This window comes from Salmo salar, chromosome ssa01 (assembly GCF_905237065.1).
Source record: "Salmo salar chromosome ssa01, Ssal_v3.1, whole genome shotgun sequence".
In the NCBI taxonomy this organism is placed as follows: domain Eukaryota; kingdom Metazoa; phylum Chordata; class Actinopteri; order Salmoniformes; family Salmonidae; genus Salmo; species Salmo salar.
In genome coordinates this window covers 96,952,412-97,096,590 of record NC_059442.1, presented here as the reverse complement: position 1 = coordinate 97,096,590, position 144,179 = coordinate 96,952,412, and the positions used below count along the sequence as shown (strand labels likewise).

At 43.2% G+C, this 144,179-nt stretch overlaps 4 protein-coding genes across 8 annotated transcripts; 3 read left to right on the top strand and 1 right to left on the bottom strand.

Annotated features, from left to right (window-relative positions):
• Positions 1-8,770: 8,770 nt before the first annotated feature.
• LOC106610860 (zinc finger and BTB domain-containing protein 18) lies at positions 8,771-21,194 on the top strand. 3 transcript variants are annotated; one of them, XR_006771205.1, is made up of 3 exons: positions 11,751-11,973; positions 15,807-19,902; positions 19,944-21,194. XR_006771205.1 is itself a non-coding variant. In XM_014210520.2 (2 exons), exon 2 carries the CDS (start codon positions 15,821-15,823, stop codon positions 17,441-17,443), a length of 1,623 nt encoding a protein of 540 aa, XP_014065995.1. In that variant the 5' UTR covers positions 8,771-9,120; positions 15,807-15,820; the 3' UTR covers positions 17,444-21,194. The 3 variants fall into 3 exon arrangements, 2 of the variants coding, with proteins under 2 accessions (XP_014065995.1, XP_014065978.1); XM_014210520.2 differs by lacking the exon at positions 11,751-11,973 and adding an exon at positions 8,771-9,120 and having other exon boundaries at positions 15,807-21,194; XM_014210503.2 differs by having other exon boundaries at positions 15,807-21,194.
• Positions 21,195-56,319: 35,125 nt separating this feature from the next.
• On the bottom strand, positions 56,320-80,220 carry LOC106610853 (adenylosuccinate synthetase isozyme 2). Its single transcript, XM_014210489.2, has 13 exons — positions 79,744-80,220; positions 73,665-73,767; positions 69,713-69,781; positions 69,546-69,596; positions 66,805-66,871; positions 65,396-65,503; positions 65,199-65,280; positions 64,950-65,076; positions 62,610-62,764; positions 62,060-62,184; positions 61,794-61,891; positions 60,482-60,631; positions 56,320-60,329 (listed from the first exon to the last, which is right to left on the bottom strand). The coding sequence occupies exons 1-13, from the start codon at positions 79,933-79,935 to the stop codon at positions 60,277-60,279; spliced, it is 1,380 nt and encodes a 459-aa protein (XP_014065964.1). The 5' UTR covers positions 79,936-80,220; the 3' UTR covers positions 56,320-60,276.
• Positions 80,221-80,541: 321 nt separating this feature from the next.
• On the top strand, positions 80,542-95,984 carry catspere (catsper channel auxiliary subunit epsilon). Of its 2 annotated transcripts, XM_014210470.2 has the most exons (22): positions 80,551-80,883; positions 81,075-81,123; positions 81,427-81,500; positions 81,662-81,725; positions 81,839-81,924; positions 82,014-82,038; positions 82,142-82,219; positions 82,314-82,414; positions 82,496-82,991; positions 83,175-83,643; positions 90,230-90,669; positions 90,872-90,930; positions 91,033-91,111; positions 91,201-91,253; positions 91,497-91,550; positions 91,630-91,663; positions 91,888-91,967; positions 92,087-92,186; positions 92,292-92,372; positions 92,480-92,637; positions 95,427-95,480; positions 95,601-95,984. In XM_014210470.2, exons 1-22 carry the CDS (start codon positions 80,813-80,815, stop codon positions 95,734-95,736), a joined length of 2,841 nt encoding a protein of 946 aa, XP_014065945.1. In that variant the 5' UTR covers positions 80,551-80,812; the 3' UTR covers positions 95,737-95,984. The 2 variants fall into 2 exon arrangements, with proteins under 2 accessions (XP_045580640.1, XP_014065945.1); XM_045724684.1 differs by lacking the exons at positions 92,292-92,372; positions 92,480-92,637 and having other exon boundaries at positions 80,542-80,883; positions 95,601-95,695.
• A 204-nt stretch (positions 95,985-96,188) lies between these two features.
• LOC106610824 (deubiquitinase DESI2) lies at positions 96,189-143,869 on the top strand. 2 transcript variants are annotated; one of them, XM_014210445.2, is made up of 5 exons: positions 96,189-96,502; positions 124,467-124,539; positions 124,727-124,820; positions 136,860-137,001; positions 142,919-143,869. In XM_014210445.2, the coding sequence occupies exons 2-5, from the start codon at positions 124,521-124,523 to the stop codon at positions 143,153-143,155; spliced, it is 492 nt and encodes a 163-aa protein (XP_014065920.1). In that variant the 5' UTR covers positions 96,189-96,502; positions 124,467-124,520; the 3' UTR covers positions 143,156-143,869. The 2 variants fall into 2 exon arrangements, with proteins under 2 accessions (XP_014065920.1, XP_014065914.1); XM_014210439.2 differs by having other exon boundaries at positions 96,189-96,691.
• The last annotated feature ends 310 nt before the right edge of the window (positions 143,870-144,179 follow it).

The window sequence follows — 144,179 nt, the reverse complement described above, 5'->3', positions numbered from 1 at the left end:
AGAGGGGGGGGTACTGTCACGCCTGCTCCCGCTCTCCCTCTCTGGCGCTCGAGGGCACCAGGCTGCCCCTCATTACGCACACCTGTCACCATCATTACTCGCATTAGTGCTCACTGGACTCACCTGGACTCACTTTGTTGATTGCCTTCCCTATTTCTGTCTGCTCCTCAGTCTGTTCCCTGTGTCAAAATTAATGTTGTTATGTGTTCATGTCCAGATGCTGTCCTGTCCTGTTCCATGTCCGTTGCTAATTAAATGTTCACTCCCTGTACCTGCTTCTCGTCTACCAGCGTCAATCCTTACACTGAGGAGGCACATGACCCTATGCCCCCTACATGTCCAATCTGAAGAGGCACATGCCACTGTATTTGTATTTGTATTTATTAGGGATCCCCATTAGCTGCTGCCAAGGCAGTTTTTACCTGCTTTTTAAATCTGATTCTACTGCTTGCATCAGTTACCTGATGTGGAATATAGTTCCATGTAGTCATGGCTCTATGTAGTACTGTGCGCCTCCCATAGTCTGTTCTGGACTTGGGGACTGTGAAGAGACCTCTGGTGGCATGTCTTGTGGGGTATGCATGGGTGACAGCTCATTACATTCAGCTTGTCAACACCTCTTACAATAACAAGTAATGATGAAGTCAATCTCTCTTCCACTTTGAGCCATGAGAGATTGACATGCATGTCATTAATGTTAGCTCTCCATGTACTTTTAAGGGCCAGCCATGCTGCCCTGTTCTGAGCTAATTGTAATTTTCCCAAGTCCCTCTTTGTGGCACCTGACCACACTACTGAACAGTAGTCCAGGTGTGACAAAACGAGGGCCTGTAGTAGCTGCCTTGTTGATACTTTTGTTAAGAAGTCAGAGCAACACTTAATTATGGACAGACTTCTCCCCATCCTAGCAATATGTTTTGACCATGACAGTTTACAATCCATGGTTACTCCAAGCAGTTTAGTCACCTCAACTTTCTCAATTTCCACATTATTCATTACAAGACGTAGTTGAGGTTTAGGGTTTAGTGAATGATTTGTCCCAAATACAATGCTTTTAGTTTTGGAAATATTTAGGACTAACTTATTTCCTTGCTACCCATTCCAAAACTGACTGCAGCTCTTTGTTAAGCGTTGCAGTCATTTCAGTCGCTGTAGTAGCTGACGTGTATAGCGTTGAGTCATTCGCATACATAGACACATTGGCCTTACTCAAAGCCAGTGGCATGTCGTTGGTCCTGTCTGAAGAGGACCAATCTGGACCAATTTGGACCAATCTGAAGAGGCACATGCCCCTGTGCCCCCTACATGACAAATCTGAGGAGGCACATGCCCCCTGTGCCCCCCACAGGACCAATCTGAAGAGGCACATGCCCCTGTGCCCCCCACAGGACCAATCTGAAGAGGCACATGCCCCCTGTGCCCCCCACAGGACCAATCTGAAGAGGCACATGCCCCTGTGCCCCCCACAGGACCAATCTGAAGAGGCACATGCCCGCTGTGCCCCCCACAGGACCAATCTGAAGAGGCACATGCCCCTGTGCCCCCTACATGACAAATCTGAGGAGGCACATGCCCCCTGTGCCCCCCACAGGACCAATCTGAAGAGGCACATGCCCCCTGTGCCCCCCACAGGACCAATCTGAAGAGGCACATGCCCCTGTGCCCCCCACAGGACCAATCTGAGGAGGCACATGCCCCCTGTGCCCCCCACAGGACCAATCTGAGGAGGCACATGCCCCCTGTGCACCCTATGTGCATGATGCCTCTGCTGCCAGCATGTATTATCCTGTTTTCCATCGTTGAGCTGTAACCTTAATTTATGGCCCTGCACTTCCAGGGTAAGGCGGTTCACTCCATTTGGACTGGTACTTAATGTTAATTGTTATGAACCATGGCCATTGTATTTGGCACTGCTGCTTGGTCCTCTGAGAAACAGAGGCTTGTCACAAGGAAAACAACCCCTGCTCTCTCCTCCGTCTTCTGAGAGATAGCGTTCACTTACAGTATCTGAAGAGCTCGTCTTCCTCTATCAATACCGGTTCCTTTGCAGATTTCCTTATAGTTAAGTGTCATTAAGTAATAATCTTACTATCAAATGCCCATTTTCATTCCAATTTGCCACATGCTTTCTAGTGAAGAAAATAGATTTAATATTGGCTTTTTTCCTTAGCTGACTCTCCAGTGTCGTCCATGGCCTGATCCTTGGTTCTATCCTGGGCTTGGTAATGAGGATCCACTGGCTCTCTAAAAGAGTAGCCTGGTTGTGAGGGACAAGCTGGACAGCTGTGTTGCTGGATGCAACCAAACTAATATCATCAAAGGCGGTGGTGTATCAACATCTGCCTAATCCTATCCTGACGTTATACATGTCCTCAACCGATTGTGTTTTTTGGTTTGTTTATTTGCAACTTGTTATTTAACTTATTCTGTACATAATGTTGCCTCTACCGTCTCTTACGACCGAAAATAACTTCTGGTCATCAGGACTGCGATTACTCACCACGGACTGGCAGAATCCTTTTTTTCCTTTAACGAGTCTGATGAGCCCGACGCGAATGATATACTGCTTTCTCGGGAACAGGCCCATATCCCTGCGATTTGAGTGAAGAGGAGGCAGAGAAAAAGGTGCCAGAGGGCGGGCTGCCTTCTGAGAATTCGTAGGCGATCGAATAAACCTCCACTTCCTTCCATTCTGCTAGCAAACGTGCAATCTTTGGAGAATGAAATAGATGACCTACACGGAAGATTAAACTACCAATGGGACATTCCAAAACTGTAATATCTTATGCTTCACGGAGTCGTGGCTGAACGACGACACTAACAACATACAGCTGGCTGGTTATACACTATACCGGCAGGATAGAACAGCGTCGTCTGGTAAGACAAGGGGCGGCGGTCTATGCATTCAATAACAGCTGGTGCACAATATCTGAGGAAGTATCAAGCTATTTCTCGCCTGAGGTAGAGTATCTCATGAGAAGCTGTAGACCACACTATCTACCAAGAGAGTTTTCATCTGTATTTTTCATAGCTATATACAGTTGAAGTCGGAAGTCTCCATACACTTAGGTTGGAGTCATTAAAGCTTGTTTTTCAACCACTCCACAATTTTCTTGTTAACAAACTATCGTTTTGGCAAGTCGGTTAGGACATCTACTTTGTGCATGACACAAGTCATTTTTCCAACAATTGTTTACAGACATTTTTCACTTACAATTCACTGTATCACAATTCCAGTGGGTCAGACGTTTACTGTACATACACTAAGTTGACTGTGCCTTTAAACAGCTTGGAAAATTCCAGAAAATTATGTCATGGCTTTAGAAGCTTCTGATAGGGTAAGTGACATCATTTGAGTCAATTGGAGGTGTAACTGTGGATGTATTTCAAGGCCTACCTTCAAACTCAGTGCCTCTTTGCTTGACATCATGGGAAAATCAAAAGAAATCAGCCAAAAATTGTAGACCTCCACAAGTCTGGTTCATCCTTGGGAGCAATTTCCAAATGCCTGAATGTACCATGTTCATCTGTACAAACAATAGTACGCAAGTATAAACACCATGAGACCACGCAGCCATCATACCGCTTAGGAAGGAGATGCGTTCTGTCTCCTAGAGATGAGCATACTTTGGTGCGAAAAGTGCAAATCAATCCCAGAACAACAGCAAAGGACCTTGTGAAGATGCTGGAGGAAACAGGTACAAAAGTATCTATATCCACAGTAAAATGAGTCCTATATCGACATAACCTGAAAGGCTGCTCAGCAAGGAAACAGCCAGACTATGGTTTGCAACTGCACATGGGGACAAAGATCATACATTTTGGAGAATTGTCCTTTGGTCTGATGAAACAAAAATAGAACTGTTTGGACATAATGACCATCGTTATGTTTGGAGGAAAAAGGGGGAGGCTTGCAAGCCGAAGAACACCATCCCAACCGTGAATCACGGGGGTGGCAGCATCATGTTGTGTGGGTGCTTTTCTGCAAGAGGGCCTGGTGCACTTCACAAAATAGATGGCATCATGAGAAAGGAAAATTACGTGGATATATTGAAGCAACATCTCAAGACATCAGTCAGGAAGTTAAAGCTTGGTTGCAAATGGGTCTTCCAAATGGACAATGACCCCAAGCATACTTCCAAAGTTGTGGCGAAATGGCTTAAGGAAAACAAAGTCAAGGTATTGGAGTGGCCATGACAAAGTCCTGACCTCAATCCTATAGAAAATTTGTGGGCAGAACTGAAAAAGCATGTGAGAGCAAGGAGGCCAGACTCAGTTACACCAGCTCTGTCAGGGGGAATAGGCCCAAAATTCACCCAACTTATTGTGGGAAGCTTGTGGAAGGCTACCCACAATGTTTGACATAAGTTAAACATTTAAAGGCAATGCTACCAAATACTAATTGAGTGTATGTAAACTTCTGACCCACTGGGAATGTGATGAAAGAAATAAAGGCTGAAATAAATCATTCTCTCTACTACTATTCTGACATTTCACATTCTTAAAATAAAGTGGTGATCCTAACTGACCTAAGACAGGGAATTTTCACAAGGATTAAATGTCAGGAATTGTGAAAAACTGAGTTTAAATGTATTTGGCTAAGGTGTATATAAACTTCCGACTTCAACTGTTCATACCATCACAGACTGAGGCTGGCACTAAGACAGCATTGAATGAGCTGCATTCTGCCATGCCATAAGCAAACAAGAAAACGATCACCCAGAGGTGGCACTCCTAGTAGCCGGGGACTTTAAATCCATTTTACCAAATTTCTATCAGCATGTTAAATGTGCAACCAGAGGGGGAAAAAAACGTTGGACCACATTTACTCCACACACAGAGATGCATACAAAGCTCTCCCTCACCCTCCATTTGGCAAACCTGACCATAATTCTATCCTCCTGATTCCTGCTTACAAGCAAAATTAAAGCAGGAAGCACCAGTGACTAGATCAATAAAAATGTGGTCAGATGAAGCAGATGCTAAGCTACAGGACTGTTTTGCTAGCACAGACTGGAATATGTTCTGGGATTCCTCAGATGGCATTGAGGAGTACCCCACATCAGTCATTGGCTTCATCAATAAGTGCATCGATGACGTTGTCCCCACAGTGACTGTACGTACATATGTTGAGGATCAGCGTGGGGGATGTGTTGTTACCTACCCTTACCACCTGGGGGTGGACCTTCAGGAAGTCCAGGATCCAGTTGCAGAGGGAGGTGTTTAGTCCCAGGGTCCTTAACTTAGTGATGAGCTTTGTGGACACCATGGTGTTGAACGCTGAGCTGTAGTCAATGAACAGCATTCTCACAAAGGTGTTCCTTTTGTCCAGGTGGGAAAGGGCAGTGTGGAGTGCGATTGAGATTGCATCATCTGTGGATCTGTCGCGGCGGTATGCAAATTGGAGTGGGTCTAGTGGTGGTCTGCTTGAAACATGTAGGTATTACAGACTCGGTCATGGAAAGGTTGAAAATGTCAGTGAAGACACCTGCTAGTTGGTCCGCGCATGCTCTGAGTACACACCCTGGTAATCCATCTAGCCCCGCGGCCTTGTGAATGTTGACCTGTTTAAAGGTCTTGCTCACATTGGCTACGGAGAGCGTGATCACACAGTCGTCTGAAATGACTGCTTTAAAACAACCATTGTAATGTGTGTGTACCTCCTGTGTGTGTAACTCTTGTGAGGCTGCCTTATTCCCCTCTGACCGAGGGCGAAGTCGTTGAGTCACAGACCAGCAAATATGGTGAGTTGTCTGTTACAGAACTCATAGGGCACAAAGGTTTTCATGTCATTGTGTGTCGTTATTGAGGACATGGAGGGGGATTTTGTGTACTCTGTTGAAAAGACCTTCTTACAGACCTTGCTTAAAAATGTATTTTAGTTTGTTGCTTTGTTTTGCTTAGAATGGCGAATAGAACTTTAAGACAATCCAAACGTAATTTCTACATAACAGACATTCTCTGTTGGCATCTGTGTCATGTAAAGAAACCAAACAAGTGTAAAAGAAAAAATGTACAAGATATGTACAAGACCTTATAGAGAACACTGACATGTAATTTACATTTACAAACAAATCAATAATATTTTTAGCATAATTTAATCATTTGTATGTTGAATATGTGACTACTATAGTGGGCATCGATCACTATTAAAGATGTTCTGCTTGTACTGTGACAGTCAGAGAGATGTGGAGCCCAAACATGGAATCCACAGTGACCCCAAGAGGAAGGAATGCAGAAGGAGAGGCTGGTGTATAGACAGGCCTCTCTCTCCCCCTCGCTCTCTCTCTCTCTCTCTCTCTCTCTCTCTCTCTCTCTCTCTCTCTCTCAAAATGCAGAGAAATTAATTTGCTGCTGTATGTAAATATCCAACCTTATATTGACACATATACGAAGATAATAAAATGATTTATTACCAATAATATAAATTGCAAAGAAATGCAATGCATTTGTGGAATGTTTAATTGTCACATACATCATGTTGCTCAAAATTAAACTGGTGCATTTTCATCTTTTATATTGTTAGGATGAAAATTACTTTTCTCAATGTCCTTCACTGGTAAATGAAAAGGCATCTCTAAATGGGCAACATTTAGAAATCATATTTGACATTGGTTTTGAACAGAGAACTGCAGAAAGTACAATATCAAAGATCTCTGTTTTTGGCACAAGTCTGTTCCAGCCAGCATCTGTTGACTTAAAAATTATTTTGGGATCAAAAGGAGTTTTAAAGTAAAAATGTTTATGTAAATCACAGGGGATTCTGAATGATGGAGGACAACACAATGGCGCCAGGTTTCAAACAGTGCTGTTGATAGCATCTGGATTGTACTGTACCTCGAACAATAATACACATTTCAGAAGTGAAAAAGTGAAACCGAATAGTAGGTTTTTTAAAACATTGTTCAAATATGGAATAACTTTTTCAAAATATGTAGTGGGCATTTTCTCAATACCTGCTTGTTTTCTAAAATCTTCAGAAGATGAAGAAGCAGTTATTCAAATTGGGTACATAGACATATCATCACATCATTTGATGTGATAATTACTCAGAGCTTTCCTATAATCAGAGAGAGCAACTACTGGATTGTAATCTGTTACAAACAATGCTGCTATCATTCACTAATTAGTCACATAATGAGGCCATTATGTGCATTTAAAGATGTAATGTATTTTTTATTAAATACTGTGAATCATTACTGTGTTTTGAACTGTATTAGTAACGCCAATTAGGTTACTGGGACGAATTTAGGAATGTAAATGTCCAGACTGGATTTCCACTACAGCCTCAACGCAAGCAACCTGTTATTTGGTATTTATGTACATATGGAGCATCTGTAAGACATAACATCATACCACTTTGAACATTCATGAAATAGGCCTATGTTAACTTTTGGGCCCCTATATCTTTGTTCGATGTGATTGTAGTCACAAACTGATTATCTTGTTCTCCAGATTTACGGTCCTGCATGGGTGATCACTGCCCTGGCACCTGGTGCAACTTTTTACGTTGCTTACAAAACTGGATGCTCTAATGAAATGTCTCGAAATTGACTGAAGTTTGAACCTCCATATTATAACACAGTATATAATGTTTTATAACGTGTTTATCATCTATAATGTTCTCACCAAGTCTTAGAATATCTTGCTTATAAGTCTTAGAATATCTTGCCTATAAGTCTTAGAATATCTTGCCTATAAGTCTTAGAATATCTTGCCTATAAGTCTTAGAATATCTTGCCTATAAGTCTTAGAACATCTTGGATATAAGTCTTAGAATATCTTGGATATAAGATATAACATAAGGCTCACATCAAAGGAGACATGCAACTTCAGCATAATGTTGCTCGTCTCTAAATGAAGTTATAGTGTTGTACAATATAACATATATTACAAATAAAAATACAAAGTAGCCTATTCGTTTTTAATTACTCTAGGCTAATTATTGACGTGAGAGTGCACGTATTCGACATAAAATCAAGACATGGTTATTGTATGTTCCTGAGACACACTGTAATAAACAGAGAGTTGGGTGATTAATTTTATCGCTAGTGAATGAACCTGCTGATAGTTTAGACGACTAAACTCAACTCCGTGATTTACTATGGAGTCGAGCTGCAACTAGCGTGGGCGGAAGGGTAATCCGACATCACATAAAATTAAATTTAGATATATTTTTTTAAGCTACTGATTTCAGGTAGCTTTTCTTTGGTTGCTGAAATCAGTCGTTTTTTAAATAAAAAGTAAATTTTATTATGATGTCGGAGCTCCAGTCCGCCCACGCTAGTCACGGCTCAACTCCAACATAAATGCTGAAGTTGAGTTTAGTCGGCTAAGCATTGCCTAATGATAGGACTATAGACAAAGGACTACTATGATAGGCTAACCTATTCATCATGCATAAACTATTTCATATTCTTGCAAAATCTATAGGCTATCCCATGGCAATAGGAAAATTACTAAAGTCAGAAAAAATTGCCTAGAAATAAAATAACTTTATTCAAACCAATGAATGAACAATTGATTGTGCTACCTTGATGCATTCTGCTCGCTTCTAACGCAGTTATTTTACGCGTCAATTGCCTTATATTCGCAGACCTTTTCGTTGCAGTCCTCATTTTGTACCCGGTGACAAAAGTTTTTCTTTCAAGAATATGAAGATAGTGCACCTGTTCTTCCTCTCTATTGGTCGAAGCATGACTACAGTACCCACGAACCCCTGCGCTCAGCCTCTCGCTCACTCTGTGCTCTGCGCCAGTCTGTTCGGGGAACCAGTTCGCTTGGCCTTTTTTCTGCCTTCTCACTGTTGCCTGGTGTCAACCTACACCCAGTAGACATATCCCTCCCTCTTCAACGACTGCTTCCAATTTGCCTTCACTTTTCTTATCACAAGCACTATTGGCTTTTGCACTGTCAGTCAGACGCCTCTACCGTAGCTGGAGTTTAGTAGCAACAGCTCGGAAACATCTGGCTGCCGCAGCCCTTCTATCTCCGCTCGCTCGCTCCGTCTTTCCTGCCACTGCAGGTTGTTATGGACATTTGTTGAAAGTCAATCTAGTTCTTTTTCAACCTCAAGAGGATTTGACGAAGGACGCAGGAAGACATTGGAGCTTGTTGTCTGTAAGTGCCTTTAATACCACAGTCCGAAAGGGTGATGAAAGGAGGTTAAAGAATGAAAGGGGGAAAAGTAATAATCCTTTCTAGCGACTGTTGTGTTCACATAATAGTTGCTATGTTAGCTCCTTCGTAGTGCCTGTCGGCATTGCATCGGGGCCTGCAACAGAACTGCTATAGCCTACTACTGATCGAACGTTTACTTTTTTGTTAGCCACCGTGGCTAGCTAGCTTGATTGCGTTAGTGTGTGCGCGCGCGAGATATTGTAGTCTTGTGAATGTTGTGTTGTGTTGCTCGCGACAGTGTTCCATTCTGGAACCAGCAGCGCAGGGAAATGTTGGGAGCCAGACCCGGGAGGAGTAGCCTACAGAGGTTGACAGATACATTGATCAGTTGCTTGTATCGGGAGTAGTGTGTCATGTCCGGTCTCAAGAAGTTTATGGAAGTAATGGCTAATTTATGACAGTTGTTTCCTGGCTTTTGATCTTTTTTGTAGACTAGGCTAATCAAAAGAAAGGCAATGGCAATGATACAATGTATATAATTGGATTAAGTGTTATGTGTTGTAATATTAATGTTGTAATATTGTTACCCAAACACACTCTAGGGCTATTTAATGATACATGATATCTTTTTTGTGTGTGAAAGGAATAGGCTATGTTCTGTGAAAAGCCTCGGATCCTGAATCGGTAATATAGGCTAATTATTTAGGTGCAACTCAAATTTTCCCATTTGCATGCAGGGTCACTGATTTGAAGGTAATTTAAAGATATATATATGAATAACACAAGATATCTGGCCATAGGTTTGTTCTATTATCCTACATATAGCCTATATAGTCGTGTGTTTCTCCTCTTTCTAAAGTATAGGCTACACTCATTAACATACATTGCAATTAATTCCTAAAGGTTTTGATCTTGTAAATTTTCATAACAAAACTTGTGAATTATATTACATCACTGAAGTTGGAGTCTTATATCTCCCTCACTAACTTTAAGCATCAGCTGTCAGAGCAGCTTACCGATCATTGCACCTGTACACAGCCCATCTGTAAATAGCCCACCCAACTACCTCATCCCTATATATATATTTTTTTTTTGCTCCTTTGCACCCCAGTATCTCTACTTGCACATTCATCTTCTGCACATCTATCACTCCAGTATTTAATTGCTAAATTGTAATTATTTTGCCACTATGGCCTATTTATTGCCTTACCTCCCTAATCTTACTACATTTGCACACAATGTATATGGATTTTTCTATTGTGTTATTGGCTGTACGTTTGTTTATGTTTGTGTATGTTTGTGTAACTCTGTGTTGTTTGTGTCGCACTTCTTTGCTTTATCTTGGCCAGGTCGCAGTTGTAAATGAGAACTTGTTCTCAACTGGCCTACCTGGTTAAATAAAGGTGAAATAAAAAAGAATTAAAAAAATGACCCTTATGTCAACAGGAACATGTTGAATGTCTTGAATGTAAAGTTCACATCTATATAGGCTACACAAAAAAAATGTTAATATATGATCAAATCAAATCAAAGTTTATTTGTCACGTGCGCCAAATACAACAGTGAAATGCTTATTTACAGGCTCTAACCAATAGTGCAAAAAATGTGTTAGGTGAACAATAGGTAAGTAAAGAAATAAAACAACAGTAAAAAGACAGGCTATATACAGTAGCGAGGCTATAAAAGTAGCGAGGCTACATACAGACACCGGTTAGTCAGGCTGATTGAGGTAGTATGTACATGTAGATATGGTTAATGTGACTATGCATATATGATGAACAGAGAGTAGCAGTAGCGTAAAAGAGGGGTTGGTGGTTGGTGGGACACAATGCAGATAGCCCGGTTAGCTAATGTGTGGGAGCAGTCTATTGTTTGTTATTGTTTCATGTGAATAATAATGGAAGGCATATAGATGTGTGGCTGTGATCCATTCACATGGTAGATAAATTAATTCCTTGTGGAATAAAAATACCCCCTGAACTATTCACATGAAAGAGTGGAATACTTTCACAAAAGAAAGCAGAAGCTGTAGTCAGTTTTAGGCAGCCCATTAAGGAATAGTGTAGTTTTTGTTTTATTTAGAATATCACCCATGAGGTCAATACGATTGTTCCCATTGTTATTTTATACATTTTTCTGTCAGTTGTCCAAAGGGTTAGGGAAATGAATTACGGTAATGGCAAGGGCAGTGAACCATAAAAATGTTGAAAACAATATCAGCAGCGTGGATCTGTCAGTTACAAATGTGCTGTGCTGGCCTTTGTTTATGGTTACTGGAAGGAGAGCAGGCGGCAAAAAAAAACAAAAACTTGAGGGTATTTCAATTCACTGCGCAGGAAACTAGGTTTGAAAAAAAGTGTTGGTTTTCACACAGACCTATTTTCTAAAGTTATCCTTTAGAGTGAAGAGGTAGGGGGAAGTTGTCTAGTTTTCCACCCAAGCACCTCAATACATTTACATTTATGTGTACCCCCTTTTTTTTAGAGAGAGGAGAAAAAAGGAAGAAAGTTGTATAAAGGAGAGGCTGGTGGCAGAGTGTAGAGGAGTAGCATATGGCTGTAAAAGGAGCACAGCTGGAGGTAGCATTTCCATCTGAACATGATGTCAGAGCAGCTGACAGGCTGCCATCCCCCAGTCTTTTATTCTAATGCACAGACTGGGAGTTAGTGTGTGTGCGGATCTGTGTGCAGGAGGAGGTATCTCATTCCCCTCCAACATCTCCTCCGCTTTGCATCTGTCTTCCACAGTTTGCATTTTTTTTCTCTCCTACCCCCTCATTGATTCTGCAAAAAAGCTGCAGCCGGCCCAGCTTTTCTACTACAGTGGACTTAATCAAGTTGATGCATACTGCAGGTACTGTGGGAAGGGGTCCGGGGTCCGGGGCCTTGGGAGGGTTTTGTTTTGTATGAGTAGCTCTGGCTTTTCCAGGGCTTTTTTTCCAGGGCTTTTCCCAGGTCAGGCTACTTTTAGTCAGCGCTCTATGGAATAGGAAGTGAAGGATTTAGTCTACGTGTTGTGTATGTGTACAGTAGTTGTTTACTGTAGCTAAGCAGGGGACTGGTGTAGTCAGGAAGAGCTTTCCTAGTTTTTCTCTGGTTTGTAGTGAGCAAGTTGGGCTTGGAGTTGAATGTTTGTTGAAATTATTGTCATTTGTTTCAACCAAAATACATTTCTTTATTTGTGTTTAACTAATGATTAAATGCAATTTAACTTGTATTTATTGTCTGGTAAACACAGTATTAATTTATCAAATCTGATCCAACAGATAACTGCTACTACCAAAATTGTAAATCTTTATACTCATAAAAGTTATTCTGGTTAAAACGTCCACAAACGATGTAAAAAAATAAAATACAAATCTATAGGGTAATTTTTACTAAGAATAATTAAACCTTTTAAATCTAATTTTGGGGCGGCTGGTAGCCTAGTGGTTAGAGCGTTGGGCTGGTAACTGAAAGGTTGCTGGATCGGATCCCCAAGCTGTCGTTCTGCTTCCTGAATAAGGCCGTTAACTCACTGTTTCCCGGTAGGCCGTCATTGTAAATAAGAATTTGTTCTTAACTGACTTGCCTAGTTAAATAAAGGTTCAATAAAAAAAATATACAAAATAACTGGCTTTGAAATTACTTGAAAGCTTGATGTCCACTTTCCCTGGCTTGTGTTCATTTTTTCTGTTGGTGGTGACTAATTTAGAAGTTGCAGATTTGAGCTGCCTGAATTGGCTAGACAGCTGTAATCGCACTCCTCCTAGTCTTAATCTCTTTATCTGGGCAGCAGCTGCCATATGGCCACAGTCAGCTGGATCAGATGTTTGTAAGCCTCCTTCTCCGTCCCTCTCTGTCCTGACAGACCCTAATTTGATCGCTGCTACCTTGTGAGTTGTCCTGCTATCTTTATTTTTAGCCATCTTAAGGATTAGGATGGCTGTAGACTACAGGGCACTTCAAGTGATTGTACTGTAAATCTTCAGTGCCTCCTTTAGGGAGGATGTGCGGTTTCTAGAAAGATTTGATGAGGGGGAGCGTGGGGTGGTGGGAGTTGGCTGGGGGGTTGGACATCCTTGTCCCTGTAAGCCTCCCATTAAGGAAAATCTGAACTCTGCTCCAGTGAGGGGGATTGCACACTTGTTCACTCACACTCAAAAGGGTTTATTTAACTGCTTAATGTTCAGGCTCATGTATTATTTCAGACAAAAAAAAATACTTGGTTAACAGGTGTGATCCATTTTTTTTCTCATTCAAAAGTATGAATCTGTTATTATTCAAGTTTATTTAATTAAATGTATTTCTGGAATAGGACTCTCTTTTTAGCAAATATAAATAGCAGTGGGAGTTGACAATAAAAGGCCTTTTGTAATTACCAACAAGGCAACTTGTTTTTCAAACCCTTCAATTCCGCGTGTACAGTCGTTATTCTCAGTATACATACAGTAGGCCTCTGGAATCGGTAGCTTGTGTATGTGAGGATTGCATGTGTACCTGAAATCCTGTTACCTAAAGAGGCTGACCAGGCCAATGTGGGTTATTAAAAATAACCTCACTAGGAGCTGGGAGAGTAAAGCGTGGAAGCAGTTCAGTTAGCAGGCAGGCGGGCAGACATCTGTGTGACCAGGAGGAGGTTAGCTGCTGAAGCCTCTCTGTGATCATGTGGAGCAGCCATACAGTGAGGGGGAAAAAGTATTTGATCCCCTGCTGATTTTGTACCTTTGCCCACTGACAAAGAAAGGATCAGTCTATAATTTTAATGGTAGGTTTATTTGAACAGTGAGAGACAGAATAACAACAAAAATATCCAGAAATGTCAAAAATGTTATAAATTGATTTGCATTTTAATGAGGGAAATAAGTATTTGACCCCCTCTCAATCAGAAAGATTTCTGGCTCCCAGGTGTCTTTTATACAGGTAACGAGCTGAGATTAGGAGCACACTCTTAAAGGGAGCTTGTTACCTGTAAAAAAGACACCTGTCCACAGAAGCAATCAATCAGATTCCAAACTCTCCACCATGGCCAAGACCAAAGAGCTCTCCAAGGATGTCAGGGACAAGATTGTAGACCTACACAAGGCTGGAATGGGCTACAAGACCATTGCCAAGCAGCTTGGTGAGAAGGTGACAACATTTGGTGCGATTATTCGCAAATGGAAGAAACACAAAAGAACTGTCAATATCCCTCGGCCTGGGGCGCCATGCAAGATCTCACCTTGTGGAGTTGCGATGATCATGAGAACGGTGAGGAATCAGCCCAGAACTACACGGGAGGATCTTGTCAATGATCTCAAGGCAGCTGGGACCATAGTCACCAAGAAAACAATGGGTAACACACTACGCCGTGAAACACTGAAATCCTGCAGCGCCCGCAAGGTCCCCCTGCTCAAGAATACATATACAGGCCCGTCTGAAGTCTGCCAATGAACATCTGAATGACTCAGAGGACAACTGTTGAAAGTGTTGTGGTCAAATGAGACCAAAATGGAGCTCTTTGACATCAACTCAACTCACCGTGTTTGGAGGAGGAGGAATGCTGCCTATGACCCCAAGAACACCATCTCCACCGTCAAACATGGAGGTGGAAACATTATGCTTTAGGGTTTTTTCTGCTAAGGGGACAGGATAACTTCACCGCATCAAAAGGACGATGGACGGGGCCATGTACCGTCAAATCTTGGGTGAGAACCTCCTTCCCTCAGCCAGGGCATTGAAAATGGGTCGTGGATGGGTATTCCAGCATGACAATGACCCAAAACACACGGCCAAGGCAACAAAGGAGTGGCTCAAGAAGAAGCACATTAAGGTCCTGGAGTGGCCTAGCCAGTCTCCAGACCTTAATCCCATAGAAAATCTGTGGAGGGAGCTGAAGGTTCGAGTTGCCAAACGTCAGCCTCGAAACCTTAATGACTTGGAGAAGATCTGCAAAGAGGTGTGGGACAAAATCCCTCCTGAGATGTGTGCAAACCTGGTGGCCAACTACAAGAAACGTCTGACCTCTGTGATTGCCAACAAGGGTTTTGCCAGCAAGTACTAAGTCATGTTTTGCAGAGGGGTCAAATACTTATTTCCCTCATTAAAATGCAAATCATTTTATAACATTTTTGACGTGTTTTTCAGGATTGGTTTTGTTGTTATTCTGTCTCTCACTGTTCAAATAAACCTACTATTAAAATTATAGACTGATCATTTCTTTGTAAGTGGGCAAACGTACAAAATCAGCATGGGATCAAATACTTTTCCCCCCCACTGTAGGTCGCAGTCTAGAGCAACACCTCTCCCAAATATCGTCCGGAAACATTTAGGTTTATAGAGCAATTAGACTCTACCTGTTTTTTATTTGGTGTTTGTGTGTCTGAAAGTTGGAATTTGTTGGTGGTAAAACATGTTAGCAGTATCTAAAAAGGAAAATGTATCTTTGGTGATGTTTTAGTGACAGTTTTGTAAATGTAGTTTAAAATGTTAAGGATTTCTTGTGTAGGCTAATTTTTGTTCCCTTTTGGGTGAGTGAGTGAGTGAGAGAGTGAGAGAGAGAGAGGGGGTGAGTGAGAGAGTGAGTAAGTGAGAGAGTGCATGAGGTGAGAGAGAGAGTGAGAGCTGAGTGGGTGAGTGGATCCAGACAGGTTGTCTGCAAGCTAAAACAAAAATAATGTACATCTTAACATCTTCTAAAATAATGTGCCTCTCTGCTGTCTGTTCTAGGTTATGAAGACATCATGGAGTTCCCAGACCACAGCAGACATTTGCTAGAGTGTCTGAGCGAGCAGAGGCATCAGGGTTTCCTTTGTGATTCCACTGTGCTGGTCGGCGATGCCCAGTTCCGAGCCCATCGAGCAGTGCTGGCTTCTTGCAGTATGTACTTCCATCTCTTTTACAAGGACCAGCTGGACAAAAGGGACATTGTTCATCTGAACAGCGACATTGTTACAGCCCCAGCGTTCGCTCTCCTGCTGGAGTTCATGTACGAGGGGAAGCTCCAGTTCAAAGCCCTGCCCGTGGAGGATGTGCTGGCTGCTGCCAGCTTCCTCCACATGTACCACATTGTCAAGGTCTGCAAGAAGAAGCTGAAGCACAAAGCCACTGCGGAGGCAGACAGCACCAAGAAGGAGGAGGACGCTTCCAGCTGCTCTGACAAAGTAGAGAGCTTCTCCGAGGGCAGCACGGGCCAACCAGCCACAACTGACCTATTGCCCAGTGACGATGAAGACCTGGAGTCCAAGCAGGACCCCAGCAGCCTGTGGATGAGGCTACCCTCTGACCGTGCAGGCACCCCTGCCACTGCCACCAGCCCAGGGGAGGATGACGCCCATGGCAGTCCCCCCAAGCTGCAATCCCCAACTGGCAGCCCCAGCAGCTCTATAGGCTCCCTGTCCCGGAGGTCTGTGGGCTCCCGTGGCTCCCGCAGAGTGTCGTCGGATGCAGACTGTGTCCTGGACTTGTCTGTGAAGTCCAGCCTGATTGGGCCCAGCGAGGCCTTGTCCAATAACCCTTACTTCTGTGGTGTGGTGATGCCAGATAGCCTGCAGGGCACCCTGGTCCAGGTGAAGCAGGAGAAGAACACGGGCTCAGACCATGAGGACCTGGTGAGTGGCGACTACGAGATGGACCACAGCGGGCCCAAAGCCACCCCTCCCAGAACCAACGGAGGTCTGAACCACCACTTGGTCAGCAGCCATGCTCACAGACGCCTGGAGGCCCACCTGTCAGCCCTGCGTGATGCCACCCTGGCCAGCGAGCTGGAGCGTGACGACAAGGTCAGCAATAATGACATGCTGGGGGGAGAGAGTGAGAGGGCCCAGGTTGAGACGGCCACCATCGACAGCGCCCTGCTGCCCTACGTGTCCAACATGCTGAACGCCCCTCACACTCAGATCTTCATGTGCCCGCTGTGCAACAAGGTGTTTCCCAGCCCGCACATCCTCCAGATCCACCTCAGCACACACTTTCGCGAGCAGGAAGGCGTGCGTGCCAAGCCCGCCAGCGACATCAACGTGCCCACCTGCTCCATCTGCGGCAAGACGTTCTCCTGCATGTACACCCTGAAGCGCCACGAGCGGACTCACTCTGGAGAGAAGCCATACACATGCACCACGTGCGGTAAGAGCTTCCAGTACTCTCACAACCTGAGCCGGCACGCCGTGGTGCACACCCGAGAGAAGCCACATGCCTGCAAGTGGTGCGAGCGGCGCTTCACCCAGTCCGGGGACCTGTACCGCCACATCCGCAAGTTCCACTGCGAACTGGTCAACTCGCTCTCTGTCAAGAGTGAAGGCCTCAACCTGCCCACCCTCCACAGAGACTGGACCATAGAGGATAGTTCTCAAGAACTGTGGAAGTGAAGCCTGCTGAAATAATCAGGACTTCTTTGTTTTTAAGCTAAATGAGAGAGGTGTCAGTGAAGGTTGGGCAGAGAGGTAAGGGAGTTGGAGCACGGGTTGTGGGTAGGAGAGGAGTCTGATTCAGTCATGTTTCTTGTACGTACATTACAAAATCTGGTTAAATGGCACTTTAATAGAACATGAAGATGTTACTACTGTTTTCAGTTCCAGTCCTTTGTTCTGTTCTAATCTTTTATTTGTTCAGATGTTGTTCAATATAAAAAAACATGGGCGCTGGTTTCAACAGCCAGTGTTATGTCATCTTCTTGTGTATAGATACACTCCTTAATCTAAGGCACACCTTCAACCACAACCATATGAAGTGTTCAGGTAACACACTGACGTTAAAGATTATTAGAATACACTAAACGGGTACTGTGATCATCAATTTATACCAGTACACATATGTGTGTGTATTAATATATGTGTATATAGTGCACTATATTTTTATTATCAAATTTCATTGGTGTGTGTGTGTGTGTGTGTGTGTGTGTGTGTGTGTGTGTGTGTGTGTGTGTGTGTGTGTAAGGAAACTGTGGAAAGAGGTCTGCTCTAACAAGCTTCTGCTCCTTAAGCTCTTGACTGATGAAAGACATATGGCACTCATGCAATGTACAGCTTCCTTTTTCACATGAATTAAAGTATTTTCTAAAATTCTTTATGAATGATTATTATACAATTTCATAAATTTATCTTCAGCCTTTAAACATCCCTTTAATTTCATTTGGCTGTATCCTATAGGTTTCTGTAGTGATTATGGATTTATTTGGGGAAAATGGGATCTGATATTGCATGAAGTCCAACCTGTATATTTGAAATGTGAATTACTGTATAACTGTACACTGTAATTGAGCAAATATAGAACAGACTATGTGAATATCCAAGGGTGCAGTCGGTTAAGAAACCCGGAATATTCCAGTTATGGAAAATGCATGAATATGATTTATCTTACATTTTCTTGTTTTTTTTTGTTTGTTGGGGAGGGGGTGTATTCTAAATTAACTTATTTCATTCTTAACTAGTTTATTTATTTTCTCTGCTCTTTTTGAGAGGCTGTCGGGACTCCTTTGAAATGTTCTTCTGGGCTGTGAAGATGTTGTGTCAATCCACTGGTCTTGGGTTTGAGTTTGTGTAACGGAATGTGAGGTGAAGTTTGTCGTCAGACTGACAGAGGTGGCAGTGTGAATGCCAGTAGTGACCTAACTAATCTACAGAAGATCTCCACTAGTGTGTTTGCCTCCCGTCCACACAGCACTTCATCACAGTCTACTCTGCTGCATGGTGGTCAGGGAGTTAAGGTTCCCAACTACTGTAGCTATCTCCAGTTAACATTCTGCTTTGGTATTTTCTGCTTTCTCATTGACGTTAAGTAAACGTTGTGGGTAATTTATTTATATTTTTATTTGGCACTTGTTTCTAACTGTGCGGCCAATGAGAAGGTCTCGCACTGATCTATGAGAGAGAGAGAGAGATGCTCACCTGCTCATGCCTGAGTACTCCTGAAGGTTCTTTGTTTCAATAGTAAAGCCTGAGTACTCCTGAAGGTTCTTTGTTTCAATAGTAAAGCCTGAGTACTCCTGAAGGTTCTTTGTTTCAATAGTAAAGCCTGAGTACTCCTGAAGGTTCTTTGTTTCAATAGTAAAGCCTGAGTACTCCTGAAGGTTCTTTGTTTCAATAGTAAAGCCTGAGTACTCCTGAAGGTTCTTTGTTTCAATAGTAAAGCCTGAGTACTCCTGAAGGTTCTTTGTTTCAATAGTAAAGCCTGAGTACTCCTGAGGGTTATTTGTTTCAATAGTAAAGCCTGAGTACTCCTGAAGGTTCTTTGTTTCAATAGTAAAGCCTGAGTACTCCTGAAGGTTATTTGTTTCAATAGTAAAGCCTGAGTACTCCTGAGGGTTATTTGTTTCAATAGTAAAGCCAGAGTACTCCTGAAGGTTCTTTGTTTCAATAGTAAAGCCTGAGTACTCCTGAGGGTTATTTGTTTCAATAGTAAAGCCTGAGTACTCCTGAAGGTTATTTGTTTCAATAGTAAAGCCTGAGTACTCCTGAATGTTATGTATGTTTCAATGGTAAAGCCTGAGTACTCCTGAAGGTTATTTATGTTTCAATGGTAAAGCCTGAGTACTCCTGAAGGTTATTTATGTTTCAATGGTAAAGCCTGAGTACTCCTGAAGGTTATTTATGTTTCAATGGTAAAGCCTGAGTACTCCTGAAGGTTATTTATGTTTCAATGGTAAAGCCTGAGTACTCCTGAAGGTTATTTCTGTTTCAATGGTAAAGCCTGAGTACTCCTGAAGGTTATTTCTGTTTCAACAGTAAAGCCTGAGTACTCCTGAAGGTTATTTCTGTTTCAACGGTAAAGCCTGAGTACTCCTGAAGGTTATTTCTGTTTCAACAGTAAAGCCTGAGTACTCCTGAAGGTTATTTCTGTTTCAACGGTAAAGCCTGACTACTCCTGAAGGTTCTTTCTGTTTTAAATGGTAAAAGTTGAAGAATCAGAGAGCAGCACTGCACGCTCCTAATTTGAATGTCTGCGTGTATCGGTTTGAGTACGTACTGTATGTATGTACACGTGCGTGTTTTGTACTGAATGCGTAATCCTTACTTTTGAAGGGGAAGAATTGGCATGCTTGATTGCACCATTAAAGCTTATTTAACTGAGATTTATTTCTGAAAATATGCCTTTATGAAAATTACAGTTATAAATGATAGATTCACGAAATCATGGATACTATTACATTCAAGAGGAGGTGTATTTAATCGTGAAATTATTGAATTAACCTTAATATTATATCTAATTTTCATAAAATTTGAACTAGTCTTTATTTCAATATTTTATTTAGGATTTTTCAAATTTTTAGGAATGTGAACATTCTGAGAAAAAATCTGCACTCCAAAAATGCTTGTGCACAAAAATCATGGAATCAATCAAACAAAAGCAAAAGTTGAACTCTACACAAACTCAGTTGTTATGAATGTCTGCACTTTGGCATGTCTGGCATGTCCACACTGGCCCGGGGGTTTGGTTTGCTCTTCAGTGGACGTGGTGGTGGCAGCATCAGCTGGTGACATGGGTGCTCCTTGCCAACTGCACACACTCATGGCATTTTGCACAATGGTAATTGATCTCTTTGCATCCATGGAAAATATATCATATGTGGGTTAGCTCTCTGTTTGAAGACTTATTTACAATTATTGCTGACTTTTCTTATTGTACTTGACCGCCTTAAACTACTGTAAACAGCTTGGTTTTTTTTCACGTTATCACTGGAACACTGAAAGTGTGCGTAACTGGACTGTTTATTGACCTTTTTGAAATGGAAAGGAAGCTGTGAAATGACCCAATAAGCATCTCCGTTTATATCAATCCAACTTTGGTTACTTGAATACAGGAAAGGTCCAATGGGGAAAAAACATTAAAATGTAGACAACAATGAAGAGAGGGGAGTGGAAATAGAAAGAAATCGGTTAAAAAGGACAATCACTGTCTGAAAAATAAGCAGATTTTCATTCAAATATATTTGCTTCCCTGTGAGATTTGGTTTATTTTTCTGGATTAAGCATTTAGCTTTGACAATCATAGTATGTTTTGTTTTTTCTCAAGGGGAGTAAATTCTAAGGCTGTTTAGTTTTGTACTTTTTTGGTGTGCTGTTGTTGAAATTTTTTAATTGTGTGCAAACTGCAATAAATTATAAGAACCTTAAAACTCAACTCCAATGTGTGTGTTTAATTGGTCACATAAAGAGTGAATAACATGGGTACCATTCAGTCGGCATAAAACTACCGCACATTTAGAAGATTAGTTTAATGCTTATAAAACTTATTAATACAGCTTAGAGCCACATATTTTAACACAAGGAAGATATCATCTGCTGAAATGATTGTAACATTACATTTTTTTCTTAATTTAGTTTCATAAGTGTTTAAACCAAATGGACTTCTCATAGGCCTGTATGTATTAGATACAAGCTCAATCAAATGTTACAATTACCGATGTTGGGGAAGCTACTCTGAACATATAGTTCACCAAGCTACCTTTTACTTCACACTGGAGGAAGTTAAGCTACACTAAAGCTACCCTTAAAAACATAGTTTACTTAACTAAAGTTACTTTGAAAAAGTAGTTCACTACATCCAAATTACTTTGTGAAAAATTATCATATGTAAATATCAGATTACAAATTGCAAGAACAGATATTAACAGAATGTTTAATTTAGCCTATTAATCACACAAACAATGTTTCAAGTGAGAATTAGGAAGGTCTGATGCCAAAAAATAAAGTAAATTCTTGCCTACTTCACCCATATTTTATTTTTGCAAATAGTAGTGTGTAGTTCCAGTAGTGAGCTACACCGCTACATGGTAAAACAGTGGTGTGTAGTTACAGTAGTTAGCTACACCGCTACATGGTAAAACGGTAGTGTGTAGTTCCAGTAGTTGGCTACACCGCTACATGGTAAAACGGTAGTGTGTAGTTCCAGTAGTTGGCTACACCGCTACATGGTAAAATAGTAGTGTGTAGTTCCAGTAGTTGGCTACACCGCTACATGGTAAAACGGTAGTGTGTAGTTCCAGTAGTTGGCTACACCGCTACATGGTAAAATAGTAGTGTGTAGTTCCAGTAGTTGGCTACACCGCTACATGGTAAAACGGTAGTGTGTAGTTCCAGTAGTTGGCTACACCGCTACATGGTAAAATAGTAGTGTGTAGTTCCAGTAGTTGGCTACACCGCTACATGGTAAAACGGTAGTGTGTAGTTCCAGTAGTTGGCTACACCGCTACATGGCTAAAAGTAATTAACTACTGAAAACATGACCTTGACTTGAATTAAGTTAAACTATCACCTGTCACCAAGCTACTGCAAAATGTAGTTCAGTTACTTGTTGTTCACTGCTCCCCATCACTGACAATTACACACAACCCTAAGTGTGTATCATTTAATGCGATATATTAGCTATACTTACACATCTGAGTAATTCAACATATTCTAGCATTGCTCTTCAGAACTAACTATAGTGACTGTGATTCTGTACTTAGTGTATAATCATAATAGATATAGTGTTCTCATATCTTTCAGCAATGAAGGTAAGGGAAGCCTTGGCATCATTCATTTTTCTATGCCATGTTGTGTGTGTCTGTGTGTGTGGGGATAGGCTGTGGATCTAGATTGAGCCCCTGTAGTTGCATGGCCAGTGTGTGTGTGTGTGGGGATAGGCTGTGGATCTAGATTGGACCCCTGTAGTTGCATGGCCAGTGTGTGTGTGGGGGGATAGGCTGTGGATCTAGATTGGACCCCTGTAGTTGCATGGCCAGTGTGTGTGTGTGGGGATAGGCTGTGGATCTAGATTGGACCCCCGTAGTTGCATGGCCAGTGTGTGTGTGTGTGGGGATAGGCTGTGGATCTAGATTGGACCCCTGTAGTTGCATGGCCAGTGTGTGTGTGGGGGGATAGGCTGTGGATCTAGATTGAGCCCCTGTAGTTGCATGGCCAGTGTGTGTGTGTGGGGATAGGCTGTGGATCTAGATTGAGCCCCTGTAGTTGCATGGCCAGTGTGTGTGTGTGTGGGGATAGGCTGTGGATCTAGATTGGACCCCTGTAGTTGCATGGCCAGTGTGTGTGTGTGTGTGTGGGGATAGGCTGTGGATCTAGATTGAGCCCCTGTAGTTGCATGGCCAGTGTGTGTGTGTGGGGATAGGCTGTGGATCTAGATTGGACCCCTGTAGTTGCATGGCCAGTGTGTGTGTGCGGGGATAGGCTGTGGATCTAGATTGAGCCCCTGTAGTTGCATGGCCAGTGTGTGTGTGTGTGTGTGTGTGTGTGTGTGTGTGTGTGTGTGTGTGTGTGTGTGTGTGTGTGTGTGTGTGTGTGTGTGTGTGTGTGTGTGTGTGTGTGTGTGTTAATACATCTGGCTGACTAAGGCGTGGGCTGGAACTGAGAAAATGTGCAGCAGCTTGTTGAGCCCCCCCCCCCACAATACACACATCCTCCTGCCAAAGCTCCTCAAGTACAGTTTTCCAAGAAACAAAATCAGCTTTATCTAATGTCTAGCTGCTCTGCAAACCTGGCCTTACAGATGCATTAAGGACTGACCACAGTGAGCGTTATTCATTAGGGCATTACTACAGACGGTCATATGCTGTAAGCCACCCCCCTTCACCAGCAACACTTAACACCCCCATCTCCCAATCACTGGAAGATTTTCTTCTCTTTTCACAGGCATGATATTGTTTATGAAACATGTAAGTGTTTGTAACTTGTAGATGTATTCATGTTGACAATACAGAGGCGTCATAATATTATTTCTAAATGGTTTATTAACTATTCATTACACCTTTATTTTTACATCAGTTTTAACTATGTCCATGCAATATTATCACATTTGTACCTTTTTCATTATTTAATTTATTGAATTTCACTCCTTAGACGGGAGCAATGACATCAAGTTGACACTTATGGATTTTCTTTAAGTCCCAAAAATAGTCATTAGAAAGACAAAAATATCACCACTATTAATGACCCTAAGTAACTATGTATTGTTTGAAAGTGTCATGAAAAATAATGAACCTTTACCTACTTCATTATTGCTAGCTACACTATGCTCCTGAAAATCTGCTTGAAGAATACAATTTGCTCTCAGATGGAGCTGGGTGAATTTAGGTCATTAATTTGTATCTGTCCTTTGTTTACGTAAGGAACGGGGACAAAATGGCAGCTGCAGAAAAATTTCGCTGTGCCGAAGGGTAGTGGGCTCAACATGTTGGAATCGGCGACCAGCTTGTAGCTACAACACAGAAGTTTGTGTGAGCCAGTTCTCTACCAAGCTGTGAGCGCCTGGGCAGGGGAGAGACAATCACATGCTTCCACAAGGCCAGCTATGGCTGTGAAGTTACAAACATTCATACTGAATAGGACTGTACTAAGTGTCCTGCTTCATATGAAAAATGTATCCTAACACCCCCACAAACAAAAGGCTGATTTGCTTGAGATGACTGTTGCTGTTGAAGAATTAGAAGTCTTGCAGTACTTTCTCAAGAAGCCATAGGGGATACTGTTGCATCAGATACACAAGTTAAGTATACCTTTGCAGAAGGATTTTAATTGAGGTCAAATATCTAGAGAGCAAATATTCTACATAGAGGTAATAAAAATGTCTAACCAATAACCACACAACTCTAAACTTGCTGATTTTTCAATGCCAAACATGAAATGTTTGCAGTTGTGCCGTGGATTGAATGAAGCATTAAGTCTGAAGAAGAAAGGGAGAAGTGTACAAGGGCAGAGCTTTTAAAAGGTTGCAATAACAGACAGGAGGGAGGAATTTGTCTTTCTTTTGATTGTCTGCGTATTTAAAAAGCATCCCATCGTCAAGCACTCAGCATACAAAGACAGAAGGCTAGCAACAAGCACCTTGTCTCCACCCAGACAAAGCAGTCGTCTCGAACTTGAATGTCAGTGTTTCTGTTAGAGGGGCCCAGACCATACCCCTCTCACACACACACACACACACACACACACACACACACACACACACACACACACACACACACACACACACACACACACACACACACACACACACACACACACACACACACACACACACACACACACACACACACACACACACACACACACCCTCCCCCAGGAACTTTTTGGGTGGCTTGTATGGTATGAGATCACACTCCTGATAGCTCTTTTGTGTGAGTCTTTCAAGGAGTGGAAAAATCTAAACTAAGAAAGACTGGGCTGTATAGATGGTAAGAGGAAAGAGTGGCCTGTATGGACGGTAAGAGGCAAGAGTGGGCTGTATGGATGGTAAGACTAAATAGTGCGGTGTATGGATGGTAAGAGGCAAGAATGAGCTGTATGGATGGGAAGAAGAAAGAGTGGGCTGTATGGATGGTAAAAGGAAGGAGTGGGCTCTATGGACGTTAAGAGGCACGAGTGGGCATTTAATGACAGTAAGACAAAAGAGTGGGTTGTACGGATGGTAAGACTAAAGAGTGGGGGTGTATGGATGGTAAGAGGCAAGAGTGGGCTGTATGGATGGGAAGAGGAAAGTGTGGGCTGTATGGATGGTAAGTGACATGAGTGGGCTGTATGAATTGTAAGTTAAAGAGTGGGGTGTATGAATGGTAAGACTAAAGAGTGGGGTGTATGGATGGTAAGAGGCAAGAGTTGGCTGAATGGATGGTAAGAGCCAAGAGTGGGCTGTATGGACTGTGAGAGGCACGAATGGGCAGTATGGATGGTAAAAGGCAAGAGTGGGCTGTATGAATGGTAAGACTAAAGAGTGGGGTGTAGGGATGGCAAGAGTGGGCTGTATGGACGGTAAGAGGCACGAGTGGGCTGTATGGATGGTAAGAAGCAAGAGTGGGCTGTATGAATGGTAAGACAAAAGGGTGGGGTGTATGGCTAGTAAGAGGCAAGAGTTGGCTGTATGGATGGTAAGAGGAAAGAGTGGGCAGTATGAATGGTAAGAGGCAAGAGTGGGCTGTATGGACGGTAAGAGGAAAGAGTGGGCTGTATGGAGGGTAAGAGGAAAGTGTGGGCTGTATGGATGGTAAGAGGAAAGTGTGGGCTGTATGGATGGCAAGTGACATGAGTGGGCTGTATGAATTGTAAGTTAAAGAGTGGGGTGTATGAATGGTAAGACTAAAGAGTGGGGTGTATGGATGGTAAGAGGCAAGAGTGGGCTGTATGGAGGGTAAGAGGAAAGTGTGGGCTGTATGGATGGTAAGAGGAAAGTGTGGGCTGTATGGATGGCAAGTGACATGAGTGGGCTGTATGAATTGTACGTTAAAGAGTGGGGTGTATGAATGATAAGACTAAAGAGTGGGGTGTATGGATGGTAAGAGGCAAGAGTGGGCAGTATGAATGGTAAGAGGCACGAGTGGGCTGTATGGACGGTAAGAAGCAAGAGTGGGCTGTATGAATGGTAAGACAAAAGGGTGGGGTGTATGGCTAGTAAGAGGCAAGAGTTGGCTGTATGGACGGTAAGAGGAAAGAGTGGGCAGTATGAATGGTAAGAGGCAAGAGTGGGCTGTATGGACGGTAAGAGGAAAGAGTGGGCTGTATGGAGGGTAAGAGGAAAGTGTGGGCTGTATGGATGGTAAGAGGAAAGTGTGGGCTGTATGGATGGCAAGTGACATGAGTGGGCTGTATGAATTGTAAGTTAAAGAGTGGGGTGTATGAATGATAAGACTAAAGAGTGGGGTGTATGGATGGTAAGAGGCAAGAGTGGGCTGTATGGACGGTAAGAGGAAAGTGTGGGCTGTATGAATGGTAAGAGGCAAGTGTGGGCTGTATGGATGGCAAGTGACATGAGTGGGCTGTATGAATTGTACGTTAAAGAGTGGGGTGTATGAATGATAAGACTAAAGAGTGGGGTGTATGGATGGTAAGAGGCAAGAGTGGGCTGTATGACGGTAAGAGGCACGAGTGGGCAGTATGAATGGTAAGAGGCAAGAGTGGGCTGTATGGACGGTAAGAGGAAAGAGTGGGCTGTATGGATGGTAAAAAGAAAGAGTGGGCGGTATGAATGGTAAGAGGCAAGAGTGAGCTGTATGGATGGTAAGAGGCAAGAGTGGGCTGTATGGATGGTAAGAGGTAAGAGTGGGCTGTATGGATATAAGAGGCAAGAGGGGGCTGTATGCATGGTAAGAGGGAAGAGTGGGCTGTTTGGATGGTAAGAGCCAAGCGTGGGCTGTATGGACGGTAAGAGGCAAGTGGGCTGTATGAATGGTAAGACTAAAGAGTGGGCTGTATGGATGGTAAGAGGCAAGAGTGGGCTGTATGGATGTTAGAGGAAAGAGTGGGCAGTACGGACAGCAAGAGGCATGAGCGGGCTTTTAATGACGGTAAGACAAAAGAGTGGGTTGTATGGATGGAAAGAGGCAAGACTGGGCTGTATGAATGGTAAGACTAAAGAGTGGGGTGTGTGAATGGTCAGACTAAAGACTGGGGGTGTATGGATGGTAAGAGGCAAAAGTGGGCTATATGGATGGTAAGAGGAAATAGTGGGCTGTATGGACGGTAAGAGGCACGAGTGGGCTTGTAATGACAGTAAGACTAAAGAGTGGGGTGTATGGATGGTAAGAGGCAAGAGTGGGCTGTATGGATGGTAAGAAGAAAGAGTGGGATGTATGGATGGTAAGAGTAAAGTGTGGGCTGTATGGAAGGTAAGAGTAAAGTGTGGGCTGTATGGAAGGTAAGAGTAAAGTGTGGGCTGTATGGATGGTAAAAGGAAAGAGTGGGCTGTATGGATGGTGTTAGGCAAGAGTGGGCAGTATGGAAGGTAAGAGGCATGAGTGGGTGTGTAATGACGATAAGACTAAAGAGTGGGCTGTATGGATGGTAAATGGAACGAGTGGGCTTGTAATGATGGTAAGACTAAAGAGTGGGTTGTATGGATGGTAAGAGGCAAGAGTGGGTTGTATGGATGGTAAGAGTAAAGTGTGGGCAATATGGACGGTAAGAGGAAATAGTGGGCTGTATGGATGGTGTTAGGCAAGAGTGGGCAGTATGGAAGGTAAGAGGCACGAGTGGGCGTGTAATGACGATAAGACTAAAGAGTGGGCTGTATGCATGGTAAACGGAACGAGTGGGCTTGTAATGATGGTAAGACTAAAGAGTGGGTTGTATGGATGGTAAGAGGCAATAGTGGGCTATATGGACAGTAAGAGGAAATAGTGGGCTGTATGGACGGTAAGAGGCACGAGTGGGCTTGTAATGACGGTAAGACTAAAGAGTGGGGTGTGTGGATGGTAAGACGCAAGAGTGGGCTGTATGGATGGTAAGAAGAAACAGTGGGCAGTATGGACAGTAAGAGGCACGAGTGGGCTTTTAATGACGGTAAGACAAAAGAGTGGGTTGTATGAATGGTTAGAGGCAAGACTGGGCTGTATGAATTGTAAGACTAAAGAGTGGGGTGTGTGAATGGTCAGACTAAAGCCTGGGTGTGTATGGGTGGTAAGAGGCAAGAGTGGGCTGTATGGATGGTAAGAGTAAAGTGTGGGCTGTATGGATGGTAAGAGGAAAGAGTAGGCTGAATGGATGGTAAAAGGAAAGAGTGGGCTGTATGGATGGTAAAAGGAAAGAGTGGGCTCTATGGATGGTAAGAGTAAAAAGTGTGGGCTGTATGGATGGTAAGAGGAAAGAGTGGGCTGTATGGATGGTGTTAGGCAAGAGTGGGCAGTATGGAAGGTAAGAGGCACGAGTGGGCGTGTAATGACGATAAGACTAAAGAGTGGGCTGTATGGATGGTAAACGGAATGAGTGGGCTTGTAATGATGGTAAGACTAAAGAGTGGGTTGTATGGATGGTAAGAGGCAAGAGTGGGCTATATGGACGGTAGGAGGAAATAGTGGGGTGTATGGATGGTAAGAAGCAAGAGTGGGCTGTATGGATGGTAAGAAGAAAGAGTGGGCTGTATGGATGGTAAGAGGAAAGAGTGGGCAGTACGGACAGTAAGAGGCACGAGTGGGCTTTTAATGACAGTAAGACAAAAGAGTGGGTTGTATGAATGGTTAGAGGCAGGACTGGGCTGTATGAATTGTAAGACTAAAGAGTGGGGTGTGTGAATGGTCAGACTAAAGACTGCGGGTGTATGGATGGTAAGAGGCAAGAGTGGGCTGTATGGATGGTAAGAGTAAAGAGTGGGCTGTATGGATGGTAAGAGTAAAGTGTGGGCTCTATGGATGGTAAGAGGAAAGAGTGGGCTGTATGGATGGTGTTAGGCAAGAGTGGGCAGTATGGAAGGTAAGAGGCACGAGTGGGCGTGTAATGATGATAAGACTAAAGAGTGGGCTGTATGGACGGTAAACGGAACGAGTGGGTTTGTAATGACGGTAAGACTAAAGAGTGTGTTATATGGATGGTAAGAGGCAAGAGTGGGCTGTATGGACTGTAAGTGGCAAGAGTAAGCTGTATGGATGGCAAGACCAAAGAGTGGGCTCTATGGATGGTGTTAGGCAAGAGTGGGCAGTATGGAAGGTAAGAGGCACGAGTGGGCGTGTAATGATGACAAGACTAAAGAGTGGGCTGTATGGATGGTAAACGGAACGAGTGGGCTTGTAATGACGGTAAGACTAAAGAGTGGGTTGTGGGTTGTATGGATGGCAAGAGGCAAGAGTGGGCTGTATGGATGGATGGTAAGAGTAAAGTGTGGGCTATATGGACGGTAAGAGGAAATAGTGGGCTGTATGGATGGTAAGAGGCACGATTGGGTTTGTAATGACGGTAAGACTAAAGAGTGGGTTGTATGGATGTTAAGAGGCAAGAGTGGGCTGTATGGACTAAGAGGCAAGAGTAGGCTGTATGGATGGCAAGACTAAAGAGCGGGCTCTATGGATAGTAAGAGGCAAGAGTGGGCTCTATGGATGGTAAGAGTAAAGTGTGGGCTGTATGGATGGTAAGAGGAAAGAGTAGGCTGAATGGATGGTGTTAGTCAAGAGTCGGCAGTATGGAAGATAAGAGGCACGAGTGGGCGTGTAATGACGGTAAGACTAAATAGTGGGCTGTATGGATGGTAAGAGGTATGGAAACCTGCTGTACAGATGACTATGACAGAGAGAGATTTAGTATGGAAACCTCCTGTACAGATGACTATGACAGAGAGAGATTTAGTATGGAAACCTCCTGTACAGATGACTATGACAGAGAGAGAGTTAGTATGGAAACCTCCTGTACAGATGACTATGACAAAGGGAGAGAGTTAGTATGGAAACCTCCTGTACAGATGACTATGACAAAGGGAGAGAGTTAGTATGGAAACCTGCTGTACCGATGGCTATGACAGAGAGTTAGTATGGAAACCTGCTGTACCGATGGCTATGACAGAGAGAGAGAGAGAGAGAGTTAGTATGGGAAACTTCTGTACCAATGGATATAACACTGAATATCTTCACAGTAATTATACAATATTTGTTAACGTAAACATTTAGCTTTTACACTTGAGAACTAAATTATTCACAGCCTCCTGTAATTCAACTGTAGAGCACCTTGTCAGTATGGATGAGGCTGTAATATGATGATATTCCTAGCTTATTGCACACATTTTTGGTAAGCAATATGTCCACAATCGCCAAATGTAGTATCAAAATGTAATACTGTTAGATATACAGTTGAAATCGGAAGTTTACATACACCTTAGCCAAATACATTTAAACTCAGTTTTTCACAATTGCTGACATTTAATCCTAGTAATAATTCCCTGTTTCGGTCAGTTAGGATCAACACTTTATTTTAAGGATGTGAAATGTCAGAATAATAGTAGAGAGAATTATTTATTTCAGCTTTTATTTCTTTCATCACATTCCCAGTGCGTCAGAAGTTTACATACACTCAATTAGTATTTGGTAGCATTGCCTTTAAATTGTTTCACTTGGGTCAAATGTTTCAGGTAGCCTTCCACAAGCTTCCCACAATAAGTTGGGTGAATTTTGGCCCATTCCTCCTGACAGAGCTGGTGTAACTGAGTCAGGTTTGTAGGCCTCCTTGCTCGCACACACATTTTCAGTTCTGCCCACACATTTTCTATAGGATTGAGGTCAGGGCTTTGTCATGGCCACTCCAATACCTTGACTTTGTTGTCCTTAAGCCATTTCACCACAACTTTGGAAGTATGCTTGGGGTCATTGTCCATTTGGAAGACCCATTTGCGACCAAGCTGTAACTTCCTGACTGATGTCTTGAGATGTTGCTTCAATATATCCACATAATTTTCCTTTCTCATGATGCCATCAATTTTGTGAAGTGCACCAGTCCCTTCTGCAGTAAAGCACCACACAACATGATGCTGCCACCCCCGTGATTCACGGTTGGGGTGGTGTTCAGTGTGCATGTGCAGTTGCAAACCGTAGTCTGGCTGTTTTATAGCAGTTTTGGAGCAGTGGCTTCTTCCTTGCTGAGCGGCCTTTCAGGTTATGTCGATATAGGACTCGTTTTACTGTGGATGTAGATACTTTTGTACCTGTTTCCTCCAGCATCTTCACAAGGTCCTTTGCTGTTGTTCTGGGATTGATTTGCACTTTTCGCACCAAAGTACATTCATCTCTAGAACGCGTGTCCTTCCTGAGCGTTATGACGGCTGCATGGTCCCATGGTGTTTATACTTGCATACTATTGTTTGTACAGATGAACGTGGAAATTGCTCCCAAGGATGAACCAGACTTGTGGAGGTCTTTTCTTTTGATTTTCCCATGATGTCAAGCAAGGAGACCTTGAAATACATCCACAGGTACACCTCCAGTTGACTCAAATTATATCAATTAGCCCATCAGAAGCTTCTAAAGCCATTATGTCATTTTCTGGAATTTTCCAAGCTGTTTAAAGGCACAATCAACTTAGTGTATGTAAACTTCTAACCCACTGGAATTGTGATACAGTGAATTATAAGTGAAATAATCTGTCTGTAAACAGTTGTTGGAAAAATTACTTGTGTCATGCACAAAGTAGATGTCCTAACCGACTTGCCAAAACTGTAGTTTGTTAACAAGAAATGTGTGGGGTGGTTGAAAAACTAGTTTTAATGACATCAACTTAAGTGTATGTAAACTTCCAACTTCAATTGTAGTTGTCACGTCCTGACCCTAGTAAGATGTCATTTTTTATAGTAGAGTAGGGCAGGGCGTGACAGGGGGTGTTTTGGGTTGTTCTATATTTTCTATTTCTATGTTGGTATTGTTTGTCGTTGATCTCTAATTGGAGGCAGCTGATCCTCATTGACTCTGATTAGAGATCATATTTAAGTAGGGGTTTTTCTCATTGTTGTTGGTGGGTTATTATCTTTTGAGTAGTGTGTTGTCCTCTCTGCATCATGGTTTGTTGTTTTTGTGTTTTCAAGTATTTAAGTGTATTGCATTCAGTTTCACGTTTAATAATTATGTGGAACAACAAACACGCTGCATTTTGGTCCGCTCCTTCGAACAGCCGTGACAGAATAACCCACCACCAAAGGACCAAGCAGCGTGGAATGGAGCAGCAGGAGAAATGGACTTGGAATTTTGGACGGGGAAGGATCCTGGAATCAGGCTGGGGAGTATCGTCGCCCGAAGGAGGAACTAGAGGAAGCCAAGAGGGAGCGACGTTACCACGAAGCGCTATATCCACCTATAATCAAGGTGGAGAGGCAGCCCCATACATTTTTTTTTTGGGGGGGGGGGCATAAGGGGAGTTTGTCAACATCAGGGGGGAGCCCTGATCGAACTTCCCGTGCTTATCGGAGAGAGCCGTGGAGCAGACCGGAGCCAGTCAGGGAGTCAAGCGCGGAGCTCGACACAAGATTCCGAAGAGAGGTACTGGCAGAAAGAGCACTACGGAGCGGGCGTGCTGAGGAACGAGTGGATGGACGAGCAATGGGTTATGGTGTGATGCGCAATATCTCGCCCATACGCACTCACAGCCCGGTGCGCTCGGTGCCAGCTCCTCACCGGTGTAGGGCGAAGATGGTCATTCAGCCAGGAAGGAGTAGGCCTGCTCAGCATACCTGGTCTCCAGTTCGCCTCCATAGTCCGGTACGTCCTGTGCCTCCTTCCCGCACTCGCCCTGAGGTGCGTGTTACCAGTCTGGCGCCACCCATGCCAGTACCACGCATCAGGATTCCGGTGACAGTTCCCCGTCCAGAGCTTCCGGCGACAGTTCCCCGTCCAGAGCTTCCGGCGACAGTTCCCCGTCCAGAGCTTCCGGCGACGGTTATCAGTCAGGAACCTACTGAGACGGCCTACAGTCCGGAACCTACTGAGACGGACTACAGTCCGGAACCTACTGAGACGGCCTAGAGTCCGGAACCTACTGAGAAGGATCTCAGCCCGGAACCTACTGAGAAAGATCTCAGCCCGGAGCCTCCAGCGATGCCTCCGAGTCCGGAGCCTCCAGCGACCCCTCCGAGTCCGGAGCCTCCAGCGACGTCTCCGAGTCCAGAGCCTCCAGCGATGCTCCCCAGCCCGGAGCCTCCAGCGACGCTCCCCAGCTCGGAGTCTTCAGCGGCGGTCAGCTGCGGACCTCCACCTTCAGCGGAGGTCCGCAGCCCGGAACCTTCAGAGGCGGTCTGCAGCCCAGAGCCTCCAGCAAGCAGCCTGCAGCCCAGAACCTCTAGCAATGATCTACAGTCCGGTTTTTTCGATGACGATCCACAGTCAGGTGGTAAAGAAGCAGAGGGATCAGTGGGTGGAGTGGGGGTTACGCCCCGAACCCGAGCCGCCTCCATGGGGGGAGGCGCTAGATAAGAAGGTTCTGGGTACTGCATATGAGCCGCCATAGACATTAGTCACCCACCCTACCCTCCCTTTGTGTTTTGTGGTTGTTTTGTTGTTGTTGTTTGCTTTCGGAGGCTGCACCTTTTGGGGGGGGGTACTGTCACGTCCTGACCCTAGTAAGATGTCATTTTCTATAGTAGGGCAGGGCGTGACAGGGGGTGTTTTGGGTTGTTCTATGTTTTCTATTTCTATGTTTAAGTTTTAGTTTTCTATTTCTATGTTGGTATTGTTTGGGGTTGATCTCTAATTGGAGGCAGCTGATCCTCATTGACTCTGATTAGAGATCATATTTAAGTAGGGGTTTTTCTCATCGTTGTTGGTGGGTTATTATCTTTTGAGTAGTGTGTTGTCCTCTGCGTCACGGTTTGTTGTTTTTGTGTTTTCAAGTATTTAAGTGTATTGTATTCAGTTTCACGTTTAATAATTATGTGGAACTACGAACACGCTGCATTTTGGTCCGCTCCTTCGAACAGCCATGACAGTAGTAGTAGTACAAACTAAGTACCACACGTAATACAGTATTTAGACTCAGGAGTAAACAGTACGTAATACAGTAGTTAGACTCAGTAGTAAACAGTACGTAATACAGTAGTTAGGCTCGGTAGTAAACAGTACGTAATATTGTATTTAGACTCAGTAGTAAACAGTACGTAATACATTATTTAGACTCAGTAGTAAACAGTAGGTAATACAGTATTAGACTCATTAGTAAACAGTACGTAATACAGTATTTAGACTGAGTAATAACCAGTACGTAATACAGTATTTAGACTCCGTAGTAAACAGTAAGTAATACAGGATTTAGACTCAGTCTGTCTACTCCACATTGACGTAAGTATGGCCTATCTCTACCTAACCAATCAGAGCTGTTGTGTTGTGGATGCCCTTGGTGTTGTGGCACTGATTACTTATCGGCTCTGTGTGTGTGTGTGAAGAGAGGTTTGGACAGGCTGCCATGAGAAAGCCCCCCTGCACGCGTCAGTCTGTTCCAGACCGCTCCGGCACCTGCCTGCTGCAGAGGTGAGTCAGGAGGCAACACACACACACACACACACACACACACACAGAAGGAGAACAAGGCAACACCCCCACACAGAGCCACATGTGGGCGAGCCAAGACAGAGGGTGCCTCCAGGGAGCAGGCAGACAGCTGTGGGAGTTGAGGAATCCAACTTTCCTCCCCGTCGCATATTATTCACCATAACTTTACAAATCACTTAGGGCTGGGACGATAATATTTTGTCCATGGCAAAAATGAAATCACGTAGCAGATCAAACCCTTTATTCCTTTAAAAACCTGCTGTAATATATTGTGTGCTACAGCTTGATAAATAAATACATGTGACTCTGGATGACAACATAATGATGTCCGTTTCCAACATTAGGACTGCTTTCCTAAAGGAGTTAAATCCGCTTTGTGTTATGCTTCGTTGCCACACTACCAAGGAGTATTGCGATACTGGTATCATCCCGGCCCTAAAATCACTAGCAATGTGACAGCTACAGTAGACAGGTGCATCTAAATTTTGTCATTATAGCCAAACAGTTCTATTTTTGTTTCATCAGACCAGAAGACATTTCTCCAAAAAGTACGATCTTTGTCCCCACGTGCAAGTGCAAACTGTAGTCTGGCTTTTTCATGCCGGTTTTGGAGCAGTGGCTTCTTCCTTGCTGAGCGGCCTTTCAGGTTATGTCGATATAGGACTCGTTTTACTGTGGATATAGATACTTTTGTACCCGTTTCCTCCAGCATCTTCACAAGGTCCTTTGTTGTTGTTCTGGGATTGATTTGCACTTTTCGCACCAAAGTACGTTCATCTCTAGGAGACAGAACGCGTCGCCTTCCTGAGCGGTGTGACGGCTGCGTGGTCCCATGGTGTTTATACTTGCGTACTATTGTTTGTACAGATGATCGTGGTACCTTCAGGTGTTTGGAAATTGCTCCCAAGGATGAACCAGACTTGTGGAGGTCTCCAATTTTTTTTCGGAGGTTTTGGCTGATTTCTTTGGATTTTCCCATGATGACAAGCAAAGAGGCACTGAGTTTGAAGGTAGGCCTTCGAATACATCCACAGGTTCACCTCCAATTGACTCAAATTATGTCAATTAGCCTATCAGAAGCTTCTAAAGCCATGACATCATTTTTGGGAGTTTTCCAAGCTGTTTAAAGGCACAGTCAACTTAGTGTATGTAAACTTCTGACCCACTGGAATTGTGATACAGTGAATTATAAGTGAAATAATCTGTCTGTAAACAATTGTTGAAAAAAATACTTGTGTCATGCACAAAGTAGATGTCCTAACCGACTTGCCAAAACTATAGTTTGTTAACAAGAAATGTGTGGAGTGGTTGAAAAACGAGTTTTAATGACACCAACCTAAGTGTATGTAGACTTCTGACTTCAACTGTAGGTGTTCCTTTTGTCCAGGTGGGAAAGGGCAGTGTGGCGTGCAATAGAGATTGCATCATCTATGGATCTGTTGGGGCGGTATGCATATTGGAGTGGGTCTAGGGTTTTTGGAATAATGGTGTTGATGTGAGCCATGACCAGCCTTTCAAAGCACTTCATGGCTACAGACGTGAGTGCTATGGGTCGGTAGTCATTTAGTCAGGTTGCCTTAGTATTCTTGGGCACAGGGACTATGGTATTCTGCTTGAAACATGTTGGTATTACATAGTCAGGGACAGGTTGAAAATGTCAGTGAAGATACTTGCCAGTTGGTCAGGGCATGCTCGGAGTACACATCCTGGTAATCCATCTGGCCCTGCGGCCTTGTGAATGTTGACCTGTTTAAAGGTCTTACTCACATCGGCTCCGTAGAGTGTGATCACACAGTCGTCTAGAACACCGCCTGGTATGGCAACTGCACCTCCTGCAACCGCAGGGCTTTCCAGAGGGTGGTGCAGTCTGCCCAGCGCATCATTACTGCTTTACTCATACGTACATACTGTATTCTATTCTAATGTATTTTAGTCAGAGCCACTCCGGCATTGCTCATCCTAATATTGATCTATTTCTTAATTCAATTTTTTTTGCGTGTATTGTTAGATACTGCTGCAGTGTTGGAGCTAGGAACACAATAATTTCGCTACACCCACAATAACAGCTGCAAAATGTGTGTGTGACCAATAAAATTGGATTTGATTTGATATTCAGACTGTAGCACTGTGATACACTGAACAGAGATACAACTATGGTATATTCAGACTGTAGCATTGTGATACACTGAACAGAGATACAACTATGGTATATTCAGACTGTAGCACTGTGATACACCGAACAGAGATACAAGGTGTGGTATATTCAGATTGTAGCACTGTGATACACCAAACAGAGATACAAGGTGTGGTATATTCAGACTGTAGCATGCTTGTGTGCGAGAAGTAAGCCCATAATTCCTGTAGCCTATGTATCCTTGCATAGTGTTTGAGCATCTGTGGATGCTGCCTGCGTGGTTCAGGCCTGGTTCAGTGCAGGAACAGGAGTGTCACTGTGTTCTCTCACCCTGAGATGCCAACCTCTCCACTCCCTCCTAGCTCTGGAGTAGCAAGCCCCATCTGTCGCCTCCCTCTCTCCCCTCTCTCTCCACCAACCTGCAGCAGTACTGGGGTGGCCCCAGGCCCTCTCCCAGGATTAATGCTTGCATCCTGATCTGGGTTAAAGAGAGAGGGAGATGCATGGGCCCAGCCTGTGGGACCTGGCACAGGCAACACATTCTGCTGTCTTTTTTAAGGCAACATAATACTATCAGTCGGATATCAAAGAGAGCTGTTGAAACGTGACATGGGGAGATTTGTCCAATATCGGGTTGCATGTGCAACACAGGTACTGTATATCAAATCAAATTGTATTTGTCACATGCACCAAATGCTTACTTAAAAGCCCATAACTCTTTCTTGAACTGCTTTGTTAGTTAAGAAAATATTTACTAAATAAACTAAAGTAAAACATTTAATAAAAACGAACAATAAAATAATAACAAGGCTATATACAGAGTATGGTACCAAGTCAATGTGCGGGGGTACAGGTTAGTCGAGATAATTTGTACATGTAGGTAGGCGTGAAGTGACTATGCATAAATAATAAACAGTCCAGGTGGCCATATGATTCATTGTTCAGCAGGCTTATGGCTTGGGGGTAGAAGCTGTTAAGGAACCTTTTGGACCTAGACTTGGTGCTCCGGTGCCTCTTCCCGTGCGGTAGCAGAGAGAACAGTCTAAGACAATTTTTTGGGCCTTCCTCTGACACCGCCTACTGTTCAAAAGTTGAGAGTCACTTAGAAATGTCCTCTTTTTTTAAAAGAAAAGTACATTTTTTGTCCATTAAAATAGCATCAAATTGATCAGAAATACTATGTAGACACTGTTAATGTTGTAAATGAGCAGTGAGAGGCCCGGTGCACAACTGAGCAAGAGGACAAGTACATTAGACTGAGCAAGAAGACAAGTACATTAGAGTGTCTAGTTTGAGAAACAGACACCTCACAAGTCCTCAACTGGCAGCTTCATTAAATAGTACCCGCAAAATACCAGTCTCAACGTCAACAGTGAAGACGCGACTCCGGGATGTTGGCCTTCTAGGCAGAGTTGCAAAGAAAAGCCATTTCTCAAACTGGCCAATAAAAAGAAAAGATTAAGATGGGCAAAAGAACACAGACACTGGATAGAGGAACTCTCTAGAAGGCCAACATCCCAGGGGCGCCTCTTCACTGTTGACAATGAGACGTGTTTTGCGGGAACTATTTAATGAAGCTGCCAGTTGAGGACTTGTGAGGTGTCTGTTTCTCAAACTAGACACTCTAATGTACTTGTTCTCTTGCTCAGTTGTGCACCAGGGCCTCCAACTCTTTCTATTCTGGTAAGAGACAGTTTGTGCTGTTCTGTGAAGGGAGTAGTACACATCGTTGTACGAGATCTTCAGTTTCTTGGCAATTTATCGCATGGAATAGCCTTCATTTCTCAGAACAAGAATAGACTGACGCGTTTCAGAAGAAAGTGATTTGTTTCTGGCCATTTTGACCCTGTAATCGAACCCACAAATGCTGATGCTCCAGATACTCAACTAGTCTAAAGAAGGCCTGTTTTATTCCTTCTTTAAATCAGGACAACAGTTTTCAGCTGTGCTAACATAATTGCAAAAGGGTTTTCTAATGATCAATTAGCCTTTTAAAATGATAAATCTGGATTAGCTAACACAACGTGCCATTGGAACACAGGGGTGATGGTTGTTGATAATGGGCCTCTGTACGCCTATGTAGATATTCGATACAAAAATCTGCCATTTCCAGCTACAATAGTCATTTACAACATGAACAGTGTCTACACTATATTTCTGAATAATTTGATGTTATTTTAATGGACAAAAAAAAGCTTTTCTAAGTGACCCCAAACTTTTGAACGGCAGTGTATGTCCTGGATGGCAGGAAGCTTGGTCCCAGTGATGTACTGGGCCGTATGTGGTACCCTCTGTAGCACCTTACGGTCAGTTGCCGAGCAGTTGCAATACCAGGCGGTGATGCAACCCGTCAGGATACTCTCGATGGTGCACCTGTATAACTTTTTGAGGATCTGGGGACCCATGCCAAATCTTTTGTCTCCTGAGGTGGAAAAGGTGTTGTCGTGCCCTCTTCACAACTGTCTTGGTGTGTTTGGACCATGATAGTTTGTTGGTGATGTGGACACCATGGAACTTGAAACTCTTGACCTGCTCCACTACAGCCCCGTCGATACATGTTGTCCATTAGGTCTTATACGTGCTTTGTACATAGCATTCCAATGGAAGTGGAAGATATTGTGATAATATAACAAGTGTGATTCTGTCACTTCAATAGTGTAATTAAAGAAATCAGTGCTGAACCTTCACCTCCTATAGTTAATGTTGACCTATTCAGACTCCTCTAGTTTAACTTACTATGCACTAGTGTCCACCGCTTGGGACAATTAGCATGTCTAACTAGATGCTTCTGGCAACAGATGTGCAAAGAGTCCTCTCAGGGAAACCATGACATGAACTCATGCCTCTGGTAATGCCCCTTGGATCATCACTTACTAAACAACCAACTCCAACTCAGAACAGAAAAGTTGGAACCAAATCCCATGCCTCAGTCTCTCTGTTACACCTGCACAACTGTGATGTGGAAGCCCCAGAGAAGTGTTTTTTTCTACAGAAGGTCAACTCGGAGCAGGCTGACAGCATCTATCATGATGCGAGGAGGAACGGGGCACTGTAGCCGACAATGTGAGTTAACGACGGCCCCCTTTCCCTGAACACATCTGCACATTGCATTATCATTAGAGCTCCCACATTTTTATTTATTTCACCTTTATTTATTTCACCTTTATTTAACCAGGTAGGCTAGTTGCGAACAAGTTCTCATTTACAACTGCGACCTGGCCAAGATAAAGCAAAGCAGTGTGACACAGACAACACAGAGTTAAACATGGAGTAAACAATAAACAAGCCACATCTCTCAAGATCACTGACAAAATGAACAATACCAACATTCACCCCCATCAGCTGCAACCATATGGGGGGAGAAAAAATAAACAAGTGTACTAGCATCTGTTTGGCAGTATTCAGAAGCTACGTTTCAAGTTGAATTTCACTGTGTTAAGAAAGTTCTCTCTCTCTCTGACACTAAAATGTATTGCTAGGTGCACTCCATTCTGCTGTATCTTGCAATTACCAGCAGTCCCTTAATGTGGCATCTTAATGGGGCTGTGGGTTGTCTGCCGTCCCAGATGGTAGAACAAGGTGCTTTCCGAAACTCCCTCAGAGACTTTGAATCCAGCTGGATTAAGTTTTTCCTCAAGATCAGCACTGGAATTCTACCTTTTGGCTGTGATTAGCTGTAAACCCAGCCTTTAGTCTCTTTCTACCTTTTCTCTGATGGCAAACTATACTGAGTAAATTAAGAGACTTCAATAACGCCTTGAAAAACAGCCAAAAGAAGATTAGAGGTCACCTTCATAGTTGTTTAGGATGTTTGAGGGATTTTGAACAAGGTGTGAATGGAGATTATGTGAAGAGAAATATACTGAGAGTGAAGTGTTATGGAAGGAGAATTTTCACACTATAAAATGATAAAGATTATTCTTGGCAGTGGAATTCAGGCCTTTATATTACCTTTAACCCAAAATGTCCTCCAAGCCACCTAACATTCCAAAATGTCCTCCAAGCCTCCTAACATTCCAAAATGGACTTCCAAAGACTTTGGCAATTTGTTTTCCCCAAACACCCTGCCATGGTGTCAAGTTAAACACCCTGCCATGGTGTCAAGTCAAACACCCTGCCATGGTGTCAAGTCAAACACCCTGCCATGGTGTCAAGTCAAACACCCTGCCATGGTGTCAAGTCAACTGTCTAAGTATCTTCTAAGTATCTTCTGTAGGTTTTATTTCTGTCATGCTGATAAGCCACCCAGCTCTTTTCAACCCCTTGCCCAAACAGGGCTGTCCCTCCTGGGCAAATCAAATATTTAAAGTAGCAACAGCCCTGGCGCCATAAAGCTGATGGGTGGTACACTACATCTGTCAGGGTGGGGGAGGGGTGTGTGGTCGCAGCAGCTGCCGGGAACGAGTCTGGACACTGCTGACGCCGACACCTGTCCGTTCTGGAGACACAGGGCCGGCAAATGTCCAGCCACATTCTAACAGCCATGTTGCTACTGTTACTCAAGACAGAGTGCTGTTTCTGGCCAATGAAAACCACCACTGAGTCACAATATATGGAGATTAGAGGGGCAAGGCACTAATTGTAAATCAATCTGGATAACAGCAGAGTTTTGGAAAACCAGATTTTTGTTCTGGATCTGTAATGTTTGTTGTACCATAAACTGTATACATTCAATACACCCGAGTGGCGCAGAGGTCTAAGGCATTGCATTGCAGTGTCACCGCAGACCCGGGTTCAATCCCAAGCTGTCGCAGCCGGCCGTGACCGGAAGACCCATGAAGAGGCGCCTAAATGGCCCATCGTTGTACCGGGGTAAGGGAGGGTTTGGTCGGCCGTGATGTCCTTGTCCCATCATACTCTAGCAACTCCTTGTGGCGTCCCGGGCGCCTGAAAGCTGACTTCGGTTGCCACATTGATGCGGCTGGCTTCCGGGTTAAGCGAGCAGTGTGTCAAGAAGCAACGCGGCTTGGCAGAGTCGTGTTTCGGAGGATGCATGGCTCTCGACCTTCACCTCACTGAGTCCGTAGGGGAGTTGCAGCAATGGAACAAGACTAACTACCAATTGGATATCATGAAAAAGGGGTAAAAATAAACCTTTTTTTTATACATTCACATAGTATATATTGACTTGAGAGATTGTATCAGGTAGTGTTTCAAAGCTACTGTGCACATCAACCCCTGCTGTCCTGTCCACATATATAGGTAATGATCATAGGCTTTCCATCTCTATGTATCTGTGTCTCATTATCATCCACACAAAATAAACAGATACACACATTTACTGACTAATGGAAACTTCAAGTAAAAAAAACTCAAGAAAGTTCACTCCCAGGCCTTTTGCCCTTGTGTTTACTGTCTGAGACCCTGCTGAGACCCTAGCTGAGACCCTCCTGAGGCCTTAGCTGAGACCCTGCTTAGAACCTACTGAGACCCTAGCTGAGAACCTGCTTAGACCCTACTAGCTGAGACCCTGCCCGGACCCTAGCCGAGACCCTAGCCGAGACCCTAGCCGAAAACCTGCTGAGACCCTAGCTGAGACCCTAGCCGAGACCCTAGCCGAGACCCTAGCCGAAAACCTGCTGTGACCCTAGCTGAGACCCTAGCTGAAAATCTGCTGAGACCCTAGCTGAGACCCTGCCCGGACCCTAGCTGAGACCCTAGCTTCTTAAGGCTAGGGGGCAGTATTTTGACATCCGGATGAAAAGCGTGTCCAAAGTAAACTGCCTGCTACTCATATTAGTAGATTTGGATAGAAAACACTCTGAAGTTTCTAAAATTGTTTGAATAATGTCTGAGTATAACAAACTGATTTGGCAGGCGAAACCCCGAGCACAAGGGAATTCTTTTTTTGAGGTCAATCTGTTTTCCTTTAGTCTTTAGAAATCGGTTGATGTTTTTCTTTTGAGAAATTAAGAAGTAGTTCTGTTCTTTCCATGTCACTCAGAGGGAATCAAGTATTTTGGTGCGCATGACCTGGAACGTGCTTCACGTTGTTTTTATCCGGTATTGAACACAGTATTTCCCGTCTTAAATTTTATCGATTATTTACGTTTTAGGGTACCTAAATTTGGATTAGGAAAGTTGTTTGAAATGTTTGGACCAAGTTTACAGGTAACTTATTAAAATACTTTGTAGGCATGTTGGGCGAGTTGAAACCGGTGTATTTCTGAATCAAAACGCTCCAAATAAATGGACATTTTGGGGATATAAAGAAGGAATTTATCGAACAAAAGGACCATTTGTGATGTTTCTGGGACATTTTGCAGTGCCAACAGAAGATCTTCAAAGGTAAGGCATGAATGATATCGTTATTTCTGACTTTTGTGTCGCACCTGGCTGGTTGAAATATGATTTTCATGTGTTTGTATGCGGGGTGCTGTCCTCAGATAATCGCATGGTCTGCTTTCGCCGTAAAGCCTTTTTGAAATCTGACACTGCGGCTGGATTAACAAGAAGTAAAGCTGTATTTTGATGTATAACACTATGTTTTATGAATTCTTATTATGAATATTTCTGTTTTTGAATTTGGTGCACTGCAATTTCACTGGATGTTGTCAAATCAATCCTGCTAACGGGATTCGAGTGGGAATGGGAGTTAAGGGATCCCTAAGAGGCTAGCTGAGACCCTAGCTGAGACCCTGCTGAGACCCTGCTGAGACCCCAGCTGAGACCCTAGCTGAGACCCTAGCTGAGACCCTACTGAGACCCCAGCTGAGATCCTGCTGAGACCCTGCTAAGACCCTAGCTGAGACCCTGCTTAGACCCTGCTTAGACCCTGCTTAGACCCTGCTTAGACCTTAGCTGAGACCCTACTATAGCTGAGACCCTCCTGAGACCCTTGTGAGACCCTAGCTGAGACCCTACTGTAGCTGAGACACTGCTAAGATCCTACTGAGACCCTAGCTGAGACCCTAGCTGAGATCCTGCCCTGACCCTAGCCAAGGCCCTAGCCGAGACCCTGCTTAGACAAGACCACGCTGAAACCCTAGCTAAGACCCTGCTGTAGCTGAGACCCTGCTGAGACCCTGCTTAGACCCTACTGTAGCTGAGACCTTGCCCGGACCCTAGCCGAGACCCTAGCCGAGAACCTAGCTGAGACCCTAGCCGAGACCCTGCTGAGACCCTAGCCGAGACCCTGCTGAGACCCTAGCCGAGACCCTGCTGAGACCCTAGCCGAGACCCTGCTGAGACCCGAACTGAAACCCCAGCTGAGACCCTGCCCTGACCATTGCTGAGACCCTGCTTAGATCCTGCTGAGACACTGCTGAGACCTTAGCTGAGACACTAGCTGAGACCCTCCCTGAGGCCCCAGCTGAGACCCTGCTTAGATTCTACAGGGACCCTAGCTGAGACCCTGCTAAGATTCTACTGAGACACTAGCTGAGACCCTAGCTGAGACCCTGCCCTGACCACAGCCGAGACCCTGCTGAGACCCTGCTGAGACCCTAGCTGAGACCCTAGCTGAGACCCTGCCCTGACCATTGCCGAGACCCTGCCGAGACCCTAGCCGAGACCCTACTGAGACCCGAGCTGAAACCCTGCTGAGACCCTAGCTAAGACCCTAGATGAGACCCTGCTGTAGCTGAGACCTTCCTGAGAACCTAGCTGAGACCCTACTTGAGACCCTAGCTGAGACCCTTGCTGAGACCCTAGCTGAGACCCTAGCTGAGACCCTAGCTGAGACCCTGCTTAGATCCTACTGAGACCCCAGCTGAGACCCTAGCTGAGACCCTGCCCTGACCAAAGCCAATACTCTGCTGAGACCCTGCTGAGACCCTGGCTGAGACCCTGCTTAGATCCTACTGAGACCCTACTGTAGCTGAGACACTGCTAAGTTCCTACTGGGACCCTAGCTGAGACCCTGCTGAGACCCTAGCTGAGACCCTGCCCTGACCCTAGCAGAGACCCTAGCCGAGACCCGAGCTGAAACCCTAGCTGAGACCATGCTGAGACCCTAGCTGAGACCATGCTGAGAACCTAGCTGAGACCCTGCCTAGAACATAGCCGAGACCCTAGCCGAGACCCTGCTGAGCCTAGCTGAGACCCTACTATAGCTGAGACACTGCTAAGACCCTAGCCGAGACCCTGCCCTGACCATTGCTGAGACCCTCCTGAGAACCTAGCTGATACCCTGCCCTGACCATAGCCGAGACCCTGCTTAGATCCTACTGAGACCCTAGCTGAGACACTGCTGAGACCCTAGCTGAGACCCCAGCTGAGACCCCAGCTGAGACCCTGCTAAGATTCTACTGAGACCCTAGCTGAGACCCTAGCTGAGACACCAGCTGAGACCCCAGCTGAGACCCTGCTAAGATTCTACTGAGACCCTAGCTGAGACCCTGCTGAGACACTAGCTGAGACCCTAGCTGAGACCCTGCCCTGACCACAGCCGAGACCCTGCTGAGACCCTGCTGAGACCCTAGCTGAGACCCTGCTGAGACCCTGCCCTGACCATTGCCGAGACCCTAGCCGAGACCCTACTGAGACCCGAGCTGAAACCCTGCTGAGACCCTAGCTAAGACCCTAGATGAGACCCTGCTGTAGCTGAGACCTTCCTGAGAACCTAGCTGAGACCCTACTTGAGACCCTAGCTGAGACCCTTGCTGAGACCCTAGCTGAGACCCTAGCAGAGACCCTAGCAGAGACCCTGCTTAGATCCTACTGAGACCCCAGCTGAGACCCTAGCTGAGACCCTGCCCTGACCAAAGCCGATACCCTGCTGAGACCCTGGCTGAGACCCTGCTTAGATCCTACTGAGACCCTACTGTAGCTGAGACACTGCTAAGTTCCTACTGGGACCCTAGCTGAGACCCTGCTGAGACACTAGCTGAGACCCTGCCCTGACCCTAGCAGAGACCCTAGCCGAGACCCGAGCTGAAACCCTAGCTGAGACCATGCTGAGACCCTAGCTGAGACCATGCTGAGAACCTAGCTGAGACCCTGCCTAGAACATAGCCGAGACCCTAGCCGAGACCCTGCTGAGCCTAGCTGAGACCCTACTATAGCTGAGACACTGCTAAGATCCTAGCTGAGACCCTACCTGAGACCTCAGCTGAGACCCTGCTTAGATACTATTGAGACCCTAGCTGAGACCCTGCTGAGACCCTAGCCGAGACCCTGCTGAGACCCTGTTGAGACCCCAGCTGAGACCCTGCTTAGATCCTACTGAGACCCTACTGTAGCTGAGACACTGCTAAGTTCCTACTGGGACCCTAACTGAGACCCTGCTGAGACCCTAGCTGAGACCCTGCCCTGACCCTAGCAGAGACCCTACCCGAGACCCGAGCTGAAACCCTAGCTGAGACCATGCTGAGACCCTAGCTGAGACCATGCTGAGAACCTAGCTGAGACCCTGCCTAGAACATAGCCGAGACCCTAGCCGAGACCCTGCTGAGCCTAGCTGAGACCCTACTATAGCTGAGACACTGCTAAGACCCTAGCCGAGACCCTGCCCTGACCATTGCTGAGACCCTCCTGAGAACCTAGCTGATACCCTGCCCTGACCATAGCCGAGACCCTGCTTAGATCCTACTGAGACCCTAGCTGAGACACTGCTGAGACCCTAGCTGAGACCCCAGCTGAGACCCCAGCTGAGACCCTAGCTGAGACCCCAGCTGAGACCCTGCTAAGATTCTACTGAGACCCTAGCTGAGACCCTGCTGAGACACCAGCTGAGACCCCAGCTGAGACCCTGCTAAGATTCTACTGAGACCCTAGCTGAGACCCTGCTGAGACACTAGCTGAGACCCTAGCTGAGACCCTGCCCTGACCACAGCCGAGACCCTGCTGAGACCCTACTGAGACCCTAGCTGAGACCCTGCTGAGACCCTGCCCTGACCATTGCCGAGACCCTGCCGAGACCCTAGCCGAGACCCTACTGAGACCCGAGCTGAAACCCTGCTGAGACCCTAGCTAAGACCCTAGATGAGACCCTGCTGTAGCTGAGACCTTCCTGAGAACCTAGCTGAGACCCTACTTGAGACCCTAGCTGAGACCCTTGCTGAGACCCTTGCTGAGACCCTAGCTGAGACCCTAGCAGAGACCCTAGCAGAGACCCTGCTTAGATCCTACTGAGACCCCAGCTGAGACCCTAGCTGAGACCCTGCCCTGACCAAAGCCGATACCCTGCTGAGACCCTGGCTGAGACCCTGCTTAGATCCTACTGAGACCCTACTGTAGCTGAGACACTGCTAAGTTCCTACTGGGACCCTAGCTGAGACCCTGCTGAGACCCTAGCTGAGACCCTGCCCTGACCCTAGCAGAGACCCTAGCCGAGACCCGAGCTGAAACCCTAGCTGAGACCATGCTGAGACCCTAGCTGAGACCATGCTGAGAACCTAGCTGAGACCCTGCCTAGAACATAGCCGAGACCCTAGCCGAGACCCTGCTGAGCCTAGCTGAGACCCTACTATAGCTGAGACACTGCTAAGATCCTAGCTGAGACCCTACCTGAGACCTCAGCTGAGACCCTGCTTAGATACTATTGAGACCCTAGCTGAGACCCTGCTGAGACCCTAGCCGAGACCCTGCTGAGACCCTGTTGAGACCCCAGCTGAGACCCTGCTTAGATCCTACTGAGACCCTACTGTAGCTGAGACACTGCTAAGTTCCTACTGGGACCCTAACTGAGACCCTGCTGAGACCCTAGCTGAGACCCTGCCCTGACCCTAGCAGAGACCCTAGCCGAGACCCGAGCTGAAACCCTAGCTGAGACCATGCTGAGACCCTAGCTGAGACCATGCTGAGAACCTAGCTGAGACCCTGCCTAGAACATAGCCGAGACCCTAGCCGAGACCCTGCTGAGCCTAGCTGAGACCCTACTATAGCTGAGACACTGCTAAGACCCTAGCCGAGACCCTGCCCTGACCATTGCTGAGACCCTCCTGAGAACCTAGCTGATACCCTGCCCTGACCATAGCCGAGACCCTGCTTAGATCCTACTGAGACCCTAGCTGAGACACTGCTGAGACCCTAGCTGAGACCCCAGCTGAGACCCCAGCTGAGACCCCAGCTGAGACCCTGCTAAGATTCTACTGAGACCCTAGCTGAGACCCTGCTGAGACACCAGCTGAGACCCCAGCTGAGACCCTGCTAAGATTCTACTGAGACCCTAGCTGAGACCCTGCTGAGACACTAGCTGAGACCCTAGCTGAGACCCTGCCCTGACCACAGCTGAGACCCTGCTGAGACCCTGCTGAGACCCTAGCTGAGACCCTGCTGAGACCCTGCCCTGACCATTGCCGAGACCCTGCCGAGACCCTAGCCGAGACCCTACTGAGACCCGAGCTGAAACCCTGCTGAGACCCTAGATGAGACCCTGCTGTAGCTGAGACCTTCCTGAGAACCTAGCTGAGACCCTACTTGAGACCCTAGCTGAGACCCTTGCTGAGACCCTTGCTGAGACCCTAGCTGAGACCCTAGCTGAGACCCTAGCAGAGACCCTGCTTAGATCCTACTGAGACCCCAGCTGAGACCCTAGCTGAGACCCTGCCCTGACCAAAGCCGATACCCTGCTGAGACCCTGGCTGAGACCCTGCTTAGATCCTACTGAGACCCTACTGTAGCTGAGACACTGCTAAGTTCCTACTGGGACCCTAGCTGAGACCCTGCTGAGACCCTAGCTGAGACCCTGCCCTGACCCTAGCAGAGACCCTAGCCGAGACCCGAGCTGAAACCCTAGCTGAGACCATGCTGAGACCCTAGCTGAGACCATGCTGAGAACCTAGCTGAGACCCTGCCTAGAACATAGCCGAGACCCTAGCCGAGACCCTGCTGAGCCTAGCTGAGACCCTACTATAGCTGAGACACTGCTAAGATCCTAGCTGAGACCCTGCCCTGACCCTAGCAGAGACCCGAGCTGAAACCCTAGCTGAGACCATGCTGAGACCCTAGCTGAGACCATGCTGAGAACCTAGCTGAGACCCTGCCTAGAACATAGCCGAGACCCTAGCCGAGACCCTGCTGAGCCTAGCTGAGACCCTACTATAGCTGAGACACTGCTAAGATCCTAGCTGAGACCCTACCTGAGACCTCAGCTGAGACCCTGCTTAGATACTATTGAGACCCTAGCTGAGACCCTGCTGAGACCCTAGCCGAGACCCTGCTGAGACCCTGTTGAGACCCCAGCTGAGACCCTGCTTAGATCCTACTGAGACCCTAGCTGAGACCTTGCTTAGATCCTAGACAAGACCCTGCTGAGACCTTAGCTGAGAACCTAGCTGTGACCCTAGCTGTGACCCTGCTGAGACCCTAGCTGAAACCCTGCTGAGACCCTTGCTGAGACCCTAGCTGAGACCCTGCTGAGACCTTAGCTGAGACCCTAGCCGCGACCCTGCTGAGAGCCTAGCCGCGACCCTAGCTGAGACCCTGCCCGGACCCTAGCCGAGTCCCTGCCGAGACCCTGCTGAGACCCTAGCCGAGACTCTACTGAGACCCGAACTGAGACCCTAACTGAGACCTTAGCTGAGAACCTGCTGAGACCTTAGCTGAGAACCTGCTGAGACCTTAGCTGAGAACCTGCTGAGACCTTAGCTGAGAACCTGCTGAGACCTTAGCTGAGAACCTGCTGAGACCTTAGCTGAGACCCTACTGTAGCTGATACCCTACTGTAGTTGAGACCTTAGCTGATTCCCTACTGTAGTTGAGACCTTAGCTGATACCCTACTGTAGCTGAGACCTTAGCTGAGACCCTACTGTAGCTGATACCCGACTGTAGCTGAGACCTTAGCTGATACCCTACTGTAGCTGAGACTCTACTGTAGTTGAGACCTTAGCTGATACCCTACTGTAGCTGAGACCTTAGCTGAGACCCCTACTCCCCCCTTCATACGTCCAACCAACTCTAACTCTTTCAACCCAGTCTGAGCAACAACCACTACTACTACCCCCTCATAAATACCCCTTCCACCACACCTCACCCTACCCAGGCCAACCCCTCCTCTGACCGACCCCATCTGCTGCCTCCCTACCCCCATCAGTGAGATTCAGGGATCAGGCAGGCATTGGCTTAGGCCACCCCTTGGTGAACAGCTGCTGGGCTTCTCAGGCCAACGGAAGGAGCAGAGGAAGGGGAGGGCAGACAGCAACAGCATCAGCCTCACATCTGCCCTAATGAGGCTGTTATGGGTCGCCTGGCAGGTCCGGTATGGCCCAGGCTGCAGGGCTACCAGCTGGCCCACTCGCCGCCCCGGCGATGGCTCATTCATGACCTAGCTTCCCAATCCGTGTGTTGACCAGAGTACCTGGCCAGAGAGAGAGAGAGAAACCCCTGTGTGTGCATTCAGAGCAGGGGAGTTGGGTAAGTTACTATTTCAATGTAATCTATTAGTTACTAGTTACCTGTCCAAAATTGTAATCAGTAACGTACATTTTGGATTACACAAACTCAGTAACGTAATCTGATTACTTTCCCCTTAAGAGCCATTAGAAGAAGACAAAAAGGATCCATCAAACGCATTTGGTGTGTCATCAGACTCAAACAGTCACCACTAGCCGGCCTGTGCCCAGTACCCTGCACTGAACCTTAGTCACTGTCACTAGTCAGCTACCACCCGGTACTCTACCCTGCACCTTAGAGACTGCTGCCCTATGGACATAGTCATTAAACACTGGTCACTTTAATCTTTACATACTGTTTTACCCACTTACATTTTAGTCATTAAGCAAATGCTCTTATCCAGAACTTATAGTAGTGAGTGCATACATTTTTTCATACTGGTCCCCCATGGGAATCAAACCCACAACCCTGGCGTTGCAAGCACAATGCTCTACTTACTGAGCCACATGTGATCACTTCATATGTATACAGTGCCTTGGTAAAGTATTCAGACCCCTTGACTTTATCCACTTTTTTTAACCTACACACAATATCCCATAATGACAAAGCAAAATGGTTTATTAGAAATATTCTTCAAATAAAAAAACAGAAATATTACATTTAGATAAGTATTCAGAACCTTTACTCAGTACTTTGTTGAAGTACCTTTGGCATCGATTACAGCCTCAAGTCTTCTTGGGTTTAACGCTACAAGCTTGGCACACCTCAAGCTTGGGGAGTTTCTCCCATTCTTCTCTGCAGATCCTCTCAAGCTCTGTCAGGATGGATGGGGAGCATTGCTGCACAGAGATGTTTGATCAGGGTTAAGTCCAGGCTCTAGCTGGGCCACTCAAGCACATTCAAAGACTTGTCCCGAAGCCACTCCTGCGTTGTCTTGGCTGTGTGCTTAGGGTCGTTGTCCTGTTGGAAGGTGAACCTTTGCCCCGGTCTGAGGTCCTGAGCACTCTGGAGCAGGTTTTCATCAAGGATCTCTCTGTACTTTGCAGTTTCTTTGCCTTGATCCTGACTAGTCTCCCAGTCCCTGCCGCTGAAAAACACAGCATGATTCTGCCACCAGCATGCTTCACTGTAGGGATGGTGTCAGGTTTCCTCCAGACGTGATGCTTGGCATTCAGGCCAAATAGTTCAACCTTTGTTTCATCAGACCAGATAATCTCGTTTCTCATGGTCTGAGTGTCTTTACGTGCCTTTTGGCAAACTCCAAGCGGGCTGTCATGTGCCTTTTATTGAGGAGTGGCTTCCGTCTGGCCACTTTACCATAAAGGTCTGATTGGTGGAGTGCTGCAGAGATGGTTGTCCTTCTGGAAGGTTCTCCCATCTCCACAGAGAAAATCCGGGAGCTCTGTCAGAGTGACCATTGGGTTCTTGTTCACCTCCTTGACCAAGGCCCTTCTCCCCCGATTGCTCAGTTTAGCCGGTCGGCCAGCTCTAGGAAGAGTTTTGCTGGTTCCAAACTTCTTCCATTTAAGAATGATGGAGGCCCCTGTGTTCTTGGGGACCTTCAATGCTGCATGAATGTTTTGGTACCCTTCCCCAGATCTGTGCCTTGACACACGAGCACTATGGACAATTCCTTCAACCTAATGACTTGGCTTTTGCTCTGACTTGCACTGTCAACTGTGGGACCTTATATTGGCAGGTGTGTGCCTTTCCAAATCATGTCTAATAAATTGAATTTACCACAGGTGGACTCCAATCAAGTTGTAAAAACATCAAGGATGATCAATGGAAACAAGATGCACCTGAGCTCAATCTCGAGTCTCATAGCAAAGGTTCTGAATACTTATGTAAATAAGGTATTTCTGTTCTTACATTTTTATAAATTTGCAGAAATGTCTTAAAACCTGTTTTCACTTTGTCATTGTGGGGTATTGTGTGTAGATTGCTGAGGATTTTTATTAATTTAATCAAATTTAGAATAGGCTGTAATGTAACAAAATGTGGAAAAAGTCAAGGGGTCTAAATACTTTCCGAAGGCACTGTATATTGTATATTGTACTCATGTTAAGTGTTACAGCACTGTTGGAGCTAGAAACAAGCATTTCCATGCACCTGCGATAACATCTGCAAATCTGTGTACGCAACCAATAAACTTTGATTTGATCATAGTGGTCTCTGACTTGAGGTCAGACTTGCTCAGGTGAAACAAACTTAAACATTTAGCCAACATCCTTTCTGAATTTAAAAGTAATTAAATAAGTAATCATCTAGTTTTTCAAAAGTATCTGTAATCTGATGACAATATTTTAGCTGGTAACGTAACTGATTCGTTTTTTTGTAATGAAATTACATGCAACTGATTTCATGTAATAAGTTACTCCAACCCTGCTCCTGGATGGGCGTGCTTTTTACATCAAGGGGATGTGGTGGGAATGGATGTAGTCCAAAGTGTGGAGGTCATAACCTCAAACCACATTCAAGTAGGAGCTGTCTACTGAACAGTACATCCCCAATGCTTCTATCGTGTCCTTTGTGTCCAGGCTGCAGGTGAAAGGCATGCCTTGGTTCCTGTAGCACTTATTGGATGTCCATAGAATTTCCTTTCCCCTCTAGTATAATACAGTGGTCGCTGGCAAACAGAGGCCATACAAGAGGATTTAAATATGAAGGGCAAACAAAGTGGAGAGCCCTGGACAGTGGCCGCACACTGAGGTTAGACGCAAATACTTATCATCCAAACCGGAAAGAGAAGCAACAGCCAGGGCCAGGCCACTGTGTGATGTGGTCTACCTGTGACTGCTCACACAATCCAGCTGCTTGTTTTATGAAGGGGATACATACATACATACATACATGCTTGTCAAGTGACATTTAGTATATTTGTGGGCAATGATCAGCTGTTCTTATCCATTTCCCTGGAATCCCAAACAATGGTTGAGTTTCATCATCCTTCAGCGTCGACCATGACTGGAATAAATGTGGTTTTACTTAGATGTCAACTATCAGAGGAAGTTGGGCAAAACAAGGGAAATGAGCCAGGAGTCATAAGGTCGAATAAATACACTGGACAAAAAAAAAAGTTTAAAAAAAGGGCCTTCAGAAAGTATTCAGACCCCTTGACTTTTTCACATTACAGCCTTATTCTAAACTGGATTAAATAAATAAAACATTCTCAGCAATCCACACACAACACCCAATAATGACAAAGCAAAAAACAGGCTACATTTTTTTCAAATAACAAATAAATCAGAAATACCTTATTTACATAAGTATTCAGACCCTTTGCTATGAGACTCGAGATTGAGCTCAGGTGCATCCTGTTTTCTGTGATCATCCTTGAGATGTTTGTACAACTTGATTGGAGTACACCTGTGGTAAATTCAATTGATTGGACATTATCTGGAAAGGCACACCTGTCTGTATGAGGTCCCACAGTTGACAGTGCATGTCAGTGCAAAAACCAAGCCATTAGGTCGAAATATTTGTCCGTAGAGCTCCGAGACAGGATTGTGTCAAGGCATAGATCTGGGGATGGGTACCAAAATATTTCTGCAGCATTGAAGTTCCACAAGAACACAGCGGCCTCCATCATTCTTAAATGGAAAAAGTTTGGAACCACCAAGACTCTTCCTAGTTGGCCGCCTGGCCAAACTGAACAATCAGGGGAGGGGACCTTGGTCAGGGAGGGGACCAAGAATCTGATGGTCACGCTGACAGAGCTCGAGAGTTCCTCTGTGGAGATGGGAGGACAACCATCTCTGCAGCACTCCACCAATCAGGCCTTTATGGTAAAGTGGCCAGACGGAAACCACCCCTCAGTAAAAACAAAAAAAAAGTACATCAGTCCACTTGGAGTTTGCCAAAAGGCATGTCAATACTCTGAGACCATGAGAAACAAGATTATCTGGTCTGATGAAACCGAGATTGAACTATTTGGCCTAAATGCCAAGAGTCTCGTCTGGAGGAAACCTGGCACCATCCCTACGGTGAAGCACGGTGGTGGCAGCATCATGCTGTGGGCATGTTTTTCAGTGGCAGGGACTGGGAGACTAGTCAAGATCAAGGCAAAAATGAACGCAGCAAAGTACAGAGAGATCCTTGATGAAAACCTGCTCCAGAGCACTCAGGACCTCCAGACTCCAGGTTCACCTTCCAATACAACACCGACCCCAAGCACACAGTCAGGACAACGCAGGAGTGGCTTCGGGACAAGTCTCAATGTCCCTGAGTGGCCCAGCCAGAGCCCGGACATAAACCTGATCGAACATCTCTGGAGAGACCTGAAAATAGCTGTGCAGCAACGCTCCCATCCATCCAACCTGACAGAGCTTAAGAGGATCTGCAGGGAAGAATGGGAGAAACTCTCCAGATACAGGTGCCAACCTTGTAGCGTCATACCCAAGAAGACTCAAAGCTGTAATCACTGCCAAAAGGTGCTTCAACAAAGTACTGAGTAAAGGTCCTGAACACTTATGTAAATGCCATTAAATATATTTTTTTATAAATTTGCTTTGTCATTATTGGGTATTGTGTGTAGATTTGATGAGCGGAAAAAAACTATTTAAATCAGTTTTAGAAAAAGGATGTAACATAATGTGGAAAAATTCAAGGGGTCTGAATACTTTCCAAATGCATTGTAAACACAACTTTAAAATAAAAGATCCCAGAAATGTCCATAAAAGCTTCTCTCAAATTCTGTGCACAAATTTGTTTTCATCACCGTTAGTGAGCATTTCTCATTTCCAAGATAATCCATCCACTTGACAGGTGTGGCATATCAATAAGCTGATTAAACAGCATGATCATTACACAGGTGCACCTTGTGCAGGGAGACAAAAGCCCACTAAAATGTGTAGTTATCACAACCATGCCACAGATGTCTCAAGTTAAGGGGCCATGCAATTGGCATGCTGCCTGCAGGAATGTACACCAGAGCTGTTGCCAGAGAATTTAATGTTCATTTCACTACCATAAGCCACCTCGAATGTCGTTTTAGAGAATCTGGCAGTACGTCCAATCAGCCTCACAACCGCAGACCACGTGTAACCACGCCAGCTCAGGACCTCTACATCCATTTTCCTCACCTGCGGGACAGTCAAACGAGCCACAAGGATAGCTTGTGAAACTGTGGGTTTGCAAAACCTAAGATTTTCTGCACAAATGTCAGAAACAGTCTCAGGGAAGCTCGACTGCATGCTCGTCGTCCTCACCAGGGTCTTGAACCACCTTTAGTGGACAAATGCTCACCTTCGATGGTCACTGGCACGCTTGAGAAGTGTGCTCGTCACGGATTAATTACTATTTCAACTGTACTGGGCAGATGGCAGACAGCGTATATGGCGCGTGTGGGCCAGCGGTTTGCTGATGTCAATGTTGTGAACCGAGTGCACCATGGTGTCGGTATGGTACGGCAGGAATAAGCTTTGAATGCAGATACCATGAGATCCTAAGGCCCATTGTTGTGCCATTAATCCGTCGCCATCATCTCATGTTTCAGCATGATAATGCCCGGCTCCACGTTGCAAGGATCTGTACACAGTTCCTGGAAGCTGAAAATGTCCCAATTCTTCCGTGGTCTGCATACTCACCAGATATGTCACCCATTGAGCATGTTTGGGAAGCTCTGGATCAACATGTACAGCAGTGTGTTCCAGTTTATGCCAATATCCAGCAACTTCACACAGCCATTCTGGGACAACATTCATAGGCCACAAACAGTCTGATCAACAGAATCATTTGTTTTCCCAGTCATGTGAAATCCATAGATCAAATGTATTTGACTGATTTCCTTATATAAACTAACAGTCAATTCTTATAAATTATTTGCATGCATCTTTTTGTTCAGTGTAGTATTTAAAATTCTCAGCCAGTACCTTGTATTCCTAGTGGTACAAATGAGAGTATTCAAAGGTAAACAACTCCCTCTGGTGGCCATGTAATGAAGTACAGGCAATTCTAACAATTAGTGTAGTTGTCTTAAGATAGCTTGGCAGATTCTGACCATGGTGGTGGGGGGTGCCATGAGAGTTAAGCTACTCAAAGACAGTTGAGAAACAGAAAACATTTGACCCCTCTAGAACAGACATGGATGAATTTGAAATGTAAAAAAATTAAAATACTGATTATATATTTCTCATGTTTAATTTATTAGTTGGAATCTTGTTCTAGGGTTGTATTAACAATTGTTACATTTTTTAAATTACAGAGTAATTTCAATATTTAAGACAAGTACTGTACAAACAACATTTGATAAAACTCCACAGCCCAAAAAAAGCATATTGAACACCGAGCTACAATAAGGTGACGATCATATGGTATTGGATATCATATATATATATATACACACACACACATTTATAGAGTTAACAAAGCAGCAACACATTGCAGAACTGAAAGTAGATAAATAGTTTCAAAACAAAAAGACCAAATGTGATTACATGTGCAATATTCAAATGAACAGGTTAAAAATTGGAGTTAGATTAAAACCTAGTCATCAAGCCAATGAATGTTTCTTTAAAAATGGCACTAATTTAAATTATTAGTGAGTTTAATGACTTTGGAAGGTAGTGCTGGGAAGAAAACACACTGTACAGCAAACATTGAACAAAATCTGGATTTTTCACCTGGATCAGGATCCACTGTACTCTACATTTCTCTTAATTTAGAGAAGGATTTCATCCCTTTGTCTCAAAGCATCAAAAACTCCTACACATATGTTTTTGGCTAAAGGAAGCTTGTTGTCAATTCATTTTACACATTGCTCCTCAAAGCCTAATTAACTGACAAAGTTGTTTGGATCCCACTCAAAACAACAATGTTAAGCATGCCATGTTGAGCTGATGTGGTGGGATAGAGAACACAATACTAAGCCACCTTCAAGACACTACCTGGACCCTGTTTTGACTATTTTTAAAATACACCCTTCTTTCCTTGAGGACATCACTGTAGTGTAGGTGAAAGCTTTGGCGTAACCATCTTTTGACCGATCCATTAATTTCCAGACAAGCCTCAAGGTAGAAAAGAAAGATGTATGTCAGAGGTATTCAGACAAGGCCCAGGTTAACATTTAAGGCCACTAAAATAACAATCTCTGATATGTTAAAATCCACATGGAACAATGAAACAGACTACCAGTGAACGTAAGCCTAGCGGAGATAACTGCTCTACTGAAAACAGTGATGTAAGAATGTATCTGACACAGTAACAACAGTGCATCCGGAAAGCATTCAGACGCCTTAACTTTTGACATTGTTACTTTAAAGCCCTAATCTAAAAACAGATTAATAGTCCCCCCCCCATCAAGCTACACAATGCCCCATAATGACAAAGCAACAGGTTTTGAATTGTAAATATTATATTTACATAAGTATTCAGACCCTTCACTCAGTACTTTGTTGAACCACCTTTGGCAGCGATTACAGCCTCAAGTCTTCTTGGGTATGACGCTACAAGGTTGGCACCTGTATCTGGAGAGTTTCTCCCATTCTTCTCTGCAGATCCTCTCAAGCGCTGTTAGGTTGGACGGGGAGTGTCGTTGCAGTCATTTTTAGGTCTCGCCAGAGATGTTTGATCTGGTTCAAGTCCAGGCCACTCAAGGACATTGAGACTTGTCCCAAAGCCACTCCTGCGTTGTCTTGGCTGTGAGCTTAGGGTTGTTGTCCTGTCGAAAGGTGAACCTTCACCCCAGTCTGAGGTCCTGAGCACGCGTTAATCAAGGATATATCTGTACTTTGCTCCATTCAGCTTTTCCCTCGATCCTGACTAGTCTCCCACTCCCTGCTGCTGAAAACATCTCCACAGCATGATGCTGCCACCACGCTTCACCCTAGGGTTGGTGCCAGGTTTCCTCCAGACGTGACGCTTGGCATTCAGGCCAAAGAGTTCAATTTTGGTTTCACCAGACCAGATAATCTTGTTTCTCATGGTCTGAGTCCTTTAGGTGCGGGTGGTTATGTGAATTTTACTGAGGAGTGGCTTCCGCTTGGCTACTCTACCAGAAAGGCCTGGAGTGCTGCAGAGATGGTTGTCCTTCTGGAAGGTTCGCCCATCTCCACAGAGAAACTCTGGAGCTCTGTCAGAGTGACCATCGGATTCTCGGTCACCTCCCTGACCAAGGCCCTTCTCCCCTGATTGCCCAGTTTGGCTGGGCAGCCAGCTCTAGGAAGAGTCTTGGTGGTTTCCAAACTTATTCCATTTAAGAACAATGGAGGCCACTGTTCTTGGGGACCTTCAATGCTGCAAATCTGTGCCTCGACACAATCCTGTCTTGAGCTCTACGGACAATTCCTTCAACCTCATGGCTTGGTTTTTGCACTGACAACTGTGGGACCTTACATAGACAGGTGTGTGCCTTTCAAATTATGTCCAATCAATTGAATTTACCACAGGTGGACTCCAATCAAGTTGTATAAACATCAAGGACGATCAATAGAAACAGGACGCACCGGAACTCAATTTGGAGTCTCATAGCAAAGGGTCTGAACACTTATGTAGGTATATATGGTATTTCTTTTTGTATAAATGTGCAAACATTTCTAAAAACCTGTTTTCACATAGTCATTATGGGGTATTGTGTGTAGATTGATGAGGATTTTTTGTTGTTGAATTTAATCCATTTTAGAATAAGGCTGTAACAAAAGACCCCTTTCCTGTGGAAAAAGGGAAGGGGTCTGACACGTCCATATATAAAAAAGAGAAAGCACTCCACCACCAATGCAGAAAGCCCTTCTTTCACAGCAGTCTACACCCATCTCTGTAGAGACCTGCAGATACAAAGGCAAACTAATGTTTGAGCCGTTTCCCATTTGTACTTGAATAGGCACCTCATGAACAAGTTTGAACTTTAACACGCCTCTCCTCGTAACTATTTTTATTTCATAATCGAGCCATTCAGAGGTTTACATATTCAATCCATACGTAAACAGGCAAGATCATTTAATTTGAAATATTTTGATTTTATATGAGTGATTGAAATAGAACTAACGGGAAACACGTTACTGAGTCAGGAGACAATCTGCTGTCTAATAAACTACATCTGCAGAAACACCCACACGTCTAACAGTAGCAGAACAGAATCAACCATACCTAGTCCTAGAAATAAAATATACACTGATATGATCGTGTAGAAATCCTGAGACTAGAGTTCAGCATATCTACATCGTGTTCGCGTTGGAGCTTAAATTTAGGATTGCATTCATGCGTCATTTCAAATGTGGAGTTTGATAGCAAGATGACCCATCAACATGCAAACTGACCTATTCTGCTCACTGTTTAGTAGTACAACTTTTTACTGCTTTGAAATGAGACAACATTTCTAGTCAACTGGGGAAATGAATGAGAGGTTGTTTGATTGCGACGCCTCCAAAAGGCCCATTTAAGATCGTAATGGAACCTAAATCTATGTTCTTGCATAATGGCATCGCTCCAGTTTTGTTGCTGGGAACAAGGTCTTTGTAACAAACAGATTCTACATTTTCTGCAACTATCCAATTTGAATACAGAGACTGGTATTGTCAGGGACCGTTGTCCATGCAGAACACATGGAATCTGTAGTTGCTAGAGGGCCGTTTCATGGCCATGGGCTCGTTGGCTCATGCTAGGTATCAAGAATACGTCTACACAAACTGGCACAAGTGATTTCATCACAGTACAGCCACAAAACATCTGTTAATGAATCAACCAAGTTCCACTGCAGCACTGTACACGTGGTCATACTGAACAGTCTGACATTGGCTTGTAGACGGGTCAATGACAGTGTGTCACACATCTGGATCAGAGGTTGGAATATGGGGATATTGAATGGATATGAGTTTGTATGTAGTGCATGTGCAAGTGTGGCAGAAGAGCAGAACCAGAAAGGCCAGAAGAGGGGGCTTTCTCACAAACCATACATGGGGAGTAACAGATGTAGGCTGGCAAGCAGCTGAAGTGTACTTCCATCTTAACAACCAGAGAGGCAATTTTGAAGAGTCTCCAATGAGGGGGGGGGTCATGCAGCATAGACCACCTTCCCAGGCCACAGGAACCAGGCAGCCATCTGGAGGTAGGGAGAGGGGACTGAGGATCTGGTCTGGAGGAGAAGCTCTTAGAAGATCTGGATCATGGACTCCCGAGATTTTCCGACTCCAATCCATTTCACTGCGGGTGAAAAGGAGTTATTGAAAAGCTTTACCAATAAAACACCAAATGTCCCCAGATATGGTCCATACCTATGACCTCTACAAATGGACATTTCACCACATCTGCATCAACTGGACATCAAGGTGTTGAGGGGGGAGGGGGGTTCTTACCGGGCACACCAAGGTGCTCCTCAATGTAGCGGACATATTTCTGGGCATTCTCTGGCAGCTCATCGAACGTTCTGACGGCAGAGGTGTCACTGTTCCAACCTGGCAGGGTGGCATACTGAACCTCAACACTTTGTAAGACTTCCTGGTTAGCTGGGGAGAGGTGGGGACAATGTCAGGCCATTGGCTACCATAAACATCTTAAGATCAGACTTAGTGGCAGCTGAGCGGGGTATTGGCAGGTAGCCTAGCGGTTAGAGCGTTGGGCCAGTAACCGAAAGGTCACTAGTTCAAATAACCGAGCTGACAAGGTGAAAAATCAGTCTGTGCGCTCTTGAGCAAGGCACTTAACCCTAATTTGTTCCAGGAGCACCATATATAAAGCAAGTTGAGGAGACTAAACTGCTTGGATTAACCCTGGATTGTAAACAGTCATGGTCAAAACATATTGATACAACAGTAGCTAAGATGGGGAGAGGCATGTCCATAATAAATGCACAGCTCTGCCTTCTTAACACTATCAACAAGGCAGGTCCTACAGGCCCTAGTTTTGTCACACTTAGACTACTGTTCAGTCGTGTGGTCAGGTGCCACAAAGAGGGACTAAGGAAAATTACAATTGGCTCAGAACAGGGTAGCATGGCTGGCCCTTGGATGTACACAGAGCTAACAATAATATGCATGTCAATCTCTCCTGGCTCAAAGTGGAGGAGAGATTGACTTCATCACTACTTGTTTTTGTGAGAGGTATTGACATGTCGAAAGCCCCGAGGTGTCCGTTTAAACTACTAGCACACAGCATACCCCACAAGACATGCCACCTGAGGTCTCTTCACTGTCCCCAAGTCCAGAACCGAATATGGGAGGTGCACAGTACTACATAGAGCGATGACTACATGGAACTCTATTCCACATCAGGTAACTGATGCAAGCAGCATAATCAGATTGAAAGAATGTTTTATAAATACGCCTTATGGAACAGCGGGGACTGAAGAGACATGATAAGACACACAGTGATTGTGTAGATGTGATAGTAGAGTAGTGGCCTGAAGGAACAAAATGTGTAATGTTTTAAATGTGTTAACTGCCTTAATGTTGCTGGACCCCAGGAAGAGTAGCTGCTGATTTGGCAGGAACGAAATGGGGATCCTTATTAAATACTACTATGGCTGACCATGTAAAACACATTTCACTGCACCTATCCAGTGTATGTGACAAAAAAACCACATTGTTTTTTGGGGGGATACTGCAATTAAGAATATAATATGCTCCCTTATCTGGTTCACTTCATCCTCATTAACAAGGAGCAGCCTACCTGGAAAATGAGGTATATTTTCACCGTCCACAGAGTAGGACACACCAACTTTGATCTCAGGGAGCACATCCAAGATGTCTAGCTTGGTGAGAGCTAAGCTGAATGGGAGGACAACAGAACATTGGGAGGTTAGCAGGCATGTTAACAACACCCAAATGCAGGATGTGTAAAACGCTGATAAGGTCTATTGAAGTATACTGAGACCGTAAGTAAAAAGCGGGAGGTGTGGTAATGGACAGTACAGAGTTGAGCGAGGGGGAACTCACGCAGTGAAGCCGTTAATCATGTGGGCATATTTGATGAGCACGAGGTCCAGCCAACCGCATCTCCTTTTACGGCCCGTGGTCACACCCACTTCTTTCCCCCTCGTCTGCAGGAGCTCCCCAACGTCCTTCAAGAAGGAAAGACACACTCAAGAATCACTAAGATCGCTGACAACGTAAACCATGGCCATGTTTTAAAATGTCGCCATTCTCTGTCCTGTCCAGGTGGAGAAACTGGTAGTTCCGTTATTGTATGGATTATTTCACAAGCTCCACCAGAGGGAGCTGTTTAACAACCAACTATCGTTCCCAAAACTGCTGACACCCACACAGTCGCATGCCTCTGCTGTTCACAGAATACACACTGGATTTCAGAACGCTGATGACTCAATCAGCAACTATGCCGTACCCCCCCACATTGACACTACAGTCTACTCACACTGGATACAGAGAGCAGGAAACACAGCCATGTGAACCAATATGACTCTAGCCTGCAGCTGTTAAAGGCACTAAGGCCTGGCTTCCCTCAAGGTAGACAGGCTGACATTCTTACATTGAACTGCTCAGAGGGAAAGGCTCCGATGCCAACCCGGGTGGTGTAGGCCTTGACCACGCCGTACACCTCACCCACGTTCTGAGGCGGCATGCCTAGGCCCGTGCACACCCCGCCTACTGTGCAGTTAGAGGAGGTCACGAAAGGGTAGGTTCCTGAAACCAACATACCAAAAGGATAAACACCCTCTTATTTCCTTCTCCCTCAGATAAAAGACATAACAATGCATTGGTGCTGCAGTCAAGTTACAGATGATTATCATAGCACAATGACTGTATTAACATACAGTACCAGTCTTGTCTACATTGCAGAATAGTGAAGACATCCAAACTTTGAAATAACATGTGGCAACCAAAACAAATCGAAAATATATTTTATATTTGAGATTCTTCAAAGTAGCCACACTTTTTGCCTTGACAGCTTTGCACACTCTTGGCATGCGCTCAACCAGCTTCACCTGGAATGCTTTGCCAACAGTCTTGAAGGAGTTCCCACATATGCTGAGCACTTGTTGGCTGCTTTTCCTTCACGCTGCGGTCCAACTCATCCCAACTGGATTGAGATTGGGTGATTGTGGAGGCCAGGTCATCAGATGCAGCACTCCATCACGCTCCTTGGTCAAATAGCCCTTACACAGCCTGGAGGTGTGTTGGGTAATTATCCTGTTGAAAAACAAATGATAGTGGGACTAAGTACAAACCATATGGGATGGCGTATCGCTGCAGAATGCTGTGGTAGCCATGCTGGTTAAGTGTCCCTTGAATTCTAAATAAATCCCAGACAGTGTCACCAGCAAAGCACCCCCACACCGCCTCCTTCATGCTTCACGGTAGGAACCACACATGCAGAGATCATCCGTTCACCTACTTCGCATCACACAAAGACACGGCGGTTGGAACCAAAACTAAAATTTGGACTCATCGGACCAAAGGACAGATTTCCACCGGACTAATGTCCATTGCACGTGTTTCCTGGCCCAAGCAAGTCTTTTCTTCTTATTAGTGTGTGTGCTTTAGCAGTGGTTTCTTGGCAGCAATTCGACCATGAAGGCCTGATTAACGCAGTCTCCTCTGAACAGTTGATGTTGAGATGTGTTTGTTACTAGAACTCTATGAAGCATTTATTTTGGCTGTAATTTCTGAGGCTGGTAACTTTAACGAACTTATCCTCTGCAGCAGAGATAACTCTGGGTCTTCCTTTCCTGTGGCAGTCCTCATGAGAGCCAGTTTCATTATAGCGCTTGATGGTTTTTGACATTTTCCAGATTGACTGACCTTCATGTCTTAAATTAATGATGGTCTGTCATTTCTCTTTGCTTATTTGAGCTGTTCTTTCCATAATATTGTCTTGATCTTTTACCAAATAGGGACATCTTCAGTATACCACCCCTACCTTGTTACACCACAACTGATTGGCTCAAATGCATTAAGGAAAGAATTTCCACAAATTCACTTTTCACAAGGTACACCTGTTAATTGAAATGCATCCCAGGTGACTACCTTATGAAGCTAGTTGAGAGAATGCCAAGAGTGTGCAAAGCTTTCATCAAGGCAAAGGGTGGCTATTTGAAGAATCTCAAATATATTTGATTTGTTTAATCTTTTTTGGTTACTACACGACTCCATGTGTTATTTCATAGTTGATGTCTCCACTATTATTCTACAATGTAGAAAATAATACAAATAAAAACCCTTGAATGAGTAGGTGTCCAAACTTTTGACTGGTGCTATAGCTTGTAATACAAGTAAAGGAAACTAAACGCTTCAGTCTTAACATGACATGCAAACAATCTCCCTGTCAGGTGTGCTTAAACAGAGGTGGATTTTCCAGTCCAGGTTAATGGGCCTTTCCGATCAAAGGGGTTGAGAATTCCCCCCCATAAATGTCTGCACAGGTACAAAAACCATTCTCCTTTATGCAAATAACATTAGCAAGGCCATATGATACCTCCTACTTTCACCTACTACCATTGTGTCAAGGAAAAAGAAAATGGTGACCGTCTGTACATAGCAACCCTCTCCTTCAGCAGTTGTGTTAATGGACTATGGCATGCTTTGTGACAGAAATATCTTAAAGTGACACTAGACAGCATAGCTCAGAGTCATGCACGGTATAAGAGTGGTCTCTGGTGTTTGGAGCAGTGAACAGGTTGTTCCAATCCTTATGACAGCTCTGATACAACTGTTTCAGAGTTAACTCACCAGTAAAAACGGCTTGAATTTCCAGCCGGCTTCTTGAAGACCATCAGTTTGTTAGCTTGATCAGTTCAATGGGGGTTAGTTGGCAATTGACACAGTGAAAGCGGTTAACTGACATTATGACATAGTGGGGGATACTCACCAAAGTCAATATCTAAGAGGGCAGCATTGGCTCCTTCTACCAGGATCTTTTTGGGAGGTCCATGTAGGGCCTCGTACATGTAGAAGACGCCATCTTTCACCATATGCTTTAACTTCTCCACGTAATCCTGGACAAGAACACCACACACACACACACACACGTAACCCTAAAAATACACTGAAATGTAGGAAGGACATAATGTATCCAGTGATAGGTTTATTCAACTGATATGGAGGACCTGCATCTGACCTTCAACTTGGACAACTCTCCATCGATGTCAATCACCAGGGTCGGGTACATAGACTGATACTGCGAGGCTAAGACTTTAAATCTACAGAGGATAGACGTCAATACAATTCCATTTTAATCTTACCAGAGCTAGTTGTACTCTGAATAACAAGAGGATAGCCATTATTGGCCATATGAGGACAAGGCCACACCCTCACCTTTCAGAGAACTGCGTGAAGTCAGACATGAGGTCACATATCCGGAGGCCAATGCGGGCTGCTTTGGCTGAGTACACCGGGCCAATCCCCTTTTTTGTTGTTCCGAGGCTGGGTGAGGAATACAGGGAACAATACAGTCACTGCCTCGACATCAACCACACACACACACCGGTCCTTCAACATGCATTTGTATGTGACTGTGTAAGGTCAGGCGTGATGGAGTTATAGGGAAGAAGCTACTATTCTAAGGATTGTTTATGGGGCTGGAACATCACTTGCTGCTGACTGAAACAATGGCTCTGCAGTGAGGGTTGGAGAGCATCATCACAGTCACATGGTGCTGCTAGGGGATGTCTGGTGACTTAACATCCCTGGTCTGATGTAGGGATGACTTCTCATGTGAGAAAGACCTTATCAGTGAGGATATAAGTGGTCATCTGGAGCGGAGACAGGGTACCATGAGTACTAACCCCTCCAGCAAGACGGCAAAATAACAGGTCAGGTCCACCATGAGACTCCTGGAACAAGTCATGCTGTTACTGCAGGAGATCTAATCTAAGCCTCTGTCTCTGTTCTCTGCCTCTGAGGTAAGAGTGAAGTTGTAAAGCCTTGTGGAATTTCAACACCATAACTGGTGATATAAGCCTATAATGAGTTGCCCTTTACTACCCATGGGAGAAAACTGGTACAATACATAGCTGTTGAGCAAGTTCAAACACTGCAGACTGTTTAACACAATAATTCAAATCAGGACAGTGTGCTTATCTTGATCCTGAACAAAAGCTTAAAATGCCCTGTATATCAGTGCTGTCCTGTGTCTAAGCTGTCCTTCCTAACCTCTTCTCAGAACCAGATTGGGTGTCTCCATCACAGGTAACAGTAGTAACCTGCAATAGCTCCATGACTAACTGGTAACAAACAGGAACCTGCAATAGCTACATTACAGTGTAGGATTTGTTTGCTATTCCTGAATATGGAATAAACCCAAGACTACACAGTATGCGGGAAAAACTTGGCTAAATCACAGCCACTTCTTTTCAGGCAGAACACACAAGGCAAAACTGTTAAAACTGCTCCACAACACCAGTGCAGAGAACTAAGTTGGGATATTTCATATTTGACATCTTTGGAGACTTCAGTCAGTTGAGGTTGTTCCAGTACTTATGCTAGCTTGACTTTATGCTGAAAAGGTTTATACTGCGTATCCGCCGTAGAAAGGGAATCTTTATTTTTCAGCTCTGCTTCAAGCTGGAGTCAGTTACGGTTGTTTCATCTTACAAGGCTGGACGCATGGAAGGGCTAATATACTACACATTCGACCCCCCAAAATTCTGTTTTACAGCACTGCTGCAAGCTGAACCATTACTGAGCCATAAACCAGGAGAATGACAGGTGGCGGGGGTTCTTACTTCTTGCCCGCTTGCTCTTGTCTCTGCTGCTCTTGCACACCGTCGACCGCTTGATGGAAATCAAACACTGTGGAAGGAGGTAGAAGGGCAAACTCACAATCCTAGTCACCTCGCCCCCACTTCTCTGCTCCTCACTAAAACCTAGCGTAGTATCCCAATTATCTCCCTTTTCTCCCAGGAAGTGGTCCCTTGTGCACTCGACACCCATTTGAATGCATTGGATTGGTTGGAGAATCCACAATAGTTCATACACCAATCCTTCATTTTTAAATCCATGAAGGGAAGTGAGCAGTAGTGTCTGTTGCTCTCTTCCAGTCAGAACTGACCCCTCTTTCTCACAGGGGCCCTATAAAACCAGATTTCTTTTGCCCGACTCAATTTTTTTGCTTAGTAGAGCCTTAGCAAGGCCACTTTTGGGACTACAGTATCTTATAAAATCTGCATTTTCTCCATTTAGTTTCAGGTTTTCCGCTCTCAAAACTCACTTTTTTTGATAGAAATCCAAATTAGAAAAACAACTAAGTACACAGCAATGCTTAAACCACATCAGGAGATTACTTTTGAGGTCTGAGAGAAAACATTTTTTTTTTGCTTAGTTACCCTTTAATTCCAGTGTGCACCAGCAAGAGGCTGTTTTTAGTAGCGCACATGTGATGGTAGAGTTTGCAAAACAAATATTAACTGGATGGATGCAAATAATAATGATACCATTCTGCCAGGTAAGCATAGGCTACTTTGTAGTTAATATTTAATGGAGAAGGTTTTTAGGAAAGCCTTTCCAGCTACCAGAAGACTTTATTAACATCATGGCAAACGGCTACACAACGTGGTAGACAAGCCCACTGCACATAGACAAGAAATTCTCATTGCCTCTTCAGAAAGTTGCAAGAAACACAAATCACTGATTCATTTTGTTCATGTCTTATGATAAACTTGGGCAAACTAAGACATGTTCAATACATTTAGTTGATTCCCTACTATGCATTTCAGAATTTTGTTGAAATCTGTTTTGTCTGAATTCCATTATTCCATCCACATTCTCCGCATCACAGATTTTATAGGGCCCTCTAGTCCCTAAAGCTGCCTTGCTGAGGCACTACTGAACAAAAGCGGTTTATAAGTAGTGTCCTTTTTTGGGAATTTCTCGCTGTGCCGACTGGACAGTTTGGCACTTCGAAACTGAGCACGCAGACAAAACATCTAAAAGGCTCTCTGCACAACAAGTCTAGTGGAGTAGAGTTTACCACTTAAAGGTTAACCAAACAGTCCCAAAGGACAGATAACACAACAAACAATTCACAGTCATTTCTGTGTAAAAAACTAATCTCCCTTTTCCCTCCACACCTCTTCATAGAATAAAATGGACCAAGGTTGGGCTGGGGGGGGACTGAATAATGTAGCCTAATAAAAGGAGTCCAAGTCATTCTGCTTTTCACAACAACAAAAACTGTTTCTGAAGATTTATGTAACATTTGACTTAAAAACAGGTCCTTCAGAGTGCATCTTAGGTCAAATCAACCCCTCCTTATAGCTACTTTGAGGAAAAATCAACTTACTATGACTGTGATATGTGGTTGTCCCACCTAGCCATCTTAAGAATGCACTAAGTCACTCTGGATAAGAGAATCTGCTAAATGACGCAGATTTAAATGTACAAAATACGAAAGGTTCCTTAAACAGCTAAGATAATCAATTGGCCACCTTCACCCCCCTCCCCCAAATAACAGAAACATGTTCTCCATGAAAGCCTCCAAGTCACAGCATTTTTGGATCTCTTCTGGGCACCAGCTTTGCACAGACCCTGGCAGTGGTATTCACTAACTAAGAGCCCAACTTTTGATTACATTTTTTTTTTTTTTTAAGTAACTAGGCAAGTCAGATAAGAACAAATTGTTATTTACAATGACAGCCTACCCCGGCCAAACCCGGACGGCGCTGGGCCAATTGTGTGCCGTCCCCTATGGGATAAAGTATGATAAGCTCTGCTTTTCAAAATGTGACAATTGGAATGCATTTATGATGAAAATAAAAACATTGATGGAAAAGAAAGCTGACTCATTATTCCCATGAACTGTAGTCCTGTAACGTTCTATATAGTAGAGTATAGAGCAGGGGTGTCAAACATACAGTGAGGGGAACAATCCAGGCCAGCAAGAGGAACAAAACTCAAGATACTTTAAAGTGACTAAAACCAAATCTCTGTAGAAATGATGGACCCACATTCATACAGTTTCTTGACTGTGTCTAGCTAATAATTCACTGAAATGAAAGCTAGGCAGTTAGGAGCATAGAAAATTCCCAAAATGATGCCATGGACTTTTTGGGGGCAAATTGACAGCAAGGAAATATAACACATTCAGTCCAGTCCTCCAAACGTCGTTGAAGACAGAATGCGGCCCCCGGGACAACATTAGTTTGACACCCCTAGTATAGAGTATGGGCCTCCCGAGTGGCGCAGTGGTCTAAGACACTGCATCTCAGTGCAAGAGGTGTCACCGTGTGTGGGTCCACCTGGTTCGAATCCAGGCTGCATCACATCCGGCCGTGTTCGGGAGTCCCATAGGGCAGCGCACAATTGGCCCAGCAGTGTCCGTGTTTGGCCAGGGTAGGCAGTCATTGTAAATAATAATTTGTTCTTAACTAGACTAGCCTAGTTAAATAAATAAATTAAAAAATGATTAATAGAGCAGCTGAAGTTGTAATATAAAGGCCCTTAAAGAAAAGCCTGAGGCAGAGCTTACCAATGTGTGCTCGGTCTGAAATGATCAGCCTCTTGTCCCAGCCCACCAGACCTGAACACACACACACACACACGACATCTGACAGTAGCCCCTTTAAGCAATATGGCAATCTTCTAGGCATCGGAGTAAAAGGGAATATTAAAACAGGATAGTGCCTTCATACTCACTTTTGCCTTTGCGCACATTCTTCTCAGCCTCCTCAAAGAGGCCAGGCAGGTGGATCACTACCCCATTACCTGCAGAACAGACACAGGCAACATGGAAGATGTGGAGAAAGTAATGCATCAGTAACCAAACAGGGAAGTGAACAAAAGTACTTTCCCATGAAGAGCTAAATACACGTACTTAGTCAATAAAAGTTTCTTAGAAAAACAGGTCTGCTCTTCCACTGAGCAATCATGAAGGCCACACATTAATCAAATGAGGAGAATGCCATAACCTTTTCTGCACATAGAAAGTCTTATTCAAGATGACTTTTTCTCATGGCAAACACTGCTCTGGATTCTTTTTTGCCCTCTGAAAGCCTGCCTGTAGAGTTCAACTAGAGAGCAATAGTAGACAGTGTGCAAGTTAAGAATTGATTCACTTAACATTCTATATGTTGAACTGCTGACGAATCGTGGTTAACTTCTTTGGGGTAGGGGGCAGGATTTCACATCCGGATGAAAAATGTGCCCAGAGTCAACTGCCTGCTACTCAGGCCCAAAAGCTAGAATATGCATATAATTAGTAGATTTGGATACAAAACTGAAGTTTCTAAAACTGTTTGAATGATGTCTGAGAATAACAGAACTCATATGGCAGGCAAAAACCTGAGAAAAATCCAAGCAGGAAGTGTGGAAATCTGAGGTTTGTAGTTTTTCAATTGATTGCCTATCCAATATAGTGTAAATGGGGTCATATTGCACTTCCTAAGGCTTCCACTAGATGTCAACAGTCTTTAGAACGTTGTTTCAGGCTTCTACTGTGAATGGGAAGAGAACAAGAGCTGATTGAGTCAGGTGTCTGCCAGTCGGCCATTATTTTAGTTACGCGCTCGGCCATGAGCACGAGCTCAGTTCCCTTTCCTTTATGAAGACAAAGGAATTGTCCGGTTGGAATATTTATGATAAAAACATCCTGAAGATTGATTCTACACATCGTTTGACATGTTTCTACAAACTGTAATAACTTTTTTTGACTTTGTCTGGACTTTAGTGCGCGTGCCTTCTGCATTTGGAATAGTGAACCTAATGCGCGAACAAAATTGAGGTATTTGGACATAGAGATGAACTTTATCGAACATTTGTGGAACTGGGATTCCTGGGAGTGCATTCCGATGAAGATCAAAGGTAAGTGAATATTTATAATGCCATTTCTGACTTCTGTTGACTCCACAATATGGCGGGTATGTGTATGGCTTGTTTTGGTTTCTGAGCGCTGTACTCAGATTATTGCAAAGTGTGCTTTCGCCGTAAAGCTTTTTTGAAATCTGACAGAGGTTGCATTAAGGAGAATTTTATCTATAATTCTGTGCATAACACTTGTATCTTTTATCAAAGTTGATGAGTATTTCTGTAAATTGATGTGCTCATTCACCGGCAGTTTTGGAGGCAAAACATTTCACGCCAACGTAAATTATTTTTTTTAAATATAAACTTTATCGAGCAAAACATACATGTATTGTGTAACATGAAGTCCTATGAGTGCCATCTGATGAAGATCAAAGGTTAGTGATTAATTTTAGCTGTATTTCTGGTTTTTGTGACGCCTCTCCTTGCTTGGAGAATGGCTGTGTGGTTTTTCTTGTCTAGGTGCTGTCCTAACAATCTATTGCAATGCTTTCGATGTAAAGCCTTTTTGAAATCGGACACTGTGGTTGGATTAACGAGAAGATTCTTTAAAATGGTGTATAATACTTGTGAGAAATTCGAATTATGAGATTTTTGTTGTTTTGAATTTGGCGCTCTGCTATTTCACTGGCTGTTGGCGAGTGGGACGCTAGCGTATCACCACATACTGGCTTTGCTTGAATTTACCTGCCAATGCATTGTTGTTCAGGACATTTAAAAATATATATATTTAAAAATTTGAAGTAGCCTATATGATCACACTGGTAATAGATCCATTGTTGTTTTACTTGTGAGGCACAGCTGAGTGAACATAAATTTAAATAATTGGCATTTTATTTTACTGGGCTGATGGTGCCTGCATCTGATGGTCAGTCTCAGCGGAGGGAGAGAGCAGCAGACTAAGGGTCCGTCTCAACATCCCTCCACTGACACTGACCAAAAAGGGACACCGTCTTCCAGCTGATGGTGAAACTCGAGTTAAACCGCATTATTTCTGCCTCATGCACAAATTCATGTTGTGACGCCTATGAAGAGTGTTGGAGTCGGGGTTAAACTTGGAACATTGTTATACTCAAAAGTATAGGAACATTATGACACCCCTCATGTCTCTTTTGTAACTAATGAAGTTTGAGGGGTTGAGTGCAGGGAAAACAAATGCATGTAACAGTACTGATAAGGGGAGAAACCATTGAAGGCTCATATCACTTAGTTCCCTGCTTAGCAAGAATGATATGAATGGTGGTATGAATACCACCATGGGGGAAGCCATGTCTGTGTCTGAGTCACAGCTGTATCGACCTTTTGGGAAGAATTCAACTTGGTTAAGCTTCTCTAGTGTCTGAGTCACAGCTGTATCGACCTTTTGGGAAGAATTCAACTTGGTTAAGCTTCTCTAGTGCCTGAGTCACAGCTGTATCGACCTTTTGGGAAGAATTCAACTTGGTTAAGCTTCTCTAGTGTCTGAGTCACAGCTGTATCGACCTTTTGGGAAGAATTCAACTTGGTTAAGCTTCTCTAGTGCCTGAGTCACAGCTGTATCGACCTTTTGGGAAGAATTCAACTTGGTTAAGCTTCTCTAGTGTCAGTCACAGCTGTATCGACCTTTTGGGAAGAATTCAACTTGGTTAAGCTTCTCTAGTGCCTGAGTCACAGCTGTATTGACCTTTTGGGAAGAATTAAACTTGGTTAAGCTTCTCTAGTGCCTGAGTCACAGCTGTATTGACCTTTTGGGAAGAATTAAACTTGGTTAAGCTTCTCTAGTGTCTGAGTTATTTACTCAAAATTAGAACCTAACAAGAGTGAAATATTCCTCAATATAAATAAAGACCCCCACCACTAATAATAACAATGCAAGCCTATCAATACACTTTCCTACTCATTCATTACTGCTGCACTGCTTGTAGCGCTGAGTGGAAATAGGAAGAACAAACATTTTATGGGTTATAAAAAAAAGTGATGAATACAAAGTGTTGACAGAACTGAGAAACGACTGGAACTCACTCATAAAAACAGCAGCTCTTTGCTGTATTCGTTGACAGTCTCCCTCTAGTCATGATTTAAACGTTTTGAAATCTCACAGTATCAATTTTGTCGTCGCTTTCTTTTATGCCTGCTACGTTACTGCAGACTCAGTCATCTGAGCTATCTGATTGGCCAGCGGTCGCATAGTGCACTTGATTTCCTCTCCAGGCCCACCGGGAAGGCAGAGTTTGTTCTTTCAGACACATGACATGGCAACAGTTTGCCTGCCCGGCACGCAGGGCAGCTGAATTGGCTACACATACCTTCAACAGCCCGAGACTAATACAAAAATATACATGTAAAAAAACTAATAGGAACACAAGGCTTTATCGTTGGTTTATCATGATTGACAAGTCGATCGTGATCGACCGGTTGGTGACCATTGGACTAAACAGTCAGTCAGCCCATTTGCGAAATGTTACTGCAGATAAAATGTGATCTGTAGCAGTTAGCCTGCGAGGTGGCTCCCAGTCAAGTCGATCACTGTGGCGTCAGGCAAAACTGGAAATATTAGAATGTAATACAGATTGGCTAGATTTAGAGAGGAGAAGTCATTCATTTTAGCTGCTTGCATACGAAAGTGTGTGGATGGAAACTGCACAGGAGATTCAATAAACAGAAAGCTGTATGAACCAAAGACTAGAGAACTGACCATAGTAAACCATGAGCATTTCTTCATAGCTCAATTCTTATTGTGAAATCAGCCATTTTTCCTGTTCAGTCCTCAGTCCAGTAAATAAGGGACCAGAGGCTGAGTTCTACTCACCAATGAAAGCAGTGACCTTAGGGTTGATAATGCCGCTGGGTAGAAGGTGGAAGTCATACTCCACAGAGTCCACCACCACCGTGTGTCCTGCATTGTTACCACCCTGCAGAGAGGTACACAGAGGGAGAGTCAGAGAGACAAGACATCCAACATTATGAAACAAAAACCACCACAAGCAATATGAAAGGCTATAGCCTTGCTTTTCACAACTCAATATTGGACATACAGCAGAAGCACGTCAACCTTTCCCCCATATTTGTACAGTATGTTCTTTTGAACACAGATGTGGTTTGGCCTCTAGTCTCTGACCCTGGAACTCTGACACAGATATCAGAAGAGCCCATTCATATACACTGACAACCTAGCGCCTATTGACGATAATAGAACTCCCCTGGCCAGAAGATGCTAAGAGTCCCGATGCGTGCTCTAAACGTTAACATGCATCGCTTACGGTAGGGTTTCAGAAACATAAGAAAAGTATCTTTCATATCAGCGAGAAGGAATTGTCAAAAACAAAAAGGTTAAATTACTACACACCTTTATAGGGTTCCCACACTGCCATATTTCCATGTTACATTGCTTCTAGAGTCAATTGGCCTCTAAATAGAACATGCAGTGCATTCGGAATGTATTCCAAACCCTTAAATTATCCACAGTTACATTACAACCTTACCCTAAAATGGATTAAATAGGGCCTCCCAATTTGCGCAGCAGTCTAAGGCACTGCATTGCTTGAGGCGTCACTACAGACCCGGGTTCAATCCCAGGCTGTGTCACAACCGGCCGTGACCCCATAGGGCGGTGCACAATTGGACCAGCATCATCCAGGTTGGGGAGGGTTTGGCCGGGGGGCTTCACTTGGCATACGGGGGGAGAAGCAAGGTTTGGTGGGTCATGTTTGAGGAAGCATGACTCGCCTCTCGAGCCCGTTGGAAAGTTGCAGCGATGAGATCGAGGAAAAGTAAAATACAAAGAAAATATGTTTTTCCTCATCAAGCGAAAAACAGGTGTAGAATTTTTTGCAAATGTATTACAAATAAAATAAATACCTTATTTACATAAAAGTATTCAGACCCTTTGCTATGAGACTCAAAATTGAACTCAGGCACTTCCTGTTTTCATTAATCATCCTTGAGATGATTCTACAACTTGATTAGAGTACCCCTGTGGTAAATTAAACTGATTGGGGAAGGGTACCAAAACATTTCTGCAGCATTGAAGGTCCAGAAGAACAGTGGCCTCCATTCTTAAATGGAAGACGTTTCAAACCACCAAGACTCTTTCTAGAGCTGGACCCCCAGTCAAACTGGGCAATCGGGGGAGAAGGGCCTTGGTCAGGGAGGTGACCAAGAACCAGATGGTCACTCTGACAGAGCTCCTCTGTGGAGAAGGGAGAACCTTCCAAAAGGATCACCAATCAGGCCTTTATGGTAGAGTGGCCAGACAGAAGCTACTCCTCAGTAAAAGGCACATGACATCCCACTTGGAGTTTGCCAAAAGGCACCTAAAGACTCTGACATTGAGAAACAAGATTCTCTGGTCTGATGAAACCAAGATTGAACTCTTTGGCCTGAATGCCAAGTGTCATATCTGGAGGAAACCTGGCACCATCCCTATAGTGAAGCATAGTGGTGGCAGCATTGTGCAGTGGGGCTGTTTTTCAGCGGCAGGGACTGGGAGACTAGTCAGGAGAGGCAAAGATGAACAGAGCAAAGTACAGAGAGGTCCTTGATGAAAACCTGCTCCAGAGCGCTCTGGACCTCAGTCTAACAGGACAACAACCCTAAGCACACAGCCAAGACAACGCAGGAGTGGGTTCGGGACAAGTCTGACTATCCTTGAGTGGCCCAGCCAGAGCCCGGACTTGAACATCTCTGACGAGACCTGAAAATAGCTGTGCAGCTCCCCATCCAACCTGACAGAGCTTGAGAGGGAGGACCTGCAGAGAAGTATGGGAGAAACTCCCCAAATACAGGTGTGCCAAGCTACCAAAGCTAATTGCTACCAAAGGCACGTCAACAAAGAACTGAGTAAAGAGCCTGAATACTTATGTAAATGTGACGTTTATTGTTTTATAAATTTGCAAACAAAATATCTATAAACCTGTTTTTTCTTTGTTATTATGGGGGCATTGTGTGTAGATGAAGTTGTTTTTCCTCTAATCAATCAATTTTAGAAATCGCTGTAACCTACCAAAATGTGGAAAAAGGCAACGTGTCTGAATACTTTCCAAAGGCACTGCATCTACCTCAAATACCTTATGATCTATCCTGATGCCTAGTCACTTTACCCTGCCTTCATGTGCATATCTACCTCAACCCTGCACATTGATCTGGTACTCCTTGCATGCACTGAGTGCATAAAACATGCACTTTCAATGACAGCTTTCACCTGGTAAGTCTATGATCCCCTATTGATATCACTTGTTAAATCCACTCCAAAACCAGTGTAGATGAAGGACAGGAGACGGATTAAAAATCCTTCATTAACCTTTGAGACATGGATTGTGTATGTGTGCAATTCAGAGGGTGAATGGGCAATACAAAACATTTAAGTGCCTTTTAACGGGGTACGGTAGTAGGTGCCAGGCGCACTGGTTTGTGTCAAGAACTGCCATGCTGCCCAGTTCACACTCAACAGTTTCCTGTGTGTATCAAGGAACGCTTTCGACACCTTGTAGAGTCCATGCCCCGACGAATTGAGGCCATTCTGAGGGCCAAAGGTTACAACTCAATATTAGGAAGGCGTTCTTAACCTCAAAGATCGGACCCTTTCAATTTGCACCTAAAATGACATACCCAAATCCAACTGCCTGTAGCCCAGGACCTCAAGTAAGGATATGCATATTCTTGATACAATTTGAAAGGAAATACATTTTTAAAAACACTTCGTGGAAGTTTGTGGAAATGCGAAATTAATGTAGGAAAATATAACATTAGATCTGGTAAAAGATAGTGATGGGTGTTCAAAAATTAGAACCCAGTGCCTACATTTGAATATAAAAATGTATTTCATCAACCAAAACTATGCTACATTTTATCTCTGGTACCCTGAGAATGACAAATCAGAGCAAGATTACTGAATGTAAGTACATTTACCTTCAGGGGTGAATGTATCAAACCAGTTGCCATAAGTTTGTTGTGCACTCTTCAAACAGCATGGTATTTTTTCACTGTAATAGCTACTGTAAATTGGACAGTGCAGTTCAATTCTTTATCTAAGCTTTATGCCCATATAAGACATGTTCTTGGCACTTACAACGTCATGCTAATCACATTAGCTCAACCGTCCCGGTGGAGGGACACCGATCACGTAGAGGTTTTAATGCTTTGTACAGTCAGGGTATAACGCCATTCTTGTGTAATTTTATTTCTCGCTTTATTGTATTTTTAAACCCTGCATCGTTGGGGAGGGCTCGTAAGCAAGCATTTCACAGTCAAGTCTACACCAGTTGTATTTGCTGCATGTGGAAAATAAAATTTGATTTGACCCATCTATCACATAGCCAAACACATGAGCTGGACAAGAGATACCAGATTCCATCTCGCACATTATATCTCCCAAGTCGCCATCCCAACACAGTATAAGAAAAGGGAGAAGTTGAAACAGAACACACTTGTTGATTATTAGGTAACTACAACAGACCATTGGCAGTAGAACAGAGCCGAACAGTAGTTTGACAGTACACTTTATTGATGAGGAGTTAACTGAAAGGTCGGTGCTTGCAAACATCATAGGCTAGGTCACGGAGATCACTGGAGAGAAAACATCGCTCTGGGGTTGAGAGAAGCTTTAACCGCCTGGGGACTGAATGAGGAGCTCCTAGTGTGCCTAACGATAACGGTGCAAACGTGGTGAAGGCCATTGCATTGAATGATTGGATCAGACAAATGTTTTAGACACAAGCTGCACCTTGCAATCGGTAAGCTACATGTTAAGGCACTGACTAATAATTTCAATTATAATAATTATAAATAGTTACCCTGACTGCAGAAATGTCCACCAGAGCTGTTGCCAGAGAATTTAATGTCAATTTCTCTACCATGTCGTTTTAGAGAATTTGGCAGTACCTCCTACCGGCCTCAACTGCAGACCATGTGTAACCACGCCAGCCCAGGACCTTCGCATCCGGCTTCTTCACCTGTGGGATCGTCTGAGGGGTATTGAAGAGTATTTCTGTCTGTAATAAAGCCTTTTTGTGGGGGAAAAAACGAATTCTGATTGGCTGGGCCTGGTTGCCAAGTGGGTGGGTCTATGCCCTCCCAGACCCACCTATGGATGCATCCCTGCCCAGTCATGAAATCCATAGATTAGGGGCTAATTAACTTATTTCAATTGACGGATTTCCTTATAAGAACTGTAACTCCATAATATCTTCGAAATTGTTGCATGTTGGGTTTATATTTTTGTTCAGTGTAGTTTAAATAGAAAAATGGCTACAACTTAGTTCAATTGAATCACAGTAGGTCTTTGAATGTACCAAAAAGAGTCAGGAGATCTTACCTAAGGCCACTTGGTGAATCTTACTGCCAAAGGCTGCAGCACTGAGGTGTGATGCATAAGGGTCTGATCTCACCCCACTCGTCATAGTGAAAGCTGTAGAGGATGGTCTCTTTGTTCCAGTCAGCTGATTCCAGGAAGCGCATTTCAAAGGGACTTTTAGGGATGTCCATCATAAATAAAAGTTTGATTTTGAATGAAGCAACACATCTGCCAGTACCTTCAAGATGGGAAATCAATAAATGGGAAATCCAGAGAAATTTTGAAAAATGGCCAGATATTCCATAAGAGAGCCTTAACGGACACCATGGCAAAACTTCATAGAAGATTTTTGTCTGAGAATCCAAGGCACAACCTTTCCAAGGCTCAATTCTTTAAAAGTAAGCCATTTTGGATTGACCAGCGAAGAGTCACAAACATGTGCTTGCAAATGCATGAAAACTTTGGCTTTAAGATAAAGAAGCTACACCAGCTTGGGGTCATAGAAACATCATCCCAAGGGACACTGAACAGGCCTGTGTGTGTAGTGACATGTGCTGTTCTAATGTTTTTGTATGCGTTTTTAGCCTATGTACTTTTGAAGCACTGCAAAATTAAATTGATTGAACTTGAATCCATGATTGTGGCAATATTATCTCATTTATTTCCTACATTAAATGTTATTAACCATACCCCAGTCTTAATAAACTTATTCTCATTACCGAAATCAACCTAATTTCAAAAACCTATGTATCATTACCACAACAGGTGATCATTTTAATTTAATATAAGTAAAAATAGTAAGTTTACTTTAAATGCAGGCTTGCCACAATTTTGAAATATATGTCAGGTTTCAATGAAATATCAAAAATATTAGGTTGTAGATTGCGGAAGGTGTTGCAGTAATGAGATCAGTCATAATCAAATAATGTTAATTTAGAAATATATTTTATTTCAGAGTTTCAAGTAACTGTGCATGACCGTTAATAATCTTTTTTTTTTTTTTTAATTATTAGCTTTCCTGTTGGTCTTGACATTCAGACCATTGGTAGAGATTTTTAAGGACTTGTTTGGGAAAATGTTGAAAAAGGTGTTAATTTGTCAGTAAATGTTTTTAAATTAATGGTCAAACACTCCAGACCTTGTTATTAACGCCTAAAAGGGAAATTTGTTGATGCAATCATTTAAGATTGTGAGAATCACCCAATTACAACAAAAACAGATTTAGCTAACTAACCAGCCAACACTAGCTTAGGCGGCTAACTAGCAAAGCAAGTTGGCACAAACACACAAGTTCGAGCTACTGTTGGCTAGTTAGTTTTGTAATTACAACAAATACAGATTTAACTAACGTTAGTTAAAACACAGAACCAGAGATGGATAATAATCTTTGGCACAGCAATTCAGCCTTTGGGGCTAGTTTTTGTTGCAACACACTGACTGTCACAACCTTGGCTCGCTAACTTGTTAGCTTAGTTATATTGCTAGCTAGGTAATGTTAGCTATATTATTTACAATTATATGTCCTTCAGCTAGCTTATTAGCTAGCATACGTTTAGCCCATTCCATTCATAGACGGTAACGTGGCTCTGTAATTTACCTGGCATCTGCAAACAATATCGGCGTCCTGAGCGAGTAGGTCCACAACTTTCCCTTTGCCCTCGTCGCCCCATTGAGCCCCTAGCACTACAGTCACCCTGTTGCCAACATTTGGTCTGGCCACGTGTGGCTCTGTACTAGTGCTATGGGCTGCACCGTTTTGCGCAGCATCTTTTCTCCGGCCTTCCGACATGTCCGTCTCGTTATTCTCTGCAATTCTGCTTTGGCAGTAGTGGTTGCAAACTAGTCCTGCGCGCGATCTGAAATACAGTTTATTTTAAACAGACACGCCCACTAGCTCCATTAATCTACAACAACAGCCAGAGTGTGAAGAGATTGGATTAATGCTCCGGCCCTGCGTTGTCCCCGACACGACATCTAGATGGAACTGTACCAGCCACAAGCGTACAAACAGCATAACACCGGACCTCAGCCTTTGGTTTGTCGTATGGAATATGTGGGGGCCATACTGTTTGTGAGCCAAATTAACGTCTCTTTTAGGTGAACAGACAAAAAATATCAGGCTCCCCGAAAAGACTGAATGCCCATCACTATATTTTTTCTATTTGGTAGATATCCGATACATACATGATTTGTCTCAGATCTTCACAAATACAGAATGATTTCTAACGTTCCATAAACTCCATCACGTGACTGCATAATATGGTGTGTTTGTAAATTCCCTCTGGAGTGCCAGAGTGCGCGCAGAGTGCTCTCTCGGCGTTAGTAAATTCTGAGCGTTGTCAGATTGTCCGTTTGTAAATCTAGAGCGCTGCGCTCTATGAGCGTTCACACCGGACGCGCTCTGGCCGATGAGTAGGGTTGGAGATTGTAACTGATGCTGGTAATAATTTCATACCGTTTTTTCCCACGACGTCAACTGACACCGGTCATATTCGACGGGTGTTGTGTATTTGTAAATCCATCTATTTTATTCTGCGTGAATTTACGAACGCACCCAAAATTAGTTGGCTGTCTGGAACGCAGCCACAACGCCCAAAAAAGAGCGAGCCAAATTCTTTTATCCGCCTCTGTGAGCTAGCAAGTGGCTAAATATCAAGCTAGACAGGATGAGGGGGTTACCTTTATTTCTGGCTTTCCTTGTACTTCTGAAAATCGAATTAATCTTTGGAGTATGGAGGTAATTAAACTATCTAACTACCCATTCTGGCCAAAATAAATTATCCAGCTAGATAACATGGGCGAACGTTATTAGCAAGTTTACGTAGCCTCTTCGTATCTTTTTAGCAAGCTAACTAAGCTTACAAAAAGGGAGTATCAAGTAGTTAATAATGTGTTCCTGTAAATATAATCTATTAATTTATTTTACAGATACAATAATATTTTGGAGGATGAAAACTTATTTACACTACAAAATGCGGTAAGTACTCTTAACTTCTAACTATTAGCAAAGACACTAGCTAACGCTAATGCTGGCTAACTATAGCCAACAGGATAGTACTAGATTGGTTCCACTAGCACACTAGCAATTAAAACAATTCAGGTGCATGGGAAGAATATGCATATGCTTGGAAGGAATATATATTTCCTACTGTTCAATTTCCCATTGATTATTGTTAAATATATCAAATTAGTTACACACTCTTTTCATATTATAACCCCAAGTATAAGGTTGTAATAGCTACTCAGACTTCAGTGTGTTTAAAACTAGTTTTATATTTAGGTTTTCCTCAAGTATGATGGATCTGACTTTGTTGAATGGGAGTATCCAGAGTGTTGTAATGTCAACAACAAAAGGTAAAGGAAAAATATGATGAAACAGTCACCATTTGGCATCTGCAGATGTAGTGTATGTAATTATTGAACAATAGTTTACAGTTCCTCATGGGTTTTAAAGGATGCCTTCATTGCCTTGACTTCTGTCTGGCACTATTGTTTTTATTGTGAACTCCACTTAGCTCCCCAAATGCCATCATGAAATGCACTTCTCCTGGTTTCCAAATGGTAAAGCCATTGGTGTCTGTAAGTACCTTCTTCATTTGAACTGAATGTTAACAAAAAAATATACCATCAAAAAGCCTTATTGTTTAAATTGTTATTTATTTGTAATACATTGTATTGCATGATTTGAACAGTCACCAGAGGAAGAAGAGGCACGATATCTTTTCATCAGCGATTCATTTTTCAGTTTTATCTGGTATGCTGTAGTGCCTATTGACAGGTAAAATACTATTCTCTGTATTTTGTGGAATATGGATTCTAGCTTTTTTGTGTGTTTGATAATGGCTGTTTTAAATTGTTCTCCTTTAGAGGTTCAGCAGAAACAAGCTCCAAGGTAAAATGTATTTTACAACACAAAGCTTTAGTAATAAATGGCAGCTTAGCAGGAAGATCATTAACTTTTTCAGCAATGTAAATTGTGTCTGTTTTTCTTTCAGAAAGTGAGAATGTGGATCATTGATCCAGAGCAAGCAGACTCTGCTGAAATTAACAACACTGCACTTGTACCCTCAACGGTGAGACCAGTTCTGGCATCGTCATCTCTGTCAGAAATTCATAAAAAGTATCTAAATTGTACTTACGATTTTCAGTTGCATTGTTGTCCCTCAGCAATCAAGATATATCACTAAGCACTTCTACAATAACGGACAGTACCCAGTGATCAAGTTAAAATCTAAGCAGACACACCTGGGGCATTTCCAGAAAGATGGGTAAGCATACCACCCTAAGCCATATCATAAAAAACTAATTCTGACGTACCAATAATGCACAATATATACCCTCTACCATAGGTACTGGGAAGCAGTCATCCCTGGTGATGAAAGATTCAACGATTTTCACATTTATGGTCAGCCAATCAGTTTCCAACATCGCTTTGTCATAGACGGTCAGCACACATTCTACTGGCCAGAACCCGCAGAGCCCAATGGGGAGAGGGAGGTGTCTTTGCGTCTGGCCCCAGGAAGCCCTTTATCCGTGGTGTGGGGCACCTGTGAGCTCTACCGCGGCCTGCTCCTCTCCGACACAGGCACCCTCATAACCAAGAATGCTTTCCTCACCTCTGAGGAGCTGAAGGTGGACCCAGGAACGTTGCCTGTCCCTCCCGGGGGATATTTCACTGTGGACCAAGCTGCTCTTCTTGAGGACGGCATCATATTTAGAATAGATGGCGCCCTCTACTGGAGGGACAACCAGGATCGTGTGCTGACAGAACATCCTCAACTTCCCACGAGTGGAGTGATGGGCCTCTATCAAAGAACGTGCTGCGCTAGTAACTACCCTGTTCAGGTAAGCATCAGCTCCTCCCAAAGGGATTCAATGTGATTAAATGTGAAAATCAAAGTAATTATGAAGATCAAAGGTGTAGTCCTTCCATCTCCACATTTAATCACTTGTAAATAACTTGGGTTTAGTCCAGATAAGACAAAAGTCATATATTGTTTCTCAACGCATTTTCTTCTGCGTTTTCAGGATGTGGAACTGAGCTCTTTAATTGTGTGGAAAGACAATTTGTTGCTTGTGGGCCCAAAGAAATTTAAAAACCCGGGTAGGGAGAATTTCCTAAAAATTGTGTTGAAGGTTCCTCCAAGAGTCACCTATTTAACAGCATCATTCGGTTCCCACCCGGCCTCCCTGGCCACTCTGGTGATGTACTCCGTCCCAGGCGCTATCTCACGCAACTTCCTCACCAGTTACAACGAACTGGTCCCTAGTTGGATAACCAGCACATTCATGACCAAGTTTAAGCTGAAGGACATCCCTAAAGGTCCATTTGAAATGCGCTTCCTGGAATCAGCCGATGCATCCCTGCTGCTGTGGAACAAAGACACCATCCTCTATAGCTTTCACAATGACAACGAGTGGGGTGAGATCAGACCCTTCAACGCATCACATCTCAGTGCTGCAGCCTTTGGCAGTAAGATTCACCAAGTGGCCTTGGGTAAGATCTCCTGAATCTTTTTGGTACATTCAAAGACCTGCTGTGATTCTATTGGACTAAGTTGTATAATTTTTATTTATTTAAACTACACTAAACAAAAATATAAATGCAACAATTTTAAAGATTTGACTGAGTTTGTTCATTTAAGGAAATCAGTCAATTAAAATTAATTAACCAGGCCCTAATCTATGGATTTCACATGCCTGGGTGTACAAATATTCATCTGTTGGTCACAAAAAGGTAGTGGCGTGGATCAGAAAACCAGTCAGTATCTGGTATGACCACCATTTGCCTCATGCAGCGCAACACATCTCCTTCGCATAGATTGTGACCTGTGGAATGTCGTCCCACTCCTCTTCAATGGCTGTGCGAAGTTGCTGGATATTTGTGGGAACTGGAACTTGACGCACATGTGCTTCGCAGGGCTGCAGAAAGGTTTGCAGCATGGAGAAGGTCATTTTCGCTGTCTCTGGGTTCCCTGCCCTGTTCGACCAAAGCGCCGATTGCTACCGGGATCTCCATGCTAAAAATGCTGAATGGAGACACATTGCTAATATTATTGGATTCCTTGGTCAGTTGAATGTGAAATAATTTGCTGGAAAGTGGAAGCTAGGTGCTGGTAATTTCTTAGCTAAGCTGTCTAGCAAAGGGGTTAGCTTTGTAATTAGATAGCTAGCCTACTGGCTTGACTGTTTATGAACTTCTGTTTGTACCACCGCACGGTAAAGCAAAGCTTGAGTTAAAAATATTGAACACATGCGGTACACAGAACGCACTGCTGCCTAGTGCGGCATCTCCAACGCATCGTTGCGGACAGCTCTATTAACAATGATTGACCTCCGTCGGAACGCAAAGAGTTTGACATGACATGAGGCTGGAGGCGGCTTATGGTAGAGAAATTAACATTTCATTCTCTGGCAACAGCTCTGGTGGACATTCCTGCAGAGGATTCCAATTGCACCCTGACTCAAAATGTGCGCGTGTGCATTGTGTTGTGTGACAAAACTGCACATTTTAGAGTGGCCTTTTATTGTCCCTAGCACAAGGTGCACCTGTCTAATGATCATGCTGTTTAATCAGCTTCTTGATATGCCACTCCTGTCAGGTAGAACGATTATCATGGCAAAGGGGAAATGCTCAGTAACAGGGATTTTTGTACGGAACATATTCGAGAAATAACCTTTTTGTGCATATGGAACATTTCTGGGATCTTTATTTCAGCTCATGAAACATGGGACCAACACTTAACATGTTGCGTTTTATATTTTTATTCAGTATAGATGGTAATTTTCCATGAAGAAAAATTGGTGGGGCTTGCTTTAGCTCTTTACAAGTATTTTTGTGGTTGTGGAAGGACTGGTGAAAGGAGGGATGAAAGGAGGTTAAGTTGGACTGATTGGTGTGATAAAGGAATATGGATGGTATGTGTGGGGGGGGGGGGGGTAGTTATTGGTAGTAGTTATGGCTGTTTAGATTTCACATTTGAACATCAGAAGTAGACCAAGGTGTCATACCCTCTCATTTTTTGTCTACGATGCGTTGTCGGGAAAAGTGAAGGTCGCTGATTTGAGTCAAAAGTTACTGTTTACTCATTGTGTCATGCTTAGAATATGCTCCCCCATTGTTATCATTTGAAAGTTCTGAAAAGTTCCATGGTAGTTAATTCAACAGTAGTGAACGACTCCAGGACAGGCAGAGTGGGAGGTTCCTGGTGGAGAGCCAGACGCGATCACCAGGATGGAACACGGGAGCCTCACTGCGGTGGCGATCCATCCGCCTGCTCCTTCTGGCAGCGTTCCAAAGCTCCTCTGCGCCCTGACTCCAGGATTCTTTTGGAGTCGAGTCCCCACTTCTATTCAACACTGGGAAGTTAGCTAAAATAGTTGATGTGGTTACTAAAACAGCAGTACCTCTTGATTGGTAGTAGATATTTCTGCTCATATTTCCAGATTTGAATAGCACAGAAGTAGACTAAGATGTCCTACCCTCTAACTTTTTGTCTAACTAGTTGAGAAAGTGATCAAAACGGCAGTTGTTTGAAAACAATTAGACAAAGTTGTTGATGCGGTTACTAAAACAGTTGTATCGTTAGCTCTGTACAAGATATTTCTGTTCCGATTCCAGATTTGATTAGCAGAGAAGTAGACCAAGTAGTTTAGTTAACTTGTTCGGTAAGTGGTCAAAACAGCAGTTGTTTCAAAAAGTTGAGAGGAAAAGTTGTTGATGCGGTTACAATTGTTTTTATATCGTTTGTCATGTAGAAGATAATTCTGTTCCGATTCCAAATTTGAATAGCAGAGAAGTAGACCAAGATGTCGTACCCTCTAAGTTTTTGTCTAACTTGTTGGGAAAGTGGTCAAAGTAGCTGTTTGTGTCAAAAGTCACATTGTTTTACAGTGAATGTTGGAAGTCATGATGTCACAATGGGGAGCTTTAGAATGTTGAAAAAAGTCCCATTACAGTGAATGAAGATTGTAAAAAAAAAAAAAGATATCAAAACATTAAATGAAAGCACTATTCCAGACCATTTTACAAGTTTTGAAGTTTGAACAGCGTTTTTAGTTTCAACTGTATAAGATGTCACATATATGCCGGGAATCAGGAAGCAGGTGCAGAAGGTGAGTTTAATAATGAAGAATGCAGATAAACAAAACATGAGAAGTGTACGGAATGTGAATGTAATCAAGGTGATGATGAAGTCCAGGTTTGCGTAATGATGGGGAGCAGGTGTGCGTAATGATGGTTGCCAGGACCGATGGTTAGTAGAACGGCGATGTCGAGCACTGGAGAGGGGGAGCGGGAGTAAGCGTGACATAAGATGAGTAGCGTGCAGAATAATATTTAATAACTAGATGGTAATTGTACATGTAGTACAATTGCTGGAACTTGCGTTACTTCTTTAAAAATATTTTTGTGGTAATGGTAGAAGTTTTACTTTACTATTTAATTAAAGCAAAGCCGTTTTAAACTGTTAAGTTTTGAAAAACGTTATAGTAGTGGTAGTGTCTGCAGTAGTAAAGGTGGGAACTGGTTATAGTTGAAAAAGTAGGTAGATAAAAAGTTAGGATAGCCAGAACATATGAAAGTTGGTTTGGTGTCTCTTGCTTGAATGGTTCAAGAGTTAGGGAAAGAGGGATACCTAGTCAGTTGTACAATTGAATGCCTTCAACTAAAATGTGTCTTCCGCATTTAACACAACCCTTCTGAATCAGAGAGGTGCGGGAGGCTGCCTTAAATCGACATCCCCACGCCCGAGGAACAGCGTGTTAACTGCCTTGCTCAGGGGCAACAGATTGTTTACCTTGTCAGCTCGGGGAGCCCAAAGCTCTAACCACTAGGCTACCTACTGTTGGTGTTATTTAATGCAAATGTACAGTGCATTCGGAAAGTATTCAGACCCCTTGATTTTTTCCCACATTTTGTTATGTTACAGCCTTATTCTAAAATTGATTAAAATGTTTTTCCCTCATCGATCTACACACAATAGCCCATAATGACAAAGCAAAAACAGCAAATAAAAATAACAACTGAAATATCACATTTACATAAGTATTCAGACCATTTACTCAGTTCTTTGTTGAAGCACCTTTGCCAGCGATTACAGCCTTGAGTCTTCTTGGGTATGAAGCTACAAGCTTGGCACACGTGTATTTGGAGAGTTTCTCCCATTCCCAATGGGGAGCGTCACTGCACAGATACTTTCAGTTCTCTCCAGAGATGTTCTATCGGGTTCAAGTCCATGCTCTGGCTGGGCCACTCAAGGACATTCAGAGACATGTCCCAAAGCCAATCCTGCGTTGTCTTGGCTGTGTGCTTAAGGTTGTTGTCCTGTTGGAAGGTGAACCTTCGCCCCAGTCAGAAGTCTTGAGCGCTCTGAAGCAGGTTTTCATCAAGGATCTCTCTGTACTTTGCTCCGTTCATCTTTCCCTCGATCCTGACTACTCCCAGTCTCTGTCGCTGAAAAACATGCTGCCACCACCATGTTTCACTGTTGGGATGGTGCCAAGTTTCTTCCAGAGGTGAAGCATGGCAATCAGGCCAAAGAGTTCAATCTTGGTTTCGTCAGAGTCCTTTAGGTGCCTTTTGGCAAACTCCAAGCGGGCTGTCGTGTGCCTTTTTTCTGAGGAGTGGTTTCCGTCTGCCCACTCTACTATAAAGGCCTGATTGGTGGAGTGCTGCAGAGATGGGAGAACCTTCCAGAAGGACAACCATCTCCACAGAAGAACTCTGAAGCTGTCAGAATGACAATCGGGTTCTTAGTCACCTCCCTGACCAAGGCCCTTCTCCCCCGATTGCTCAGTTTGGCCGGGCAGCAAGCTGTAGGAAGAGTCTTTGTGGTTTCAAACTTCTTCCATTTAAGATTGATGGAGGCCACTGTGTGGTATCGCATTGTCATTATGGGGTAGATTGATGAGGAAAACAACATTAATTTAATAAATGTTATAATACGGCCGTAACGTAACAAAAAATGAAAAAGTCAAGGGGTTTGAATACTTTCCAAATGCACTGTATATAGTTACAGTTGATAAAATGTGTAAAGAATTTGACGTTAGGATAACCTGAACCTGTGAAAGTTGGCTTGGTGTCCCTAGCTTGAACGGTTCAAGAATTACTGTTGACTTCTTGAATACAAATGTATGCACATTTATTTAGTTATAGTTTATAAATGTATTAAAGAATTTGATAGCCTGAATGTTTTAAAGTTGGTCTTGTAGCTTAATTGGCCAATGCAGGACCATTTTGAAGTGCTACCTCTGTATTCATATGGTTGTATTCATATGGTTCTCATTCAAACCTATCTTAATTTATGCACATTAATGGTTATAGTTCAAAAATGATATATAGTATCAAAAATCTTTTGACAACAAGCAATCTAAGTAGGGTCCGTCTAAACATATCACCGTTGATTTGGAGTTAATAGCTTAAGCGGTGAAAGAGGAGATGGGGTCTAGAATTTTTGTATTTTTAACATTCTAGTCTATGGGCCTTTTTTGGAATTGAATGCATTGGTATCCATTGCAACGGCTCGATTTGTGCTGCTCAATGATGCGATACGAGAGTGCTCTTAGCTGATGTTAGCTACAGTACCTGCTTTTCGTCACTGAACTCTTGACAAACAGCTATAACCTTTTTATCTACCTTTGTGTGAGTATCCATAGCAACAGTTCTGTTTGAGCTGCTCAATGAGTACGGTTACATGTACACAATAATGAGATTATTGTGGATAGTCAAATTTATAAGAATCTACAGGCTACCTAATGCCTCTAACACAACGTGCCATTGGAACACAGGAGTGATGATTGCTGATAATGGGCCTCTGTACGCCTATGTAGATATTCCATAAAAAAAATCTGCTGTTTCCAGCTACAATAGTCATTTACAACATTAACAATGTCTACACTATTTATGTTAAATTTGATGTTATTTTAATGGACAAAAAATGTGCTTTTCTTTCAAAAACAAGGACATTTCTAAGTGACCCCAAACTTTTGAATGGTAGTGTACATTCAGTTGTTCTGAACTTACTCACACTAAAGAGGGAGGCTCGCTGGGCTTGTGCTAGCACATTGGCAGATCAAATACACAGCTGGAATGCCGTTTAAGGTGTTTACATGTCCTAATAATTCGAATGATTGCTCAGAACCAGTTTTAATCAGCGCATGCTTACTTCGATTTTGACCGTACGCCCATAAAGATAAGCAGAGTAAAGTGTTTACATGACTATTGCATAATCTGCCTACTGCAGTAATCAGTTTAATATCAAATTATTACTGTGCATGTAAACGTACTCAATGATGAGACATAACAGAGCTGTTAACTGACGTTATCTAGCTTTTTCGTCACTCTAAACTACAAACACCTGCAATTTTTTATTGGTATAAGAATTTTTTTTTTTTCATACACCAGATGTCAATAGCAGAGAAGTAGGGGAAGATTTCATACCCTCTAGATTTTTGTCTGACTTGTTGGAAGTGGTCAAAACGGTGGCAGTTTGGAAAACGTGTTAATCAAATATATTTATAAAGTCCTTCTTACATCAGCTGATATCTCAAAGTGCTGTACAGAAACCCAGCCTAAAACCCCAAACAGCAAGCAATGCAGGTGTAGAAGCACGGTGGCTAGGAAAAACCCCAGTTACTAAAACAACTGTATAGATACGATGCAGATATTTTTGTTCCGCTGACAGATTTGAATAGCAGAGAAGTAGATGATTTCATCCCCTCACTTTTTGTCAAACCTATTGGGAAAGTGGTCAAAAGTTCAGTTGTTTATAAAAATGTGAGTACATTTTGTTGATGCGGTTACTTAAACAGCTGTAACGTTTGATCGGTACCAGATAATTCTGATATTATTTCAGATTTGAATAGCAGAGAATTAGAAGAAGATTTCATTCGTTTGGAAAGGCTTCTACATGGAACCCAAAAAACAGTTCTACTTGGAACCAAAAGGGTTCTACCTGGAACCACAAGGGTTCTTCAAAGGGTTCTCCTATGGGGACATCCGAAGAACCCGTTTACGTTCTAGATAGCACCTTTTTTTTTCCTAAAAAGGTTTATTGGTGTGCATCTTTTAATTTCTGCCTCAGATCACTCCTGGAACATGCTGGTGAAGATGGAGAACAATATCCTGTTCTACTGTAAAGTGGGCATGCACGAGGTGGTGCGCTTGCACAAGTGGATGGAGCCGGACAGTCGCATGGTCCTCTACCTCAACCAGAAAGAGCAGATCAACATGCTCACCCTGACACCTGAGGGGCTGCACGTCCAGAAGTACCCCATGTTGATGGAGACTAAGAGCGCCATGAAGGGCAGCTACCATGACTGTCCCTTCATCTCCTTTGAGCACAGTATGAACACCATTTCCTATAACATGGATAAGGGAGACCAGATGGTTCTGTGGGCTCAGATAGTCTACCCAGAGGGAAAAGGTGTGCACGTGAAGTTCCTCAGCAACAATGCGGACCTGCTTCATATTGAGCAGAAGTCTCACTTTGAGGGTGTGAACAGTGTGGACACAGTGAACACGGTGAGGCTGTTACTGTATTGATTATGTCATTCCCAGAAACTGGAGCGATACGTGTTGCTCTTTACAGATTTCCTGTCCACCGATTTGTAGCATGTTTTGTTCTTTTGCTAAACTTTGCTAATGCTCAGTGAAACGGATACATGACGAGTTACCATGACTACATTTCTAAAGACTTACTTGATGCTTTTATTTTATTTTTCAGACATTTATAATCAGCCAGAAAGTGGATTACAGTGATGCAACGAGTTATACACATTTGACGTCAGTCCTTTTTGTTTGTCATTTTGTGATTGATGTTCATTCAAAGGCTTAATTTATCAGTTTTGGGAATATATTCACGTAAACTGTTAATTTACCTCACAGGAAAGAAACAAGTGGCATTGTTACCCTGGAACTAGTACCCAACCAGATTGGCAACACTTGTAATTTGCCAATGAGTCGGGTAATAATTTTTCAAACATATTCAACAGTTACTGCATCTATATTTTACTGTAGCACATTGTTATTTACCAACTCTCATATTGTTGACAGATATCCCATTTTAATGTTGGCTGCCCACCAAACAGACATATCCGTGTTGCTAGGTAAGTGGAAACTATTCTGTAAGATTTATATTCTCTAGACAGAGTTAGTGTGACGGTGGACTGATCTATTCTTTAACTGATAAACGTTCATGCTTTTACCCAAAGTGACTTACAGTCATGCATGCATTTTACGTATGGGTGATCCCGGGAATCAAACCCACTATCCTGGCGTCACAAGCGCCATGCTCTACCCACTGAGCTACAAAGGACCACATTGTAGTGATGCCTTCTTGTTATTTCCAGGCCTTGGGGAATGCCTTGTGAGATGCACAGCCTCACCAACTACACCATTTTAAGGTAATCAAGGATGTTGAGAGACTGTATTGTCTCCTATTAGTATCAGTTCTCTGCATTCAAACATTCTCTTTCCTCTTAGGTCTGTACTCAGAGATCCACAACAAGGCGATATAGTAAGTAATTTAGTTTGCGCTTGTCAGAAATACACAGTACTACATGTTCCTGTTTGCTAGTATAGATATGTACCGAAACTACTGTAGCTAGTATTGCACCTGAGGCTAGAAATGGAAATAGTTTGAGTATTAAAATGCTGACATTTTAGTGTTGTAGTTAAATGTGATATTTAAAGTAAGTTAAATTGCCTTCATCATTGGTTATGCATTTATTATTGTTATAGGTTGTGCATTACGACTGGGAGAAATTTGGATGTCTACTCAAAACGCACTATAAAAATCCATTTCTCCCAAGCATTGACCTGTAAGTCAAAAAAAGAAAATGATACATTAATAGGAATGACTAAAACTATTAGAGGAATTCTTATTGGTTCACATATTTCTATGCGTGATTACATTTTTTAATTTTTTTTATGTAATCAGGTATGATGGAGACAACTATGTTAGGAACGTCGACGCCAACTTCATAGTATGGGACAGATTTGGTCGGAAGGACTATTCGTTTAATGCAACCATGCGCCAGGTACAGTTTATACTCCTTTATCAAATAAGTGAACTTGGAGTGTGTGTGTGTGTGGGGGATGGGTTTGAATTTTCCTTACCGGTATGCTCACTGGGGCTCCTTCAGGTTGCCTGTCTCCATGAATCTCAGACCTGGTTTTCCATGCTGACTGGGGGGAAAAGCCTGGAGGAGGCCTGGGGTCCGGAGGTACAGAGCTGTACTCTTTATATACTGTAGTTCTCATGATCTGTATACATTTCTACATGCCAGAAACATTGTTCTATAAATGTAGATTCTTCTTATCCCCGTTCCAGAACTACAGGACTTGTTTTAAGGTCAGCCCTGGCAAGTTGGAGAACCTGGACCAGCCTTATGAAATAATGAACAGAAGCTCCAAAAACTTTCTGACGTTTTCCCAGGTGGACAGTGCTACCTATGTGTTTAATGTCAAGATACTGGACCCCAATTACAGGTGAATGACCACTGTCCAGGGTTGGGGTCAATTCCAATTTAATTTGAAATTCCAATTAAATTCTTGAATTCACTCATCAAGTGGAGAATTTATGTTGAATTCAATTAGAAATTTCAACAACCTTCAAGTTATGGAATTGGAATTGGACTGTTTGAATTAGTATTATAAAAACATTTAATCTATTGAATTGGAATTTGATATTTGTACATTTCCCAGTCAATGGAATTAATGGACTTAGTATCAAAAGTTGACTGCAGGATTTCAAAAATATAATTTCAAATTGTATTTATATATTTCCAGTATAGCTAGGCTGAATGGTGGCATGACCAGCCTGAAACCCTGAGGGAATTGAATTATAATTTGTGCAATTGTTGGGGGATAATGTTGAATCGGGGATCGAATTTTGGGAATTTACCTGACATTGGAATTGAGAGGAATTTAATGATCTCTGAATTCAAAGACTGACCTGGAATTTGAATTTAATTCAATTGAATTTACAGGGAGAGAGAATTTCATTTGTGGAATGCATCCCAACCCTGCCACTGTCCTGTGGTTTTATTGGGACCCCCAGTGGTTGCAGAACAAATAACTTACTCCATCACCTTTGAACCGAAACGAACACACACAAATCACATTTTATTGGTCACACGCTCCAAATACAACCAGGTTTAGACTTTACAGTATAATTCTTACTTACAAGCCCATTCCCAACAATGCAGAGTTAAAAAGTAAGACAAATATTTGCTTAATAAAGAAGGAAATAGTAACACAATAACAAGGCTATATACAGGGAGTACCAGGACTGAGTCAATGTGCAGGGGTACAAGGTAATTGAGGTAATACAGTATGTACATGTGTGTAGGGGTAAAAGTGACTAGGCAATCAGAATATACACTGACAAAAATATAAACGCAACATCCAGCAATTTCAAAGATTTTACTGAGTTACAGTTCAAGGAAATCTGTCAATTTAAATAAATTCATTATGCCCGAAACTGGATTTCACATGACTGGGAATACAGATATGCATCTGTTGGTCACAGAGACCTTAAAAAAAAGTAGGAACGTGGATCAGAAAACCTGTCAGTATCTGGTGCGCAACACATCTCCATCTAGAGTTGATCAGGCTGTTGATTTGTGGCCTTTGGAATGCTGTCCCACTCCTCTTCAATGACTGTGCGAAGTTTCTGGATATTGGCGGGAAATGGAACACGGTGTCATACACAATGATCCAGAGCATCCCAAACATGCTCAATGGGTGACATGTTTGGCTAGTATGCAGGCCATGGAAGAACTGGGACATTTTCAACTTATGGTAGAACAGTGAACGTTCAATTCTGGCAACAGCTCTGGTGGACATTGCTGCAGTCAGCATGCCAATTGCACGCTCCCTCAACTTGACATCTGTGGCATTTTGTTGTGTGACAAAACTGTACATTTTAGAATGGCCTGTTATTGTCCCCAGCACAAGGTGCACCTGTGTAATGATCATGTTTAATCAGCTTCTTGATATGCCCCACCTGTCAGGTGGATGGATTATCTTGGCAAAGGAGAAATTCTCACTAACGGATGTAAACAACTTTGTGCCAACATTTGAGAGAAGTAAGCTTTTTGTGAGTATAGAACATTTCTGGGATCTTTTATTTCAGCTCGTGAAACAACACTTTACATGTTGAGTTTATTTTAGTTCAGTGTAGAATGAACTGAGTAGCAGCAGTGTGTGTGAGTGTCTTATGTGAGTGTGGCGTCAATATGCATGTGTGTGTGTTGGAGTGTCTGTAGTATGTGAGTGTGTGGGTAGAGTTGAGTGACTGCATCGAGCCAGTGCAAAATAATGAAGATAAATAATAAAGGGGGTCAGTGTATAGAGGTCCTGCATGGCAGGGAGTTCGGCCCTAGTGAGGTACTGGGGCATACGCAGTACCCTCTGTAGCGCCTTGCGGTCGGATGCCGAGCAGTTGCCATACCAAGCGTTGATGCAGCCAGTCAAGATGCTCTCAATGGTGCAGCTGTAGAACTTTTTGAGGATCTGCGGGCCCATGCCAAATCTTTTCAGCCTCCTGAGAGGGAAGAGGCATTGTCGTGACATCTTAACAACTGCTGGTGTGTTTGGACCATGATAGATCCTTATTGATGTGGACACTGAGGAACTTGAATCTCTCGACCCGCTCCACTACAGCCCCGTCGATGTAAATGTGGGCGTGTTCGGCCCTCAGTTTTCTGTAGTCCACAATCATCTCCTTTGTCTTGCCCAAGTTGAGGAAGAGAGTGTCCTGGCACCACACTGCCAGGTCTCTGACATCCTCCCTATAGGCTGCCTCATCGTCATTGGTGATCAGGCCTACCACCGTCGTGTTGTCGGCAAACTTAATGATGGTGTTGGAATCTTAGATATGTTTTTGGTTGTTGAGTCAATTAGATCAATCCCATTTCAAGCTTATCTTTCAAATAAACTTTTATTTCAGAATATTTTGGCAAGTAAGCTGGCTAAGTCATTGATCCTGCTTTGTAGCATACACCTCAGAAATGTTATTTAGGTGACATTGTTGAGGGGACTTGTTTGTGTGCCTTACATGTGTCCATGCCTAGAAAGTCATTGGTCCCTGCTGATAATTTCTTGTAGTAACAGGTGGCGGCCACAACGTGGCAGCTGTCAAACACATTTTAACCTCATGGCGATATACTATCGGTGCTTTTCAGCAGGTCCTGTTAAATTGTATTTTTCTATATCAAAGATTAAAATAAAATGGAATACTGCCTTCAATAGCTTCATCTATTTTCTCTTCTCAGCTTCTGTGACCTTCATGCTGTGTTTGCAGTCCAGACCTATGGCATTACAATTCCGTAAGTTATGGGGCAGAGAAAATGGCCATGATAAATAACCTGACATATTGCTTTTCAGCATTGCTTACATGTTCTAGGTCAATTGCGCACCAAATATCTTTGCATTCTTTTTCATTTCAGGAAGTATCAGCATCTAACTACATATGTGGCCATTGTTTTTACAATTTTCTCACTCTGCATACTGGGCTACAGTTACTGTCGATATGTGACTATTTTCAGGAATCTGCTGGCAACCAAAAGGCATAAATATGAATAGGTAATTAAAATACTTTCACTAAAAGTGGTTTTATTTAAATCTTACTGTTTGTAATTATATGTTTAACGTCAGTTATGCATCTTTCAGTCATGTATTTTATAGATTGTTACTGTCTCCAACATGTCTTTGCAGTTAATGGAATTGAAATAAGATGTTTAAGAACCAATCCCAAAAGTAATGTTTAACTTTGAACTTTTTGTCTTGATTTCTTGGTGCTCTTTCAAAAACTGTAATAAACCAAGGAGAATATAAACCAAAGCTGAGTAGTTATGTCTAACCTTCAGTTGTCATTACTCTTTTGCTAGATTAGATGGATTATTTAAAGCAATAGCTATTTGATAACGTTTCTCAGAGGCATCATAAGATTTTGTATTTATAAATGTTAGGTTGATTAATTGATAGCTGCGAAATCAGCGATTTCCAGGTTGATTAAACGACTGTCGATGTATCGGTACAAAGCGCTTCACTACAGCCCAACAGTGGCCACCCGTTATCTGAGAATTGTGTACATTTTCAGTTGGATATTTTTGTGGGAAAATACTATTCAACTTAGAAAATAGTTCTTAGAAGATATTTCATTTTGATGTTTGAATGGCAATTTCACGCAGAAAAGATGTACGTTCGCTAACAACTCTATTTCATTGCAAACGGTCTCCAGTCAGTACTGTAGCTATATTGCCAGCCAGCCGACTGCCTTGCACAGCTGTTTGCTTATGGAGAAAATTGCACAACGTTTTCGGATGCGGGACTACTTGCTGAACTGAAGGTATAATTTGCCTGTTTGTACTATTAACCTAGTAGTTAGCAAGCTAGCTAACTAGATAAAACAAGTGCAACAAATAAGTAAAAATAACTAGTTAGTGTGTGGATCGGAAAGAAACTGACGAAAGTGCATCAGGACCGGAAGAAATTCCCGATGGCAAACGAGATGATAATTTTGAACGTTTATGATATGGTAAGTTAATGTTCCATTTAAATTGCTTAAATGTAAGAACACTAACCAAAATATAGCAACTCGCAGCTAACGTATTCCTAACGACCGGTATTTAATTGACGACCTAACGTTAGCTTTAAAGCGAGCTAGCTACTGTAGCTAACAAGACTCGTGTCTGAAGCGGAGGATGGATGGAGCATTGGAAGAGCCCCGAACTATTGCTGATGTACGGCTATGGAAATGTTAACCCCAAAATTAAGGGTTTAACTGGGCTAACAGCCAAGGTCAGGATGTCTCCGGCTGCGTCTGTTTTGTATTCTGGCCAAATCATGATCTGCCTGTCGGCGGGAAACAAAACACAGCTAGCCGAGGGTCAGACTGTTATGGGGAAACCGAGGTAAAGGGAGTTCCATGTTGGATATTCGACGAATATTCGCCTGTAGGTTTCCTTGCGTCCATCAACAGCAGTTGGGGACCGTCAACATAGTGACAACATTTTGTCGATTTACATCTCGCACTATTTTAAATTATTTATTTACATTTTTGAATTTCAATAGCTCTTTGGTCATATGACCTACTGACTTCAAACAAGGTTCAGAAAGTACACTCAGTGGGCCTACACATTGCACACCCTTTAGTTTGTCAATTTTTCATCTCACACGTTTTTACATGACTTTTTCAAACTTTAAACTTTCAATAACTCCTTGGTCATGTGACCTACTGACTTAAAACAAGGTTCAGAATGTACACTGACTACCCTTATATATTGCACACCCTTTAGTTTGTCCATTTTCATCTCACTCGAGTTTACATGAATTTTTCTAACTTTAAAATTTCAATAGCTCCTTGGTCATGTAACCTACCAACTTCAAACAAGGTTCAGAATGTCCACACAGTGGGCCTACACATTGCACACCCTTTAGTTTGTCCATTTTCATCTCACATGTTTTTACATTAACTTTTCCAAATTTGGTCATGTGACCTACTTGGTCATGTGACCTACTGGACTCAAACTTTAGAATGTCCACAGACTAGCCTTATATATTGCACACTTGTTTGTGTACTGTGAAATCATGTGGTGTAATGTACATTTTTCATAGTTTTAAATTTCAATAGCTCCTTGGTCATGTCAATTACACACCTAAGAAGCGTGCAGTAGATATATACCCATATTGCATAACCTCTAGTTCAAGTCAAGAGCTACTCTTCCCCCTTCAGTCTGCTCTGCACATGTCTGAAAGTGACAGAGCTAGCAGCCAAGAGTTTTTCACTGTATGTTATAAAAAATTATAACACTTATGAATGTATGTAAAATGCTAATATGTATTAGATCCAGTGCAATGGAATAACTAAGACCTGAATTTGAATGCAGCGTGTTCCAATTCCTCCTCCTCTTTCTGTCCAACACAGAGTCAATGGTTCATGCAGATACTGGGGAAGAAATATAGAAATGTATAGATCCCTTAAATTATTTTACAATTAAATCACCCATATCACAACCCTCATACCTCTTCACAAAAATGTACCTAAATCAATTTTGGAAGAAGGATTTTACTCACAATGAACTCCCAGTGGTTCTGGTCCACATTCAAGAAATCAATGACAGCATTGTTATTATTGTCATGTTATGACTGGTATTTATTACCTCACCCACAAGCCATTTGTGGGGCTGCAGTTTTAAACACTGATTGATGGAGAAGGAAAGAGGACTTTTTGTCTGTAGACCTCAACAGCAACGACCACCTCGCAATTGTTTCGCCACAGAGCTGTGACCTGCAATATGCAAATGAAACACATTTAGAAGAGTTATTGTTTGCTTAAACATGAACTGAAAACAAACTATCACAATCTATTAACATAAAAAAACCAACATACCTGGCCTGCAGCCTCATTGTGTTGGAGTGATGTTTCCTCATCCCTGCTCTCATATTTCTTGTGGTTTGCCTTCCCTGCTGGTTTCTTTTTGCCCTTCTTCTTTGGCTCAGGTAATTGTCTGGGGGCTGGAAATACTTTGACTTGGACTTGTGAGGTGAGTATTTTCTTTGTCTCTTGGCCCACTGCTCCTCTTCCTGGTCCAACGACTTGTTGCGGTAGGGGGATTTAGTGAACAGGGATTCTGGCAGATCATGTTTTATTATGTGCTCCCTTTACCTTCCTTGGAGGGTGGCATGCATTTTCAAAATGGATTCAGCTGGATGGAGGAATTTCTTCTCTTGCGAAATGGAATGCTTCATTATCCAGAACCACTGTTCCACATAGCAGTTGGTGTCCTGTGATTTCACTGATTGCAATGTTGTGTTGGTCACATTACAATATCTTGTAAGGTCACCCAGCAGTATCCCACTCCATAGGGGGAAAATGGCCATGTAAGTGTCCATTAGAACATCGATTATCCCAGGGCAGAAAAAACTATTTTCCTCCAGAAGACTGCAAATGTTTAAGAACTGACATGAATTCACGTCTGAAGGAAGATTGTCCACATGTTTTGTTTTTTGCTGACATTGCACTTTCTTCATAACTCATCTCTCATCATGTCCTCCACTTTCACCTTCTCTGACTTCATAATACTCTCATCTAAATGCTTTTGTGATTCATCCACAAGATTACTTTTAGTTGTGATTTGAAAAGCACACACGTGTCTAAAGACATTGAGTGCCTCGAAGAAAGAAAAAAACAATGTAAAATCGAGTGAGATGAAAATGGACAAACTAAAGGGTATGCATTATATAAGGGTAGTCAGTGGACATTCTGGACCTTCTTTGAAGTCAATAGGTCACATGACCAAGGAGCTATTGACATTTTAAATAAATAAAAATTCATGTAAAATCAAGATGAAAATGGACAAACTAAAGGGTGTGCAATGTGTAGGCCCAATGACTGGACATTCTGAACCTTGTTTGAAGTCAGTAGGTAACATGACCAAGGAGCTATTGAAATGTGAAAGTTTGAAAAATGTATATAAAAACATGTGAGATGAAAATGAACAAACTGAAGGGTGTGCAATATAGAAGGGTGGACATTCTGAACCTTGTTTGAGTCAAGTAGGTCTCACGACCCAGGAGCTAATAAAATGTTTATGTAAAAAAAGGCTTGTACTTTGTTTACGCTCCCTAACATTCAATTAGGAATACCAAATGCTGCACACATTTACACATGTTTATTAGCTTTGGAAAGTGAATGAATGTCCAAATCGTGAAAATTAGACCTGTGCAATGTTGTGCACAATTTTTCCAACATCATGACATTTATTTGGAGTCTGGCTCAAGTGGTTTGAAAGCGTGAATATCTGTCAAATATCCAACATGAAACTCTCTTTACCTCGGTCATGGGGGAGAGTGGGACGCTCATGGGAACCTGGCTGGATCAGCAGTGGTTATCCTACACTTATCCTACACTTAGCTAGTAATCTAAGTGTGGGATAAATCCTAACGTTACTAAGGCTGACCAAACTTTTTAAACGTCCACATTAGTAGAAATCCACTTTTTCGACCTGAAATACGTTGGCCAGAGTTTACCCATGCTGTTGCACAACGATTTAAGTCAATAAATGGTAATCGTTTTAGTCAATGATATAACTAGTTGGGCTTGAAGTGACATCCGAACTTCAAGTTGGGCTTGAAGTGCAAATCCGTGTGAATGCAGTGACTTTGCCTGTGACATGTACAAATTATTTTCAACATATGTTTCTGGGCTGGGTTTTATTTAAATGTTATCACCCGCTAATTGTTTATTAATCAGAAACCGCTGCAAATGTATCCCTCTTCCTGAATGAGATGAGCCAAACAGCCTTGTGTCCACTTTATTGCCTGAGCCATGGATACAAGTAAAATATGGAGTGCAAACGTATGATTTTTTTTGCACCAATTGTATATATATATTTTTTTTGTTGCAGAAAATGGGCTTAATCCATTGGATAATTTGTCAATTTTCACTTTTAACTAGTCTGTATTTAAAAAATCTATATATACAGTGTACAAAACATTAGGAACACCTGCCCCTTCCATTACCAACTGGCCAGGTGAAAGCAATGATCCCTTATTGATGTCACCTGTTAAATCCACTTCACTGTTCAGTCAGTGTAGATCAGCTTCAAAGTATGTGTCAGAGTAAATGTATAATTATTTAATGAATTACTGGAATTGATTTGGCCAAGTGCATTTGCGCTCTGTTTAGCAGCGGTCTCTGCTCAGTTTGGCAGCTGCGGTAGTGTGAGCGAGATGCCCTTGTGCTTCGCGGTTTACCGGATCTTTTTTCTGCCGTTTTCTTGAAGATCACTCCGCGACACACACGATGCAGCGCTGTCGTTCAGCAGCAGATGATGCGCTCTGCCACTGACTTGTCATTCTCACCATCACTCACCGATGTCATAAATTGGCTCATGCTAGCCACAAGTTCTGACTGAGATCAATTGTCATGAAACGTATATAACTTTCTTTCTCTTTCATACAAACTTATAACGAGGAGCACGATGTGTTTTGTGCGGGGAAGTGCTTACTAATGAGTCATAACGAACAAAATAATATGATGGTAAACCCAGGGAGTTCTTTCAAAACAGGGCAGAATCCCTCAGGAAACAGTGCTTAGACAGTGGAAAAGTAAGTCAGCAAGGCATTGTTGGTGATGATAAGCAGAAGTAAGGGAGTACGAACTAACTCAGTAGTAGATGTGAGTTTCTCTTTCAAACAATCCCCTGGCCTTGTACACAGCTAATAGCTAACATTCGCCAAAGCAAGCTAGCTACTAATAGTGCAACCCTAGTAACAGTACAGATTAACATGAAAAGTGATCAGGCCCACTGTACATTTACTGTATAAATGATTGTTGAAAACTAGTCTAGGTTGGAACTTTTGCTGTTAAAATACAATCATTTTTATTCTTAACTGGAATAAACTGATTGAAGCAAGATGCTTTTTGAGTCAATCACACAGTTCTGGGTTGCTCATCTACAGGAGGAAGCAGTCTCCTGCCTGACTGAGAAAGCAGTAGACGTTCTGGCACCACATGCGTGTCACGGTTCTCAACTCTGACATACTTAAACAAGTACAGAAACAGTTTCAAGGCTGAGCATAACCTCAGTGTTGCACTGTCAAAAACAAAGCACTGAAAATAGATATGCTCTCATTAGGTGTGTGTGTGTTTGTTTGTTTTCTGGTCTACATCTGTGTGCTGTGATCAATCAGTTTATTCCAGTTCAGAATAAAAAAAAACATGTATTGTATTTTAACAGCAACAGTTCCAACCTATACTTTTTTCAACAATAATTCTAAAGTCAGAGGTACAGTAGGCCTGATCATTATTTTTAATCTGTACTGTTATTTAGGGTTGTACTATCAAAAAGCCTGCGTGTGTTTTCAATCTGTTGATTCCAGTTCGGAATGAAAATGATGTATTGTATTTTAACATCAACAGTTCCATCCTAGACATATGTAAGAATGTCTTTTTAATGGGGGAAAATAAACATTAACAGATATTTATATGGATATTTCATTTTATTGTTATGTTTGTCTATATTGCATTTCTTTTAGGCATAAGGGCAATGAAATGTACCAATATTTATGTATAGTTGCATATTTTCCTACGCTTGGGTCCCAGGAAAACACAGAATTTCTCATTTGGGTCCCAGGCTGAAAAAGTTTAAGAACCCCTGGTGTAGATGAAGGGGAGGTGACGGGTTAAAGAAGGATTTTTAACTCTTAAGACAATTGAGACATGGATTGTGTATGTGTGCCATTCAGCATTCATGAATGGCACACTTGGCATTCAGGCCAAAGAGTCCAATCTTGGTTTCATCAGACCAGAGAATCTTGTTTCTCATGGTCTGAGAGTCTTTAGGTGCCTTTTGGCAAACTCCAAGTGGGCTGTCATGTGCTTTTTACTGAGGAGTGGCTTCCATCTGGCCACTCTACCATAAAAGCCTGATTGGTGGAGTGCTGCAGAGATGGCTGTCCTTCTGGAAGTTTCTCCCATCTCCACAGAAGAACTCTGGAGCTCTGTCAGAGTGACCATTGGGTTCTTGGTTACCTCCCTGACCAAGGCCCTTCTGCCCCGATTGCTCAGTTTGGCCAGGCAGCCAGCTCTAGAAAGAGTCTTCATGGTTCCGAACTTCTTCCATTTAAGAATGATGGAGGCCACTGTTGTTGGGTACCTTCAATTCTGCAGAATTTTGTTGGTACCCTTCCCCAGATCTGTGCCTTGACACAATCCTGTCTTGGAGCTCTACGGACAATTCCTTCGACCTCATGGCTTGCTTTTTGCTCTGACATGCACTGTCGACTGTGGGACCTTATATAGACGGGTGTGTGCCTTTCCATATATTTTCCAATCAATTGAATTGACCACAGGTGGAATCCAATGTAGAAACATCTCAAGGATGATCAATGGAACCAGGATGCACCTGAGCTACATTTCAAGTCTCATAGCAAAGGGTCTGAATACTTATGTAAAGGTATCTTTTTCACAAAAATTAAACCTGTTTTCGCTTTGTCATTATGGGGTATTGTGTGCAGATTCATGAGGGAAAAACATTAATTTACTCAATTTTATAATGAGAAAGTAGTCATCATTGCTGCATCAACAGTTACCCAGTCAGGAGGGCTCAGAAAAATTACAGAGGTAACATTTTATACAAGCAGTAACTGTTTCATTTATTTCTTTGGTGTTGAGTCAAATGCTTCTTGAGTGCCATTTCTGTTTTAAAGATGCACGGACAGTCTTGATGCATACATAGTAATGGGGAGGTTCTTGCATAATGTCGATGCTTCAATTTGTAATGTCTAATAAGGATGCGTTGATTTGATGTGTCAAATCTGCAGTACTTACAGTTACACTTCATCCATTGAAGGAATAATGCTTTTGGATTTCCAAGAATCTAAAAAAGAATGTGTACATAAACATTCTTTATTTACTTTAGTTAATATGTTAATTATTTACAAATTATTCTGAAATTGATCGATTCAAGCTATAATGCTAAATTAATTTTTATAACATGGTTTGCTTAACATAACATCTCATTACACCCAAACTAACAATTGTAAATAACAAAGTATATACTAACATTACTACTTGCAAGATTAGGCTAATTAATCATTAGAATATTCTTAGGTTTTTAAATCATATTTTGGTAAAAGAAGGGTTTAAAACCCAATACTAATTAGAAGCATTTGTACTATTATGCAGGTTATTAAATATGTAACTAAGGCCAAGCAGTAAAAACCTGTAACCCTCAGCTAACACAATATGAACCCATAGCCCATACAATTGACACAGTTCATGCTATGTGGCTCCAAATTCTTTAACATTTGCTGCATTGGTGTCAGAAATGAGATGATATTGCATGTGACTTTTGCCCTCACAAAAAAAAAAAAAAGAATTTATTGGCTGCAAGGAATATGGGGGAAATCACTCCAGCAAAGTTGCATTAATCAAATTCCATTTAAAACAAAACAATCAACAAAATGACAATTGTTGGCACCCCATAGGGATTCTTACTTATGAAAAAAGGAGCTGTATTGTGGCCTTCCATGGCTCCCTTTTTAACTGGGTATAACAATAAGGTAATGGCATGGAATATGCATTTTTCATCAATCACAATGTGGAAAGGCAAGAACACTCACAAATTCAAAAATATATATTTTTTCTTCCACTATTAAACAATATGTACAGTATTAGGGCAGTAATGAAGAAGTTCAAACCCACACAACAGTACATGTGCACCGGAGGCAGATGCACAGACCACTGATTTTACTTCTTGGTTCTGACTTAAAAGTTAAATGAACACATAGGTCTTAGCCAATTTAACTTAACTACAAATCTGTACATTAACTTAATTTTGTAAGTTATCTTGACTTGACATTTAAAGTCAAGACAACTGTTGTCTTCATTTAGTTCATTTGACTTAGTGGATCTAATTTGAATGTTGAGTGAACACATAGTTCATAGCTGATTCAACATGATTTTATAAGTTAAGACAATGTAATGACTTGTAGTTAATATAACATGTCACTTTTTGTCAACACAACTAGGATCTTGTTTTAGTTTATTTGACTTATTAGTTCTGATTTGAAAGTTGACTGAGCAAATTGTTCTCTGCTAACTGAACTAGATTTGACATTTTTACAGCTTTTGTTGAGTTGAAGACAACTTAACATTTGTCAAATCAACACATTTTGCACATTTAGTTGACTTGAATAGATTAAATAAGTTATTTTGACTTAATCGCAAAAACTTTTTTTACAGTGTAGTTCACTGCTTATAGTTTCATGTAATTTGCAGCGTGCATGATCATGAGCAGTAATTGTAGCCTATCATTTCACTTCATTGCCTGCCAGCAGCCTACCTACCAAAAGTTGCAGTGTCCATTACAATGTAGAAAAAGTCATCAGCTATCTTTCCATAGTTACTGATATTACCGGAGCGTCATCTTATTCTTTTGAACTATTTCTATGGTGGATTCGCGGCCGCAATTTATGGACGATGCAATGCCAAAACTTTGGAGAAAACAATAGATGGCAAAGTCAAAGATCGCCACAGATGGAAATCACTGGGCTAAATTTAACCTAAATCAATGCTTATGAGAAATCCAGAACCAGCCATAGAGCCAGCTGGCTAATCTGTTGAATACATTGTAGTTTAAAAAGAACCCAGCAACAACAGATTAGCTAGCTAGATATGGTTAGCTTGATGGCAAGCTAGCTACATGTACTATAGATAAGGTTAGCGTGCTAGCTCGGTACACTGACAGCTGTCAGTGCCCTATTTGTTGATGTTTATCAACTCCACGTGTAAATTCCCACACCCAATTTGTGAATATGTGTAAGTAGCCATCGTCATTCTTCGGAGGTCGAACCTAAAAGTGCATTTCCTCTCAAGGACAGGAAAATATGTCGAAATAGTGGCGTCAATTTCCTTTAAAAATGCAATTTCTGTACTTGTTTATAAAAAAAGAAATAGCACATTGATTGAAAACACTCATTTATGCAAATGAAAGACATTGAATAATGTACCATGAAGTTGGCTGGTTATCCTGTGAATGAACAACCTGAGTTGAATTTCCATATTAGGAGCTGTGCAGGATGAGAGTGTGGGTCTCTCCAAACCTAGGCACTTACCTTCTGGTGTCAAAACAAAGTACTGAAGGATTTGGAGATGAAGCGTAACCTGCTGCTGTGACTGGCCCTGTTCATCAGAATAAATAATAATGGCAACACGAGGAATAAAATGCACAAGAATTAAGCTATATACATGGAGTACCAGATCAATGTGCAGCTATATACAGGAAGTACCAGTACCAGATCAATGTGGAGCTATATACAGGGAGTACCAGTACCACATCAATGTGGAGCTATATACAGGAAGTACCAGTACCAGATCAATGTGCAGCTATATACAGGGAGTACCAGTACCAGACCAATGTGGAGCTATATACAGGAAGTACCAGTACCACATCAATGTGGAGCTATATACATGGAGTACCAGATCAATGTGCAGCTATATACAGGAAGTACCAGTACCACATCAATGTGGAGCTATATACAGGAAGTACCAGTACCACATCAATGTGGAGCTATATACAGGAAGTACCAGTACCACATCAATGTGGAGCTATATACAGGAAGTACCAGTACCACATCAATGTGGAGCTATATACAGGGAGTACCAGTACCACATCAATGTGGAGCTATATACAGGAAGTACCAGTACCACATCAATGTGGAGCTATATACAGGAAGTACCAGTACCACATCAATGTGGAGCTATATACAGGAAGTACCAGTACCACATCAATGTGGAGCTATATACAGGGAGGACCAGTACCAGATCAATGTGGAGCTATATACAGGGAGTACCAGTACCAGACCAATGTGGAGCTATTTACAGGAAGTACCACATCAATGTGGAGCTATATACAGGGAGTACCAGTACCAGACCAATGTGGAGCTATATACAGGAAGTACCAGTACCACATCAATGTGGAGCTATATACAGGGAGTACCAGTACCACATCAATGTGCAGCTATATACAGGGAGTACCAGTACCAGACCAATGTGGAGCTATATACAGGAAGTACCAGTACGGGTACAAGGTATTTGAGGTGTGTGTGTGTATATGTATGTATATATATAATGTGTATATGTGGTCACCCCTTCAAATGAGTGGATTTGGCTATTTCAGTTGTATAAAATCAAGCACACAGCCATGCAATCTCCATAGTCAAACATTGGCAGTAGAATGGCCTTACTGAAGAGCTCAGTGACCTTCAACGTGGCACCGTCATAGGATGCCACCTTTCCAACAAGTCAGTTCGTCAATTTTCTGCCCTGCTAGAGCTGCCCCGGTCAATTGTAAGTGGGAACGTGTAGGAGCAACGTTGCAACACTCACTACCGAGTTCCAAACTGCCTTTGAAAGCAACGATTCCAATATGGATTGTATACTCAGGGAAAACAGGGGGATGAGGGAGTCGCTACTAGATATAAAACCCGAAGCATGTGTCAAAATCTAACATTTTCTGGGATTCCTGAAGATGCATCCAATAATCCAGAGGGGGCGATCAGAGTTTGTGCAATCCGCCTTGAAACTTCCTCTTGAGACTGTAAACAAGTTGGCTTTCCACTGAGTGCACAGACTTGGTGCTCGGAGTGGAAAGACCAAGGGTCCCCGACTGATCATTGCAGAAATTTGAACACTATCAACAAAAGGAGCTGATCAAAAGCAGAGGAAGGGAGCTTAAAGGGACCAAATTTGGTCTCAATGACCAATTTCACCGGGAGATAAATGAACATCGCAAGAGGCTGTATCCTGTACAGAGGCAACCGAGGGAGAGGGGCTAAGCGTGCCTTTCTCATTGTGGACAAACTGTTTATAGACGGACAGCTCTTCCGAGACAGCTCCATAACACCATGGCTGTACTAAATTCTATGGGGATGTCAGTTTACAGGAAAAAATTATGGGGACTGTAAAATTTGCCATTGTGATTTATAGGATACTTATTTTTATAAGGATATTTTCTACCTGCAGGCTGCAATGTTTTTATTTGTTGACATTATACTGTAGGCTATTTTTACATAGTTGGCAGTAGAAGTTACTTTGTTTCATTTTCACCTTTCAGGCCAGGACAATAGCTGTTAGATTCAATTTGGGTTGTGGGTAGAAGTGGAGAACTCAATTGCTCTTTCAGTCATCTGATTTCTGCTATGGGAATTGTGAGAAATGCAAAGGGAAACATTAGCGTTCGTCTGTATTTCAGTGGGCAAGGCTGACTGACCACAGCATCTAACGCACTACACATTTCCTATTTCGTTGTGGTGGTTGTAGGCTATTTTCCTGTTTTTTACACCCTCAGCAGGAGCTCGGATACGGTATCTTCAAACTAGCTTAATTTCCCCTTGAAAACCGGATGTGGGGACCCCCCTCTTAAGGCTTTTATTTTACACCTGCTACGTTAGGTTCGTTTTTGTGTGTGTGTGACGTCACCTCAAGTCTTTGCTGTTTTGGGGAAGAACACTATACTGATGTACTGAGATGTCTAGTTGTTCACCCTATTCAAACCGAATGCCTAGTTGTACACTTTCTCAAAGAGAAGATTCTCCCTTTAGCCTAGATCCTAGGCTATTTTCCTATCCAGTCCCAATACCACTGAAACGCAAAATCCTGAATCCCGTCTCGCATGAAAATTCCTAATGAGACCACCTCATACTAAAAAATGATATGAGAGTAGATATGGATTTTATTTTTTACGGAGTTGGTCCCCGTTAAGATATTTCCACTCTTCATCTCCCTGTTATTCATTTGCTGATCTGCTATTTGTGTAATCAACAACATTTTGCCAAATATAGGAGATATTCTGTCATTCGTTGGGGGTTAGCAGGTCTAACAAGCTTAGCAACTTTGGTCAATTTGACTTTTGTTTGTTTTTATGATTCGACAACGCTTTACACGGGGTGCGTCCTGAGCGCGCTCGGTGTCGAGATGGCGTACTGCTGAAATGTGCTGAATTAATTGAGAAACATGATATTGCTCTGAATTTATGATCGGCCTGTTTCGCAATTCACAACAATGTCAATGGCGATCACAGAGTAACTATCTTTACTAAATATCATATTAATTGCTATGAAATCTTTACATGGTGCCACAGCCAACAAGGTGGTGCAGTGCCCCCCTTATTTGGGGAGAACCCTGGCATAGTGAACTTCCAATTGTTTCGGTATTTCCCGGCAGGGGCGTGATGCACCCCAAAATCTTAGGGGGCACAAAGTAAGTGATGATGGTTTGGGGATGATCCAGAGTGGGGCTAGGCCCATCTGTAAAATCGAAAATTTGGCATTTTTCAAACACCTGAAACACCTTTTCCCTGCAATCTAGAGCCATAATCATTATGCTTAATTCTGTCTAAAATGTTTATTTTACTGCATATCTAAGCATATCTCTTGAGCTGTCTCTATCCTCCTAACTGGTGGTTCTTTTTTGTCGTTTCTCTGTAATACTACTAGCCACCTAGCAAGTTTATGAAGTTGGCTTTAGCTATCCCAGATAGGTTCCCAAAATCTTTCCCAAAATCTCTCCCAATATCTACCAAGAAGCTATTTCAGACCATCAATGAAGCTTGTCTAACTATCTTACCTGCATGCCTGCTGGCAAGGTTGGTAGACTTTAGAAAAGCAGACAATTAATAAATGTACTGAATAAGACATCTTCAATCTTTTACCCAGATAGCAGAGAAGTATATTTGTTTCTTGAAAAAAAAATGTAACAAAAAAATTCTATATTTTTTAATCTGAGGGGGTACGTGTCCCTGTGCCCCCTATGGGCATGTTTTCTGGGACTCAGGATAAATATGAATTATTCCCCGTATTGAAATTTAGTACATTTTCGGGAAAATATTAATCCCTACCAGGCAGTGACTGAGTCGACCTGCATCCGGTATCACTACTCATGTCTGTCTACTTCAGCAACGGTGGAAATTAGGAGATAGAATAATCTGATGTTACCCTTTGTGCTAATGTCACAGAGATAATTTACAATGAAGATTGCAGATCAGCAATAATACTAGCACTTCAAATGAGCCTGTACTCAATTTACATAACAAATGATGTCAAGCATAACAGAAATATTGTTGTTCTCAAGTTGAACCAAATCTTGAGGGTTTTGCAATGTAAACGTATGTATGAAAACATAGCATAGTATAATAGCTCACTGCTGGTTAGTTTCATGAGTGCCTCTGTTTGCGCATTTGGTCATCAGTGCATCGCAATGTTGCTTTTCAAGTGCTCATGAGGGAATGGGGCGAAAATATGTGTAAGTAGGAGAGAACACCCTCTAAAATGGTATCTTTTCTTTCAAATAGCCTTTTTTCTCCCTCCGTCTGCAGTCGTCACTGCAGTAAACTTGGTACATTAAAACAGGAGACCCTGGGTAGTCTAATAGATTTGAATATCCTGTGCTACAAACAGGAATGTACCATTGGGAATCATTTAATATGGTGATGATATTGTTGGTCTGTCTGTTCATGTAAACTCAGCAAAAAAAGAAACGTCCTCTCACTGTCAACTGCATTTATTTTCAGCAAACTTAACATGTGTAAATATTTGTATGAACATAACAAAATTCAACAACTGAGACATAAACTGAACAAGTTCCACAGACATGTGACTAACAGAAATGGAATAATGTGTCCCTGAACAAAGGGGGGGTCAAAAAGTAACAGTAAGTATCTTGTGTGGCAACCAGCTGCATTAAGTACTGCAGCATCTCCTCATCATGGACTGCACCAGATTTGCCACATCTTGCTGTGAGATGTTACCCCACTCTTCCACCAAGGCACCTGCAAGTTCCCGGACATTTCTGGGGGGCCCTAGCCCTCACCCTCCGATCCAACAGGTCCCAGACGTGCTCAATGTGATTGAGATCCGGGCTCTTCGCTGGCCAAAGCAGAACACTGACATTCCTGTCTTGCAGGAAATCACGCACAGAACGAGCAGTATGGCTGGTGGCATTGTCATGCTGGAGGGTCATGTCAGGATGAGCTTGCAGGAAGGGTACCACATGAGGGAGGAGGATGTCTTCCTTGTAATGCACAGCGTTGAGATTGCCTGCAATGACAACAAGCTCAGTCCGATGATCCTGTGACACACCACCCCAGACCATGACGGACCCTCCACCTCCAAATCAATCCCGCTCCAGAGTACAGGCCTCAGTGTAACGCTCATTCCTTCGACGATAAACGCGAATCCGACCATCACCCCTGGTGAGACAAAACCGCGACTCGTCAGTGAAGAGCACTTTTTGCCAGTTCTGTCTGGTCCAACGACGGTGGGTTTGTGCCCATAGGCGACGTTGTTGCCGGTGATGTCTGGTGAGGACCTGCCTTACAACAAGCCTATAAGCCCTTAGTGCAGACACTCTCAGCCTATTGTGGACAGTCTGAGCACTGGTGGAGGGATTGTGCCTTCCTGATGTAACTTGGGCAGTTGTTGTTGCCATCCTGTACCTGTCCCGCAGGTGTGAGGTTTGAATGTACCGATCCTGTGCAGGTGTTGTTACACGTGGTCTGACACTGTGAGAACGATCAGTTGTCCGTCCTGTCTCCCTGTAGCACTGTCTTAGGCGTCTCACAGTACGCACATTGCAATTTATTGCCCTGGCCACATCTGCAGTCCTCATGCCTCCTTGCAGCATGCCTTAGGCACGTTCACGCAGATGAGCAGGGACACTGGGCATCTTTCTTTTGGTGTTTTTCAGTGTCAGTAGAAAGGCCTCTTTAGTGTCCTAAGTTTTCATAACTGTGACCTTAATTGCCTACCGTCTGTAAGCTGTTAGTGTCTTAACGACCGTTCCACAGGTGCATGTTTATTAATTGTTGAACAAGCATGGGAAACAGTGTTTAAATCCTTTACAATGAAGATCGGTGAAGTTATTTGAATTTTTATGAATTATCTGTGAAAGACAGGGTCCTGAAAAAGGCATGCTTCTTTTTTTGCTGAGTTTAGATTGAGGATTCCCTGTCTTCATTGACACAGATCAGGCTGCTGTATCTAATTGGAAGAGAGAGACTGGCCCTAACTGCTGCTTTGGGAAATTGTCTTTTGGGGTGCTATTTAACTTTTTATTAGCCTATTAACTTGGCTAACTCTGAGCTCGCTTCAGGAAAAACAATATCATACAGCTAAAACTCCCTTTCTTTGGGGGGGGATCTCTCTCTCTCTCTTCACACACACTATGTGCTTGTTGCTCAGAGCAGACAAAAGGAAATGAGGTCTGTGGAGGCCTCCGGGGGCCTTGGGCGGGCTGCACGAGCAGCAGAGCATGTGGTGGGAGTAGAGTAGACTGGGTCAGAGGCATTGAGGTAGTCAGCAATGACACACCACTACAGCACAGCCAGCACGCCACAGCAGAGGAGCCAGCCACACAGAGACTAGGGTTGTGATCTGGAGGGAGAAAACGTTTTGAAACAGGGAGCTACTGGAACCTGAACTTGTCCAATAAGAACACAGATTTTTGCTTTGGTGTGCCCTACTGAGCACAACCCAGTAGGTGGTTGGGAACAGAGCCAAACTAATAGACTACCGCTCACTGCTAGCCTCACCATGCTTTGTTCCTCAGTACTTGATGTAAAGTATGTTTTAAAGGTTGACTCAGCGAAATGACTTTGATATTACAAAGTATCAAATTATACTCCTCCGCTCTCTCCACTGGCTTCCAGTTGAAGCTCGCATCCGCTACAAGACCATGGTGATTGCCTACGGAGCTGTGAAGGGAACGGCACATCCATACCTTCAGGCTCTGATCAGGCCCTACACCCAAACAAGGGCACTGCGTTCATCCACCTCTGGCCTGCTGGCCCCCCTACCTCTGAGGAAGCACAGTTCCCGCTCAGGCAAGTCAAAACTGTTCGCTGCTCTGGCACCCCAATGGTGGAACAAGCTCCCTCACGACGCCAGGACAGCGGAGTCAATCACCACCTTCCGGAGACACCTGAAACCCCACCTCTTTAAGGAATACCTAGGATAGGATAAAGTAATCCTTCTAACCCCCCCTTAAAAGATATAGATGTACTATTGTAAAGTGGTTGTTCCACTGGATATCATAAGGTGAATGCACCAATTTGTAAGTTGCTCTGGATAAGAGCGTCTGCTAAATGACTTAAATGTAATGTAATGTAATATTGAGATGAGTGAGATGCAAGACTTCCACGCACAGTCACACACAGTATCTGCGCATGTGCACGGGCTCGCTTCACATTCTTACAGCGTGGAAGCCACGGGACCAAAACAGCATCGAAGTAGAGCCTCGCACTTCAACGCTCTTAGTTGTTGTGGAAATGTTTACTGTTTACTTACTGCATCTGCTGGAGACTCATGTCTCCCTCACTAACTTCAAGCACCAGCTGTCAGAGCAGCTCACAGATCATTGCATCTGTACGTAGCCCATCTGTAAATAGCCCATCCAACTACCGCATCCCCCTACTATATTTATTTATTTATTTATTTTGCTCCTTTGCACCCCAGTATCTCTACTTGCACATTCATCTTCTGCACATCTATCACTCCAGTGTTTAATTGCTATATCGTAATTACCTCGCCACTATGGCCTATTTATTACCTTACCTCTCTTATCTTACCTCATTTGCACACACTTCATATAGACTTTTTCTACTGTATTATTGACTGCATGTTTGTTTATTCCATGTGTAACTCTGTGTTGTTGTATGTGTCGAACTGCTTTGCTTTATCTTGGCCAGGTCCCAGTTGTAAATGAGAACTTGTTCTCAACTAGCCTACCTGGTTTAATAAAGGTGAAATACATTTTTTTTACGTCATATTGCTGAGTCTACCTTTATCACTCCCTTTTCACATGTATGTTACTCTGTGTTCAGTCCTAAAGCCACAAGTAGATTGATCACCATAGTCTGTTAGCTAGGCAATTATAAAAAATATATTATATCACTGGTTCCTTGCTATTTCACAATTAAATAGTGATGCGTTCTCTCTTTTGCCTCACTAGCAGATTTAGGCCTACAGTATGGGGCGGCAGGGTAGCCTAGTGGTTAGAGGGCTAGTAACCGAAAGGTTGCAAGTTCAAATCCCCGAGCTGACAAGATACAATTCTGTCATTCTGCCCTGAACAAGGCAGTTAACCCACTGTTCCTAGACCGTCATTGAAAATAAGAATTTGTTCTTAACTGACTTGCCTAGTTAAATAAAGGTTAAAACATGTTTAAATACAAATGTCTGCTTTATCTGTAGTAGGGAATCTTGCGTGTCTGTCACAGATCTGAGCTGGATCAGCTCCCTCAGCCTGGCTGAGTTTGATACAGACGTCTCCCTCAGCCTGGCAGCGTTTGATACAGACGTCTCCCTCGGGCCTAGCTGCGTTTGATACAGATTCCGATGGTCTACAGGTTTTCTGTGGAGTAGACAAACGAACATCACCTTTAATGACTTGATGGTGAATAAAACCTTGGACCTGAAAGTGACAGACTGAACCCACTGTAATGACACAGACAGGGGCCTACCAACAATATATAACGGTCTGTCTGTACTTAATCTGCCGGGGTGTGCACCACCAGATTGTACAAGTACACTACCGGTCAAAGGTTTTAGAACACCTACTCATTCAAGGGTTTTTATTTTTACTATTTTCTACGTTGTAGAATAATAGTGAAGACATCAAAACTGAAATAACACATATGGAATCATGTAGTATCCAAAAACAGTGTTAAAATATATATATATATATATATATATATATATATATATATATATATATATATATATATTCAAATACTCACCCTTTGCCTTGATGACAGCTTTGCACACTCTTGCCATTTTCTCAACCAGCTTCATGAGGTAGTCACCTGGAATGCAGGTGTGCCTTTTTAAAAGTTTCTCTCCTTCTTAATGCATTTGACCCAATCAGTTGTGTTGTGACAAGGTAGGGGTGGTATACAGATGATAGCCCTATTTGGTAAAATACCAAGTACATATTATGGCAATAACAGCTCAAATAAGCAAAGAGAAATGACAGTCCATCATTAATTTAAGACATGGACAGTCAATACAGAACATTTCAAGAACTTTCAAAAAGTTTCTTCAATTGCAGTCACAAAAACCATCAAGCGCTACTTGCTCTCATGAGGACCGCCACAGGAATGGAAGACCCAGAGGATACATTCATTGGAATTACCAGCCTCAGAAATTGGTCAGGAGTCCAAATTTGAGATTTTTGGTTCCAATCACCGTGTCTTTGTGAGACGTGGTGTGGGTGAACGGATGATCTCCGCCTGTGTATTTCCCACCGTAAAGCATGGAGGAGGAGGTGTTATGGTGTGGGGTAGCTTTGCTGGTGACCCTGTCTGTGATTTATTTAGAATTCATGGCACACTTAACCAGCATGGCTACCACAGCATTCTGCAGCTATACGCCATCCCATCTGGCTTGGGCTTAGTGAGACTGTCATTTGTTTTTTAACAGGACAATGACCCAACACACTTCCAGGCTGTGTAAGGGCTATTTGACCAAGAAGGAGAGTGATGGAGTGCTGCATCAGCTGACCTGGCCTCCACAATCCCCGACCTCAACCAAATTTAGATGGTTTGGGATGAGTTGGACCACAGAGTGAAGGAAAAAGCAGCCAAAAGGTGCTCAGCACATGTGGGAACTCCTTCAAGACTGTTGAAAAAGCATTCCAGGTGAAGCTGGTTGAGAGAATGCCAAGAGTGTGCAGAGCTGTCAAGACAAAGGACGGCTATTTGAAGAATATAAAATATATTTTGATTTGTTTAACACTTTTTTTTTTGTGTAACTTCATGATTCCATATGTGTTTCATAGTTTTGATGTCTTCACTAGTATTCTACAATATAGAAAATAGTAAAAAAAAAAAAAACCTTGAATGAGTAGGTGTCCTAAAATGTTTGATCAGTTTACTGTCCACATCACCCACAGGAAGTTTTAATCAGGGATAGTTTGTCACTTAATATATGTCCCGCAGCATTAGCAGACATAAGCACTGAGCAGGCTTCTGGACTTCTGGGTAGGGGAGAGAAGGGTCGGGGGCGGTATGCACTTACGCACGACTTGGCTGAAGTCTAATTGGTTTCCATGGTTACAAGGGGATAAGAGGTCACTGGCACTTTGGTTTTCCAATTATGGTTCGTGGCCAGTCGTCTATGAAGCGATTATAAGCTTTCATAGCTGACATTTCCCCAACCCATACACAATCCCAGTCAGATATGTGGACTGACTGTGTAGGACTGGGGCATCCACCAGATAGAAAACCTTTCTAATTACTTTTTTATGCGCTGACTCTATACTGTTGGGCAATGATTTATGTCTGTTTGGTTTTTCCTTTTAGAATAAGTGGATTGAGAACATGAGAACCAGTTAAGACTACTGTAACATAAAGTCTTATATTACACTATAAATAGGCCAGAAATGTCCTATTCAAAACAAACAACGAGGGAGGTAACATCCATCTTCTGCTTCTCCACCAGTTCTCTCTCAGCACTCCTAGGGCATGTCACCGTTAGGGTTAACGATCATTAACATGCTCCATCTCACTCAACGTGCTGCTGGCGCAGCAGAGCCCCGTGTGGCCTAGTAAAGTGGTGTTTCATTCAGTAGCACAGAGCCTTCAGACCTCCTCCTTAGATAATGACACGCCAGCTCTCTCACTGATGGCTCTCTCCATCAAACCTGAGCAGTAGTAGCACTGGGGACCTGGCTGATGTGACCCCACTGAGCATCTGGACCTGTTTGATTAAAGAACCATCTCAGGTTAGGAGGCAGCTGAACACAGCTGTACCAGATGCCAATTCAAAGCCTGGCAGCATTTGAATATAGCTGCAATTTATGAGCTTGGCTAGACTTAATTACCAACACCTTTTGTGTCTGACTGACTTTAAAAGGTTTCCTCTCTGTCAAGCTCACCACCACCACTGCTGGCTGCAGCCAGGCTGTTTTAGGATATCACACGTCATGGCAGACCTGCACTGTCAAGTCTTCTAGTTTCTCTGCAGCTTTGGTACTAGTTTGGGTGAGGGTACTGTCTTGTGTGGGTTAGGGTACTGTCTTGTGTGGGCCTATCAACCTGTCATTATCAAATGTATACATGCATCACTACTGCATGGAGCAGGGTCTATCAACCTGTCATTATCAAATGTATACATGCATCACTACTGCATGGAGCAGGGCCTATCAACCTGTCATTATCAAATGTATACATGCATCACTACTGCATGGAGCAGGGCCTATCAACCTGTCATCAAATGTATCCAATGCCTTCAGAAAGTATTCATAGCCCTTGACTTGTTCCACATTTAGTTTTTACAGCCTGAATTAAAAATGGATCAAATATATTTCTCACCCATCTACACCCAATAACCCATAATGTGAAAACACGTTTTTCACACCCCTGAGTTAATTTTATTTATTTTATTTATATTAATACTTTGTACATATATTTTTTTGTTGTCAAAACTGTATCTAGGTCACTCAGGAACAGTTAATGTCGTCTTGGTAAGCAACAGTGTAGATTTGACCTTGTGTTTTGGGTTATTGTCCTGCTGAAAGGTGAATTCATCTCCCAGTGTCTGTTGGAAAGCAGACTGAACCAGGTTTTCCTCTAGGATTTTGCTTGTGCTTATAGCTGTATTCCGTTTCGTTTTATCCTAAAGAACTACCTAGTACTTGCCGATGACAAGCATACCCATAACATGATGCAGCCACCACCATGCTTGAAATATGAAGAGTGGTACTCAGTGGCGTGTTGTTGGATTTGCCCCAAACATAACGCTTTGTATTCAGGACATAAAGTTTCTCTACCAACAGCCACATCCAACGTCATTTTAGAGAATTTGGCAGTACGTCCAACTGGCCTCACAACTACATCTAACTATGATAGCCAGGACCTCAACATCCGACTTCTTCACCTGCAAGATTGTCTGATACCAGCCACCCGGACAGCTGATGAAACTGGGATTGCACAACCGAAGAATTTCTGCACAAACTGTCAGAAATCGTCTAGGGAAAGCTCATATGCCTGCTCATCTTCCTCACCAGGGTCTTGACCTGACTGCAGTTTGGTGTCGTATCCGACTTCAGTGGGCAAATGCTCACCTTCGATGGCCACTGGCACGCTGGAGAAGTGTGCTCTTTACGGATGAATCCTGGTTTCAACTGTACCGGGCATATTGCAGACAGTGTGTATGGAATTGTGTGGGTGGGTGATGATATCAACGTTGTGAACAAAACAGAGTGCCCCATGGTGGGGTTATGGTATGGGTAGGCATATGCTATGGACAACGAACACAATTGCATTTTATCAATGGAAATTTGAATGCACAGAGAACTTGACGAGATCCTGAGGCCCATTGTCGTGCCATTCATCCGCTGCCATCACTTCATGTTTCAGCATGATAACGCATGGACCAATGTCGCAAGGATCTGTACACAATTCCTGGAAGCTGAAAATGTCCCAGTTCTTCCACTGCATACTCACAAGACATGTCACCCATTTGAGCATGTTTGGGATGCTCTGGGTCGACATTTACAACAGCGTGCTCCAGTTCCCGCCAATATCCTGCAACTTCGCACAGCCATTGAAGAGGAGTGGGACAACATTCCACAGGCCACAATCAACTCTATGCAAAGGACATGTCGCGCTGCATGAGGCAAATGGTGGTCACACAAGATACTGATTTGGTTTTTTGATTCACGCCCCTACCTTCTTCTAAAGTTGCATGTGACCATGAAATGCATCTGTATTCCCAGTCATGTGAAATCCATAGATTAGGTTTTAATAAATGTATTTCAATTGACTGATTTCCTTCTATGAACTGTAACTCAGTAAACTCTTGTTGGATGTTGTGTTCAGCATAATTGACTTGACATTTCAGCTTTACATTTTTCATTCATAAAAATCTCTAACAAAATTCCTCTTTCACATTATGGCATAATGTGTGTAGATCAGTGACACAAAGTCTCCATTTTAATAATGATTATTCTGGCTGTATGTAACACAACAAAATGTGGAAAAAGTAAAGGGGTGTGAATCATTTATGAAGGCACTGTACATGCATCACTACTGCATGGAGCAGGGCCTATCGACCTGTCATTATCAAATGTATAAATGCATCACTACTGCATGGAGCAGGGCCTATCGACCTGTCATTATCAAATGTATAAATGCATCACTACTGCATGGAGCAGGGCCTATCAACCTGTCATTATCAAATGTATAAATGCATCACTACTCCATGGAGCAGGGCCTATCGACCTGTCATTATCAAATGTATAAATGCATCAATACTGCATGGAGTAGGTCCTATCAACCTGTCATTATCAAATGTATAAATGCATCACTACTGCATGGAGTAGGTCCTATCACTAGCAGAATCCTTTTTCCTTTCACGACTCTGATGAGCCCAACACGAAGAATATACTGCTTCCTCGGGAACAGGGGGCGGAGAAAGAGGGGCCAAAGGGCGGGCTGCCTTCTGAGAATTCGTAGGCGATCGAATAAACTCCCACTTCCCTCCATTCTACTAACAAACGTGCAATCATTGGAGAATAAAATCGACGAGTTACGCGGAAGATTAAACTACCAACGGGACATTAAAAACTGTAACATCTTATGCTTCACGGAGTCGTGGCTGAACGATATCAACACAGAACTGGCTGGTTATACGATGTACCGGCAGGATAGAACAGCGCCGTCTGATATGACAAGGGGCGTCGGACTATGTATTTTTGTAAATAACAACTGGTGCACAATATCTAAGGAAGTCTTGAGCTATTGTTCGCCTGAGGTAGAGTATCTCATGATAAACTGTAGAGAGTTTTCATCTGTATTCTTCGTAGCTGTTTACAAACCACCACAGTCAGAGGCTGGCACTAAGACAGCATTGAATGAGCTGTATTCCGCATTAAGCAAACAAGAAAATGCTCACCCAGAGGTGACACCCCTAGTAGCCGGGGACTTTAATGCAGGGAAACTTAAATCCGTTTTACCAAATTTCTATTAGTATGTTAAATGTGCAACCAGAGGGAAAAAAACTCTGGACTACCTATAATCCACACACAGAGATGCATACAAAGCTCTCCCTCGCCCTCTATTTGGTAAAGCTAACCAGAGTACTATCCTCCTGATTCCTGCTTACAAGCAAAAATTAAAACAGGAAGCACCAATGACCTAGATCAATAAAAAAAGTGGTCAGATGAAGCAGATGCTAAGCTACAGGACTGTTTTGCTAGCACAGACTGGAATTTGCTCCGGGATTCCTCCGATGGCATTGAGGAGTACACCACATCAGTCAATGGCTTCATCAACTGCGAGCATGCGCTGACCAACTGGCAAGTGTCTTCACTGACATTTTCAACCTCTCCCTGTCCGAGTCTGTAATACCAACATGTTTTAAGCAGACCACCATAGTGCCTGTGCCCAAGAACACTATGGTAACCTGCCTAAATGACTACCGACCCGTAGCACTCACGTCTGTAGCCATGAAGTGCTTTGAAAGGCTGGTCATGGCTCACATCAACACCATTATCCCAGAAACCCTAGACCCACTCCAATTTGCATAGCACCCCAACAGATCCACAGACGATGCAATCTCTATTGCACTCCACACTGCCCTTTCCCACCTGGACAAAATGAACAACCTATGTGAGAATGCTATTCATTGACTACAGCTCAGTGTTCAACACCATACTGCCCTCAGCTAATCAATAAGCTAAGGACGCTGGGACTAAACACCTCCCTCTGCAACTGGATCCTGGACTTCCAGACGGGCCGCCCCCAGGTGGTAAGGGTAGGTAACAGCACATCTGCTGCGCTGATCCTCAACACAGGGGCCCCTCAGGGATGCGTGCTCAGTTCCCTCCTGTACTCCCTGTCCACTCATGACTGCACGGCCAGGCATGACTCCAACAACAACATTACATTTGCCGATGACACGACAGTGGTAGGCCTGATCACCGACAACGATGAGACCTGGCAGTGTGGTGCCAGGACAACAAGCTCTCCCTCAACGTGATCAAGGCAAAGGAGATGATTGTGGACTACAGGAAAAGGAGGACCGAGCACGCACCCATTCTCATCGATGGGGCTGCAGTGGAGCTAGTTGAGAGCTTCAAGTTTTTGGTGTCCACATCAAATCAAATTTATTTATATAGCCCTTCGTACATCAGCTGATATCTCAAAGTGCTGTACAGAAACCCAACCTAAAACCCCAAACAGCAAGCAATGCATGTGAAAGAAGCACGGTGGCTAGGAAAAACTCCCTAGGAAAAACTCCCTGGAAAGGCCAAAAACCTAGGAAGAAACCTAGAGAGGAACCAGGCTATGAGGGGTGGCAAGTCCTCTTCTGGCTGCGCCGGGTGGATATTATAACAGAACATGGTCAAGATGTTAAAATGTTCATAAATGACCAGCATGGTCAAATAATAATAATCATAGTAGTTGTCGAGGGTGCAACAAGCACGTCCGGTGAACAGGTCAGGGTTCCATAGCCGCAGGCAGAACAGTTGAAACTGGAGCAGCAGCACGGCCAGGTGGACTGGGGACAGCAAGGAGTCATCATGCCAGGTAGTCCTGAGGCATGGTCCTAGGGCTCAGGTCCTCCGAGAGAAAGAGAGAATTAGAGAGAGCATATTTAAATTCACACTGGACACCGGATAAGACAAGAGAAATACTCCAGATGTAACAGACTGACCCTAGCCCCCCGACACATAAACTACTGCAGCATAAATACTGGAGGCTGAGACAGGAGGGATCAGGAGACACTGTGGCCCCATCCGATGAAACCCCCGGACAGGGCCAAACAGGTAGGATATAACCCCACCCACTTTGCCAAAGCACAGCCCCCACACCACTAGAGGGATGTCTCCAACCACCAACTTACCGTCCTAAGACAAGGCCGAGTATAGCCCACAAAGATCTCCGCCACGGCACAACCCAAGGGGGGGCGCCAACCCAGACAGGAAGACCACGTCAGTGACTCAGCCCACTCAAGTGACGCACCCCTCCCATGGACGGCATGGAAGAACACCAGTACGCCAGTGACTCAGCCCCTGTAATAGGGTTAGAGGCAGAGAATCCCAGTGGAGAGAGGGGAACCGGCAAGGCAGAGACAGCAAGGGCAGTTCGTTGCTCCAGCCTTTCCGTTCACCTTCACACTCCTGGGCCAGACTATACTTAATCATAGGACCTACTGAAGAGATAAGTCTTCAGTAAAGACTTAAAGGTTGAGACTGAGTTTGCGTCTCTCACATGGGTAGGCAGACCATTGCATAAAAATGGAGCTCTATAGGAGAAAGCCCTACCTCCAGCCGTTTACTTAGAAATTCTAGGGACAATTAGGAGGCCTGCGTCTTGTGACCGTAGCGTACGTGTAGGTATGTACGGCAGGACCAAATCGGAAAGATGGGTAGGAGCACATCACCAACAAACATCACCAACAAACTAACATGGTCCAAGCACACCAAGACAGTCGTGAAGAGGGCACAACAAAACCTATTTCCCCTCAGCACACTGAAAAGATTTGGCATGGGTCCTCAGATCCTCAAAAGGTTCTACAGCTGCACCGTCAAGAGCATCATGACTGGTTGCATCACTGCCTAGTATGGCAACTGATAGGCCTCCGACCGCAAGGCACTACAGAGGGTTGTGCGTATGGCCCAGTACATCCACTGGGTCCAAGCTTCCTGCCATCCAGGACCTCTACACCAGGCTGTGTCAAAGGAAGGCCCTAAAAATTGTCAGACTCCAGCCACCCTAGTCAGACTGTTCTCTCTGCTACCGTACGGCAAGCGGTACCGGAGCACCAAGTCTAGGTCCAAGAGGCTTCTAAACAGCTTCTACCCCCAAGCCATAAGACTCCTGAACATCTTGTCAAATGGCTACCCAGACTATTTGCATTGCCCCCCTCCCAATCTTTACACCACTGCTTCTCTCTGTTGTCATCTATGCATAGTTACTTTAATAACTCTACCTACATGTACATACTGCCTCAACTAACCGGTGCCCCCGCACATTGACTCTGTATCGGTACCCCCCCCTGTATATAGTCTCACTATTGTTATTTTACTGCTGCTCTTTAATTACTTGTTGCTTTTCTCTTATTCTTTAAATAGCATTGTTGGTTAGGGGCTCGTAAGTAAGCATTTCATTGTAAGGTCTACACCTGTTGTGTTCTGCGCATTACTACATTTTGTTACCTTACTTATTCTAAAATTGATTAAATCATTTTTTTCCTTCATCAATACCTACTGTAACTATTCAGACCTTAACTCAGTACTTTGTTGAAGCACCTTTTGGCAGCGATTACAGCCTCAAGGCTTCTTGGGTATGACGCTACAAGCTTTGCACACCTGTATTTCGGGAGTTTCTCCCATTCTTCTCTGCAGAGTCTCTCAAGGTCTGTCAGGTTGGATGGGGAGCGTCGCTGTACAGCTATTTTCAGGTCTCAAGAGATGTTCGATTGGGTTCAAGTCCAGGCCCTGGCTCGGCCACTCAAGGACATTCAGAGACTTGTCCCAAAGCCACTCTTGCATTCTCTTGGCTGTGTGCGGAGGGTCATTGTCCTGTTGGAAGGTGAACCTTCACCCCAGTCTGAGGTCCTGAGCACTGTAGAGCAAGTTTTCATCAAGGATCTCTCTGTACTCTGCTCTGTTCGTCTTTCCCTTGATCCTGACTAGTCTCCCAGTCCCTGCCACTGAAAAACATCCCCACGGCATGATGCTGCCACCACCATGCTTCACCATAGGGATGGTGCCAGGTTTCCTCCAGATGTGACGCTTGGCATTCAAAGAGTTCAGTCCTGGTTTCATCAGACCAGAGAATCTTGTTTCTCATGTTCTGAATCCTTAAGGTGCCTTTTGGCCAACTCCAAGCGGGCTGTCATGTGCCCTTTACTGAGGAGTGGCTTCCATCTGGCCACTTTACCATAAAGGCCTGATTGGTGGAGTGCTGCAGAGATGGTTGTCCTTCTGGAAGGTTCTCCCATCTCCACAGAGGAACGCTGTTGCTCTGTCAGAGTGACCATCAGGTTCTTGGTCACCTCCCTGACCAAGGCCCTTCTCCCCCGATTGCTCAGTTTGGCTGGGTGGCCAGCTCTAGAAAGAGTATTGGTGGTTCCAAACTTCTTCCATTTAAGAATGATGGAGGCCACTGTGTTCTTGGGGACCTTCAATGCTGCAGACATGTTTTGGTACCCTTCCCCAGATCTGTGCCTCGACACAATCTTGTCTCTGTGGTCTCTGGACAATTCATTTGACTTCATGGCTTGGTTTTTGCTCTGACATGCACTGTCAACTGTGGGACCTTATAAAGACGTGTGTGTGCCTTTCCAAATCATGTCCAATTCATTGAATTTATCACAGGTGGACTCCAATGAGTAGAAACATCTCAAGGATGATCAATGGAAACAGGATGCACCAGAGCTCAATTTCGAGTATCATAGCAAAGGGTCTGAATATTATGTAAATAAGGTATTATATTTTAATACAGCTGCAAAAATTTCTAACAACTTGTTTTCGCTTTGTCATTATGAGATATTGTGTGTAGATTGAGGACATTTAAAAAAAAAAATCAATTTTAGAATAAGGCTGTAAAGTAACAGTGGAAGAAGAGAAGGGGTCCGAATAGTTTCCGAATTCACTGTATATTACTCATTGCAAAGCATGTATACAAATGTTTATAGACCCCTCACCCTTTATGCTGTGACTTCTCTGTTCCCCTGTGTCTGTGATGTGGTCCTTTGTCTGGCAGCAGTAATAATGACCAGTGGTGTTCCTGTTTCAGTACTGGATCAACGAGTTCACCTCCAATCTAGGAATTGGAGTCTTTCACTCAGGGATGGAGATCTACGGCAGAGGTAAGGCAACCTCTTCTTCCCGCTGCTATGATTACAGCTCAGCAACACTGACCTCAAACACAGCAACACCACCCCACAGCCCTGTGAACTTCCCCTCCACCTCCACTAGTACTGTTGTGTGCTATGAATCTTTTTATAGTGTCTCTGACTTCCTCTGTGTTATCTGATCAATGTTCTTACCTTTCAGAGTTTGCCTATGGAGGACACCAATATCCATTTTCAGGAATATTTGAGATAACTCCAGGGGATGCCACAGAACTCGGGGAGACATTCAAATTCAAGTGAGTATTTGCTTTTTCCCTATCCCATTCCCCCCACCCGGAAACAATGTTTTCCACCCTGCCTAGCAACACGGGTTAGTTGTCAGTCCCCAATATCTCTGTCTACCCACCCACCCACCACTCCATTGCTTCCCAGAGTTCTGTCAACTTGGCTGGATGTCCTTTGGGTGGTGGACTATTCTTGATACACACATTTTAAAGTGTTGAGTGTGAATGTTGCAGTTCTTGACACAAACCAGTGCGCCTGGCACCTACATACCTCGTTCAAAGGCACTTAAATATTTAGTCTTGCCCATTCACCCTCTGAATGGCACACAATCCATGACTCAATTGTCCCAAGGCTAGAAAATCCTTCTTTAAACTGTCTCCTCCCCTTCATCTACACTGATTTGAAGTGGATTTAACAAGTGACATCAATAAGGGATCATAGCTTTTACCTGGATTCACCTGGTCAGTCTGTCATGGAAAGAGCAGCTATTCCTAATGTTTTTTACACTCAATGTATTTTCAGTGCATTCGGAAAGTATTCAAACCCCTTGACTTTTTCCACATTTTGTTACATTACAGCCTTATTCTAAAAATGATTAAATATTTTTTAAATTAATTTTATTAAAAATAAACATATCACATCTACATAAGTATTCAGACCCTTTGCTCAGTACCTTGTTGAAGCACCATTGGCAGCGATTACAGCCTTGAGTCTTCTTGGGTATGACACTACAAGGTTGGCACACCTGTTACTTCTCTGCAGATCCTCTTAAACTCTGTCAGGTTGGATGGGGAGCGTCGCTGCACAGCTATTTTCAGATCTCTCAAGAGATGTTCGATCGGGTTCAAGTCCGGGCTCTGGCTGGGCCTCTCAAGGACATTTAGAGACTTGTCACGAAGCCACTCCTGCTCTGTCTTGGCTGTGTGCTTAGGGTCATTGTCCTGTTGGAAATGGGAACCCACCAGACATGTCACCCATTTAGCACGTTTGGGATGCTCTGGATCGGCGTGTACGACGGCGTGTTCCAGTTCCCGCCAATGTCCAGCAACTTCACACAGCCATTGGAAGAGGAGTGGGACAACATTCCACAGGCCACAATCAACAGCCTGATCAACTCTATGTGAAGGAGATGTCGCGCTGCATGAGGTGTTCACACCAGATACTGACTGGTTTTCTGATCCATGTCTCTACCTTTTTGTTACGTTATCTGTGACCAACAGATCTTTATCTGTGTTCCCAGTCATGTGAAATCCCCAGATTAGGGCCTAATTTACTTATTTATTTAAATTGACTGATTTCCTTATATGAACTGTAACTCAGTAAAATCTTAGAAATTGTTGTGTGTTGCTTTTATATTTTAGTTTGTGTATATATATTGTTTGTATGTGTTGGGCTAGCTGAGATTATTCTTTAGAGTCAAGTATATTTGTCCAGGTCTCAATTGTTTCTTGACTAGCCCCATTCATTCTCCCTCTCGATAATTCTAATATTATGACTTCTAATAGTATATTGGGAGAGAGTGCGGTGATTGCCATCTAAGAGCCAACATATTTTTTTGCGTCAGTGCTGCCTGCCAGTAGTAATAGTCTGATTCAAGGAGCTATTATCGTTAACTAACATGGTAGATGCAACGCATTGAATATTTACATTCATGCACTTCGAAATACATTTTTTTTTACTTTGCCCCAGAAGTATTTCACTGCAGAGCACTCCCACATCATATGAAGGAATGTGCCTACCTGATTTAGGTGACACAGTGAACAGTTGGGGCCAATTTCATCATAAAACCTTTCCTTGGTGTTAAATTCATTCTGTGAACTAGGGCTGACCCCATTTAGTCCACTGGTCAATTGTTTGGTTAGTTGACAACTTTAAAAAAACCTTTTTTTTAGCAGTTACAAAAAATATATATGTAAAGAATATGGCAAATGTCTTGATTGACACCTGTCTCAGTGGACTAATCCATTGCGGAGGCCGTGGGGATGGCACACCAGTAGTACATTTACCGTTAATCGTTCATTTATTCATCGTGTGTGTTTGTTTGGAGCGCTCCTCTCAATGTTGAGTAAGGACGCGCATCTGATTATGTATAGAAGTAGGCCTAGGCTACCTGGCCTGCGCACAAATTTAGGCTTATAAATGTGCCTGTTTGGGGATCTGATAGTATTTCTGATTTGTATTAACTCACCACCACTAATGAGCTGTGGAGCTTCTCAAAGCAATTTTTTTCTTCACCTCAAAAAGCAACTAAAGTCTGTTTTACATCCATTAAGAATGCAATAGTTCCTCAATGTTGCCTATTTGAAAAATCTTTCCAGCTCTCTCCCTTTGGATAACCACCCGGCGTGAAAAGAAAAAAAAATGTAATGTTCTGATCCAGTGGAAACGTCATAAAAAAGGCCTACCTGACTACTTCTTATCCCTTGTGCAAATAGCCTACAACTGTGTCTGTTCAGAACTCACTGGCATGGGAAACTCTGAGGGTGCAGAATATTTTATACAATGTTGCAAATTTGTTAGAGCAAGCTTTGGACTGGACCAAGTTGAAAGTTGATACGATGTTTCAAATTCCTTGTAGACAGGCCATGCTTAGCCAATGTGATTTATTTTCTTTACCTGCAGGATGCAATGTTTTTATTTGTTGGCTTTATGTAGGCTATTTTTACATAGTTGGCAATAGAAGTTACTTTTAGATTTGTATACTTTTTATTTAGATAGAATTTGTATTAATCACATGACAATGATTGTGAAATTCGACAACTTTATTATAAAATAAATGTGAGCATAATGGCAGAATATGAGAAGGCCAGCAGCAACGGTAGGAGGAAGTTCAGGAACAGGTTTTTTTTCTTGACCTCTGGGTCATTTGTGTGTCTTAATTATTTAATCACAGTGTGCTTAAAGCATCAGACAAGCTCAGTTTTATTTATATATATATATATATATATATATATATATACACACACACACACACACACACACACACACACACACAGTTGAAGTCAGAAGTTTACATACACCTTAGCCAAATACATTTAAACTCAGTTTTTCACAATTCTTAACATTTAATCCTAGTAAAAATTCCCTGTCTTAGGTCAGTTAGGATCACCACTTTATTTTAAGAATGTGAAATGTCAGAATAATAGTAGAGAGAATGATTTATTTCAGCTTTTATTTCTTTAATCACACTCCCAGTGGGTCAGAAGTTTACATACACTCAATTAGTATTTGGTAGCATTGCCTTTAAACTGTTTAACTTGGGTCAAATGTTTCAGGTAGCCTTTCACAAGCTTACCACAATAAGTTGGGTGAATTTTGGCCCATTCCTCCTGACAGAGCTGGTGTAACTGAGTCAGGTTTGTAGGCCTCCTTGCTTGCACACGATTTTTCAGTTCAGCCCACAAATGTTCTATAGGATTGAGGTCAGGGCTTTGTGATGGCCACTCCAATACCTTGACTTTGTTGTCCTTAAGCCATTTTGCCACAACTTTGGAAGTATGCTTGGGGTCATTGTCCATTTGGAAGACCCATTTGCGACCAAGCTTTAACTTCCTGACTGATGTCTTGAGATGTTGCTTCAATATAGCCACATCATTTTCCTGCCTCATGATGCCATCTATTTTATGAAGTGCACCAGTCCCTCCTGCAGCAAAGCACCCCCACATGATGCTGCCACCCCCGTGCTTCACGGTTGGGATGGTGTTCTTCGGCTTGCAAGCCTCCCCCTTTTTCCTCCTAACTTAATGATGGTCATTATGGCCAAACTGTTCTATTTTTGTTTCATCAGACCAGAGGACATTTCTCCAAAAAGTATGATCTTTGTCCCCATGTGCAGTTGCAAACCGTAGTCTGGCTGTTTTATGGCGGTTTTGGAGCAGTGGCTTCTTCCTTGCTGAGCGGCCTTTCAGGTTATGTCGATATAGGACTCGTTTTGCTGTGGATATAGATACTTTTGTACCTGTTTCCTCCAGCATCTTCACAAGGTCCTTTGCTGTTATTCTGGGATTGATTTGCACTTTTCGCACCAAAGTACGTTCATCTCTAGGAAACTGAATGCGTCTCCTTCCTGAGCGGTATGACGGCTGCGTGGTCCCATTGTGTTCATACTTGCATACTATTGTTTCTACAGATGAACGTGGTACCTTCAGGCGTTTGGAAATTGCTTCCAAGGATGAACCAGACTTGTGGAGGTCTACAATTTTTTTTCTGAGGTCTTGGCTGATTTCTTTTGATTTTCCCATGATGTCAAGCAAAGAGGCACTGAGTTTGAAGGTAGGCCTTGAAATACATCTACAGGTACACCTCCAATTGACTCAAATGATGTCAATTAGCCTATCAGAAGCTTCTAAAGCCATGACATAATTTTCTGGAGTTTTCCAAGCTGTTTAAAGGCACAGTCAACTTAGTGTATGTAAACGTCTGACCCACTGGAATTGTGATACAGTGAATTACAAGTGAAATAATCTGTCTGTAAACAATTGTTGGAAAAATTACTTGTGTCATGCACGAAGTAGATGTCCTAACCGACTTTACAAAACTGAGAAATGGCGCCAGAAGAAATGGCAGCAGTTTTACGGGCGCCCAACCAATTGTGCTATTATGTGTTTTTTTTGCGTTATTTGTAACTTGTTTTGTACATAATGTTTCTGCAACCGTATCTTACGTCAAAAAAAGAGCTTCTGGACATCAGGACAGCGATCACTCTCCTCGGATTAGACAAAGATTTTTTCTACAACAAGGATGACGCACAAGGCATTCTCCAAGCACCCCACAGGGCCGACATCCCCGTTATTTGCAAGAGGAAGCGACGCAGGTACAGAGGACAAAGAGCCGGATGCCTGGTCAGGACCCAGAGAAGGCGACTGGGAAAGCTGCCGTTACCATCAATACTACTCGCCAACGTGCAATCATTGGACAATAAATTAGACAAGGTACGATCATGAATATCATACCAACGGGACATCAAAAACTGTAATATCCTATGTTTCACGGAATCGTGGCTGAATGACGACATGGATATTCAGCTAGCGGGATATACGCTGCACCGGCAAGATAGAACAGCACACTCCGGTAAGACGAGGCGGGGGCGGTCTGTGCATATTTGTAAACAACAGCTGGTACATGAAATCTGAGGAAGTCTTTAGATTTTGCTCGTCTGAAGTAGAGTATATTGTGATAAATTGCAGGCCACACTACTTGCCTAGAGAGTTTTCAGCTATACTTTTCGTGGCTGTTTATTTACCACGACAGACAGATGCTGGCAATAAGACCGCACTCAGTCAGCTGTATAAGGAAATAAGCAAACAGGAAACCACTCACCCAGAGGTGGCGCTCCTAGTGGCCGGAGACTTTAATGCAGGGAAACTTAAATCAGTTCTACCAAATTTCTATCAACATGTTAAATGTGCAACCAGAAGGGAAAAAATTCTAGATCACCTGTACTCCACACACAGAGACGCGTACAAAGCTCTCCCTCGCCCTCCATTTGGTAAATCCAACCACAACTCTATCCTCCTGATTCCTGCTTACAAGCAAAAATTAAAGCAGGAAGCACCCGTGACTCAGTCTATAAAAAAGTGGTCAGATGAAGCAGATGCTAAACTACAGGACTGTTTTGCTATCACAGACTGGAACATGTTCCGGGATTCTTCCGATGGCATTGAGGAGTACACCACATTAGTCATTGGCTTCATCAATAAGTGCATCGAGGACGTCGTCCCCACAGTGACTGTACGTACCTACCCCAACCAGAAGCCATGGATTACAGGCAACATTCGCACTGAGCTAAAGGGTAGAGCTGCCGCTTTCAAGGTGCGGGACTCTAACCCGGAAGCTTCCAAGAAATCCTGCTATGCCCTGCGACAAATCATCAAACAGGCAAAGCGTCAATACAGGGCTAAGATTGAATCATACTACACCGGCTCCGACGCTCATCTTATGTGGCAGGGCTTGCAAACTATTACAGACTGCAAAGGGAAGCACAGCCGCGAGCTGCCCAGTGACACGAGCCTACCAGACGAGCTAAATCACTTCTATGCTCGCTTCGAGGCAAGCAACACTGAGGCATGCATGAGAGCATCAGCTGTTCCGGACGACTGTGTGATCACGCTCTCCGTAGCCAACGTGTGTAAGACTTTTAAACAGGTCAACATACACAAGGCTGTGGTGCCAGACAGATTACCAGGACGTGTGCTCCGGGCATGTGCTGACCAACTGGCAGGTGTCTTCACTGACATTTTCAACATGTCCCTGATTTGAATCTGTAATACCAACATGTTTCAAGTAGACCACCATAGTCCCTGTGCCCAAGAACACAAAGGCAACCTGCCTAAATGACTACAGACCCGTAGCACTCACATCTGTAGCCATGAAGTGCATCGAAAGGTTGGTAATGGCTCACATCAACACCATTATCCCAGAAACCCTAGACCCACTCCAATTTTCATACCACCCAAACAGATCCACAAATGATGCAATCTCTATTGCACTCCACACTGTCCTTTCCCACCTGGACAAAAGGAACACTTATGGGAGAATGCTATTCGTTGACTACAGCTCAGCGTTCAACACCATGGTATCCTCAAAGCTCATCACTAAGCCTAGGATCCTGGGACTAAACACCTCCCTCTGCAACTGGATCCTGGACTTCCTGACGGGCCGTCCCCAGGTGGTGAGGGTAGGTAGCAACACATCTGCCACGCTGATCCTCAACACTGGAGCTCCACAGGGGTGCGTGCTCAGTTCCCTCCTCTTCTCCCTGTTCACTCACGACTGCATGGCCAGGCACAACTCCAACACCATCATTAAGTTTGCAGACGACACAACAGTGGTAGGCCTGATCTCCCTACAGGCTGTCTTGTCGGTGGAGGTCAGAGACCTGGCCGGGTGGTGCCAGAATAACAACCTCTCCCTCAACGTAACCAAGACTAAGGAGATGATTGTGGACTACAGGAAAAGGAGGACCGAGCACATCCCCATTCTCATCGACGGGGCTGTAGTGGAGCAGGTTGAGAGCTTCAAGTTCCTTGGTGTCCACATCAACAACAAACTAGAATGGTCCAAACACACCAAGACAGTCGTGAAGAGGGCACGACAAAGCCTATTCCCCCTCAGGAAACTAAAAAGATTTGGCATGGGTCTTGAGATCCTCAAAAGGTTCTACAGCTGCAACATCTAGAGCGTCCTGACTGGTTGCATCACTGCCTGGTACAGCAATTGCTCGGCCTCCGACCGCAAGGCACTACAGAGGGTAGTGCGTACGGCCCAGTACATCACTGGGGCTAAGCTGCCTGCCATCCAGGACCTCTATACCAGGCGGTGTCAGAGGAAGGCCCTAAAAATTGTCAAAGACCCCAGCCACCCCAGTCTCTGTTCTCTCTACTACCGCATGGCAAGCGGTACCAGAATGCCAAGTCTAGGACCAAAAGGCTCCTCCCAAATGGCTACCCAGACTAATTGCATTGTGCCCCCCCCCCCCAACCCTTCTTTTTACGCTGCTGCTACTCTCTGTTTATAATATATGCATAGTCACTTTAACTATACATACTACCTCAATTGGGCCGACCAAGCAGTGCACCCGCACATTGGCTGACCGGGCTATCTGCATTGTGTCCCGCCACCCGCCAACCCTTCTTTTACGCTACTGCTACTCTCTGTTCATCATATATGCATAGTCACTTTATAGCCTCGCTATTTTTATAGCCTGTCTTTTTACTGTTGTTTTGTTTCTTTACTTACCTAACACCTTTTTTGCACTATTGGTTAGAGCCTGTAAGTAAGCATTTCACTGTAAGGTCTACACCTGTTGTATTCGGCGCACGTGACAAACTTTTGATTTAATTTTAACAAGATATTTGTGGAGTGGTTGAAATACTTAGGTTGGAGTCATTAAAACTTGTTTATGTAAACTTCCAACTTCAACTGTGTGTGTGTGTGTGTGTGTGTGTGTGTGTGTGTGTGTGTGTGTGTGTGTGTGTGTGTGTGTGTGTGTGTGTGTGTGTGTGTGTGTGTGTGTGTGTGTGTGTGTGTGTGTGTGTGTGTGTGTGTGTGTGTGTGTGTGTGTATATATTGTTAATGTAACTTGTTTATGTAAACTTCCGACTTCAACTGTGTGTATGTATGTATATATATATATTAGTTCATTTTATTTTTATTCAAACATAAGGTGTGTCTATATATGGAAAAATACACATTTCAAAATTTGGACCAGTCATTTGGTCTAAAGAGCAGACAACTGTGTCTTGGTCGACCCCCAAAAAATTTGTCGGGTTCAGCCCTACTGTGAACAGATTTATTGTATAAATTGATGGTTCGGATTATGGGATTCCAATGTCATATTTTTCAATATTCTGTTCAAGTTTAAGGGTTGTCCAGATTCACTTAGATCTGTGGACAATACTTTTTTTGAATGGCTAGCTCAGAATATGAGCTTTCCAAAAGTTGTTTATATATTATAAAGATCAGTCCTTTCGGGAGCCCATCATTATATGTTTCGGTAGTTGGGTTTCCCGAGAGACTGCATAGGCAAACAAAGCAGACCTAAGTTCTAAATATAGAAAAAAAGGTAATGTCTGTATCTTTCAGATCTTGGAATGTACCAAGACCATTATTGTCCATGATATCGGCAAGGATACGGATTCCACATTTGCACCATTGGGGTATGCAAATGGCCGCCCTCTAGATCGCAAGGCATTATTGTAAAATATTGGAGTATGGGCATGTATTTTTTTTATTTAGCGCCAAATAGAAATTGTGTTAGCAATAATGAGACCAAAGTGTAGTTTACATTGTTTAAGGTATATATCAGTAAAGACCACCTCTTCCAGGGCAATAGGAGACACCATATTTCTCTCTATACTCAGCAAGGGGGTGGAGGATTCATGTCTAAACCAATTTAGGATGGGAGGAAATGCTACTGTGTGGAAATACAATTTAAAATTTGGTACGGATAGTCCTCCTACGTCTTTCCCTCTTTACAAGTTTCTTAAATTTATCTGGGCTCGCTTACCTTGCCATATACATATGGATTTTATTCCAATAGCCAGAATGGGGAGAGAAGGGAAGCATTGAACAACAGAAATTCAGCCGTGGCAATATATTCATTTTGACGATAGATATTCTGCCGGTTAAAGCAAATGGGATATTAGTACATCTACTGAGGTCAGATTGAATTGATTTCAGTGTTCTGTTCAAGGTTCTGGCAATTGTTTCATCTAAAGAAGGAAATATATCTACTCCCAAATATTTAAAATGGTAAACTATTGGGATTCCATAAATTGAGATGGAGTCCTCCATCAGGGTCTTGAGAGGCGGTAGGACTGATTTTGGTTTTATAACTTGAGATGGTGCTGAATTTCTCTAATTTTTACATTTACATTTAAGTCATTTAGCAGATGCTCTTATCCAGAGCGACTTACAAATTGGTGCATTCACCTTATGATATCCAGTGGAACAACCACTTTACAATAGTACATCTATATCTTTTTTGGGGGGGGGTTAGAAGGATTACTTGATCCTATCCTAGGTATTCCTTAAAGAGGTGGGGTTTCAGGTGTCTCCGGAAGGTGGTGATTGACTCCGCTGTCCTGGCGTCGTGAGGGAGCTTGTTCCACCATAGGGGTGCCAGAGCAGCGAACAGTTTTGACTGGGCTGAGTGGGAACTGTGCTTCCTCAGAGGTAGGGGGGCCAGCAGGCCAGAGGTGGATGAACGCAGTGCCCTTGTTTGGGTGTACAGCCTGAAGGTACGGAGGTGCCGTTCCCCTCACAGCTCCGTAGGCAAGCACCATGGTCTTGTAGCGGATGCGAGCTTCAACTGGAAGCCAGTGGAGGAGCGGGGTGGCGTGAGAGAACTTGAGAAGGTTGAACACCAGACGGGCTGCGGCGTTCTGGATGAGTTGTAGGGGTTTAATGGCACAGGCAGGGAGCCCAGCCAACAGCGAGTTGCAGTAATCCAGACGGGAGATGACAAGTGCCTGGATTAGGACCTGCACCGCTTCCTGTGTGAGGCAGGGTCGTACTCTGCGAATGTTGTAGAGCATGAACCTACAGGATTGGGTCACCGCCTTGATGTTAGTGGAGAACGACAGGGTGTTGTCCAGGGTCACGCCAAGGTTCTTAGCACTCTGGGAGGAGGACACAATGGAGTTGTCAACCGTGATGGCGAGATCATGGAACGGGCAGTCCTTCCCCGGGAGGAAGAGCAGCTCTGTCTTGCCGAGGTTCAGCTTGAGGTGGTGATCCGTCATCCACACTGATATGTCTGCCAGACATGCAGAGATGCGATTCGCCACCTGGTTATCAGAAGGGGGAAAGGAGAAGATTAATTGTGTGTCGTCTGCATAGCAATGATTGGAGAGGCCATGTGAGGATATGACAGAGCCAAGTGACTTGGTGTATAGCGAGAATAGGAGAGGGCATAGAACAGAGCCCTGGGGGACACCAGTGGTGAGAGCATGTGGTGCGGAGACAGATTCTCGCCACGCCACCTGGTAGGAGCGACCTGTCAGGTAGGACGCAATCCAAGCGTGGGCCGCGCCGGAGATGCCCAACTCGGAGAGGGTGGAGAGGAGGATCTGATGGTTCACAGTATCAAAGGCAGCAGATAGGTCTAGAAGGATGAGAGCAGAGGAGAGAGAGTTAGCTTTAGCAGTGCGGAGAGCCTCGGTGACACAGAGAAGAGCAGTCTCAGTTGATCTTTAAAACTTTTGGGAGGGATTGAGATACTTTATCTAGACAATGTAAGATCTCGTCGGCGTATAATGGGATGACGTGATCTGTAGAATTGAGAGATATTGATGCCTGGGCCAGGGGCTCCATATACAATAAAAATAGCAGAGGTGAGATGGGATCACCTTTCCTGCTACTTCTACTTATTCTGAACAAAACAGAGCAGGTATTGCCTGTTATTACTATGGATGAGGGATTGGCATATAGTATTTTAATCATATGAATAAAATTGGAGCCAAGCACTATATGTTCCAAAATCTGACCAAAGATATTACCATTCTAGTCTATCAAAAGCTTTTTCTGCATCAAGTGATAGGACTGCCCAAAGAGCTTTGGTTTCTGATGAAGCATGTAAGATATGTAATAGACTGAGGTTATCTGAGGATAATAGTTTAACAGACCCGCTTTGGTCCAGATGTACCAATTTGGGTAAGTTTTCTATGTTTATCAAAGATGGTGAGCGCACTGGGTGAACGCTCTAACATCATTAACAACTTTTCCAATTCTGATTATCTTTTTTAGTTGCGATTTATTCAGCCCAGATGCAAATGCAGTTGCGTTGTTTGTAATAAAACCTTTGGTGGCATCCTATAGAATCTGAGGATCATCGACTGAATTTTTGTTAATCATTAGGAGTTAATTCAATTCAGTTTTTCAAAGTTTTCAAAGAAAGTAGGATTTTGTAGTAAGGAAACATTAAAGCTCCATCTTGTGGCTCTTTTAGGAGATTCAGACATTTTGTATCTGGCAATAAGATGCATTGTTGGGTTCTGAGTTCTAAACTTGAAAATATGAAGTATCCTTTTCCATGTCACTGAGGGAGAGAGGGGAATGTAGAATGTTTACATTCTGTCAGAATGTTATTGTTAGACATCGGGGATCCTTTGGTGAGGAGTGAGGAATTTGGTGCTGAGATCAGATCAGATGAAGTGAGGACGAATAGACATCACTAACTTTCTGTCTAGCAACAGAGCTGTATTGGCTGTTCAGATGTGTAGGAGGAGACTCAGCATAGGAGAAAGGGTTAAATACCAGTACTTGTGTGAATATTCTTTATCTGTTCAGCTGTCCGACCCTTTTGATGAATAAACTTGGTTTGAGCTTTAATAGTTGTCTGTCAGTTTTTACCGTTATTTAGAACCTAACAGCATGTTGATCAGATATGCTCATATGTCAGATTTCTTTTTTCTTGATTAAAGAAAATAGAGGACTATATAATATTACGACATCGATTCTGGGATATTTTAAAATATCGCCTTGTATGGTGGAAAAATTTGACTTGAATTGACCCTGTCTCTCTGTGTGGATCCTGTTCCTGGTGTCAGAGAGGCCATTGTTCTGGGCAGCACAGACTTCACTGAGGAGGATGTGGAGCGCATCATGGCGGACCTGGGGAAAGAGTACAAGGGGAACGCCTACCATCTCATGCACAAGAACTGTAACCACTTCACCTCAGCCCTGTCGGAGGTAAGCAACACTGAACACACACACACACACACACACAGGCACACAGGCACATACACACAAAGGCCTATATCCCAGTGTTTTCCAGGGTGTGCTGGACTCTGTCTGAATTATGTTGAAGAAGCTTCCATTAAAGAACACCCTCTGTGTTCTGATATACCGGTAACTCTCAATCCACAATATAGCAGGGGATGTAAAGCCATAACACATACATTTTTCAAGCAGCAGATTATGATCGGTAATGTTAAAAGCTGCACTGATGTCTAACAAAACAGCTATCACAATTTCTCTCAGCCAATCATCAGTCAAGTGCTGTACATGTTGAGTGTCCTTCCTTATATGCGTGCTGAAAGTCTGTTGTTAATTTGTTTACTTACAATGCTATTTCTATCTGGTCAAATTGGGTTAGAAACAGACTTATTGGTCGGCTGTTTGAGCCAGTAAAGGGGGCTTTGCTATTCTTGGGTAGCAAAATGACTTTTGCTTCCCTCCAGGCCTGAAGGTGCACACTTTCTAGTAGGCTTAGATTGAAGAGATGGCAAATAGAAGTGGCAATATTCTCCATGGTCATTCTCAGTCATTTTCTGTTCAAGTTGTCAGACCCAAGTGGCTTGTCATTGTTGATAGACAACAATAATTTGTTCACCTCTTCCACACTTAGTTTACAGAATTGTCTTTCATAATTTGGTCACTTATGCATGGAGGTTCAACATTTTTTGCTGGCATGTCATGCCTAAATTTTCTAATCTTGCCAATTAAAAATATAATTAAAGTAGTTGGTAATATCAGTGGGTTTAGTAATGAATGAGCCATCTGATTCATTGAATGATGGTGCGGAGTTTGCCTTTTTGCCCAAAATTCCATTTAATGTGCTCCAAAGCTTTTTACTATCATTCTTTATATCATTTATCTTTGTTTCATAGTACAGTGTCTTCTTCTTTTTGTTCAGTTTAGTCACATGATTTGTGCAGCAAGATTTATTTGCCATTCCTTTTGCCTCATCCCTCTCAACCATACTTTTTTTTAAATCCACAGGGATTTAACAGTTGCATGCTTATTAGTAACTGGAATAAGCAATTTCATAAATGTGGTTACACACCACAGACCAGCAAATATTAGTTACATCTTCAACATAGGAATCACTACTAAACTTATTGTATGACCTCTTATGCATTATATTAGGCCCAGCCATTGAAACTTTGGTGTTCTGAGCTATGGCTTCTATATTGTGATCACTACATCCAATGGATTTGGATACTGCATTAGAGCAGATTTCTGCAGCATTAGTAAAGATGTGATCAAAACAAGTAGATTTCATTCCTGTGCTATTTTGTAAATACCCCGGCAGGCAGTATTTATCACATACATTATCAAGCATTTCACACATATTATCCAGATACTGACCAGGGCCTAAAAGGTACTTTTTGGTCTACCAGGCAATTGTACATGTGATGTTGGCCCGGATAAACCGGATGTAACCCGCATATAGACGTCCATGAATTGGTGTATGCGAACGTGAGTAGATTACCTTGATAACAACGGGCGGACATTTGGACGCATTCTCCAGTTCTTATTATACCTCAGTGGCTATGTCTCTGAGACACCACCTTAACCAACTTAATTTGGCTCCAATGCGTTATTGAGTCTTCACACATGGGAATGAATGACGTCACATGATCGATGGCTTTGTCGATACATATTGTCATGACTGGCCTGCTCGGGTCAGGTTACCATGGACCACAATCCTACAGGGAGATCTCTCACACCCACCAGAGGGGAAGAGATTGGGAGGTATGGGGGGTTATGACACCTAACGCCCATTGTAAATCTTAAGGCAGCAGACAAAATTCCTTTTGTCCTCTCATTATGGAGAACCGCCCTCAGAACATTAACATGCAATAAATGGACTTTGGGACAATAGGTTTTGTCAGCCACAATGGTGGTAATGACGATAGATGGAATATGAAAATGAATGTCGTTTTTGTAATGTTATTAAAAGTTAAAGGACGACGTTATAACGAAAACATTGTAACTTTAAGGGTTTTCCTAACATGTGCCTGATGTTTGCATATTGTACGTTGTGTGGAAAATGTCCAGATCAAAGAGAATGTTTTTGTAAAGATGAAATGTGAAGATAGTTGTCTAAATTGGATCTGAGTAAAATCCAGACCTTGCCTCGTAACTTTCCTCGTAACTGCCCTGAAGGCGGAAACGTCCATTTCTGACCCGAGGGTATAAAACATGTGAGTTAAGAATTAACATATCAGACTAAGTGACCCTGAGCTGCAGCCAAGGTCTGAGTGGTCAGCAAACCCAAAACGCAACACGAGCTTGAAGAAGACAAAGGAACCTTTTAACAACCTATGCTACGGACGAGTAGCTGTATCTAAAGGGGGTGAATTCAAGCAGGACCACCTGGTCACCACTCTCCAAGGAATCGTGTGTCTACACTGTTTTCCTTCCCACGCTGGAACCATCCCCACGGCTGATTAGCCCTCCTCCGAAAACACCTTTTCAGAACAAGGGCGAGGAAACAGACCACTAAGAGAAAGGACACTGACATCGTGAGGAGAAACCGAGAGTTACACCCGGTAACCGAAGACGGACCGTCATCAGAGAAGTCAAAATTCGGTCCACGCAGACACACCCCATCGGAGACCTTCAACACATAATTACATCATTATATTCTGACCCATAAGAGCGGCAGTTCGGGCAAGGTTAAGGTTAAAATAAGCATAGCTGACAAATGCACGCAAGTGTGTTTTTCTCTCTTGCACTCTCTCTCTTGAAATCCCCATTTTGTGTAACACGTGTCATATTGTGTTGACCCGCTAGGGACCTGTTTCATCGTACTAAGTTCTAATCAATAGCCTAGACTGTGTGTTTGTGTATGTTATATTATCATTTTAGCTTGTTGGCAAATAAATAATCAAGACTCGGGTTTGTGCAGATTCCCGGATTATGCAACGTTCAGAATGAGATTGTAGAGGAAATTGATTGTAAAATCGATATTCTAATAATAGAAACTTAATAAAACCAAACTTTCCCATGGTGCCCCAGGCTAATGAGTTAATAATTACCTGATTCATTTAATCACGTAATTATAAACCGTTAATCATTCAATGAGCAGCAGTCGTCACATTAATCAATACAACGTCACGACAATATATACAGTCACAGAGGAATTTAGAACATGCTGCAGTCACGTCAGGTTACTATGACAACAGTCGCAACAACAAAGTCGAAGTTGAATGTCTCTTGCTCCTTGCTGGGTAAAGCAATGGCTGTATGAAAGGCTGTTTGAAAGGGGGTCCAATAAATATTGCCCAATTGTTTTTTTACAGGCAACATACCATGAATCCTATGAGCAGTATTTGATAATCCTTTCTGCATTTGAAAGGCAAATGAAGTGGGCCTGATGGCAGTGGTGGTTCTAGACAATTTCAACTGGGGGGGCCAAGCTGGGGCCAGTTGTACTGTTAGAGGGGCCAGTTACATTAGACGTTATTGTTGTCATATCGTTTTCTTCACTGCATTGCAGGCATTAGCAGGCAAAAGACCATGTTCATAATCATCATCGTTGCCACTGTCTAATAACGGATGTAAAAAAAGAACGATAGCAAAAATGTATGTAACAATTATTTCATTCTCCACATTTAGGGGGCCCACAAGGGGGTCCAAAAATGTTGTCACATGGGCACTGCCCCCCCCCCCCCCCAGAACTGCTAGTGCCTCTGGATAAGAACTTATTTCCAGTGAAACCAGCACCTCTTCCTCCTAGTGTTTTAGGTCATACCATCTTTTTATCACTACTACAACTAGACATGTCTAGTATGACTCGATGTATGACGATGTTGTATAGATTGAGTCAGATCATTGTTTCTAGTCATTTGCGATCTATTTTGTTCTGTGTTAATGAAAGCAAATCATTTTTCGAGATTAATTTATGCCAGGGGTCTCCAACAGGTCAATCGCGAGGTCACAGGCCAGCTATGAGTAGCTCCCCAAACAATTCTGAAAGTGCTTGCATTTGTCACGTGTTCCACCGCAAACTGTCATAAACAAATCTCACAAGTATCAGACACCTCAAGCACCAGGCTACTATCCAATCAAATCCACATTGACATTATCCCACCCCTGGTTAGCCACAATTGGCGTGAAAAGCCAAACGTAAGGCAATATCTGCCATTTCATTTCCAGCAATATTGCCTCTGTCTGTGTGGTGTGCGCATTTGTCGATCATTCACTTTGTGTAGCCAGTTGGCTTGTTTTTCACAGCCAGAGGCTTTTCCCACCCAAGACCTGTTTTTTCCAAAGTGGAATAGATCCATTAGACATCACAAGGACTAAAGATAAGAATCTACAGCTAATACCGCTTTGATAGAAAGGGCGATTTGTGTTCCTCTGCATTTACTGGGTCAGTAAATGTCTTTGTTTGGTGTTCGCTTTTTATTTTTTATTTAACTAAACAAGTCAGTTAAGAACAAATTCTTATTTTCAATGATGGCCTTGGAATAGTGGGTTAACTGCCTTGTTCAGGGGCAGAACGACAGATTTTTACCTTGTCAGCTCGGGGATACGATCTTGCAACCTTTCGGTTACTAGTCCAACGCTCTAACCACTAGGCTACCTGCCGCTTTGGAACACAATGTTTGAAAAGATTGGTTTTATGGTTGCTAAACTATTTTCACGGGAAAGAGATTTTTATTGTGATGTGAGAAATTCTAATAATGTCATTGGTGTTAAAAAAAGTGACAGGGGACAGGTAACAACTCAACACAGGTGTCTTGAACAGAAGTAAACTCCTCTATTCACTGGGGTGATAAAAACACATTACTGTGCTCAGCAAAAGGAATGGTCATGGCCAGTGGCTACCAAGGAAGTAATTACATTGTAATGATGTCTGTACTTAGCAAGACGACACAGCCACAATATTTTCCCATTGAAATAGCACCCCAGTAGTAGCCATCAGATGAATAAGGGTCGAATTGGATACAGTCTAGTGCAGTTCATTCCAATACCTAAAGATGAATTGGATACAGTCTAGTGCAGTTCATTCCAATACCTAAAGATGAATTGGATACAGTCTAGTGCAGTTCATTCCAATACCTAAAGATGAATTGGATACAGTCTAGTGCAGTTCATTCCAATACCTAAAGATGAATTGGATACAGTCTAGTGCAGTTCATTCCAATACCTAAAGATGAATTGGATACAGTCTAGTGCAGTTCATTCCAATACCTAAAGATGAATTGGATACAGTCTAGTGCAGTTCATTCCAATACCTAAAGATGAATTGGATACAGTCTAGTGCAGTTCATTCCAATACCTAAAGATGAATTGGATACAGTCTAGTGCAGTTCATTCCAATACCTAAAGATGAATTGGATACAGTCTAGTGCAGTTCATTCCAATACCTAAAGATGAATTGGATACAGTCTAGTGCAGTTCATTCCAATACCTAAAGATGAATTGGATACAGTCTAGTGCAGTTCATTCCAATACCTAAAGATGAATTGGATACAGTCTAGTGCAGTTCATTCCAATACCTAAAGATGAATTGGATACAGTCTAGTGCAGTTCATTCCAATACCTAAAGATGAATTGGATACAGTCTAGTGCAGTTCATTCCAATACCTAAAGATGAATTGGATACAGTCTAGTGCAGTTCATTCCAATACCTAAAGATGAATTGGATACAGTCTAGTGCAGTTCATTCCAATACCTAAAGATGAATTGGATACAGTCTAGTGCAGTTCATTCCAATACCTAAAGGACCGTTAGCTCTATCCTGCTTAGTAGGGCCAAATGTCTTACCGCTACAGTATCAGCAGATCCATTTCCAGTAAGACCTAGCACTCCAGTATCAGTGCTGCATGTCTCACTGTTCTACTCTGCACTCTTCCTGTCTGTCCATCAGGCCCTGTGTGGCAGGAAGATCCCTCTCTGGGTGAACCGGCTGGCCTACTTCAGTTCCTGTGTGCCCTTCCTGCAGAGCTGCCTGCCCATGGAGTGGCTGACCCCGGCTGCCCTGCAGTCCAGCATCAGCCAGGATCAGCCAGAGGATGCCTCTGCCTCCATAAACTCCATGCCTTCCCTCTCCCTCTCCTCTCCTTCCCCCTCCAGGCCCAGGGTTCCCCGACATCAGCCCCACTGACAGGACCAGCCCTGTGTGCAACATCACCTTCAATGACAGGCTCTAGCAGGGCCCCTCCTACTGTACTGTACACCACTCTGCCAATAGACAGGAACCTCACCCTACCTATCTACTGCCCATGCCTACTGTGCTCCTGATGAGACTTGCCATCCACCAGCTGCATTGAAGCCCCTCCTATACTGACTTGACTGGCAGACTGGCTACTGCCTCAGAGTACTGATGTGTTTTTACACAAAGTAAAACAACATTCAGATCATGTTTTGTGGCATTTCTTAATTTTCAAGGCCTTTATTTTCTATACTCAGGACTCTGAAAAATACTTTGAATATTGTTCTTTTTTCACTAATAGCTTCTTTTGCTTTTTCTAACACTTTAGTCATCACCGAGTGCGTTTGTAATCCTCTCTTTAAATAGAGCTTTTGTTTACAACATGTTTGTGGGTGAGTGTTTTACAACCACCTGGGCCAAACCCTCTCCACACTTTTCTTACGACACACACAGCTGATGTCTACACCTGTGGCAGCCGTGCCTGAAGATTTTTACTGTACCTGCTCGTTGAGCTCTGCACTGTTTCTCTATAGTTGACCTGTTTCTGTCTTTGTCAAGCAGCGGACTCCTTAACCTAGAATAACTAACACCGTTTTAGAGTCTTCTGTGTAACTGACAAGATTTGTATCCCGTTTTTAAAGTTATTAAAGAAAAATATATGTTATAGATCTGATTATTGTTTTGATGAGTTATGAACAAAAAATGTTTTCCCTATTCAACATGGTGCTTATGTCAGTATAGTATAATTAAGCAATAAGGCAGGAGGAGATGTGGTATATGGCCAATATACCATGGCTAAGGACTGTTCTTAGCCACGACGCAACGCGGAGTGCCTGGATACAGCCCTTAGCTGTGGTATATTGGCCATATACCATAAACCCCCGAGGTGCCTTATTGCTATTATAAACGTGTTACCAACGTAGTAATTAAAGCGGTAAAAATAAATGTTTTGTCATACCCGTGGTATACGTTCTGA

Coding starts and splice junctions, on each gene's coding strand:
- LOC106610853 (XM_014210489.2), bottom strand. CDS start 79,935: ATGTCGGAAGGCCGGAGAAAAGATGCTGCGCAAAACGGTGCAGCCCAT. Junction 65,281..65,395: donor TTCACGCAGTTCTCTGAAAG/GTGAGGGTGTGG, acceptor TATCCTCTGTAG/ATTTAAAGTCTTAGCCTCGC. Junction 61,892..62,059: donor ATGATTAACGGCTTCACTGC/GTGAGTTCCCCC, acceptor CCTCCCATTCAG/CTTAGCTCTCACCAAGCTAG.
- catspere (XM_014210470.2), top strand. CDS start 80,813: ATGAGGGGGTTACCTTTATTTCTGGCTTTCCTTGTACTTCTGAAAATC. Junction 81,124..81,426: donor TATTTACACTACAAAATGCG/GTAAGTACTCTT, acceptor TTTTATATTTAG/GTTTTCCTCAAGTATGATGG. Junction 92,187..92,291: donor TTAATGCAACCATGCGCCAG/GTACAGTTTATA, acceptor GGGCTCCTTCAG/GTTGCCTGTCTCCATGAATC.
- LOC106610824 (XM_014210439.2), top strand. CDS start 96,653: ATGGCAAACGAGATGATAATTTTGAACGTTTATGATATG. Junction 124,540..124,726: donor GATGGAGATCTACGGCAGAG/GTAAGGCAACCT, acceptor CTTACCTTTCAG/AGTTTGCCTATGGAGGACAC. Junction 124,821..136,859: donor GGGGAGACATTCAAATTCAA/GTGAGTATTTGC, acceptor TCCTGGTGTCAG/AGAGGCCATTGTTCTGGGCA.